At 38.2% G+C, this 144,179-nt stretch overlaps 9 protein-coding genes and 1 pseudogene across 14 annotated transcripts; 5 read left to right on the top strand and 5 right to left on the bottom strand.

Annotated features, from left to right (window-relative positions):
• The first annotated feature begins 12,854 nt into the window (after positions 1-12,854).
• On the top strand, positions 12,855-15,500 carry LOC125257202. Its single transcript, XM_048173669.1, has 2 exons — positions 12,855-13,012; positions 13,472-15,500. Exons 1-2 carry the CDS (start codon positions 12,964-12,966, stop codon positions 14,062-14,064), a joined length of 642 nt encoding a protein of 213 aa, XP_048029626.1. The 5' UTR covers positions 12,855-12,963; the 3' UTR covers positions 14,065-15,500.
• Positions 15,501-26,797: 11,297 nt separating this feature from the next.
• Positions 26,798-31,599, bottom strand: LOC125257189. Of its 4 annotated transcripts, XM_048173662.1 has the most exons (4): positions 30,625-31,578; positions 27,528-28,011; positions 27,328-27,435; positions 26,811-27,227 (listed from the first exon to the last, which is right to left on the bottom strand). In XM_048173662.1, the coding sequence occupies exons 2-4, from the start codon at positions 27,979-27,981 to the stop codon at positions 27,049-27,051; spliced, it is 741 nt and encodes a 246-aa protein (XP_048029619.1). In that variant the 5' UTR covers positions 27,982-28,011; positions 30,625-31,578; the 3' UTR covers positions 26,811-27,048. The 4 variants fall into 4 exon arrangements, with proteins under 4 accessions (XP_048029620.1, XP_048029616.1, XP_048029619.1 ...); XM_048173663.1 differs by lacking the exon at positions 27,528-28,011 and having other exon boundaries at positions 26,798-27,245; positions 30,625-31,599; XM_048173659.1 differs by lacking the exon at positions 27,528-28,011 and having other exon boundaries at positions 26,807-27,227; positions 30,625-31,582.
• A 2,267-nt stretch (positions 31,600-33,866) lies between these two features.
• Positions 33,867-35,438, bottom strand: LOC125257157 (GTPase IMAP family member 5-like). Its single transcript, XM_048173630.1, has 2 exons — positions 35,345-35,438; positions 33,867-34,980 (listed from the first exon to the last, which is right to left on the bottom strand). The coding sequence occupies exons 1-2, from the start codon at positions 35,355-35,357 to the stop codon at positions 34,307-34,309; spliced, it is 687 nt and encodes a 228-aa protein (XP_048029587.1). The 5' UTR covers positions 35,358-35,438; the 3' UTR covers positions 33,867-34,306.
• An 11,920-nt stretch (positions 35,439-47,358) lies between these two features.
• Positions 47,359-49,060, top strand: LOC125257020. The gene is made up of 2 exons (XM_048173425.1): positions 47,359-47,483; positions 48,008-49,060. The coding sequence occupies exons 1-2, from the start codon at positions 47,435-47,437 to the stop codon at positions 48,565-48,567; spliced, it is 609 nt and encodes a 202-aa protein (XP_048029382.1). The 5' UTR covers positions 47,359-47,434; the 3' UTR covers positions 48,568-49,060.
• A 4,584-nt stretch (positions 49,061-53,644) lies between these two features.
• LOC125257155 lies at positions 53,645-59,123 on the bottom strand. Of its 2 annotated transcripts, none has more exons than XM_048173627.1 (5): positions 58,911-59,123; positions 58,051-58,716; positions 54,396-55,205; positions 54,191-54,298; positions 53,645-54,082 (listed from the first exon to the last, which is right to left on the bottom strand). In XM_048173627.1, the coding sequence occupies exons 3-5, from the start codon at positions 54,931-54,933 to the stop codon at positions 53,904-53,906; spliced, it is 825 nt and encodes a 274-aa protein (XP_048029584.1). In that variant the 5' UTR covers positions 54,934-55,205; positions 58,051-58,716; positions 58,911-59,123; the 3' UTR covers positions 53,645-53,903. The 2 variants fall into 2 exon arrangements, with proteins under 2 accessions (XP_048029584.1, XP_048029585.1); XM_048173628.1 differs by having other exon boundaries at positions 54,396-55,202; positions 58,911-59,122.
• A 1,841-nt stretch (positions 59,124-60,964) lies between these two features.
• LOC125256624 lies at positions 60,965-62,964 on the top strand. Its single transcript, XM_048172773.1, has 2 exons — positions 60,965-61,087; positions 61,594-62,964. The coding sequence occupies exons 1-2, from the start codon at positions 61,039-61,041 to the stop codon at positions 62,193-62,195; spliced, it is 651 nt and encodes a 216-aa protein (XP_048028730.1). The 5' UTR covers positions 60,965-61,038; the 3' UTR covers positions 62,196-62,964.
• A 1,802-nt stretch (positions 62,965-64,766) lies between these two features.
• LOC125257237 (GTPase IMAP family member 5-like) lies at positions 64,767-71,420 on the bottom strand. Of its 2 annotated transcripts, none has more exons than XM_048173699.1 (5): positions 71,077-71,420; positions 70,053-70,721; positions 65,801-66,615; positions 65,596-65,703; positions 64,767-65,495 (listed from the first exon to the last, which is right to left on the bottom strand). In XM_048173699.1, exons 1-3 carry the CDS (start codon positions 71,096-71,098, stop codon positions 66,233-66,235), a joined length of 1,074 nt encoding a protein of 357 aa, XP_048029656.1. In that variant the 5' UTR covers positions 71,099-71,420; the 3' UTR covers positions 64,767-65,495; positions 65,596-65,703; positions 65,801-66,232. The 2 variants fall into 2 exon arrangements, with proteins under 2 accessions (XP_048029656.1, XP_048029657.1); XM_048173700.1 differs by having other exon boundaries at positions 65,801-66,612.
• A 34,285-nt stretch (positions 71,421-105,705) lies between these two features.
• LOC125256920 lies at positions 105,706-107,293 on the top strand (annotated as a pseudogene).
• Positions 107,294-108,372: 1,079 nt separating this feature from the next.
• On the bottom strand, positions 108,373-116,121 carry LOC125256737 (monoacylglycerol lipase abhd6-B-like). The gene is made up of 4 exons (XM_048172952.1): positions 116,064-116,121; positions 115,415-115,571; positions 115,024-115,137; positions 108,373-108,558 (listed from the first exon to the last, which is right to left on the bottom strand). Exons 2-4 carry the CDS (start codon positions 115,547-115,549, stop codon positions 108,388-108,390), a joined length of 420 nt encoding a protein of 139 aa, XP_048028909.1. The 5' UTR covers positions 115,550-115,571; positions 116,064-116,121; the 3' UTR covers positions 108,373-108,387.
• A 9,331-nt stretch (positions 116,122-125,452) lies between these two features.
• On the top strand, positions 125,453-127,447 carry LOC125256717. Its single transcript, XM_048172918.1, has 2 exons — positions 125,453-125,606; positions 126,424-127,447. Exons 1-2 carry the CDS (start codon positions 125,555-125,557, stop codon positions 126,996-126,998), a joined length of 627 nt encoding a protein of 208 aa, XP_048028875.1. The 5' UTR covers positions 125,453-125,554; the 3' UTR covers positions 126,999-127,447.
• Positions 127,448-144,179: the final 16,732 nt, after the last annotated feature.

Below are 144,179 nucleotides of genomic sequence, written 5' to 3'. Positions count from 1 at the left end.
TCTGCTGCAGATCTTGATTCTTTATGTGCTGCTCAATGTTTCTGTCCTTCAGTGAATCGGCTCGTGTAAAGAGCACTATAGTGTGTCTCCAGATCCTCTCACCAAAGAGACTAAAGTGCTTCTCAATGCTGAGTCTGTTTTCTTCAGTGAAAGGCAAACTGAGGTTAATGACCAGCAGAAACACATGAGGTCCCGGTGGACACTTGAAGACACTGCAAACCAGCTCCTGTTTGACAACCTCTGGTGAATCCTGCAAACCATAATTCTGCCACCAGCATGGAGTGTTAATCAGGGTTATCTTCCTTCCATTCGCTTCACCGTCTTTCCTCACAGACCTCGCAAAATGTCTGTCAGACTCAACTTCACCACCTAAAAGCCTGTTTATCACTAAGGCTTTATCAGATTTCTGCCACCCCAGAACAACAGCTCTTAGTCCTGTCAGAAAAAAACATGAGGACGTTGAAAATAGTATTAATCCTCTGGAGGCATGTGGTTAATTCTATACATCACACATTTAGGTAAGTTCACAGATATACCAACAAGATAAAGAACTAAACAATAGAGAATGAATTTATATGGGTTCAAAATCGAACACAAATGACAATTTGACATCTTGAACTGCCTGTAAACATTACCTTCTTCCATCTGCTCAGCCATTTTTTTTTATCTGAACAAAAATCTGAAAGAAAACTAGCATAAACTAGTGGGAATCATCATACAAGTAAAACCTAGAACAAAAAATCTAACTTAACTAGATAAAACACACAAGCACATTTACGCTTGACATTCTGCTGCTCAGAAATGAGGCAAATGAGAAAGTACGTCTTAAACCCGTATCTTTCAACATGAAACCAAGATATCAGGTATGATTGGTCATGTGATGATTGGTCATGTGATGATAAAAGAGGGCTGGTCATTCGAGGGGAAGACAAAAGGAACTAAATCCCTGAAGTGTCAGTACCCACATGGAAAGAACCTATATGTGGATATATGCGCATATATGAAACCTATATGCAGTGTATATGTACATATATGCTGCATATATGCACATATATGATAATATATATGCTGCATATATGCGCATATATACTGCATATATGCTATATATATGCTGCATATATGCGCATATATACTGCATATATGCGCATATATACTGCATATATGCTATATATATGCTGCATATATGCGTATATATACTGCATATATGTGTATATATATAGCATATAGGCAAAATTGAGGTGCATATATGTGCATATACAGGAAATATAGGTCTCCTGTATTGCTTCTTCATATCCATATATATGCCCTATACATACAAGATATGTCTTCTATATAGCTAATGGCAGGATCTGGTCATTTTGTAGCTCATATCTCATTTTTGACTGTCATACATGATGCCTAGCTCATATTTTCTATTATCAAGGCAAAAACTAAGAATTAACGAAAAAAATTATGCAAGAACTTATGTATGTGCGAATGTAGCAGTTATGTATTTAGACAATTATTTTGTGATTCCACTTGCCATGACCATATTTGGGGTTTCCTGCCGCCATGCTGACTTGGGGTCAGTGTTGCCAGACGTACGATAATTATCGTATTTGTACGATAATTTTGACCTCTGTACGATGTACGATCAATAATGAAAAAAATCCCATAATGTACGATAATTTCAGTATTTTGTGACACTTCAAATGATGGTCCTTATAATCGGTTCATTGATCTAGCTGTGTGGATCCTCTACATCATGGTTGTAAGGAGAACGTGAACTTTGTTATGCATGTCTTCCATCTCATCTCATGTTACATCTTCTCGGCCAATAATCGTGGAGAATGACTCTCTCTCACGAGCACAAGTTAACGTTCCTGCCGCGGCGCTTAGGTCAGTTGTTTCTCACTAAGGTATGCCAAATTATTTATGTATTGTGGTAATTTGCAGGTCATGTCAAAAAGTTGTTGGTCTATAGATAAAGCTGTATTCTGTACATTTGACTCGTCATGTCACCTTTATTTATTTATACATTGCTTTTTACAATGCAGATTGTGTCAAAGTATAGCTTTACAGAGATAAAGGGAACATCATTTTGGTTGTACAGCAGCTAAAATAGTGTGATTGTCCAGCTTAAGTTAGTTCAGTATTGATTCTTTCCGTTATAAAAATCATTAGTTATTAATTTAGTTCATTTACCTATACTAAAAAGTCATGTACGATAATTTTCTTCCAAATACGATAATTTTGAGCTTCTGGTACGATAATTGGACATTTCCAATCTGGCAACACTGCTTGGGGTGTTGACGCACTTTGCTGCTTCCCAGTCTGCATGAGACATCACAGCGGTAGGTCGCACAAAGTTTTTGCGGTGATTCAATTAAGGCCATGTTTCATGTAACAGCTGAATTCACATGATATATTTGTATGATTGTAATCCAAAACCCCTCTGTGATGTACATTCAGATGTTTCGTTGATTATTTTTCTTTACTTAAGTTACTTTTAATATCTCTCTTTCTCAGCGTTGTGCGTTGCTGCCGCATGCTGTTTGTATGTTGCATAAGTCCTCATATATTGCCATTTGTGTTATACAGAATAAAGTGAGGACCTGATGGCAAGATTTTTCGCTCTGTCTTTGATTACGACACAACGCAGAAAACACGCCGCTACACGAACACGTGAAATTGGTCCCACATGGAAAAAACCTATATAAACATACATGTTTATATAGGTTTTTTCCATGTGGGTATATTCCCCAAATAAATCTCAGAAATGAACATCAAACCAGCAGATGCTGTCTCTATATGACAGGTGGAATAAAAATACATTCACCCTAATAGCAATAAATACAGAACATGTGTAATATAGTTAAAGTCCTTATTTTCCTCATCAACAAGTTCTGACATTTTCTTTGATTTAACTGACAGCTGAATGATTTTTAGTTCAATCTGTTAACATGGATTAGGCTAAAGCTTTCCTTTTGTTTAAACCCATGAGATCAAATATCACATGAGACCACATGACACTTTGAATCATTTACAGTCATTCTGCATTTTACAACACAGAAACACATTCCAGCTCGACTCTTTCTCATGTGACAGGTTACGAATGCTGATAAAATACATTTCGGTGCACGACTTACGAGAAAACATACATTCTGTTCTGACATGCTTTTCTAATACATCCATAATTGTATTATCTTCAGCACATGTTTGGTCTTTCTCCACAACCAAATTGTTGTATTAAAGTGTTGTATAAAAGTTAGTCACTTGGTAATAACTTTTTAAGTACCGGCATCGACGGTTCCACAAGAACCTTTAACATCCATGGAATCTCTAGATTATTAAAATGTTCTTCACACAAAGAAAAATAAAGGTTCTTTTACACAGAAAGAGAACAATGAAAACCAGCAGTGCTTCCTGTAAACAGAATCATCACATCATCTCTAACAGAACTTTATGATTGGCTAAAAGATTCATTATTCTTATCTGCACATCCAGACTACATACATGATCATGTTGTGATGGATGGATGGATGTTATTCTCACCCAGCATCAAACTGGAAATGTAAACTTCTAACTGCTGATTTCACATACCAGAAAAATACCAGGACTGATTAAAACTGTAGTAAAGTGTGAAAGACCCTAAAAACAGAGACTTTCAATATGAGCATGAGGCCTTTTTACTTTACATTCTGTCTAGGAAATCCTGGTAGGTGGAGGAAAAGGAAAACCTTGAGGAAGAACTGATAAAGTCTATACCCTGATAAAATCATGTGCATGTAAAATGTAAGTTCTTCCAAGTGAAGCAGAGCATGTGAGATTCCTAAGCACACTTCTGCAAACACACACAACACTGCACTAAAAATAAAGTTTCCAGAAATGTTTTTCACAGCGATGCCATAGAACATCTATTTTTTAGGGTGTGTGTGTGTGTTATCTTTGCATGAACCGTTGTTAAGGGAAGCTCAAACTAGACTTGCATTTTGGGACACTGCAAAAACAGGATATGATGTCATGCTTTAAGAAATCTTTAAAAGGAGCAGCGGTCCTGATCGAGACACAGCTCCACCTGCGACGCTCCACCAAAGCCCTGCTGAGAACTTCTGACTCTCAAAAATGTCTGAAAACCGAGAATTAAGCTACCGCGGACATGAAGAAGAATCTGGTAAATGCATTTTAATAGTTGGTCTTTATTTACCAAAACTGAATAAAAAACATTTTAGTGTTATTTGATAATTTATGCGTTTTATTTTATATATTTACTTCATTTTCTAACTGTGGTATATGTGTAAATAAATACTATGTGACTAAATATTCCCAAACACTCCGACAATGTGATCTCTATATGGAATAGGTCATTGTGGTCATATTTATTAAAAAATAAATAAATAAAAAAACTTATAAAATATATTATTACTAATATATGAAGATGCAGAAAATTACTTCATGTTCTTTTGAACAATTAGATGTTGTGTAGAAGGTTGTGTGTGCAAACTAATGTAAATCTTAGACTAATTCAGACAAAATACAGAATTTACAGCTTGTAAAGTTGAGTAAAACCAACTTGTCACATTTACAATGTTCTTATGTTCAGTGTAAAATAGCATAAATTCATATAAAGCTTGTTGTTTTTCCTAAATGTCTGTATCTATTTGCACTGCACTAAAGCTCATTTGTTTTATTTGCAGATGAAGAATGACACACCTTATACCATAATGATTAATAAGAAAAAAAATATCAAATTGACTGTTTCAAGTGACATAAGAAATTATTAAAAAGGGAAACATGGAAATGCAAAACGGTTATTACAGAAAAGCCAAAGGTAAAACTTGCATCAGTTGATGCTAATGTAGGCAACATCATAGGCATGATTGACACATTTGACAGACCAGGAAAAGCCAAAGCAGAAGGAACCTATGCTGGAGCTGGAACATCTGCGGCAGCTTTTGAAGACGAACCAGGAAAGAGGATTCCCAAGTTTGGAGTTTATGCAGCAGCAGGAGTTGGACAAGCTCGTGCTGAATTCAGTGTACTCGAGGCTGAAGCTAAAGGTCCCAACGCCTCAGCTGGTGCTCATATCAGTTGGGTTGGATCCGGAGCAATGGCTCGAGCTGAAATTGGCAGTTTATCAGCTAAAGCCGGTCCAGTTGGTGCGAAACTGGGACTTGGAGTTGATACGCGTGCATCTATTGGTGTGGATGGGTTGGAGGCCAAATTCCTGGGAACTGGAATCTCAATTGGTCCAAAAACCAGTGTATCTGTTCTGGGTTCAGAAGTGTCTTGTGTAGTCATGTAGTCACACATGCATTATTTAAGGTTCTTATAACTGTATGTTCTGCACTTTTGCTGTTTGTTGTTTTCCTTCTCTCTCAGCTGTACAGCTGAACCCTCATACGGAAACATACCACCAAACCAAATGTTGTATATTAATAACAATAAATATGTTTCATTGCCAAAGTGGTCCTGACTGAACTGTAATGTGTTCACTGAACTTTCTTTTGTGTAAACATTCTAGCATCTGTATGTGTCTTTCCATGAATTTCAATGATGATTAGCTGTTTATTATTAATTAATTATGTCATCATTATGGCAAAAGATATAAAAAGGTAAAATAAGTTATTATTCTGTGATAAAAGCCATGAACTAGTAGCCTACTAATGAGTGCAGAATTATTAGACAAGTTGATTTTCTGATCATATTTTTTCCAGGCACATCTTACCAATTCTAAACCACATTAATCCGAATAATACTATTAATTTTGTATTTAATCATTTATAAGTGATGTGTGTCATTCTCTGTGGATATCTTATGTGTTCACAGAACTTTCTAGAGATTTTAGACTTGCCATTTTTTTCCCATTTATGCAATAAACTGAAAACAAAAATGAACTTTCTATAAGAAACAGCTGTTTTTTTTTCTTTCCATGAATTTCCATTTTATGCAGCTGTTTATTTAATTTTGTTTCATTCATTAATTATTTCATCATTATGGCAAAAAAAAAAAAAGCACAATCAATAATATAAGTGTCAGACAACAGACGGAAACAAGAGGGTCACAGTTAACATGTAGTTTATTTATAGACAGAGGCATGGACAGAGGCATGAACACAGGAACAACACAGGTAAGCAGTTTGTAGATATGAGCACGTTGATGACTGTCACTTAGCTGAACTGATACAGAGTGTTGGAAGACTGAAGAGGAGACGCTGGAGTGGAAACACAAAAACACAAAAAAAACAGAGGGGTAAGGAGTCCAGGTAAGTGTAAACAAGACGAGACACCGATGAGAGGGAAGTGCGAGTCTTTATAGTGCTGGTGGAATGAGGTTCAGGTGATGTCAATTAGAATTCGGGTGATTGGGAACGAGTGGGCGGAGTGTGGAGATCCGGTGACGATGCGCGCTGTGTGTTGGTGGTGGGAACGGACTCCGTGACAATAAGAATAGGTCTTCCTTAAGGAAATGTTTGGGGGTTTTGCTTGATAAGCATTATTCCACAAGTTATTTAGGCCTACATAGCTTAGGGAGTCTTTTATTCTGCTTTTAACACCTGTGGGTTTCATCAAACCCTAACTTTCAGTGAAGATTCAAAAAGTTTTAAGGTGCCCTCGAATTAAAAATTGAATTTATCTTGGCGTAGTTAAATAACAAGAGTTCAGTACATGGAAATGACATACAGTGAGTCTCAAACTCCATTGTTTCCTCCTTATATAAATCTCATTTGTTTAAAAGACCTCCGAAGAACAGGCGAATCTCAACATAACACTGACTGTTACGTAACAGTTGGGATCATTAATATGTACGCCCCCAATATTTGCATATGCCAGCCCATGTTCAAGGCATTAGACAAAGCAGCCAGTATTAACATCTGGATCTGTGCACAGCTTAATCAACAGACTAGGTAAACAAGCAAGAACAATAGTGAAAAATGGCAGATGGAGCAATAATAACTGACATGATCCATGATAACATGATATTTTTAGTGATATTTGTAAACTGTCTTTCTAAATGTTTCATTAGCATGTTGCTAATGTACTGTTAGATGAGGTTAAAGTTACCATCATTTCTTACTGTATTCACAGAGACAAGAGCCGTCGCTATTTTCATTTTTAAACACTTGCAGTCTGTATAATTCATAAACACAACTTCATTCTTTATAAATCTCTCCAACAGTGTAGCATTAGCCGTTAGCCATGGAGCACTATCAAACTCATTCAGAATCAAATGTAAACATCCAAATAAATACTATACTTACATGATCCGACGCATGCATACAGCATGCATGACGAACACTTTGTAAAGATCCATTTGAGGGTTATATTAGCTGTGTGAACTTTGTTTATGCACTGTTTAAGGCAAGTGCGAGCTCCGTGGGTGGAGAGCACGAGAATTAAAGGGGCAGCAGCATAAATCGGCTCATATTTAATGATGCCCCAAAATGGGCAGTTAAAAAAAATTATTTAAAAAAAATCTATGGGGTATTTTGAGCTGAAACTTCACAGACACATTCAGGGGACACCTTAGACTTATATTACATCTTGTAAAAAAACGTTCGATGGCACCTTTAAAGTTGTGAAAATTACTTGATATAGGACCTTTATACAGTGCGTGTTCAGGGTTGCCAACTTTGGGACTTTGGCTGGAGTGAGACTCTAAAAATTTCAGTTTGCGTGTGTGCGCGGAGAAAATGTTTGGTAACCCTAATTTTAAAAATCAATGTCAGTCCATGTTTACTTAGTATAAACCCTGATTTAAAAAAACCCTGAATATAATGGAAACGCTTTTTCAAAATGTACAATTAATTTATTGATTGCACTATAAAAAAATAAAGATAAAGGTGAACAAAATAAAGGTGATTAAATAACATGTAAAACAACAACATCAGAACAAGAAATATCAAAACAATATTTCTTTTTGGTTCACCTGCCACGGGGACTGGTAGATGAAAAAAAATCCACCAGCCAAGCATTTTTTACCGGTCAAAATAATAAACAGCCTTTTTTTTGTCACATATACATTCATTTCAGTACATTTAATTGAGATAATAAGGTAGGCCTATTATGTTGAATAAAAACATGAAAATTTGTCCAGAGCAAAATTTGAAATGTATAATAAAAAAAAAATAAAAAAAATCTATATATTGATCAAAATGAGAGAAATTTATGAAATATTACTATAATTGGGGTGAAATAATTTATTTTATTTTTTGTCAGTTTTGTTACCTGACTCGTGTGGAAGTGAAGGCAGAACGTACTCGGTTACTTACGTAACCTCGGTTCCCTGAGAGATAAGGGAACGAGTATTGCGTTGCAAACGCTACGAGAAAACTCCTTTTTTCGAGAAAATAACGGCCATGGTGTGTAAAGCAAAAGCAGCCTGGCCAGCGGCGGAGTATGCACGATCCGGGAGTGCTGAAGACGTTTTGCGCGGCTTTGATGGGTGCGCGGCCACAAATGGGCGGCGACCGCTTCTTCCAGTGGCAGGAGCTTCACATATCCTTTTTCCTCAGCGCCCTCAACAAATAGAGCGTTAACTGTACGTACACACCGCCGCCGACTTGAGCTGTAAAGAAGCTCTGGCCGCTTTGTCAAAGACGCTTGTCAAAAAGTACGGGGAAGCTTGACGCTTTGGCCGCTCTGAATATTGAGTGCGCGCGCGCGGCCGGGGCTCTCTGTCTCCCTCTCTCTCTGCTCGTGCGCGCTGAAAATTTCATATTTTGGTATGAACATTAACCCGCCAGTGTGGCGGATAGCCTTTTGAGATTTACTCGCCAAACGGAAAATCTACCCGCATTTGGCGCTTGGCGGGTGTTCATTTCGGACCCTACATGAGACTATTTTTATTGAGCAATTTAGCTAGCCCACATCATAACGCACGTCAGACAACATTTGCAAAGTTAGTTTAAGTCTGTAACTTAGTCTCGGCACACAGACTGATTAGGCAAGGCTGTCTGTAATGACAAGGCTCACCATTTTATTATTTGCTTACCTTGATTGTCTTCCAAACTTTCACACGTGCCGACTCCGACTCTGACTCCGAACCTAATGCTCCGAACTCTCTCTGAACTTCTCACACGCAACTGGATACGCAACGTATCAGGTGCAAGGTTTTCAGCCAATCAACGATCAGAGAATACTGCAGTGAGAACGTTGTAGGGAGATGTAACAGCTGTGGGCCTTAAACTTCTCTCCTGTCATTAATACCCTGTGGTCTAGTCATCAACAGAAAATTAACGGATCGAGAGGGGAGAAAAATGGATTTTGGCGTGACATTTCTTGCGTGTACGTGAGAGCGTGAGATTGATGCTGAAAGCGTGAGTGTCACGCCAGATGCGTGAGAGTTGGCAACCCTGGCGTGTTATTGTAAAAAATGTAAGTCTATCCTTCACACACTCGTTTTCATCCCCGTTAAATTCAATATCAGGTTCAGGCTTCATTAAGATCCCTTATGGGCAATTTGGATGCAGCGTAAGAGACATACAAATAACAAACACAACAATTAAATAAATAAATAAATGCACAAATACATAGAATATACTCTAAAAAATGTCCTTTAAGAGTGTTTAACCTGCGCAAGGAACAAATAAATATTAGTATCGGTTATTCTTCATTTTTGGTAGTCTATAGCGAGAGCCTGAAGGCAAAATAAAGAAGTCCGGGTCCGAGAAGTGGTCATATCTAAAAGCACAGATTGAGCTCGATTTAAGCCATTTCTGTTAAAGGTATCCTAGAATTGAAAATTGAATTTACCTTGGAATAGTTGAAAAATAAGATATAACACCGACTGTCCGACATAACACAGACATAACACAGACTCTTCATTTACACTACATCACTTGGTCCCATCATTCAGGCACATGGTTTCTCCTACCATTGCTATGCTGATGACACACAACTCTTCCTTTCATTCCAACCAGATGATCCCACAGTAGCTGCTCGAATCTCAAGCTGTCTGGCGGACATCTAAAAACATCATCTACAGCTCAACCTGGCTAAAACTGAGCTTCTCGTCTTCCCTGCCAATCCGACTCTAAAACATGATTTCAGCATCCAGGTAGGTACATCCTCAACTATCCCAGCAAATTCGGCCAGAAATCTTGGAGTAATCCTTGATGACCAACTGTCCTTCAAAGACCACATTGCAAAGACAGCTCAGTCATGCAGATTTGCGCTATACAATATCAGGAAAATCAGGACCTTTCTAACAGAACATGCAACACAACTTCTGGTCCAGGCTCTGGTCATTTCTAGGCTTGATTACTGAAATGCTCTTCTGGCTGGACTGCCATCATGCACAATCAAGCCTCTACAAATGATTCAGAACGCTGCAGCACGTCTCGTCTTCAACGAGCCCAAAAGAGCCCACGTCACGCCTCTCTTCATCTCTCTGCACTGGCTACCACTTGCTGCTCGCATCAAATTCACAGCGTTGACGCTTGCTTATAGATCTACCACAGGCTCAGCACCCTCCTACTTCCATACGGTCTTCAAAGGAGCAAAGGCTTGTGGTACCGTCACAGAGAGGCACGAAATCACTCTCCAGGACATTCTCATTCACTGTTCCTTGCTGGTGGAACGATCTTCCTGCCTTCATTCGGAATGCAGAATCCCTGGCAATATTCAAAAGACAGCTCAAAACTCATCTCTTTCGTGAGCACTTAACCTCATCCTTAAAAAAAAAAAAAAAAAAAAAAAAAAAAATTTTTATTCCTATCCTTTCACTTCCTCTAATCCCTCTCTGTCGTAGTTTATGATACTCTGAGCACTGTCTAAAACTTTTATTGTGACACTTCTTGTGTCTATTTGCCTCGTCATGATGACTCGCTTTGGATAAAAGTGTCTGCCAAATGAATAAATGTAAATGTAAATGTAAAACAGACAAACACACTCACACACTTATACACACATAAACATACACACACACAAATGAACGTGTGTCACTGTAAAAACTAATTTTGGAAAATGTGTGAAATAAAATCAATTATTTAACCACAAAGTAAGAAAAAAAGCACACAGCAATGAAAGCATGAGAGCATGAGACTCTAAGCCATCAAGATTGCAAAATAGACACACACACACACACACACACACACACATACACAGAGAGAGAGAGAGAGAGAGAGAGAGAGAGAGAGAAATATGAAACTGTAACAGGGAAAATTGAGAATATGTGGAATAAAATCAATGAATCAAAAAAATGGGGAGACATTGAATTCCAAAATGCAAAAGTCTCACACTATGTTTCTCTCTTGAACACATGGGCACGTGCTCGCGCGCGCACACACACGCACACACACACACACACACACACACACACACACACACACACACACACACACACACACACAAACATGTATTATAAAGTAAAACTGGCACTTCAAATTACCATTTAAACCAAACAAACTTGACAAAAGTAGTCTTTGAGAATCTCTAAATATATATTCAAATCAACAACCTAAAAAAAAGGAGAAAATATGTGCAAAAACAACTATGAAATTCACAAGCCTTTCTACAGAGAGCTGTACATAGTGGTTAACTATGGTATTGCATGAAATTATTGCTCACTACTCTCACCAGGTGGCACCAATCTGACTTAAAAAATGGATTTTAAAGGCCTAGTCTCTATTTTAACCTGAGATACAGCATTAATTGAAAACCAACCACTAATTCTGTTTCTCTATTTTGTTCTCTATCTTTAATTAATATCTAAAACTGCCTGACAGCCTGAATCAGTTCGGGGTACCCATATCTGAATGGAAGAGTATGAGAGCAACTCCTGGCTTTCCTAGTGTCTCTTCAGCCCTAATGGAGAGAGAGTAATATTATACTGTCTGCCTCTGATGGCTTCCCGTATCTCTTCACCCCTAATGGAGTGCATAAACAAACCACACACCCCATCTGGTGCCTTTTTACTCTTAATGGAGTGCAAACTCTTATCGGAATCAGAATCATAAAGAGCTTTATTGCCAAGTGTTCTTGCAAACACAAGGAATGTTTCTTGGTACTGAAGCTTCCAGTGCACATATACAAATACAACAACAAGAAACATAGTAATAAAAAATTAAGAATAAAATATACAAGTAAAAAGATGCAGTTAGGTTTAGTCATAATAAACATTTACAGATTATGAACATATTTACAGTATTATGAATAATATGAATAAATATCAACAGAGTTTAAAAAGGTATTGCACTGAACAGTTGGAGTATAGTTCTAGTGCCCAGTGATCTGAATCGTCCTGACGGCAACAGTTTAAACAGGTGGTGGCCATGGTGAGTGGAGTCTGTGATGATTTTTACCTGCCCTCCTCCTCAATCTGGAAGAGTACAGGACCTGTAGGATGGGCAGGGGAGGCACCAATAATCCTCTCAGCAGTCTGGACTGTCCGCTGTAGTTCCCTGATGTCTGATTTGGTAGCTGAACCAAACCATCTCTACCAACCATAAGACAGTTATAGAAGTGTATAGAACAGCTTCAATGACTGCTGAGTAGTACTGAATCAATTGAGTCGATAAAATTGTTGTCTGTGCACAAAAAAACACAAAGGAAAAACTTTTCCAGGATTGTCATTTAAACACCCGTAGAGAGAAGAACTTTTTAAATATCTAAAAGAAATTCTGCTATAAAGAATGGAATGGAAAGGTTCTGTGCATGTTAAAGGTTCTTCATTGAACCATAGAGGAAAATAAAGAACCTTTATTTTTAAGAGTGTAAAAAGTGTGTGCTCAATAAAATCATGAATGTTAGCTTTGCATGAACAGGGTTTTAAGGGAAGCTCAAGACTTCAAGACACAAATATTGCATATCATTTATGTAAACTTACTGTAACTGGTAGTGAATTCAAAGAGATCAAGGGCAAAACCCAACTGCACTTTCACTTTCAGTTGGTGTCGTACTCTGTGTATATAAGGACGGAGCAGCGGTCCTGATTGAGACACAGCTCCACCAAAGCCCTGTTGAGAACTTCTGACTCTCAAAAATGTCTGAAAACCGACATTTACGCTACCATGGACCTGAAGAAGAACCTGGTAAGTGCATTTTAATAGTCTTTATTTACTAAAATTAAAAAAAAAAAACAACAACTAGATTTTAGTGTTGCTAATTTTTGTACTTTCTGTATATATATTTACTTATAAAATGTTATTTTCAAACTGTGGTATATGTGTAAATATTATGTCTGAATATTCATAGGTCATTTATGTCATTAAAAAACCTGAAGTGTCTTCATTACAAAAAAGATATTTAGTTAAAATTAAAATATATTATGTAAATTATATTATTACTAACAAATTATGAAGATGCAGAAGATCACTTTACTTTCTTTTAAGAGTTATTTTGAACAATTAGAGCCATATTGACAATGTGTCATATTGACAATGCTCTAATGTTCAGTGTAAAATGGCATCAATTCAAGTAGAAAGCTTGTTGTTTTTCTAAATGTCTGTATCTGTTTGCACTGCACTAAAGCTCATTTGTTTTATTTGCAGATGAAGAATGTGGTAGACTTTATACCAAAAAGAATTTTACTATTTCAAGTGACATAAATAAGAAATTATTAAAAAAGGAAACATGGAAATGCAAACAGGATATTGCAAAAAAACCAAAAGTACAACTTGCATCAGTTGATGCTAATGTAGGCAACATCATAGACATGATTGACACATTTGACAGACCAGGAAACACCAAAGCAGAAGGAACCTATGCTGGAGCTGGAACATATGCGTCAGGTTTAGAAGACAAACCAGGAAAGAGGATTCCCAAGGCTGGAGCTTATGCAGCAGCAGGAGTTGGACGAGCTCGTGCTGAACTCAGTGTACTCGAGGCTGAAGCCAAAGGTCCCAACGCCTCAGCTGGAGCTGAAATGAGTTGGGTTGGATCCGGAGCAATGGCTCGAGCTGAAATTGCCAGTGCATCGGCTAAAGCCGGTCCAGTTGGTGTGAAACTGGGACTTGGATTTGATACGGGTGTATCTGCTGGAGTGGATGGGTTGGAGGCCAAATTCCTGGGAACTGGATTCTCAATTGGTCCAAAAACCAGTGTATCTGTTCTGGGTTCAGAAGTGTCTTGTGTAGTCATGTAGTCACACATGCATTAATTAACTTTGAATATTTGCATGTACATTTTACTACAGAACCACAAAAACAGAAACCTTAAAAAATCTTTTAAAAAAACTTTACACAGTTTTAACGCAGGATTAGTATTGTTGATGAGCTATAAATACAAGTATTAAACTTTAACAATATGGAAACATAACATTTTTATTTTACACTTTATAATCCTACAACTGTTGAGACTTTTGTTTTCATTTAAGTATAAATGTTTTTATTTAGTTATGCAGGTATGTGTATTGCTTTTCTCTATACTGTAATTCCCTATGTATAAATCTAGTGCAAGCATTAGTTCAGACAGGCCACGTAGGCATAGCTCAGTGTCAGCTGACCATCAGATGTTCATCTCTCCAATCACAATGATTCTCCTCTTATGCGTATATATATGTGGCACTGTTACACACTTCCAGCTTAGCCCACATCAGTAGGCTTTCCTATTTCCTCTAACTGTATGTTCTGCACTTTTGCTGTTTGTTGTTTTCCTTCCTTCCTTTCCTTCCTTCATTCACCATCTCCATTCATATCTTTCACTGCATTATTTGTACATGTAATTGTTCAATGTTATGCTGATGGTTCTGGGGGGTTATTACAGGCCCAGCTAATCTTTATCATTGTACAGCTGAACCCTCATATGGAAACATACCACCAAACCAAATGTTGTATATTAATAACAATAAATATGTTTCATTGCCAAAGTGGTCCTGACTGAACTGTAATGTGTTCACTGAACTTTCTTTTGTGTAAACATTCTAGCATCTGTATGTGTCTTTCCATGAATTTCAATGATGATTAGCTGTTTATTATTAATTAATTATTTCATCATTATGGCAAAAGATATAAAAAGGTAAAATAAGTTATTATTCTGTGATAAAAGCCATGAACTAGTAGCCTACTAATGAGTGCAGAATTATTAGACAAGTTGATTTTCTGATCATATTTTTTCCAGGCACATCTTACCAATTCTAAACCACATTAATCCGAATAATACTATTAATTTTGTATTTAATCATTTATAAGTGATGTGATGGCACTTTTGTTTTGGGAGCGTGGTGATTAGATTCCCCTCCTATGATATAACTTGACGGGCAGTTCATTGGCTGCACCTGCTTCTGTGACGCTCCTTTAAAAGAGATTGTTAGATGTGTTTGTATGGGAACTTGGGTTTTGGAGGTTTTGTTTGAGTTCACTTATGCTTTTGGTTTTTCACATTTTGCTCTGTCTTTGGTCTTGCTTTGATTCTCCATGTTGTTTTTGCTTTAAGTTTTGCTTTTGCATTTTTCAAACAGCACATTACAGATTCATTCAGACACCTTGCCTTACACACTGACGAAACTGATGCATAAACATTGTTTTCATTTTATTTTTGGCATAAATTTTTGGTTAATAAAGATTTTTCCATTTGAGCTCAGCTATGGTTGTGTGTGTCCCTTTGAGCCAGGGGTTGTGATATATAATGTTCATGAAGGCTGGAAATAAAAAAAAAATCTTATATTCAGGTTTATTCAGGCATGTTTTCTTTTACAGATAAAATGAGCCAAAAATGAGATTTAACTCACACTGAAAAGTCAAAAATTATTAAATGCTCATAAGAATTTGGTCATTTTGTCCCTCTCTATATAGTGTTAAAATAACACTAAAGCAGAGTTAAAGTTAATGAGACCATTAAGCAATTAATTAAGTGATGATTGTGCATTAGTGATGAACACCTGTTGTTAACAAGCAGAATCACTGAAGAAAAGAGAAACACAAGAACTACAACTGACTTCAGTCACAGCATTATTAATAATATCTCATTAACTTTAACTCTGCTTCAATGTTACACTATTTAGAGAGGGACCATATGTACTCTGAGCAGAGATGATTTACAGTTTTTTTTAATTGCTTTGGTGCAATTTTCACAAGCAACTGGTAAATTTTCAAAACTCTTAGTACTAATATCACAACAGATCATCAAAAGTGCATTTTTTTCAAACATTTCAGCATATTTTCAATTGTGTGTTAGTACAATACACAAAATCAGAAAGTATTCTTTTCACAACACAAAATAAGTGTTTCATCTATACAAATGTTTCATTCACAGTAACTGCCTTTCATAATGCTATTACTATCAAACTTTTGATTTGCATCTTTTCTCGTTCAGTTTAATACATTTGTCTATTATTAAATCCAACTGAACTTAATGGTTAATCAATGAATCATTTGGTTCACCTATAGATTTCTATAGATATTGATTCTGTAAGCATAGTTTCTATAGACATTTTTTTTGCAATTTTGGATATGGATAATAAAATGTAATTATTTATAAGCAATTTATCTTAGATGATGACCACAATTTTCCACAAGTGAGTGTGTGGTCCTGCAACACTGCATTGTGAACCAAATATCCCAACAAGGATGGTAATACCAGTAATTTTAGACCTGGTTTGAACTTTTTTTTTTGTCCCCATGAGGAAAACAGCTTATAAATCAAATGAAATTATATTTTTATAAAATGTAAAAATGCTGAAAGTTTTCTGTGATAGGTACTTTTAGGGGTAGGGTTAGTGTAGGGGATAGAATATACAGTTTGTACAGTATAAAAACCATTACGCCTATGGAGAGTCCCCATAAACCACATATACCAATGTAACATCTACAAGATCAGTTATAGATTCAGTCATATGGTACAGTGAGAACATTTACAGTTTTTTTTTATTCGCTTTGGTACTATTTTCACATGTAAGGTGTACATTTTCAAAACTCCTAGTACAAAAATCCAAACTGATCACACTTGTAACGCAGCTAGTCATTCTTTCAAAACTTGATGGAATGCTTTCAGTCAGTTGCACATGTTTTCAGTCCACATAATCATTGTTTCAAACACAAGATTATTGTAATATGTAATGGGAACATTTGGTTTAATCACCGAAACACAACAGTATGATCTTCTTTCAGTTTAGTACTTTAAACAATCAGTTCATCCAACAGCAAACAATGCAAGATACATGTTTCAAATCACCCTTGATGCTGAAATAATTATCATTATCATAGTTATCACAGGCTACAGATGCCACATTAGAAAAAACACTTACATTACCTAAATTGTATATTAGTTGTCTGCACATCCAGACCTTGTAAGTGGGAAAGCCCCTAAAATAGAGAGACTAATCAATAGCTTTCAGTATGAGCATGAGGGCATTTTACTTTCACATTCTGTTTAAGGAAAATAAATGTTGAAATTAAGTGTTATTTTGTGTGTTTTTGCAGAAGATTTATATAGGGAGACATAAGTTGTTTAATGTTATGTTATGTTGGGATTTACAGGGGGTTCAGTTAGTTTTGTAAGGTGATTGTGTGAAGAGTAGATCCTGTGGTTAGGTTGAGGATGGGCTGCAAAACGTTTAAGACCACATACTGTATGTTGTTTGATTACATACATGCAAGTATATAATGAAAGTTTCTTTGATAGTTATAATATCATGTGTTATTTGCAATCTGACATTTAACCAAGATCTGAATGTGATGTTAATGTAAATGAACTGTATGTAGTTAACATTATGATGAGTGGGGGGAGGTTGAGAACTGTGGGAGTGAAGGGATGCCGGTGACGGATTGTTAATGAGAGACACCTGTGCACAGCACTAACCTTGCTCTGCTTCATCGTCTCTCGGCCCCGCCCCACTAACTTAAAAAAAAATGAGTTAATTACTTAAATATTTTGAGAGGTAATACGTTTCCTCAAATGTTTTGAGTGTTCTGAACTTAGTTTTACAGTGCAGTGGTATCTTTGCATTAATCTTACGGGAAGCTCAAACTAGACTTGCATTTTGGGACACTGCATTAAATGTGATGTCATGCACTAGGAACAGGACAAAACAAACATTGCTAACATGGCTAGTCCAAAAGTCTAAAAGAGTGCGCCGTCTTGGGCACTCTAAAAAGGCAGTGGGATCGTTCTCCCGGTCTCTGGGGAAACTCCACAGAGAATTTAAAGAGATCAAGGTCTAATAAAAGAAATTTAGGGAAAAACACAATTGCACATTTACTTTCAGTAAGGTGTACTTTCAGTCCTACTCTGTGTATATAAATTCAGAGCAGCAGTCCTGATTGACACAGCTCCACCTGCGACTGTTAAGAACTTCTGACACTCAAAAATGTCTGAAAACCGACAATTAAGCTACCATGGAAATTAAAAAGTATCTAGTAAGTGCATTTTAATAGCTGGTCTTTAGTTTCAAAATTGAAAAACAACAACAACAAAAAACATTTTACACAAAATACAGAATTTACAGTTTGCAGGGTTGAGTAAAACCAACTTGTCATATTTGCAATGTTCTTATGTTCAGTGTAAAATAGCATAAATTCATATAAAACTTGTTGTTTTTCCTAAATGTCTGTATCCATTTGCACTGCACTAAAGCTCATTTGTTTTATTTGCAGATAGACTTTATACCAAAAAGAATTTGCCTATTTCAAGTGACATAAATAAGAAAATATTAAAAAAGGAAACATGGGAATTCCAAAAGGATACTACAAAAAGGCCAAAGGTACAACTTGCATCAGTTCATGCTAATGTAGGCAACATCATAGACATGATTGACACATTTGACAGACCAGGAGATGCCTGGGCAGAAGGAACCTATGCTGGAGCTGGAACATATGCGGCAGCTTTTGAAAATGAAACAGGAAAGAGGATTCCCAAGGCTGGAGCCTATGCAGAAGCAGGAGTTGGACGAGCTCGTGCTGAATTCAGTGTATTCGAGGCTGAAGCTAAAGGTCCCAACGCCTCAGCTGGAGCTGAAGCCAATGTGGTTGGAGGCGGAGCAATGGCTCGAGCTGAAATTGCCAGTGCATCAGCTAGAGCTGGTCCACTTGGTGTGAAAGTGGGACTTGGAGTTGATACGGGTGTATCTATTGGAGTGGATGGAGTGGAGGCCAAAATACTGGGAATTGGATTTTCAATTGGTCCAAAAACCAGTGTGTCTGTTCTGGGTTCAGAAGTGTCTTGTCCAATCATGTAGTCATACAGATATTAATTAACTGAATATTTGCATGTGCATATTTCTATAGAACCACAAAATCAGAAACCTGAAAAAAAAATGTTGTACTGTTGTTAACCTATAAATACACAGTATTAAAACAGAATTCTTAGAGAGACAGAAGAGCTGTCAGTCAATCTTTACTTATTTGAGAAAGTAATATTTTGTTTTAAAAAGCACCTGTTAAAATTTTTATTTTATTTAGATATTTTGTTATAAATTGAAAAAGTAATGTTACTTTAGTTACTTAAATAAGTCATCTGATTACATAACTCAAGTTACTTGTAATGTGTTACCCCCAACACTGTTCATATAATATGTTTATTATGACTAGACCTAACTGTGTCTTTATACTTTTATATTTTTATATTTTATTCTTACATTTTTGTTGATGTATTTGTATGTGTGCACTGGACGCTTCATTACCTAGAAAAATTCCTTGTGTGTGCAACACACTTGGCAATAAAGCTCTTTCTGATTCTGAATCTGATAAGAGTTTGCAGTGTGGCTTATTTGCACTCCATTAGGGGTGAAGAGAGACTAGGAAAGCGAGGGGTTGCTGTTAGTGTATACCACAAAACCTAACTAAGAGAGAGAGAGATAGAGCCAATTCAATGGATGGGGATTATTAGGAGGCCGTGATTGGTAAGGGCCAAAGGAGGGAATTTGGCCAGGGTTACACCCCTACTCTTCACGAGAAGTGCCATGGGATTTTTAATGTCCACAGACCTCGGTTTAATGTCTCATCCAAAGGATGGTGCTTGTTTCAGTACAGTGTCCCCGTCACTATACTAGGGTATTAGGATCCACACAGACCACAGGGTGAGCACCCCCTGCTGGCCTCACTAACACCTCTTTCAGCAGCTACCTAGTTTTCTGAGAAGGTCTTCCATCCAGGTACTAACCAGGCTCAGCCCTGCTTAGCTTCAGTCTTGGGCATTCACATAATTCACCTGAAGTCCTCGCAGGAGTTGGCGCCGTCTCTTCACAGGTTTTGGTCATCTGACGTCTTAATAAGAGGCTGGATCCAAACTGAAACTGATGTACTCTCTAGTCACCTCGGGAATTAGCGTAGCTGCTGTTCATAACATTAAGCAAAGATGGTCATGTGCAATTGATCTGATATGAGATGCATTATGTGAATGCTTACTTTATTGCTTAGCAATACTTTATAATCGATACGGAACTTAATAGGTAACCAGTGTAGAGATGATAAAATTGGTGTTATGTGAACATAACATTTTTCTTTACCTGGTAAGAACTCTAGCAGCTGCATTTTTGACTACTTGTAGCTTGTTTATTGAGGATGCAGGACAACCAGCTAATAATGCATTACAGTGAATGCATGAACTAACTTTTCTGCATCAGAAACAGGTAACATGTTTTCGTAGCTTAGCAATGTTTCTGAGGTGGAAAATGGCTGTTTTTGTAACAAATGAAATATGATGACCAAAAATTGATGCACCTCCTGATGGAAATAACATCACAACATTTATTTCCATCAAGAGGTTAGCAATTTTTGGTCAAGAACTTGTATAGACAATGCAAGAGTTGAGACGTCTGTAAAGTCTCCTCCAGCACATCCCAAAAACTTGCACTGAGGTTAAAGTCAGGACTCTGAAGTGCCTATTCATGTGTGAAAATGATTCTTTGTGCTCTCTGAACCGTTTTTTCACAGTTTTAACCCTGATGAATATTGGCATTGTCATCCTGGAATATGGCCGTGATACATATTCCAACATGGTTGTTTAAGAAATGAAAACCTACACACTCCATCTGTAAGGGTTAAAAGAACTGATGCCAAACATATAACATGCTAGAAACATAATAATCACTGTAATAATGATCCATTTATAGGTTCTTAAGTATTTACTTAAGAATAAAAATGTCTTTCTATAATGGGACGAGCTGTGTTTCCACGTGATTCTGAAGACCTCTAAACGAGTTTGTCTCCATTTGTGTTCTAGATTACGAGTTTCTCGCTTGATAGCGTGAGTTATACTGTTGTACCATGGTGCAGTACCTTTCTCTCTAACCTTTTTAATCTCATCTTATTTAATCAACAGTATCTAATGTACTAGAGAAAATGGTGCCCATACTGCTAGTCATTTTATCAAGATCATTTGAGTGTTTGGTGAACAGCTGAGACAGATCAGGCAGTGTATTTGTGAATTTATCTATAGATGTGGGGAGAATTGTTCTATACCATAGAGAAACGATCGGTCATTTTCGAAAAAAATGTAAATGTATATGCTTTATATAAAAAATGATTGCCTTCCAAGTACTTCTGCCAAAACCGCAGTTTTGTATTCTTCAAAAAGCTTACGGTTTATGTCCTTCACCTTCCCTATTTTTATATAAAAAAAAAATTAAAAATAAATAAATAAATAAGACTTTAAGCAGTTACTTATACTTTAACATTATAGTATAACATCAATGTCCTATTCTCAAATTAGATAACATGATCCGACTGCATATATTGCTTAGACTAGTCCTAAAAGTTAGTCATCTGATTTAATAAGACTCAGAATAACTTTTTAAAGCCAGTACAGAAAGTCAGTCTAATTTGAATCTGAAAAGTAAGAGTTGGTCAGGCTAGTTCTTTAATAAAAGATCTTTATCGACGGTTCCACAAAGAACCTTTAACATTCATGGAATCTTTAGATTATTAAAATGTTCTTCACTCAAAGAAAATAAAGGTTCTTTTACACAGAAAAGGAACAACTCATTTTTCTTCTATGGCATCAGTGAGAAAATCACCACCTGGAACCTTTATTTTCAAGAGTGTATGTTTGTGCAACTGCCTTCTGATATTATGCTCAATCTTCCTTCGAATCCTGTAAAAATGTCAGCCTCTCTTACATGTATCCCTATACATCATGCTGACTAGTGCATGTTTACATTGAAAAAACAATAAAAACCAGCAGTGCTTCCTGTAAACAGAATCATCACATCATCTCTAACAGAACTTTATGATATCCAAAAGATTCGTTATTCTTATGTCTGCACATCCAGACCTTGTAAGTGGAAAGCCCCTAAAACAAAGAGACTAATCAATAGCTTTCAGTATGAGCATGAGGGCATTTTACTTTCACATTCTGTTTAAGGAAAATAAATGTTGAAATTAAGTGTTATTTTGTGTGTTTTTGCATAAGATTTATATAGGGAGACATAAGTTGTTTAATGTTGTGTTATGTTGGGATTTACAGGGGGTTCAGTTAGTTTTGTAAGGTGATTGTGTGAAGAGTAGATCCTGAACTTAGTTTTACAGTGCAGTGGTATCTTTGCATTAATCTTACGGGAAGCTCAAACTAGACTTGCATTTTGGGACACTGCATTAAATGTGATGTCATGCACTAGGAACAGGACAAAACAAACATTGCTAACATGGCTAGTCCAAAAGTCTAAAAGAGTGCGCCGTCTTGGGCACTCTAAAAAGGCAGTGGGATCGTTCTCCCGGTCTCAAACTCCACAGAGATCAAGGTCTAATAAAAGAAATTTAGGGAAAATCCCATTTGCTCTTTCACTTTCAGTTGGTGTCATACTCTGTGTATATAAGGATGGAGCAGCAGTCCTGATTGAGACACAGCTCCACCTGGATCGCTCCACCAAAGCCCTGTTGAGAACTGTCTGAAAGATATAGTAAGTGCATTTTAATAGTTGGTCTTTATTTACTGATATTGATAAAACTACATTTTAGTGTTATTTGTTAATTTATATATTTATTTTTTTGTATATATTTACTCATAAAATGTTTCATTTTCTAACTGGTATATATGTGTAAATATTATGTGTGTCTGAATAATCCCAAACACTCTGACAATGCGATCTCTGTATGAAATAGGTCATTGTTGTCATATATAAAATAAAAAAACAACAACTGGTGTCTTTATTAAACAAAAAAATAAAATTATAAATAAAATATATATATAAAATTAAATATATAAAAATATATTATTTAAAATATATTATTAGTAACATATTATGAAGATTCAGAAAATCACTTCCCTTCTTCTAAGGGTTCTTTTGAACAAGTCAAGCCATGTTGTGTAAAGGATTATGTATGCAAACCAAATCTCACAGAACTCACAGGGTTGAGTAAAACCAACTTGTCACATTTACAGTGTTTAATGTTCAGGGTGAAATGGCATAAATTCGTTTAAAGCTCTCCGCACTGCATTAAAGTTCTTTTGTTTTATTTGCAGATATGAATGTTACAAAAAAGCCAACAATGAAGCTTGCATCAGCTAAAGTTGATGCAATCGACATAATAAATGTAATTGACACATTTGACAGACCAGGAGGTGCCTGTGCAGAACGCACCTATGCTCGAAGTGGAACATATGCAGCAGCTTTTGAAGACGAACCAGGAAAGAGGATTCCCAAGGCTGGAGCTTGTGCAGAAGCAGGAGTTGGACGAGCTCGTGCTGAATTCAGTGTATTTGAGGCTGAAGCTAAAGGTCCCAACGCCTCAGCTGGAGCTGAAGCCAATGTGGCTGGAGCCAGTGCAATGGCTCGAGCTGAAATTGCCAGCGCATCGGCTAAAGCCGGTCCAGTTGGTGTGAAACTGGGACTTGGAGTTGATACGGGTGTATCTGTTGGTGCGAATGGGTTGGAGGCCAAAGTACTGGGAACTGGATTTACATTTGGTCCAAACCCCAGTGTATCTTTCCTGGGTTCAGAAGTGTCTTGTGTAGTCATGTAGTCACACAGATATTAATTACTTTGAATATTTGCATGTACGTTTTACTGCAGAACCACAAAAACAAAAACCTGATTGTATTTTAACAATATTGAAACATGAAATTGTTTATTTTACATTTTATAATCCTACAACTGATGAGACTTGTTTTCATTTAAGAAAAGAAAATGTTTTTATTTGGTTATGTAGATATGTATATGCTTTTCTCTATACTATACATGTAGTATAGTTATGATGTCTTCACAGAACTGTCTAGAGACTTCAGACGTCTTTTTACATTTATGCAATAAACTGAAAAATAAACTGAACAATAATAATATTATTTGTCTTTCCATGAATTTCAAAAAGATGGTGAGCTGTTTATATATATATATATATATATATATATATACAGTACAGTCCAAAAGTTTGGAACCACTAAGATTTTTAATGTTTTTAAAAGAAGTTTCATCTGCTCACCAAGGCTACATTTATTTAATTAAAAATACAGTAAAAACAGTAATATTGTGACATATTATTACAATTTAAAATAACTGTTTTCTATTTGAATATATTTGACAAAGTAATTTATTCCTGTGATGCAAAGCTGAATTTTCAGCATCATTACTCCAGTCTTCAGTGTCACATGATCCTTCAGAAATCATTCTAATATGCTGATCTGCTGCTCAAGAAACATTTAATGTGTACAATTGTACAAAATATTTGTGTACAATATTTTTTTTCAGGATTATTTGATGAATAGAAAGTTCAAAAGAACAGTGTTTATCTGAAATCTAATCTTTTGTAACATTATAAATGTCTTTACTGCCACTTTTGATTGATTTAATGCATCCTTGCTGAATAAAAGTATTCATTTCTTTAATTTCTTTTCAAAAAAATAAAAATAAAAATTCTTACTGACCCCAAACTTTTGAACGGTAGTGTATAATGCTACAGAAGCTTTGTATTTCAGATAAATGCTGTTCTTTTGAACTTTCTATTCATCAAGGAATCCTGAAAAAAAAAGTACACAACTGTTTTCAACATTGAAAATAATCATAAATGTTTATTGAGCAGCAAATCAGCATATTAGAATGATTTCTGAAGGATCATGTGACACTGAAGACTGGAGTAACGATGCTGAAAATTCAGCTTTGCATCACAGGAATAAATTACTTTGTCAAATATATTTAAATAGTACACAGTTATATTAAATTGTAATAATATTTCACAATATTACTGTTTTTTACTGTATTTTTAATTAAATAAATGTAGCCTTGGTGAGCAGACGAAACTTCTTTTTAAAACATTAAAAATCTTAGTGGTTCCAAACTTTTGGACTGTACTGTATATATATGTATATATATATATACTTTCATTACTTCATCCTTATGCAAAAGATATAAAGAGGTAAGTTCTACAGCTCTTGATAAGTTAGGAAAAAATTATGTACATACATAACTTGATTGTTGTTTTTTGAATGTCAGTTGCCAATTTTGACACTCAAACATCATTTCATCAAACCCATAACTTTCAGTGAAGATTCAAAAAGTTGTGAAAATTATGTGATCTAGGACCTTTATAGTGCGTGCCATTGTAAAAAATAAGTTTTTCCTCACACCCTCGTTTTCATCCATGTTAAATTCAGTATGACATCTAACCTGACTAAGGTCTGGCGCTTTCACTCAGATGACTATATTTTATTATACAGTTAATTAACTTTGACTAAATCTCTTACAGCTGCGGCCGAGGTACGGACAGGAAAGGTGGATCTTGATGCAGAAATTTCCTTTATTAAGCAAACAAAACAAAAGGCGGACTTCTATAGCTGAGAATACTGTTAACAGCTTTGCTACAAACAAAAGATAATACCATAAAATGGGAAGAAAAAACTGATAGCATTTATACAGAACACGGGATAAACGAGGGATTAAACAAGACATGGTGATGAGTAACTGAAACAAACTGGTAACAAGAACAAAGAAAACATGGAACTAAGACTGAAACTTAACTTGACTGTTCAATCTAAATTTAATTTACAGTTTTATTTTACTTCTTTTTATTTCTCTGGGCTCTGGATCTTCTAGACTATTGAGGATGGAGCTTGTTCCACATCCAAATGAGCTGTGTTCATCACATCTTTGAAACCACCTCAACACAATATCACTAGAACATGGACTCATATTTCCATCTGTGAATATGAATATGACAATGTGATTGGTAGAAAATGTGATCTCAGGTTAGTTCAAGACATACAATTATTATTTTACACTATATAAAAATGAAGAACAAATGTGTCCTTTGAGTAATGAAAATCCAGCTCAAATTTCCCAAGAAAACATGTATTCTTATAAAGCTAAATATCTCACCAGAATATGCTTCAGCATTCTGAATGTTCAAGATCCCTTCCATTAAAATGACTTCCCATCTGCTTCCTTCTCTCCTTATCATCTCCATGAGTCTTTCATCAGCTGAGACTGAAAGAGCAGCACATTGAGAGTGAAGGTGACGCCCTCCAGTGGCTGATTGAGAAATGCAGGAACAGATATCACGTCTTTGACAACACAGACAAGAAGAACAGAACTCAAGTCACAGAGCTGTTCCAGAAGATCGATGAGATGGTGGCAGAAAACAGTCTGTTCTGTCTCAAAACTGCTGTAGAAGTGAATGTCCATGAGACAGATACACAACAAGAAATAAGTTTGGACACTAACCATGTACTGCAATTACTATATCAGGGGATGAACAACAGATTTAAGATGATCAAAGGTAAACTAAAACACTTAGGAATGGATTTCACTGGATGTATAGAGGCCAAAAGTGATCATAGCATGCCAGATCGTCCAAACTGTAAGTTGTCACTTAAAATGACTGTCCCATAATATAGCTGTAAGGAGCAATTAGAGCCAAGCACAATATACCCTCATTACTCCACTTATGTGACACACATTAAACATAGACAACAGTTATTGTGAAAGCTCAACAATTTCTTTATTTTTTTAACTTGATAAAATACAATTATGTAAAAAGTTAATAAATTGTACAGACATTAAAACCGTACTTTGCTGATACATTATATAAGCAATAATTGCTTTATATTATTATAAACATTTATAATGTGTAGTAAACAATAAATATATATATTGATATTATACAACAATATCAGATTTTAATTCGAAATACACAAACATATTAATAAATAAAAACACAACCTATTTAACAAATAAATTGGTTTAAAAACCAATGCAAACTGGTTTTTAGGCATGCATCATTTGAAGTTTGGATGTATTGTCTGACGTCTCTGGATTCTGTGGATCTTCTACTAGATCACTGTGTTCTGAGCTGGTTTCATATGCTGATGTTTTAGATGTGCTGTATTCCTCACATTTCTGAAGCCATTTCAACACCATCGCATTTGTACTCTGAATCATTTCACCTGTAGGTGTTCAATTCACTAACAATTTTAGCAAGAAAAAACATTGTTAAACTATGTAAAAGTGAAGAAAATGTTTTCATGTAACTCTATAATAACTCACCATATGATGCTTCAGGATTCTGAATGTTCAGCATCCCATCCATTATAATTGCTTCCCATCTTCTTACTTCTCTCCTTATCTTCTCTGTGAGTTTGTCATCACCCGACACTAGAAAAATGACACAGAAAAGTGCTCAAAGTTTATAGAAGACCTTTGCTGCTTGCAGCTTTAATATGTCTATGGAAATTATGCCAGTTTACCATCTGGAGGTTGTTCTATGCTAATATCATCTGCTATACATCCACTGAAGTCCATCCCTAATTCTTCTAGCTTCCTTATTATCTCTTTACGCCTGTTTTTCATCTCCTGGTACATAAGTTTCAGTAACTGGTCAGTGTTCAGATTTCTTTCCTCGTCTTGTTGTGTATCCGTCTCGTGGACATTCACTTCTGCAGCACATTGAGTTTTAAGACAGAACAGACTGTTTTCTGTCACCATCTCATCGATCTTCTGGAGCAGCTCTGTGACTTGAGCTCTGTTCTTCTTGTCTGAGTTGTCAAAGATGTGATATCTGTTCCTGCATTTCTCAATCAGCCACTGGAGGGCGTCACCTTCACTCTCAATGTGCTGCTCGATTGAAACATCTGGAATCCTGTCTTTCCATGTGAACAGAACTATGGTGTGTCTCCAGACGTCTTCTCCAAGAATGGCCATATACTCTTCAATGATTCTTTTCTGTTCAGTCTTGAATGAAGTATCAACAGGAACAGTTCACTTTATTAGCCATTTGCAGTATAAAACCACATTGGAAAAGATGTGCAAGAAGCTCTGAGTACAATGTACAATGTCAAACACTCAAAAAAAAAACAAAAAAAAAAACATAACATAAAACAGATAAGCAGATGAGCAGATGCCACATAAAAACTCAAAAGTAAAATGCTATACAATAGAATCCACACATAAATATAAAGTGCCAAATTTAAAGTGCTTTGTTTAAAATGATTACAGCTTGGGGAAAGAAACTGTTTAAATGGCGATCAGTAGAACATTTTACCGAGCGATACCTTCTCCCTGAGGGAAGCATCTCAAAGAAGGCCCCTGCAGGATGGCCTGAGGCATCATTAACGAGTTTTAAAGCTCGATTCAAAAGTCTAGCTTTATATATAACCTCCAAGAATGGCAAAGTACAGCCAATGGTCCTGCTGGCTGAGCGAACCACTTTGTTCAAAGCCTTCTTCTCTTTCAGGGTGGGATTACCATACCACAAAGTAATACAACTAGTTAAAACACTCTCAATTACACAATAATAAAAATTCAAAAGAATCTTAGTATTTTGAGTAAACTCTCGAAGCCTGCGTAAAAAGAAGAGGCGCTGTCTCGCTTTCTTAGCAATGCTAGTCGTATTAGAGCTCCAGTTCAAATCATGAGAAAGAGTCACACCCAAAAATTTACATTTCTCAACAATCTGCACATCAGAATCATAGATAGTAATAGGCAACTGATTCCTGTTGTGACAAAAATCAATAACAAGTTCACATGTTTTTGAAGTGTTCAGAAGCAAGTTATTTTTTTTACTCCATTGAGCAACATTCTCCACCTCCTCACGATACTGAGATTCATCGTTTGAACTAATCAGCCCAATGATAGTTGTATCATCGGCATATTTGATTATCACATTATTATCATAGGATGCTACAAGGTCATGAGTATACAATGTGAACAATAGGGGGCTCAAAATACACCCCTGTGGTGAACCAGTACTAACATACAACTCATCTGAAATACAGCCATTAATTTTGACCCTTTGTGGTCGACAAGTGAGGAAGTTTAAAATCCATTTACAAATGGCATCATCGAGTCCAAGACATTTCAATTTGTGAAAGAGCTTTGTTGGGACCATTGAGTTAAAAGCTGAACTATAGTCTATAAATAGCATTCTAGCATATGATTTTTGTGCATCAAGATGCTTATAGACAGAGTTCAGAGCAAAGGAAATGGCGTCCTCCACACTTCTGTTTTTCCTATATGCAAATTGTAGTGTGTCCACAGACATAGGGATTTGATCTCTAACAAAGTTCAACACCAACCGCTCAAAGGTTTTCATCAAGACAGATGTAAGGGCCACTGGCCGATAGTCATTCAAACACGTCACAGGTGTCTTCTTGGGCACTGGAATTATGATTGATCTTTTAAAACTAGCTGGAACAGTACACTTCCCAAGTGACATGTTAAAAAGATCAGTCAAAACAGGAGCAAGTTGCTCGGAGCACAGTTTAAGGACACGAGGAGGAATACCATCCGGACCAGGTGCCTTCCTAACCTTCGTCCTGGACAAGATCCTCTGGACATCCTCCTGAATGATTGTTAAACTCTGCTCATTACAAGCCGAAAAAACAACAGGTTCAACATATCCAGTTTCAAAACGACAATAAAACTCATTTAATTCGTTTGGCAAGGATGGATCAACATTAATGATAGATCCTCCTTTAGGTTTCCAATCAATGATAGAATTTAGCCCTTGCCACATACGTCGAGGGTCCGCCACCGTGAAATGTCCCTCTATCTTAGCTCCATAGCCTCGTTTAGCAGCTTTAATAGAGCGCTCCAAAGAGTATCTGGACACCTTATAAGCAACAGCATTACCAGATTTAAAAGCCACGGCCCGCTGTTGTATTTTCCTATTTACATCCGCATTGTACCACGGGTTCTGACTGGCATGCCGTTTTATTACCTTTTTTGGAACACAGCAATCAATGCAAAAGTCAATGTACCCAGTCACTGCATCACAATACTCATCCAAATTTTCTGAATGGAACACAGACCAATCAGTAGCATCAAAGCATCCCTGTAATTTCACTTCACTCTCCTTCGTCCAGCACTGAACAATACATGACGAAGGTTTTGATTGTTTACTCCTCTGTATATATGTAGGAAGAAGTAACACAGAGGAGTGATCTGATTTTCCAAAAGCTGGTCTAAGACTAGATTGATAAGCAGATTTTACATTACTGTAACAGTGATCCAGGATATGTGCTCCCCTAGTTGGATGTTTAATATGCTGATAGTAGTTGGGAAAGACAGTTTTAAAATTACACTTATTAAAATCACCAGCTACTATAACCACGGCATTAACATGGGAGTTCTCAAATTTGTGTACAATGTCACTTAATTCACTCAAGGCCACAGAAATGTCCGCCCGCGGATGTATATAAACACCACACAGGAACATTACCGAAAACTCCCGTGGGAGATAAAAGGGGCGGCATTTCAAAATAAGACATTCCAAGTTAGCGTTGCAAGTTTTGTTCACGATGACACAGTCCGTGCACCAAAGTTCATTGATTAAAAAACACACACCTCCACCCTTCGATTTCCCGGTGCGCTCCTTCACCCTGTCCAAGCGGTGTACAGAGAAGCCCGGCGGCTGGAGAGAAGAATCCGGCACGCCGCTGTGTAACCAAGTCTCTGTCAGGCAAAACACGGAGCAGTCCCGGGCCTCACGCTGGGCCTTAATACGACTCAGCAGGTCGTCCACCTTATTTGGCAGTGACTGAACATTCGCCAGGTAGATGGCCGGCAGCGGGATCCTCGACCGGCCGCTGCGCAGTCTCACAAGCAACCCTCCTCGCTTCCCTCGGTGTCTGCGCTTCTTCCGCTGGTAACATGTAATGTCCTCGCTCAGGGGTTCAAATGTTCGGCATGTGTAGCGATACCTCCGCCCAGTCCTTTCTCTCTGCTCCCGACCTCCACGGCCCGACTCCTGGCCTCGCTTGCCTCGAGTGGGGCACACATCGAAATCAGCACACCTTAAACCAGTATTGACGAATGACAATCCACAACCTTCCTCACGAATCTTCAATAATGTCTCGCGGCCATAGCTTAAAGTGGCAAGTGCATTAAAGACAAAAACAAATAAAAAACAAACAGCGCACAAAAGAGCTCTTGCTACGGCGCCATACCTCGGCGCCATCTTAGATTTTAGACCAAGATCATGGCGTGAGGGAATTGCATATGTTGTGATTGGTCGATGCTCTCCAGGATTGCGGCCTGAGCAAACTTTGGGTTGAATTTAGATGAGAAATATTTCCACCAGCTTGGGGTGTTCAGCACAGTTATTTTTCTGCCATTTACATCACCTGTGTGGTTTGTGCCATTTTGTGCTTTTCCTATTGGAAATATTTCATGATTGAAGATGGTGTTTCCGGTTGAACTCTTCCCAGACAGACTCCAACCCAGCAGGACAATTCTCACTTTTGAGAGTGGAGCCACAGCTTCTTCTCCTTCTCCAAAAAAGAAAAAGAAAAAAAAAAATGTTATAATTTTATTATGTTTAAGATTAACTTTATTAGACATTTAAAGTCCCCCATAGTCAATAATTTTATCCCTTAAAACTCATCTTTGATCACCAAAATGACATATTTAAACGTTTTTTCCTGTGAAAAATTTCTTCATGCCTTAAAATAGTATAATGCCTTAAAATAGCAAAATATGAATATGCTAATTAGCCCACCTCCACTCGCTCACACCAGCTCAGAGATCCACTCGGTCAACTTACTGTACAATATAATCATTTTTTTACAGCGTCGGACACATAACTGTAATTATAATAATACAGGGGGTGAGACCTCCTTTACGGTTGCAGAGGTTGAGGAGGACTCCTCTCCTAAATATTTTTTTGCGGGGAGGCACCGCACACCAAGTTCCCATGGCCACGGAGCTTGGCCCATCTTGGTCACCAGTACGTCCTGTTTTAATGATTGCCAGTCCTGTGTTTTCGGTACCTTCCTGTCCTGTGGTTTCCCCACCAGAGCCTGTATACAACACGCCTGAGCCCGCTCCAGCCAGTGAGTCTGCTCCAGCCCGTGAGTCCGTTCCAGAGCCCGCTCCAGTCTGTGAGTCCGCTCCAGCCAATGAGTCCATTCCTGAGCCCTCAGCCGAGATGGCTGCCATGCCTGAGCTTTTAGAAATGGCAGCGCTGACCATTATGGCCACAGTCCATGAGTCCATGAGTCGGTTCCAGAGGCTGCCCCAGTCCATGAATCCGCTCCAGTTTATGAATCCACTCCAGAGTCCACTTCAGCCCATGAGTCTGCTCCTGCTCCAGAGCTCAGTCCTGTGTCGGTTCCAGCCCATGAACTTCCATGAACGTCTGCCTGGATGCAACCATGGAGATCGCCCCTGAGTTTCTTGTATGTCCTGACGCAATCACTGAGGTCGTCCCCAAGTTCCCTGTCTGCTCAGACATGACCACAGAAGTTTTCCCTGAACTGTTTGTCTGGCTCGACATGACCGCGAAGGTCACCCCTGAACTTCCTGTTTGTCTGGACATGATCACGGAGGTTGTTGTTAAACTCTCTGCCAGCCCTATTATGGCCAAAGAGGCAGATTTTGAACCCCCTGCCTGTCTCTGTTTGGTCTTAGGGACCATTGCTTTCTATTGTAGTTCTGTAAGCCACACCAGATCCGCAGTGGTGGTTTCCAGCCCTGTCTGCGCAGCTGTGGTGGTCTTCTGCTCCGCCATGGGGATCTTCAGGCCTGACTACTCAGCTGTGGTAGTCATCTGCTCCACCGTGGAGATTTTCAAGCCCATCAGAAATGCTGCTGTGTTCATCTGCTCCGCCGTGTGGGGTCTTCAAGCCTGTCTGAGCTGCTGCGGTGGTCGTCTGCACCGCTGTGGGGGTCTTCAAGCCCGTCTGTGCGGCTGCAGTGGTCATCTACTCCGCCGTGGGGGTCTACAAGCCCCTCTGTGCTGCTGCGGTGGTCATCTGCTCCGCCGTGGGGGTCTACAAGCCCCTCTGTGCTGCTGCGGTGGTCATCTGCTCCGCCGTGGGGGTCTTCAAGCCCCTCTGTGCTGCTGCGGTGGTCGTCTGCTCCGCCGTGGGGGTCTTCAAGCCTGTCTGAGCTGCTGTGGTGGTCATCTGCTCCGCCGTGGGGGTCTTCAAGCCCGTCTGAGCTGCTGCAGTGGTCATCTGCTCCGCCGTGGGGGTCTTCAAGCCCCTCTGTGCTGCTGCGGTGGTCGTCTGCTCCGCCGTGGGGGTCTTCAAGCCTGTCTGAGCTGCTGTGGTGGTCATCTGCTCCGCAGTGGGGGGTCTTCAAGCCTGTCTGCAAGGCCGCCGGCCCAGCCTGTTTTTTTTCTTCTCTGCCTGGTTTCCTGGATTTCTTTGTTTCTTTGGTCTTCAAGCCCCTCTGTGCTGCTGCGGTGGTCATCTGCTCCGCCGTGGGGGTCTTCAAGCCCATCTGAGCTGCTGCAGTGGTCTTCTGCTCCACCGTGGGGGTCTTCAAGCCCGTCTGAACTGTTGAGGTGGTCATCTGCTCCGCAGTGGGGGGTCTTCAAGCCTGTCTGCAAGGCCGCTGGCCAAGCCTGTTTTTCACACTCATACCTAAACCCTGGGTTAACGTCCTTTTTGCATATTTGCGGTGTAAATGTCATTGCTTGTAAATGTCATATCATATATTGCCAAATGTACAATCAAGTTTATACTGAATAGATTTATGACTCGTAGTCGTCACACTGCAGTACTGTGCATCTTCTGACACTGCCAGAATTTCGTCGGAGGTAAAATATGATCGCAACGGTCATTAATCAGCTGTCGGTGAACATGTCAAACTAGCAATCAAAGACTAGAGGTTTTAGGCTAGGATTATAGGAATCTTTTAGGATTTGCAAAATTGTGATTATGGCCAAAGAGGCAGAATTTGAACCCCCTGCCTGTCTCAGAAGACCTAATCGTGGCCAAAATCGCACAGTGTGCACCAGCCTTAACATGGAAAACATAGCTTTTGTCGCTAGTATGAATGGGAGAAAAGGTGCATTCACAGCATTCACACTGCACATGTTTGGCACCACAACAGTGCAAAAGCAACCCAGGGTTTCCTAACCCTGGTGAAAAATGGTGTTAACCCCACTTTTAAATTAGAAGTGTGTTTACCAGGGGTTAAAATGGGGGTTTACAACGACGATAATCCGGAGCTAAACGCAGTGTGAAAAGCTCAAAAGTTAGCCAAACTTTTGACTTGTATACATATACATATATGTGGTTTACTTATCTATTTCTTTCAGATCTCTTTTGTCCTGCAACCTTTTTTGTCTAGCTTTTGCTTCATCTTCATTTTCATCTCTCTTTCTCTTTATCTCCAGCAGCATGTCATCATGTGTTTCAAAATGCTTGTCACTGTTTGTTGCTACAACATCATCAATCTTACCAAGCAGGTCTTTGACTCCAACACTTTTGTTTTTGAAATCAAAGATGTGATATCTTTGTCCACATCTCTGTATGATCTGCTGCAGATCTTGATTCTTTATGTGCTGCTCAATGTTTTTGTCCTTCAGTAAATCGGCTAGTGTAAAGAGCACTATAGTGTGTCTCCAGATCCTCTCACCAAAGAGACTAAAGTGATTCTCAATGCTGAGTCTGTTTTCTTCAGTGAAAGGCAAACTGAGGTTAATGACCAACAGAAAGACATGAGGCCCCGGTGGACACAGGAAGACACTGCAAACCAGCTCCTGTTTGACAACCTCTGGTGAATCCTGCAAACCATAATTCTGCCACCAGCATGGAGTGTTAATCAGAGTTATCTTCCTTCCATTCACGTCACCATCTTTCCTCACAGACGTCACAAAATGTCTGTCAGACTCAACTTCATCACCTAAAATGCTGTTTATCACTGAAGCTTTGTCAGATTTCTGCCACCCCAGAACAACAGCTCTTAGTCCTGTCAGAAAAAAACATGAGGACGTTGAAAATAGTATGAAAAAATAGAATCAAAACCTCAATGGTGATTCACACTCAACATTCAAAAAGTAATTTTAGTAGTAAAATAAACAAAATAACTTTTTGATTTTTAAACATGAATTGCTATATTGAATTTTGATTCAAGTTTGAGTTTTGATTCATGTATTAAATGAATAGAACACAAAATTATTTTACAAACTATATCCAAATTAAATCTGATTTTGGAAATGCATCTAAACAGTCAGAAAGAACTAAATATAAATGCATTAATATGGGTTCAAAATCAAAAGGAAATCACCATTTGACATTTTAATTTGACATCTTGAACTGCCTGTAAATATTACCTTCTTCCATCATGCTCTGCCATCTTTTTTATCTGAACAAAAATCTGAAAGAAAACCGAACTTTTCTTTGATTTAACTGACAGCTCAATCATGTTTTGTTCAATCTGTTAATATGAATTAAAGCTTTCCTTTTATTTAAACCCATGAGTTCAAATATCCTTGGGTATTTAACCTGTTAACATGAGACCACATGACACTTTGGATCATTTACAGTCATTTCACAACACAGAATCACATTCCAGCTCGACTCTTTCTCATGTGACAGGTTACGAATGCTGATAAAATACATTTCGGCGCACAACTTATGATGAAACATGCATTCTCTTCTGACAAGCTTTTGTAATATAATTGTATTATCTTAAATCTTCTTAAAAGATCTTCAGCACGTTCTGTCTTTCTGCACAAACGAATGGTTGTATTTGTGTCTGTGTTAGATGGGGATGTTTTTTGGTTTTTCTATTGTTAAGCTCTCTCTCAATTTCAGTTCATTTTGAAAATTTACTGATATGACTGTGTTTACATACAGTTTTGTACAAAACTAATAATGACAAGAAAAAGAAATATAGACTAGAATTAAAATAAAGTGCCATGTAATTAATAAAATAAGATGATAATAATAATAAATATAGCTGCAAGCAGCAATTACGGGGCCAAGCACAAAAACGGCACAAGAAGCAAGCCAACACGACTGGGAGCATCAGGCTAACTGCAGCAGTGAGCAATTAAAGACCTATTAAGATCATTTTAGGTAAAAGAGCTGAAAAATGATAAAAAATTAGGATTTACTGGTTCATCACTTTCGACCAATAGGTGGCGCTATGTCCAAATTGTTGTGGTATGGTCAGAGTGAGGTGACAATGACACTTGCAAAGTTTGGTGTCAATATGTCAAAGCACTGAAGAGATACAGCTTCAAGAGTCGTTTTGCATCATGCCTCAAATTCTTTGCTCTGGTATACGAAAACGGTTTGACATATCGACTTGAAATCCATAACTTTTTGTCGGCATGGTCTGAAGATGACACGGTTCAATTTTGGTGAAAATCGGAGCAACGGTCTAGGAGGAGTTCGAAAAAGTAGGTTTTTAAAGAAAAACAATATGGCGTACAGGAAGTTCAGCTGACTATGGCAAATTTGATATCTATGTTCTCAGCATGGCCCAAGGAATCAACTGAGACCAGTTGCATTACAATTGGTGAATACAGTCAAAAGTTATTAACATTTTTGTACATTTTGTTATAACTTTTGGCCACAAGTTGGCGCTGGTCCGAATCTTCTCAGGCTCCTTCAGGGCATTGTGCTGATGACCCATACCGAGTTTTGTAAAGATACGCTAATGCGTTCGTAAAATACAGCATTTTAGCACAAAATTCAAAATGTCCGACGGCCAAAATTTCTGATATGGTAATAATGGTTATCATTCGACTCGGCATGATGCCCCGAATCCAACGAGACCAAATTTATGATTTTTGGACAAACCCATCAGAAGTTATAAGCAAAAATATTCATTTTTCATATTTCCGCACCAGTAGGTGGCGCTGCGCCGAAACACTGCATGATGCCTCAGGTCATACTTTTGATGATAGGTACCAAGTTTGGTCTGAATATGATAAAGCAGTGCAGAGATACAACTACAAGAGTGTGTTTTACAACATGCCTCAAATTCATTGCTCCGGTATACGAAAACGGTTTTACATATGAACTTGAAATCCATAACTTTTTGTCGGCATGGTCTGAAGATGATACATTTCAATTTTGGTGAAAATCAGAGCAATGGTGTAGGAGGAGTTCGAAAAAGTAGGTTTTTAAAGAAAAACAATATGGCGGACAGGAAGTTCAGCCGACTATAGCAAATTTGATATCTATGTTCTCAACATGACCCAAGGAATCTACTGAGCCCAGTTTCATTACAATCGGTTAATATAGTCAAAAGTTATTAGCATTTTTGTAAATTTTGTTATAACTTTTGACCACAAGGTGGCGCTGTGCCGAAACTTCTCAGGCTCCTTCAGGGCATTGTCCTGATGACCCATACCGAGTTTCATAACGATACGCTAATGCGTTCGTAAAATACAGCATTTTAGCACAAAATTCAAAATGGCCGACGGCCTAAATGGCCGATATGGGAAAATTGGATATCAATCGACTCGACATGATTCCCTGAATCTAACGAGACCAAATATATGATTTTTGGACAAACCCATCAGAAGTTATAAGCAAAAATGTCCATTTTTCATATCTCCGCACCAGTAGGTGGCGCTGCGTCGAAACACTGCATGGTACCTCAGGTCATGTACCAAGTTTGGTCTTAATACGATAAAGCATTGCGGAGATACAGCCTTACTTCTGTTTTCGCAAGCACTATGTACAATTCGTTTGCGAGTTTTTCGAAAACGGTTTGAGGAATCGACTTGAATTCCATAACTTTTTGTCAGCATGGTCTGAAGATGATCTGATTCAATTTTCATGAAAATCGGAGTAACGGCCTAGGAGGAGTTCGAAAAAGTACGTTTTTCACAAAATTCAAAATGGCGGAAAAATTTTCATGACGGAAAATGACGTCATAGGGTGCAATCGATTCGTCTTGACCCAAGGAATCAGAGGGAAAAAGAATTTTGTTTCTAACCCTTACGGATCAAAAGTTATTTGCATAAACATAAGTGCAAATTTGGACAGCTGGTGGCGCTAGAGGGATTGAGTTAGAGACTCCAAATCTGCTATGGACAAAGGTCAGACTGTCCTCTAACTGTGTGCCAAATTTCACAACTTTCCCGCAAGCGCTTCTATGGGCTGCCATAGACTTCAAGAGCGGAAGAAGAAAAAGAAGAAGAAGAATAAGCGTACGGAACGCCAACAATAACAATAGGTGCCTAAGCACCTTCGGTGCTTGGCCCCTAATAAAAACATACAATAAATAACCTTTATCAAGACATGAACAAAACACTCTCTCTCTGTCTCCCCCTTCTGGTGCTGTTGCCGAATATATTTTTTTCTCTCATAAATAACAGCATTTCTTTTTTGATTTTCATTTTTCAACATCATCCAACTTCATCTGCTGAAACGTTTGTTTTCATTTAAGAATAAATATTTGTATTTGGTTATGTAAGTATGTGTATTGCTTTTCTCTGTACTGTCATTGCCAGTGTATAACTGATATAATGTGTTCACAGAACTTTCTAGAGACTTTGAACATCATTTTTTTTTTCATTTATGCAAAACTGAAAATAAAAACTTGTGCAGTGTTCTTTTGTGTAAACATTCTAGCAGCTGTATTTGTATTTGAACTTCCATAAGATGCTGAGATGTTTTTTTTCTCAATAATTCATTATTATAAGTTATTATATTATTTGAAACCACCTTAACACATTATCACTTGAACATGGACTCATATTTCTACCTATGAATATAAATATGAAAATGTGAGGGGCAGAAAATTTAATTTCAGGTTAGTTCAAGACAATTATTTTACGTTATGTAAAAATGAAGAAAAAAATGTGTCCTTCAAGTAATGAAAATCCAGATCAAACTTCTCAAGAAAACAGGTTAAAAAGCTAAATAACTCCCCATGCGTCAGGATTCTGAATGTTCAAGAGCCCTTCCATTAAAATGGCTTCCCATCTTCTTCCTTATCATCTCCATGAGTGTTTTATCAGCTGACACTAAAAGAGGAAAGTGGCAGAGGGAGTGCTCAGAAAAAAAATGGTAAAATCGTAATAAAAATGTAAGGTTAAGGAGCTGTAATGGGGTGTTTTGTGTCTGGCTCTATAATTTCTGCTTACAGCTATATTACCGGTATTAGACAGTCATTTTAACAGTGGCTCTGGCATACTATCACTTTTGGCCTCTATACATCCAGCAAAATGTGTTTTAGTTTATTTATGATCCTCTTAAACCTGTTGTTCATCTCCTGGTATAGTAATTTCAGCACAACCAAACTTATTTCTCATGGACATTCACTTCTGCAAGACACTGCGTTTAGCAGCTCTTGACTTGATCTCTGTTCTTCTTGTCTGTGTTGTCAAAGACATGATATCTGTACCTGCAATTCTCAATCAGCCCTGGAGGGCGTCACCTTTACTCTCAATGTGCTGCTCGATTGATATGTCTTTAAAGGATTAGTTCACTTTCAAATGAAAATTACCTCAAGCTTTACTCACCCTCAAGCCATCTATGACTTTCTTCTTTCTGATGAACACAATCTGAGATATATTAATACATATCATGACACATCTGAGCTTTATAATGGCAGTGATCGGGACAATTCTCTTCTGACCAGATACTGACTGGTTTTCGGACCCCCCAATACAGTAAATCTGCACATTTTATTGTGGCCAGCCTAAGGCACACCTGTGCAATAATCATGCTGTCTAATCAGCATCTTGATATGCCACACCTGTGAGGTGGATGGATTATCTTGGCAAAGGAGAAGTACTCACTAACACAGATTTAGACAGATTTGTGAACAATATTTGAGAGAAATCAGCCTTTTGTGTACATAGAAAAAGTCTTAGTATTTTAAATGATTAAACTTAAGGCTGTTGCAGAAAAGGGTTTAGTGCTACCTAAAGTTTTTAAAGGTGAAATGGCATAGAATTTCCCATAAGTTCAGCACATGACAGATAATCAGAACAGATTAAAGCAAAAATGTTTAATTCCTCTTTTTTTTAAACAGTTTTTGCTATTTTTAAACTCTGTTTTTGTGTTCTGTCCCTACCAACACATGACCAACAGTAAATTACTTCAGTAACTGTAAATCGCCCTAAAATTGCCAGATTGGCATTAAAACATGTTCCTGTCTCAACTTCCTGTCATTCATTACATAAACATGTTTTATGCTTCCCATAACAATTTAGTTATTAATGTCCCATTCTCAAATGAGATAAAATGATCCGACTGCATAAATTACTTAGACTAGTCCTAAAAGTTAGTCATCTAATTTAATAAGACTGGTAAGAACTTTTTAAAGTCAGTACATAAAAAGGTAGATTGGTCTAATTTGAATCTGAAAAGTAAGAGTTGGTCAGACTAGTTATTTAATGTGTCTTAATATACACTCTCAAAAATAAAGGATCTTTAATGGCATCGACGGTTCCACAAATAACCTTTAACATCCATGGAATCTTTCCATAACAAAAAGTATAAAGGTCACTCTTTGTTATATTGCAGCCATTTGCTAAAATCATTTAAAGGGGTACTTCCCCCTGGAAAGATGAATGTGTATTTAAAATTGGTCATTTATGTAGTAGAAATGTGAAATTATTTTTGAATTTGGAGCTTTCTAGACTGAGAAAAGGCAGAAAATGTATTTTTGACTAATGTGGATGAAAGACAACAACTCCCAGAATGCACTTGTTTTGCTGCCCTTGCGAGGCCACGCCCAAACCACGCCTATCGGTTACAGGCGGCATTACCAGGAAAATTCAAACAACTAGGCTTGCTTTGTTACATATTAATTCTATAAATTGTGAGTTAGTTCATACATTTACAGCGAAATGGTGCTAAATTGCTTTGTACCTGGATGTACACCCAAAACCAGGAAAGGACAAGTAAGTTTCCATCATTTTCCGATTAAGTTAAAGATTTGGAGCGATGTAAACAGTGGCTGCGGGCCATCAAACACCCGAAGTTTGGAGATGACACCGTTATAGAAAACCTAAAAAAACACAGAATATGTAGTCTCCATTTCAAGCACGAAGACTACGAACCAAATATCCTTGCAATGAAGAGAACCATTCTGAAGGACACCGCGATACCATCGATATTCACTTTCCCAGAGGACGAACAGCCTGGGCATCTGGTACTAAGCGTATTTGCCTAGAGGTAAGACTCGCTGATACTAGACTGATAACACAGTAGCCTATATGTAGTGTTGTAGGTAGCAGTAAAACTGCAAACTTAGCAAAGTAACGTTAGATAGACAATTACATTTAAGTTAGTAATTAGTCTATTTATCTATTTATGCTAACGTTACCACAAAAGCCTGTTGCTGTATTGGTTGAGATGACTGCAGAGACCGATAAATTTGCGTGATGAACCACTGATGTAGTGCAGACAAAATAAAGTTAATTACTGTAAGCTTAAAAATATAATTGACACCCACTTTTGATAAAATCTTTGATCTATGTCCGTGAGTAACCTCAAACGCGCATATGTATGGGTGGGTGTGGTGAAAAAATGCGGAACTACCTGCTATTACTGGCTGTAGTTTTAAGCCTCTGGCCAAAAAAGCCTCCGATGACGCAAAATGACGATTTTTGCGTCATCGGAGGCTTTTTTCAGAATAAATATGCATAAATCTCTCATCTCGGGCTGATATGAAGGGGGAAAGCACGGTAATTCGAAAATACTAGTGGTATTCTACTAATACAAAGCTTAATGCTAAATCCTGAAGTAACCCTTTAAGTTCATTTTTTTCCTCATTAATGTACACACAGCACCCCATATTGACAGAAAAACACAGAATTGTTGACATTTTTGCAGATTTATTAAAAAAGAAAAACTGAAATATCACATGGTCCTAAGTATTCAGACCCTTTGCTCAGTATTTAGTAGAAGCACCCTTTTGATCTAATACAGCCATGAGTCTTTTTGGGAAAGATGCAACAAGTTTTTCACACCTGGATTTGGGGATCCTCTGCCATTCCTCCTTGCAGATCCTCTCCAGTTCTGTCAGGTTGGATGGTAAACGTTGGTGGACAGCCATTTCTAGGTCTCTCCAGAGATGCTCAATTGGGTTTAAGTCAGGGCTCTGGCTGGACCATTCAAGAACAGTCACGGAGTTGTTGTGAAGCCACTCCTTCGTTATTTTAGCTGTGTGCTTAGGGTCATTGTCTTGTTGGAAGGTAAACCTTCGGCCCAGTCTGAGGTCCTGAGCACTCTGGAGAAGGTTTTCGTCCAGGATATCACTGTACTTGGCCGCATTCATCTTTCCCTCGATTGCAACCAGTCGTCCTGTCCCTGCAGCTGAAAAACACCCCCACAGCAAGATGCTGCCACCACCATGCTTCACTGTTGGGACTGTATTGGACAGGTGATGAGCAGTGCCTGGTTTTCTCCACACATACCGCTTAGAATTAAGGCCAAAAAGTTCTATCTTGGTCTCATCAGACCAGAGAATCTTATTTCTTACCATCTTGGCAAACTCCATGCGGGCTTTCATGTGTCTTGCACTGAGGCGAGGCTTCCGTCGGGCCACTCTGCCATAAAGCCCCGACTGGTGGAGGGCTGCAGTGATGGTTGACTTTCTACAACTTTCTCCCACAACTTGACTTGACTCTGGAGCTCAGCCACAGTGATCTTTGGGTTCTTCTTTACCTCTCTCACCAAGGCTCTTCTCCCCTGATAGCTCAGTTTGGCCGGACGGCCAGCTCTAGGAAGGGTTCTGGTCGTCCCAAACGTCTTCCATTTAAGGATTATGGAGGCCACTGTGCTCTTAGGAACCTTAAGTGCAGCAGAAATGTTTTTGTAACCTTGGCCAGATCTGTGCCTTGCCACAATTCTGTCTCTGAGCTCTTCAGGCAGTTCCTTTGACCTCATGTTTCTCATTTGCTCTGACATGCACTGTGAGCTGTAAGGTCTTATATAGACAGGTGTGTGGCTTTCCTAATCAAGTCCAATCAGTATAATCAAACACAGCTGGACTCAAATGAAGGTGTAGAACCATCTCAAGGATGATCAGAAGAAATGGACAGCACCTGAGTTAAATATATGAGTGTCACAGCAAAGGGTCTGAATACTTATGACCATGTGATATTTCAGTTTTTCTTTTTTAATAAATCTGCAAAAATGTCAACAATTCTGTGTTTTTCTGTCAATATGGGGTGCTGTGTGTACATTAATGAGGAAAAAAAATGAACTTAAATGATTTTAGCAAATGGCTGCAATATAACAAAGAGTGAAAAATTTAAGGGGGTCTGAATATTTTCCGTACCCACTGTATGTTTATGCAACTGGCCTCCTGATATTATGTTTGATGTTCCTTTTTATCCTGTAAAATGCTTTTCATGTTTACATTGAAAAACATTAAAAAAACAGCAGTGCTTACTGTAAACAGCACAGAGTCATCACATCATCTCTAACAGAACTTGGCCAAAAAGTTCATTATTCTCACATCAGCACATTCAGACCTCTAAGTGTGAGAGACCCTGAAAACACAGAGACTGAACACACACAAACACACACACACATTGCAAATGCTGAGCTTTCAATATAAGCATGAGGCTGTTTCACTTCCACATTCTGTGCAGGGAATCCTCAAGTTAAAGATGAAGTGATAAAGTCTGTTCCCTGATAAAAGCATCTGCAAAATGCATAAATGTCAATGTAAGATGTAAGTTCTTCCAAGTGATGAAGATTCCCAAGCACACTTCTGTAAACACACACATGTGCACTAAAAGTAAAGATTCCAAATGAGGATTTTCAGTTGCGTCGCTTCACTGCCTTTCACAAATCCTCTCCCGTGACCTCGTGGGATAGTAAAGTATCCATAATATCTTGTCTGACACTACAGACTACTTACCTTTTATGTCTGTTATATCTGTTCTGGGTTCAGAAGTAAAAGTGAAATATAAATATTAACTTTTGAATATTTGTTATTTGTGAAACAATGAAGACAAAAACCTGTTTTTTTATACTTTAACAATACAGTAACATGTTTTATTTTACAATTCTACAATTGTTGAGACTTAAACATATTTGGTTATGCAGGTATGTGTATTGCTTTTTCTAATCAGTAATGTCATTCCCAGTGGATATGGTTGTTGGGTGAAAAATGAAAAGAAAAGAAAAAAACTTTACCCATTTTTAATACAGTATCAGTATCGATGTTAAGTTATAAACATGCATTATTATACTTCAACAATATGGAAACACATAATGTTTTATTTTATATGTTATAATCCTACAACTGTTGAGACTTTTATTTTCATTTAAGAATAAATGTTTGTATTTGGTTATGTAGGTATGTACATGTTTTTTTTTCTTTCCATATCCAGCTGTTTATTTAATTTTGTTTTATTAATTAATTATTTCATCATTATGGCAAAAAATGCGCAAATAAACTAAGACAACAATTATATAAGAATAGGTCTACCTTAAAGGATTAGTTCACTTTCAAATTAAAATTTCCTGATAATTTACTCACCCCCATGTCATGCAAGATGTTCATGTCCTTCTTTCTTCAGTCAAAAGAAATGATGGTTTTTGATGAAAACATTCCAGGATTTTTCTCCATATAATGGACTTCAATGAAGCCCAAATGGTTGAAGGTCCAAATGTCAGATTCATTGCAGCTTCAAAGCATTCTACAAGATCCCAGACGAGAAATAAGGGTCTTATCTAGAGAAACCACCACTCTAACTAATTTTAGCTATTTCAGTGTGTTCCTCTATTGCGTGATTAGTCTGCAGATGCAAAACAATTTTTTATTGTTTTATCAGCATTGTTTCAGTCCCACTTATGTCTAGTGTTTTGCAGACACTAAAGTATTAATATCACTCAGGTCTCACAGACAGCCTTTTAGCTGCATGCTTTCTCCTTCAACACAAATTAAATTGTGGTTTTTCAAAGTAACACTGTCCAACAGCGACACCAGTTGGCGTGCCAAACGCACTATCCCGACCGCTCACTCTGTGTGTTCTACATCTCCAGCCTCAGCAAGTGGTCCAGGGCATGCCTCCCAGGGAGGGGTCCTCAGGAGGACTTTGCCGCATTCGTGGAGTGGGTGCTGGTGAAAAATTATTTGCCGTTCACCATCTGCCCTGTAGAGGACGACATCAGCCCCACTCCAGACCCAGAGCCCAGTCAGCCTGCACTCCGGCAGACAGGGCCCAACAATGCATCTGACCAGGTGCACAAGCTGGCAACAACGAGGGAGGGAGTTCCCCGAGGGAGTTCTTGTGAAATTCGAGGGCATGGAATGGAGCCCCGCCCACACTCCCGCCACTGATGGGGAGCTGCCTCTGACGTTTAATTGGATTTGGTATAGAGTATTCCCCTGTATCTCCCTTTACCTCTGGTTCCGCCTAGCCCTGAGTCTCCTGTTTCTCCACTGGTCTCACCCAGTCCCATGTTGCCTGCTCTCCCTCCCAGCCTCCCTCTCCCACCTCCTCTACCAAAGCCAGCCAGTTCCACAACCTTGCCACCGGTGGTTTCTGTCAGACCCTCAGCTCATTCTCAGTTGATTACATCTGGTGGTGTGGATCCGCCTCGGGCCTTCCAGTCCACAGCTCCATCTTGGTGTGAGGATACATTGTCTCCGATTCCAGACACCAAGCCCTGGATTCCACCTTGGCCCTCAAACCATCAGTTCCGCCTTGGCTCCATGCTCCCTCATCTCCATCCACCATCCCACTGGCTCCACCAGTCTCCCTCGTCCCTCCATCTCACTCCCTCGGCCCCATCACCCTGTTTCCACCATGAGATTCCTGGACTCCAGCTGCACCTCTGCCCTCCATCCATTCGGCTCCACTGGGCTCCACCTTCCCTCCGGCTCTGCTGTTGTCCTCAGTTACTCTGGCTCCACTACGGTCTTCCGGGTCCCTGCCTCTGCCCCAGGAACCGTCTGCTCCACCTTGGTCCTCCAGACCTGCAGTGTCACCCTGGTTCTGTGTCTCCTCGGCTCCATATAGGTCTCCACCATGGCCGGCTCCAACGCAGGAGTTTGCATTCCTGGTCCCTCCTCCCAGGCTTCACCATGGCTCCTCCCTCCTACGACCCCACCTTGGATCATCTTGCCAGCTGTAGCCTGGGTCCCTGTCTGGCTACTCCTGCTCCTGGCTCCTTCCAGGGAGAACCTGTGAGGTGGGAAAATTCCAAATTCCGAGCTATCTGGTATGCAGCATAAGTTCCTTAAGTCCTTCATTCAATTCTTTGTTCTGTGTTGTCTAAGTTATTGTGGTTTTCAAATCTTTTTCCTGAGTGTTCCTGTGGATTTTTGGATTAAAGACTAGTTCGGGGTACCCTTATCTGAATGGAAGAGTATGAGAGTTAGGTTTTGTGGTATACACTAGCAGCAACCCCTGGCTTTCCTAGTGTCTCTTTACCCCTAATGGAGAGTGTAAACAAACCACACACCCCTTCTGGTGCCTTTTTACTCTTAATGGAGTGCAAACTCTTATCAGAATCAGAATCATAAAGAGCTTTATTGCCAAGTGTGTTGCACACACAAGGAATTTTTCTTGGTACTGAAGCTTCCAGTGTTGTCATCTGCAACCTTCAGCAGCTTAACCGAGGTGTCTTTAGAAGTGCAGTCATTTGTGTACAGTAATAAGAGCAGTGGGGAGCGAATGCAACCCTGATACTGAGATACTGAGAGTCCTGGATGTGAGTTTTCCCAACCTCACTAGCTGCAGCCAATCTGTCAGAAAGCTGACTAATTGGGGTTTGCACATAGAGCTGGGTCAGTTCAGTTGGTCAGGCTGAGCTGAAGTCCACAAATAAGATGACTTCATGACCACAGACGTGAGAGTGACAGGTCTGCAGTCATTAAGTCCAGTGATTTGGCATTTTTTGGGGACCGGAATGATAGTGGAACATTTGAAGCAGCGGAAACTTCACATTGCTCCAGTGATCTGTTGAAGATTTGCGTGAAGATTGAAGTGCTGTTGTGCAGATGTTCTGTGCATTTGTTTCATAATTAATTCATTTTTAATCAAATCCATAATTTCATGTATTGATCTATAAATGTATTGTAATGTGATGTAAATTAATTTGTGGCTCTTTAAAACATAAGGTGTGAGAATGTGTCACTTTAGCGGAAATTTTCCCCAGTAAAATCAGTGTCAGCTTTTCATGATAAGGGTAAGGCAATCTCAAGACTTGTATTTTCTGACATTTCAACAAAAGGGGAATGATGTCATGCTCTAAGAATAACAGGACATAACAAATATTGTTTATGTTTATTGTACCATTACCACTTCCATGGTGACAGTGACTCCATAGTGAATTCAACAAAATCAAGGGGAAAAAACAGCTGCACTTTCACTTTGTGTCATACTCTGTGTATATAAGGATGGAGCAGTGGTCCTGATCGAAACGCAGCTCCACCAGCGAAGCTCCACCAAAGCCCTGTTGAGAACTTCTGACTCTCAAAAATGTCTGAAAACCGAGAATTAAGCTACCGTGCAGATGAAGAAGAATCTGGTATGTGCGTTTTAATAGTCTTTATTTACTAAAATTGACAAAAACTACATTAGTGTTATTTGTTAATTTATGCGTTTTATTTGTATATATATTTACTGTAAATATTATGTGTAAATATTATGTGTCTGAATATTTCCAAACATGCCTGTATCAAATAGGTCATTGTTGTCATATTTAAAAAAAAGTGTCTTTATTAAACAAAAAAATTTATTGAGTTAAAATAAAAATATATCATGCAAAATATATTACTAACATATTATGAAGATGCAGAAAATTTCTTTTAAGTTTTTTTTTTTTGAACAATTAGAGCTATGTTGTGTAGGAGATTGTGTAGGCAAAACAAATCTCAGTCTAAATCACACCAAATAAACTCACAGTTTACAGGGTTGAGTAAAACCAACTTGTCACATTCAAAATGTTTTAATGTTCAGGGTGAAATGGCATAAATTCATATAAAGCTTGTTGTTTTTCTAAATGTCTCTATCTGTTTGCACTGCATTATATCTAATATGTTTTATTTGCAGATGAAGAACATTATGTATCTCAGCCAGGGAAGACAACAGGGAAAAACAAAAATGGTGGTACAAAAAAGCCTAAGGTGAAACGTGCCTTAGTTGATGTTGATGTTGATGTTGGTGTGAGCGAAGTGATTGGTATGATTGACACATATGACAGACCAGGAAATGCCTATACAGAAAGCACCTATGCTCGAAGTGGAACATATGTGTCAGGTTTTGAAGACAAACCAGGAGAGAGGATTCCCAAGGCTGGAGCTTATGCAGAAGCAGGAGTTGGACGAGCTCGTGCTGAACTCAGTGTACTCGAGGCTGAAGCTAAAGGTCCCAATGCCTCAGCTGGAGCTGAAGCCAATGTGATTGGAGTCGGAGCAATGGCTCGAGCTGAAATTGCCAGCGCATCTGCTAGAGCCGGTCCATTTGGTGTGAAACTGGGACTTGGAGTTGATACGGGTGCATCTGTTGGTGCGAATGGGTTGGAGGCCAAAATACTGGGAACTGGATTTAAATTTGGTTCAAACCCCAGTGTATCTGTTCTGGGTTCAGAAGTGTCTTGTGTAGTCATGTAGTCATACAGATATTAATTACTTTGAATATTTGCGTGTGCATTTTTACTAAAGAACCACAAAAACAGAAACCTGAAAATTACTTTAACAATATGGAATCATAAAATGTTTTATTTTACATTTAATAATCCTACAACTGTCGAGACCTTTGTTTTCTTTTAAGAATAAATTTTGTATTTGGTTATGCAGGTATGTGTATTGCTTTTCTCTATACTGTCATTCCTGGTGTATAACTGTAATAATGTGATCACTGAATTTATTAGAGACTTCGGACATAATTTTTCCCCATTTATATTTATGCAATAAACAGAAAAATAAACTGAAGAATAAAAAAGCAGCTGTATTTGCCTTTCCACGAATTTCCATTTCCATTTTTATTTTTTATTACTGTAATTCATTATTTCATCATTATGGCAAGAGATATAAAAAGCTAAAAAGTTCTATATTTATTAAGTTATTATTCTGTGATAAAAGCCATTCCCACAATTTTCTTAATACTAATGAGAAGCAATATGCAATGTCTTAATATCTGCAGAATCGAACCAGCACTAAATTGGGCAGACAGTATATAGTAAAAAATGCACAAATAAACTAAGACAACAATTATATACGAATAGATCTACCTCAACGACATTTTTGGGATACTTATACATATATATATATATATATATATATATATATATATATATATATATATATATATATATATATATATATATAAAGCTTTATACACAATATTACAAGATTTAAAATATATATAATATTACAAGATTTTTATTTAGGAAAAAATTATGTACATACTGTACATACATAACTTAGAGGGAGTGATTGTTGTTTTTTGAAAGTCGGTTGCCACTTTTGACACTCAAACCTCTTTCGTCAAACCCATAACTTTCAGTGAAGATTCAAAAATTTGGGAAAATTACGTGATCTAGGACCTTTATAGCGCGTGCCATTGTAAAAAGTAAGTCTATCCCTCACAGCCTCGTTTTCATCTGTGCTAAATTCAATATGGCGTCTAACCTGACTAAGGTTTGGTGCTTGGACCCAGATGACTATATTTTATTTTACTGTTCATTAACTTTGACTAAATCTCTTACAGCGGCGTCGAGGTAAGGACAGGAAAGGTGGATCTTGATACCGAAGTTACCTTTATTAAGCAAAAACAAAACAAAAGGCGCCCTTCTAAGGGGGAGAAAACTGTTAACAGCTTTGCTACAAACCAATACCAGATAATACCAGAAAACGGGAATAAAAAACTGATGGCATTTATACAGAAGGATAAACGAGGGATTAAACAAGACATAAATGGTGATGCACTGAAACAAACTGGTAACAAGAACAAAGAAAACATGGAACTAAAACTGAAACTAAATGTGACTGTTCAATCTAAACTTACATTTTCATGACAAAAATAATGTGAAGTAATATAGTTTTTACACATCATAAAAAAATACCACTTATTATCAATTATTAGAAATAGGCTGTTTCTCATATGATTATTAAATGCATTGTAAACAAATAGTTTGTATTTTCTATAATGTGCGTTTGTGTAAAACAAGTTTTATTCTGCAAACTGTGTTTTACAACTTTTTATTTCTCTGGGCTCTGGATCTTCTAGAAAGCCTGGAGAAAGTTTGGAGCTGGATCTTCTACTTGATCCACATCCAAATGAGCTGTGTTCATCGCATCTTTCAAGCCACCTCAACACATTAACACTTGAACATGGACTCATATTTCCATCTGTGAATATGAATATGAAAATGTGAGGGGTAGAAAATGTTCTCAGGCAGGAAATAAATTTGTTCAAGACATACAATTAAGTTATACTATATAAAAAAACAAATGTGTCTTTCAAGTAATGAAAATCCAGATCGAACTTCCAAAGAAAACATGTATTCTTTAAAATCTAAATAACTCACCAGGTGATGCTTCAGCATTCTGAATCTCCAAGATGCTGTACTCTAAAATGACTTCCCATCTGCTTCCTTCTCTCCTTATCATCTCCATGAGTTTTTCATTATCTGACACTGAAAGAGGAAAGTGGCAGAAGGAGTGCTCAGAAGAAAAATTGTAAAATCTTTCAAAAATGTGAGATTAAAGAGCTGTAATGAGGGTGTATTGTGCCTGGCCCTAATTGCTGCTTACAGCTATATAACGGGTATTAGACAGGAAATTGTAAGTAATTTTAACAGTGACAACTTACAGTTTGGATGCTCTGGCATGCTACAATCACTTTTGGCATCTATGCATCCAGTGAGATCAATCTTTAAGTGTTTTAGTTGACTTTTGACCCTCTTAAACCTGTTGTTAATCTCCTGGTACAGTGATTTCAGCACATGGTCAGTGTCCAGACTTATTTCTTCCTCTGTATCTGTGTCATGAACATTCACTTCTGCAGGACACTTGGTTTTAAGACTGAACAAACTGTTTTCTGCCACCATCTCATCGATCTTCTGGAGCAGCTCTGTGACTTGAGCTCTGTTCTTCTTGTCTGAGTTGTCAAAGATGTGATATCTGTTCCTGCATTTCTCAATCAGCCACTGGAGGGCGTCACCTTCACTCTCAATGTGCTGCTCGATTGAAACATCTTTAAATCTGTCGCCCCATGTGAACAGAACTATGGTGTGTCTCCAGACATCTTCTCCAAGAATGGCCATATACTCTTCAATGATTTTTTTCTGTTCATTCTTGAATGAAGTATCAACAGGAATCACCAAGATCATGGCATGAGGGTATTTCATACATTGTGATTGGCCGATGCTCTCCAGGATTGCAGCCTGAGCAAACTTTGGGTTGAATTTAGATGAGAAATATTTTCACCAGCTTGGGGTGTTCAACACAATTATTTTTCTGCCATTTACATCACCTGTGTGGTTTGCACACTTTTGTGCATTTGCTTTCTGAAATATTTCATGATTGAAGATGGTGTTTCCGGCTAAACTCTTCCCAGACAGACTCCAACCCAGAAGGACAATTCTGAGTTCTGAGAGCGGAGCCACAGCTTCTTCAAGAAACAAACAAACTACATAAAAACTACAAATAAATTGTAGGCATTTGCTTGTTTGCAATGTGCACTAGAAGTTTGGATATTTACTCATTCTTTATTATCACTGTCTTCCAGATTTTATAACAACAGTAAAGTCACTAAAATAACACAGATGGTCACATGGGAATGTAGTGATTAAAACATGACACAAATGAAAACTCTTATATTTCAGCTTTGTCTAGATTTCAGCTTATGAGTTAGATCATAGGAAACTTTTAAAGACTAGATAAAGAGGAACATGTACAATGAGCACTTCATTAAGCTTGTCCTTACTTGCTCAAACCATAGACTTCCTTCCTTATGAGGGAATGCTGCATTCGCAGATCGCTTTCTTTAAAGATATCAATCCTGCCCCTTGTGCTCCCCCGTTCTCTTCCTCCCAGAAGACTTGGAGAAAGAAAAATTGGAGTCGCAGGGCTGAGCAGGTGGTTTTGAGTGATTTCACGGTGGCCCAGATCCCAGTTGACTCACTCTCCCCACAGCGAGAGGATTCCCCGGTGTTCTTCTACCGCGATGACCTGCTCCCCTTGTCAGGTGTGAGAGATCTGGTCTCTTTCGGGGGTTTCAAAGACGATTTCACAGACGACACAATGTCATTGGCAGCTTCTGATCTGGAGGAGTGTTTACGCCTCATGGAGGACTCCACCCGCCAGCCGCCTAAGGAGCCAGGTGACATCAGGCCTAGTTTGGACGCTGATCTCATCCGCATCTCCTAAACCAGCCAAAGCTTGATTTAGGGTGGTCGGCCACAGAAGAGCCCAACCACAGCCGCCTCAACAAGTGGTTCCTGCAGCTGGGACGTTGTCAGGGAGTTGCCAGATCTGAAAGGGCTCCATGTCTTCTTCACCAGTGTCTTCAGGGGAATGGAGACTACACCCCCAGGCGGTTCAGATAATCTGGAGAGTCTTTGGGCGAGCGGAGGTCAACCTCTACATCTCAGAAGAGAAGTCTCACTGCCCAGTATTCTTTTCAATGGAGAAAGACACGGTAGCCCATGAGTGGCTCAGCTTGAGTAGCCCCGCTCAGTAGAACCAGTCTTGGATGCCCGAGATGGTGCAGCTGCTGTTAGCAGATCCTTGGACGATTCTGCTCAGGCAGGCCCTTCTTTCCCAGGTGAATGGGACAATTTGGCACCCCCAACCCGAGTCGTGGAGCCTCCATTTATGGCATCTCAACAATAGGCCAGAGTTCCTTCTACTAGGTATCTCTATGCCCTTAAGTGGTCTAACTTTTTCTGACTAGTGCAGAGTCAATCTTGCCCTTCCTACAAGAGCTGCTGGGTGTGGGGAGCACCCCATTCATGCTTAAAATCAATGTCCGTGGGTAGGAACGACTTAATAGTGAGGTTCCTAAAGGGGGCCAGAAGGCTGAATCCGCCTTGTCCGAATACAGTTATGACCTGGGACTTGTCCACAGTTCTCAGGGCTTATTTTTATGAATCTTTTGTGTCGAATCATGATTTGGATCGCGTGTCAAACTGCCAAACTGCTGAAATCACGTGACTTTGGCGCTCCGAACCGCTGATTCGACACAAAAGATTCAGAACGCTCCGAAGCTTCCTGAAGCAGTGTTTTGAAATCGGCCATCATTATATAAGTCGTTATTTTATTTTATTTGGCGCACCAAAAATATTCTTGTGGCTTTATAATATTAATATTGAACCACTGTACTCACATGAACTGATTTAAATATGTTTTTAGTACATTAATGGATCTTGAAAGAGGAAATGTCATTGCTCCCTATGCATGCCTCACGGAGCTATCGGATTTCAAGCACTTACTTTTTATTTATCTTTCTTTTCTTTGATTTCTACTCTTTTTCCAACTATTTGTGTATTTAAAAAAAAAAAAAATTATAAGACTTACTTTTATAAGATTATAATCCTGTGTGTCTTTGGCCATTTAAACTGGAACAAACAAACAAACAACAACAACAAAACTAACAATGTTTTAGGATGAAACTGACAACTAATCTTATGTGACACACATTAAACATATTCAACAGTTATTTTGAAAGCTCAACAATTTCTTTATTTTTTAACCTGATAAAATACAATTATGTAAAAAGTTAATAAATTATACAGACATCAAAACCGTACTTTGCTGATACATTATATAAGCAATAATTGCTTTATATTATTATAAACATGTATAATGTGTGTGTATAGATAGATAGATATAGATATATAAATATATATATTGATATTAAACAACAATATCAGATATTAATTTGAAATACACAAACATATTAATAAATAAAAACACAGCCTATTTAACAAATAAACTGGTTTTTAGGCATGCATCATTTGAAGTTTGGATGTATTGTCTGACGTCTCTGGATTCTGTGGATCTTCTACTAGATCACTGTGTTCTGAGCTGGTTTCATATGCTGATGTTTTAGATGTGCTGTATTCCTCACATTTCTGAAGCCATCTCAACACCATCGCATTTGTACTTTGAATCATTTCACCTGTAGGTGTTCAATTCATGAACAATTTTGGCATTGTTATACTATGTAAAAGTGAAGAAAATGTTTTCTTTTAAGCAATGTGTTTCATGTAACTCTATAATAACTCACCATATGATGCTTCAGGATTCTGAATGTTCAACATCCCATCCATTATAATTGCTTCCCATCTTCTTACTTCTCTCCTTATCTTCTCTGTGAGTTTGTCATCACCCGACACTAGAAAAATGACACAGAAAAGTGCTCAAAGTGACATTTATAGAAGACCTTTGCTGCTTGCAGCTTTAATATGTCTATGGAAATTATGCCAGTTTACCATCTGGAGGTTGTTCTATGCTAATATCGTCTGCTATACATCCACTGAAGTCCATCCCTAATTCTTCTAGCTTCCTTTTTATCTCTTTACGCCTGTTTTTCAACTGCTGGTACATCAGTTTCAGTAACTTGTCAGTGTTTAGACTTCTTTCCTCGTCTTGTTGTGTATCCGTCTCGTGGACATTAACTTCTGCAGCACATTGAGTTTTGAGACAGAACAGACTGTTTTCTGTCACCATCTCATCGATCTTCTGGAGCAGCTCTGTGACTTGAGCTCTGTTCTTCTTGTCTGTGTTGTCAAAGATGTGATATCTGTTCCTGCATTTCTCAATCAGCCACTGGAGGGCGCCACCTTCACTCTCAATGTGCTGCTCGATTGAAACATCTGGAATCCTGTCTTTCCATGTGAACAGAACTATGGTGTGTCTCCAGACGTCTTCTCCAAGAATGGCCATATACTCTTCAATGATTTTTTTCTGTTCATTCTTGAATGAAGTATCAACAGGAATCACCAAGATCATGGCGTGAGGGAATTGCATATGTTGTGATTGGCTGATGCTCTCCAGGATTGCAGCCTGTGCAAACTTTGGGTTGAATTTAGACGAGAAATATTTCCACCAGCTTGGGGTGTTCAGCACAGTTATTTTTCTGCCATTTACATCACCTGTGTGGTTTGTGCCCTTTTGTGCATTTCCTTTCTAAAATATTTCTTGATTGAAGATGGTATTACCGGTTGAACTCTTCCCAGACAGACTCCAACCCAGCAGGACAATTCTCACTTTTGAGAGCGGAGCCACAGCTTCTTCTCCTTCTCCAAAAAAGAAAAAGAAAAAAAAAATGTTATAATTCTATTACATGTTTAAGATTTTTTTAGAACTTTATTGGACATTTAAAGTCCCCCATAGTCAATAATTTTATCCCTTAAAACTCATCTTTGATCACCAAAATGACATATTTAAACATTTTTTCCCTGTGAAAAATGTATTCATGCCTTAAAATTGCAAAATATGAATATGCTAATTAGCCCCACCTCCACTCGCTCACACCAGCTCAGAGATCCACTCGGTCAACTTACTGTACAATATAATCATTTTTTACAGCGTCGGACACATAACTGTAATTATAATAATACAGGAGTTGAGACCTCCTTCACGGTTGGAGAGGTTGAGGAGGACTCCTCTCCTACACATTTTTTGCGGGGAGGCACTGCACACCAAGTTCCCATGGCCACGGAGCTTGGCCCATCTTGGTCACCAGTACGTCCTGTTTTAATGATTGCCAGTCCTGTGTTTTCGGTACCTTCCTGTCCTGTGGTTTCCCCACCAGAGCCTGTATGCAACACACCTGAACCTGATTCCAGCCCGTGAGTCCGTTCCAGAGCCCGCTCCAGCCCGTGAGTCCGCTCTAGCCATAAGTCCGTTCCTGAGCCCTCAGCCGAGATGGCTGCCATGCCTGAGCTTTCGGAAATGGCAGCGCTGACCACTATGGCCACAGCAATTTGGTGTTTGTGGGCTGAGCACACATTGGCTCCAGTCCATGAGTCGGCTCCAGTTTATGAATACACTCCAGAGTCCACTTCAGCCCATGAGTCCACTCATGCTCCAGAGCTCAGTCCTGTGTCGGTTCCAGCCCATGAACTTCCATGAACGTCTGCCTGGATGCAACCACGGAGATCGCCCCTGAGTTTCTTGTATGTCCTGACGCAATCACTTAGGTCGTCCTCAAGTTCCCTGTCTGCTCAGACATGACCACAGAAGTTTTCCCTGAACTGTTTGTCTGGCTCAACATGACCGCGATGGTCACCCCTGAACTTCTTGTTTGTCTGGACATGATCATGGAAGTCGTTGTTAAACTCTCTGCCAGCCTTATTATGGCCAAAGAGGCAGATTTTGAACCCCCTGCCTGTCTCTGTTTGGTCTCAGGGACCATTGCTAACCTGTCTGTGCTTTCTATTGTAGTTCTGTAAGCCACACCAGATCCACAGTGGTGGTTTCCAGCCCTGTCTGCGCAGCTGTGGTGGTCTTCTGCTCCGCCATGGGGATCTTCAGGCCTGACTACTCAGCTGTGGTGGTCATCTGCTCCGCCGTGGGGGTCTTCAAGCCCGTCTGTGCTGCTGCGGTGGTCATCTGCTCCGCAGTGGGGGTCTTCAAGCCCGTCTGTGCTGCTGCGGTGGTCATCTGCTCCGCCGTGGGGGTCTTCAAGCCTGTCTGTGCTGCTGCGGTGGTCATCTGCTCCGCCGTGGGGGTCTTCAAGCCCGTCTGTGCTGCTGCGGTGGTCGTCTGCTCCGCCGTGGGGGTCTTCAAGCCCGTCTGTGCTGCTGCAGTGGTCGTCTGCTCCGCCGTGGTGGTCTTCAAGCCCGTCTGTGCTGCTGTGGTGGTCGTCTGGTCCATCGTAGGGGTCTTCAAGCCCGTCTGTGCTGCTGCAGTGGTCATCTGCTCTGCCGTGGGGGTCTTCAAGCCTGTCTGCAAGGCCGCCGGCCCAGCCTGTTTTTCTTCTCGGCCTGGTTTCCTGGATTTCTTTGTTTCTTTGTCTCTGGATTCTGTTAATGTTTGGACTGCCCTCCTGTGTTTGACTACAGCTTGCTATATGGATAATGATTTATGGATTACCCTTTGAATAAAGAACACTGCAAGTGGATCCTCATCCTTCGTGTCCTGTGCAGTTTGTGACACCAATAAACAGAATCCTTGCTTATCTTTCTTCACATTTACTCATAATTTATCCGGGATTAATAATTAATCCCAGGTATTCAATTTCACACTCATACCTAAACCCTTTGTTAATGTCCTTTTTGCATATTTGTGGTGTAAATGTCATTGCTTGTAATATATTGCCAAATGTACCATCAAGTTTATACTGAATAGATTCAATAGATAATTGAATTGATAATTGAATTTGGAACCACATATTAGTACACTACTTGTACTGCTTTTACCATATCCTTCTATGGCAGAAAAAGTAAGAGTATGCGGTTCCGAATTCAGCTTTCTGTGACCATTTGACATTTTCCCCCTTAAATGCTGAAGCAACTGTTTATATGGCATAGCATACTACTCTTACTATAATAATGTGCTGTAGTCGTCACACTGCAGGACTGTGCATCTTCTGACACTGCCAGAATTTCGTCGGAGGTAAAATTTGATCGCAACGGTCATTAATCGGCTGTCAGTGAACATGTCAAACTAGCAATCAAAGACTACAGATTTTAGGCTAGGATTATAGGAAACTTTTAGGATTTGTAAAAGTGATTATGGCCAAAGAGGCAGATTTTGAACCCCCTGCCTGTCTCAGAAGACCTAATCATGGCCAAAATCGCATAGTGTGCACCAGCCTTAACATGGAAAACATAGCTTTTGTCGCTTGTTGCAGCATCGCGTCTGGTTAGGACACGGTGTATGAATGGGAGAAAAGGTGCATTCACGGCATTCACACTGCACACGTTTGGCACCACAACAGCGCAAAAGCAACCCAGGGTTTCCTAACCCTGGTAAAAATGGTGTTAACCCCACTTTTAAATTAGAAGTGTGTGGGTACCAGGGGTTAAAATGGGGGTTTACAACAACGATAATCCGGAGTTAAGCGCAGTGTGAAAAGCCCTAGTGAAAGTTAGCCAAACCTTTGACTTGTATACATATACATATATGTGGTTTACTTACCTATTTCTTTCAGATCTCTTTTGTCCTGCAACCTTTTTTGTCTAGCTTTTGCTCTTTCTTCTTTTTCATCTCTCTTTCTCTTTATCTCCAGCAGCATGTCATCATGTGTTTCAAAATGCTTGTCACTGTTTGTTGCCACAACATCATCAATCTTGTCAAGCAGTTCTTTGACTCCAACATTTTTGTTTTTGAAATCAAAGATGTGATATCTTTGTCCACATCTCTGTATGATCTGCTGCAGATCTTGATTCTTTATGTTCTGCTCAATGTTTCTGTCCTTCAGTGAATCGGCTCGTGTAAAGAGCACTATAGTGTGTCTCCAGATCCTCTCACCAAACAGACTAAAGTGCTTCTCAATGCTGAGTCTGTTTTCTTCAGTGAAAGGCAAACTGAGGTTAATGACCAGGAGAAAGACATGAGGCCCCGGTGGACACTTGAAGACACTGCAAACCAGCTCCTGTTTGACAACCTCTGGTGAATCCTGCAAACTAAAATTCTGCCACCAGCATGGAGTGTTAATCAGGGTTATCTTCCTTCCATTCACGTCACCATCTTTCCTCACAGACGTCACAAAATGTCTGTCAGACTCAACTTCATCACCTAAAATGCTGTTTATCACTGAAGCTTTGTCAGATTTCTGCCACCCCAGAACAACAGCTCTTAGTCCTGTCAGGAATAGTATTATAGATAGTATTAATCCTCTGGAGGCATGTGGTTAATTCTATACATCACACATTTAGGTAAGTTCACAGATATACTAACAAGATAAAGAACTTGTTTACAGTAGAGAATGAATTTATATGGGTTCAGCATCAAACACAAATGACAATTTGACATCTTGAACTGCCTGTAAACATTACCTTCTTCCATCTGCTCTGCCATCTTTTTTATCCGAACAAAAATCCGAAAGAAATCCGAACTAACATAAACTGGTGGGAAACATCATACAAGTAAAAACTAGAACAAAAAATCTAACTGTAAGTACAAACTAGATAAAACACACAAGTACATTTGCGCTTGACATTCTGCTGCTCAGAAATGAGGCAAATGAGAAAGTACGTCTTAAACCCGTATCTTTCAACATGAAACCAGAATATCAGGTATGATTGGTCATGTGATGATTGGTCATGTGATGATAAAAGAGGGCTGGTCATTCGAGGGGAAGACAAAAGGAACTAAATCCCAGAAGTGTCAATATATTCCCCAAATAAATCTCAGAAATGAACATCAAACCAGCAGATTCTGTCTCTATATGACAGGTGGAATAAAAATACATTCACCCTTATAGCAATAAATACAGAACATGTGTAATATAGTTAAAGGCCTTATTTTCCTCATCAACAAGTTCTGACATTTTATTTGATTTAACTGACAGCTGAATGATTTTTAGTTCAATCTGTTAATATGAATTAAAGCTTTCCTTTTATTTAAACCCATGAGTTCAAATATCGCATGAAACCACATGACACTTTGAATCATTTACAGTCATTCTGCATTGTACAACACAGAATCACATTCCAGCTCGACTCTTTCTCATGCGACAGGTTATGAATGCTGATAAAATACATTTCGGTGCACGACTTACGAGAAAACATACATTCTGTTCTGACATGCTTTTCTAATACATCCATAATTGTATTATCTTCAGCACATGTTTGGTCTTTCTCCACAACCAATTGTTGTATTAAAGTGTTGTATAAAAGTTAGTCACTTTTGGATGGATGGATGTTATTCTCACCCAGCATCAAACTGGTACTTTACTGCTAATGTAAACTTCTAACTGCTGATTTCACATACCAGAAAAATACCAGGACTGATTAAAACTGTAGTAAAGTGTGAAAGACCCTAAAAACAGAGACTTTCAATATGAGCATGAGGCCTTTTTACTTTACATTCTGTCTAGGAAATCCTGGGAGGTGGAGGAAAAGGAAAACCTTGAGGAAGAACTGATAAAGTCTATACATGTCACGGAGACGAACTCCGTGATTCCCTCCTCTGGCCATCGGAGGGAACCCTCACCAGAATACTGACACACACACTCACCCACACTACATTTCCCATAAGCCCGTACCTTGGACTGATTGCACCTGCAGCTGAACCGCATTACCAGGACTATTTAAGACTGCCATCCTCAGCCATCAGACGCGAAGTCTTGTTTTGCTGAGGTGAACAATTCCGAGCGTTTATTCCTGTCTGATTGCTTGTTGCTGTTCTGCCTGTTTATCTGTTTACGACCCGTTGCTGCCTGCCTTTGACCTGTGCCTGTGTTCCTGATTCTGTGAGTGATATCTGCCAGCCCTGACTTTCTGCCTGTCTGACCACGATTCTGCCTGTCCCTTATATACCAGTTTGCTCCTGTCTGACCCTGCCTGTATCACCACGATTATTGAAAATAAAGCATGCAAATGGATCCCTGTCAGAGTGATGATTCGTTACAATACCCTAATAAAATTATTTGAAAAATGCATGTAAAATGCAAGTTATTTCAAGTGAGGAAGAGCATGTGAGATTCCTAAGCACACTTCTGCAAACACACACAGCACTGCACTAAAAATAAAGTTTCCAGAAATGTTTTTCACAGCGATGCCATAGAATTAACATGTTTGGTTCCCCAAACAACCTTTCAATGAACAGTTTTTAAAAGAACCATTAGAAGAACAATCTAAATATCTAAAAACAACACCAAAAAAACTTGTTCTGCTACGAAGAATGGATTGGAAAGATTCACTGGATGTTAAAGTTTCTTCATGGATAAAGGCAAATAAAAAAAAAACATCTATTTTTTAGGGTGTGTGTGTGTGTGTGTGTTATCTTTGCATGAACCGTTGTTAAGGGAAGCTCAAACTAGACTTGCATTTTGGGACACTGCAAAGACAGGATATGATGTCATGCTTTAGAAATCTTAAAAGGAGCAGCGGTCCTGATCGAGACACAGCTCCACCCGCGACGCTCCACCAAAGCCCTGCTGAGAACTTCTGACTCTCAAAAATGTCTGGAAACCGAGAATTAAGCTACCGTGGACATGAAGAAGAATCTGGTAAATGCATTTTAATAGTTGGTCTTTATTTACAAAAACTGAAAAAAAAAAAACATTTTAGTGTTATTTGATAATTTATGTATTTTATTTTATATATTTACTTCTAAAATGTTTCATTTTCTAACTGTGGTAAATACAATGTGTCTAAATATTCCCAAACACTCCGACAATGTGATATCTATATGGAATAGGTCATTGTGGTCATATAAAAAAAAATATATATATATATATTAAATATATTATTACTAATATATGAAGACGAAAATCACTTCCTGTTCTTTTGAACAATTAGAGGTGTTAGAAGATTGTGTGTGCAAACTAAATCTCAGACTAATTCACACAAAATACAGAATTTACAGCTTGTAAAGTTGAGTAAAACCAACTTGTCACATTTACAATGTTCTTATGTTCAGTGTAAAATGGCATAAATTCATATAAAGCTTGTTGTTTTTCTAAATGTCTGTATCTGTTTGCACTGCACTAAAGCTCATTTGTTTTATTTGCAGATGAAGAATATGACAGACTTTATACCAAAAACATTAATACCAAATTGACTATTTCAAGTGACATAAATAAAGAATTATTAAAAAGGGAAACATGGGAATTCAAAAAGGATATTACACAAAAACCAAAAGTAAAACTTGCATCAGTTGATGCTAAAGTAAGCAACATCATAGACATGATTGACACATATGACAGACCAGGAAACACCAAAGCAGAAGGAACCTATGCTGGAGCTGGAACATATGCGGAAGCTTTTGAAGACGAACCAGGAAAGAGGATTCCCAAGGCTGGAGCTTATGCAGAAGCAGGAGTTGGACGAGCTCGTGCTGAACTCAGTGTACTCGAGGCTGAAGCCAAAGGTCCCAACGCCTCAGCTGGAGCTGAAGCCAGTCTGACTGGAGTCGCAGCAATGGCTCGAGCTGAAATTGCCAGTGCATCTGCTAGAGCCGGTCCAGTTGGTGCGAAACTGGGACTTGGATTTGATACGGGTGTCTCTGCTGGAGTGGATGGGTTGGAGGCCAAAATACTGGGAACTGGATTCTCATTTGGTCCAAAAACCAGTGTATCTTTTCTGGGTTCAGAAGTGTCTTGTGTAGTCATGTAGTCACACATGCATTAATTAACTTTGAATATTTGCATGTACATTTTTACTACAGAACCACAAAAATAGAAACCTGAAAAAATCTTTTAAAAAAACTTTACACAGTTTTAATGCAGAATTAGTATTGTTGATGAGCTATAAACACAAGTATTAAACTTTAACAATATGGAAACATAACATTTTTATTTTACATTTTATAATCCTATATATAATCCATTTTATTATACTATAATAATCTATAACTGTTGAGACTTTTGTTTTCATTTAAGTATAAATGTTTTTATTTAGTTATGCACGTATGTGTATTGCTTTTCTCTATACTGTAATTCCCAGTGTATAAATCTAGTGCAAGCGTTGGCTCAGTGTCAGCTGACCATCAGATGTTCATCTCTCCAATCACTATGATTCTCCTCCTGTGCATATATATATACGTGGCACTGTTATGCACCTCCAGCCTAGTAGGCTTTCCTATTTCTTATAACTGTATGTTCTGCACTTTTGCTGTTCGTTGTTTTCCTTCTCTCTCTGTTTCACTGCATCAAGATACGCCTTTCAAGCAGCCCTCGAACATCTTCTCATTCACCATCTCCATTCATATCTTTCACTGCATTATTTGTACATGTAATTGTTCAATGTTATGCTGATGGTTCTGGGGGGTTATTACAGGCCCAGCTAATCTTTATCATTGTACAGCTGAACCCTCATACGGAAACATACCACCAAACCAAATGTTGTATATTAATAACAATAAATATGTTTCATTGCCAAAGTGGTACTTTCTTTTGTGTAAACATTCTAGCATCTGTATCCATGAATTTCAATGATGATTAGCTATAAAAAGGTAAAATGTTCTATAGCTCTTGATAAGTTATTATTCTGTGATAAAAGCCATAAACTAGTGGCCTACAATGAGTGCAGAATTATTAGACAAGTTGATTTTCTGATCATATTTTTTCCAGGCACATCTTACCAATTCCAAACCACATTAATCCTAATAATACTATTTATTGTGTATGTAATCATTTATAAGTGATGTGAGGACCGTGGTGATTAGTTTCCCCTCCTATGAATTAACTTGACGGACGGTTCATTGGCTGCACCTGCTGCTGTGACGCTCCTTTAAAAGAGATTGTTAGATGTGTTTGTATGGGAACTTGAGTTTTGGAGGTTTTGTTTGAATTCTCTTATGCTTTGGTTTGTTTTGCTTTGTCTTTGGTCTCGATTTGATTCTCCATGTTGTTTTTGCTTTAGCATTTTTCAAACAGCACTTTAGAGATTCATTCAGACACCTTGCCCTACGCACAGACGAAACTGATGCATACAGAAACATTTTGTCAGTTCTGAAGCCTCTCGTTCCCATTCCTGTTCTTTCTCTATGTCGAATTCATCCCATATTCAACCAAACTGCATTGTCTTGTGACCTCAGTGGCCTGCTGGGATGAATCATTCATTGAAGTGATGAATGAATACAGATCTTTGACAAAAAGCACCTCAACAACATTCTGCACTAAAAGAAAGTTACAATGAACAAGTTTAAATTCAGCAGTTATGAACCTGCTGGTAGATGTTGTAACTACATCATTTTGCAGTCAATCCTTCTTCATTGATGGAAATTCTAGCTGTTTGTGATAAAATACATTTGAAAGCAACACATGAAAGCAAACATATATTTTGATTATATAGTAGATGTTTCACCACAATCATCAAAGTTTAAAAATCATAAAATTGACTATATAATAGCATTGTCAATATTCATCTAATATTTAATCACAATTAATTACAGAAAATGTGCGATTAATTAGTTATTTTTTTAAATTGATTTGACAGCACCGGTCCAGTTGGTGTGAAAGTGGGACTTGATCATAAAAAAATGTAAATATGTTCATAATCTGTAATTGTTTATTATGACTAAATGTCTTTTTATATTTTATTCTTACATTTTTATTTACTGTTTCTTGTTGTATTTAATTCTTGTTTTTTAAATGATGTCAGAACAGAACAGAATGAAACAAAAATGTCTTCCTCTTTTTTTTTAAACAGTTTTTGCTATTTTTAAACTCTGTTTTTGTGTTCTGCCCCTACCAACACATGACCAACAGTAAATTACCTCAGTAACTGTAAATCACCCTAAAATTTGCCAGATTGGCATTAAAACATGTTCCTGTCTCAACTTCCTGACATTCATTACATAAACGTTTCATGCTTCCCATAACATACAATTTAGTTATTAATGTCCCATTCTCAAATGAGATAAAATGATCCGACTGCATAAACTGCTTAGACTAGTCCTAAAAGTTAGTCATCTAATTTAATAAGACTGGTAATAACTTTTTAAAGTCAGTACAGATTTATCTAATTTAAATCTGAAAAATAAGAGTTTACTGATTAAACTGTGACTTGACACAACACTTACTGTTATACTCATGTTGATTTGATTGCTTCAACTATTCTCATTTGTAAGTCGCTTTGGAGAAAAACGTCTGCTAAATGACTAAATGTAATGTAAATGTAAATATAATGTAATAAAAATATCTTTAATTTTCATTCTGAAGATGAACGAAGGTCTTACGGGTGTGGAACGGCATGAGGGTGAGTAATTAATGACACTGTTTTCATTTTTGGGTGAACTAACCCTTTAACATTCAGTATCAGTCCTTTTAAAAGGAATAGTTCCTCCAAAAAATGAAAATTAGAATCTTGTGTCTTCGGCCATTCAAACTGAAACAAACAAACAAACAAACAACAACAACAAAACTAACAATGTTTTAGGATGCAACTGACAACTAATCTTATGTGACACACATTAAACATAGTCAACAGTTATTGTGAAAGCTCAACAATTTCATTATTTTTTTTAACTTGACAAAATACAATTATGTAAAAAGTTAATAAATTATACAGACATAAAAACCGTACTTTGCTGATACATTATATAAGCAATAATTGCTTTATATTATTATAAACATATATAATGTGAGTGTGTGTGTGTGTGTGTGTGTATATAGATAGATAGATATTAAACAACAATATCAGATATTAATTTGAAATACACAAACATATTAATAAATAAAAACACAGCCTATTTAACAAATAAATTGGTTTTAAAACCAATGCAAACTAGTTTTTAGGCATGCATAGTTTGAAGTTTGGATGTATTGTCTGACGTCTCTGGATTCTGTGGATCTTCTACTAGATCACTGTGTTCTGAGCTGGTTTCATATGCTGATGTTTTAGATGTGCTGTATTCCTCACATTTCTGAAGCCATCTCAACACCATCGCATTTGTACTCTGAATCATTTCACCTGTAGGTGTTCAATTCACTAACAATTTTAGCAAGAAAAAACATTGTTAAACTATGTAAAAGTGAAGAAAATGTTTTCATGTAACTCTATAATAACTCACCATATGATGCTTCAGGATTCTGAATGTTCAACATCCCACCCATTATAATTGCTTCCCATCTTCTTACTTCTCTCCTTATCTTCTCTGTGAGTTTGTCATCACCCGACACTAGAAAAATGACATAGAAAAGTGCTCAAAGTGACATTTATAGAAGACCTTTGCTGCTTGCAGCTATAATATGTCTATGGAAATTATGCCAGTTTACCATCTGGAGGATGTTCTACAGTATGCTAACAATATCGTCTGCTATGCATCCACTCAAGTCCATCCCTAATTCTTCTAGCTTCCTTATTATCTCTTAACGCCTGTTTTTCATCTCCTGGTACATAAGTTTCAGTAACTGGTCAGTGTTCAGACTTCTTTCCTTGTCTTGTTGTGTATCCGTCTCGTGGACTTTCACTTCTGCAGCACATTGAGTTTTAAGACAGAACAGACTGTTTTCTGTCACCATCTCATCGATCTTCTGGAGCAGCTCTGTGACTTGAGTTCTGTTCTTGTTTGTGTTGTCAAAGACATGATATCTGTTCCTGCATTTCTCAATCAGCCACTGGAGGGCGTCACCTTCACTCTCAATGTGCTGCTCGATTGAAACATCTGGAATCCTGTCTTTCCATGTGAACAGAACTATGGTGTGTCTTCAGACGTCTTCTCCAAGAATGGCCATATACTCTTCAATGATTTTTTTCTGTTCATTCTTGAATGAAGTATCAACAGGAATCACCAAGATCATGGCATGAGGGAATTGCATATGTTGTGATTGGCTGATGCTCTCCAGGATTGCGGCCTGAGCAAACTTTGGGTTGAATTTAGACGAGAAATATTTCCACCAGCTTGGGGTGTTCAACACAGTTATTCTTCTGCCATTTACATCACCTGTGTGGTTTGTGCCCTTTTGTGCTTTTCCTATCGGAAATATTTCATGATTGAAGATGGTGTTTCCGGTTGAACTCTTCCCAGACAGACTCCAACCCAGAAGGACAATTCTCACTTTTGAGAGCGGAGCCACAGCTTCTTCTCCTTCTCCAAAAAAAAAAAAAAAAAAAAAGTTCACATTTTATTACACATTTAAAGGATTAGTCAACTTTTAAATAAACTTTTCCTGATAATTTAGTCACCCCCATGTCATCCAAGATGTCCATGTCTTTCTTACTTCAGTCGAAAAAAAATTAAAGTTTTTGATGAAAACATTCCAGGATTATTCTCCTTATAGTGGACTTCAATGGGCACCAAACAGCTGAAGGTCAAAATTAGTTTCACTGCAGCTTCAAATTGTTCTACACTGTCCCAGATGAGAAATAAGGGTTGACCTGTGACCTGTGGAGGGCAGTAATACGCTTAGCAGAGTCTACACCACCGGATTTCTAATAGAGAAGAAGAAGAAGAGAGCTAGTTCAAGATGAGCATTTATGGTTAAAACTTATGTAATTTTCAATTTTTTTCAGAAAATGAGCGATGGTTTCACTAGATAAGACCCTTATTTCTCATCTGGGACAGTGTAGAACAATTTGAAGCTGCAGTGAAACTAATTTTGACCTTCAACTGTTTGGTGCCCATTGAAGTCCACTATAAGGAGAATAATCCTGGAATGTTTTCATCAAAAACTTAAATTTTTTTTCGACTGAAGAAAGAAAGACATGGACATCTTGGATGACATGGGGGTGAGTAAATTATCAGGAAAAGTTTATTTAAAAGTGGACTAATCCTTTAAGATTTTTTTAGAACTTTAAAGACCCCATAGTCAATCATTTTATCCTTTAAAACTCATCTTTGATCACCAAAATTACATATTTAAACGTTTTTTTCCTGTGAAAAAATTTCTTCATGCCTTAAAATAGCTTGAATGTAACTCTACACCTTTCCTTCATTTAGTATACATGGATCTATGAATATGCTAATTAGCCCCGCCTCCACTCTCTCACACCAGCTCAGAGATCCACTCGGTCAACTTACTGAGGTAAACTCTGTACAATATAATCATTTTTTTACATTGTCGGACACATAACTGTAATTATAATTATACAGGGGGTGAGCTGTAATTCACCCCATGTGGTGAAAATCAAGTTTTTAACGTTGTTATAGGGTTGTCACGATACCATAAAAATGTCTTACGATACTATACCAGCTGAAGTATCATGATACCAAGTAGTATTGCGATACCATGCAGTCTACAAAATGAACCAAACTTTCATAAAAACATGAAAACAGACCAGATTTTTCTCTGAATATTTCATTAATGAGAATGAATAACAGGCTTTTATTACCAATCAAATGAATCATTGTAAACAAAATTCATCTTAGCACTGCACAGAAGCTGTATGAACTGACATTACGATGTAGCATTTATGCATTTACACTTCAATTACAATTGCATAAATAATGTTATGATATTAATGTTTCAAATATAAAAATTTGAATATAGAAATAAAAATGTTGGCGGAAAAAAATGATAGAATAGACCTACTTTTAGATGGTAAAAAATGATAGAATAGGCATACTTTTAGATGGGAGACTAAAGTCGCCAGTAGGTGGCAGCAAGTGTTAATGATTAAGTCAATGAATCATTCAACCGATTCGTTCAAAACGGCTGATTCATTTAGGAACGAAGCAAATGACTGTCTTAATGAATGGATTAGTGAGTCAGTGACTCGTCCAATTGGTTCAAAAAAAGAGAAATTTAGAAACGAAACAAAAACAGCGCTCTTGCTCGTGTCACGAACTATCAGGAGCATTTTTGCCAGCCTATCTTGAAATATCTAACCCTGACTGGAGAGCAGTATGTATATTAAAACATATAATACATTTATAATTATAAAATCACGATTGATATGATTGATAAGAACCGAGTGCAAACCCGCTATAGCTTATTGATGAATGGAATTGCATGTGTCTGAATCGTGTTCGCAAAGATGTTTCTAGAAACAAGCTATTTAATCTTTTCCAGAAGTGGTCAAATGAGCAACGGAAAAACTGTGAGAATTCATTCTTGTATAAAGATTTTATGATGTTAATTGAGTGAATTTCAGACCCTTTCTCCAGTTAAAATGCACTGTGAACAACAACGTGCAAGCGCAACTTTATCTCAATTAATATCAATTAACTGAAGCATCAGGAAACAATAAGGAGCTAAATCTACAGAGCATTTACTACACAGGGCACAGCAGACAGTGTTCAACTGAAGTGTACCTGCCGCACATACAACATTCCTTACAGTACTGACGATACTACCGTTTAAAAAATACAATGGCATCGCCAGTATTTTGAAGCTTTAGTATCGCGATACTACCGTAGTACTGGTACACCGTGCAACCCTAGTGGGTATACGGAAATCCTGTGTATCACATAGACTACACCACTGACTATTCGTACTTCTTTTACCATATCCAGAAATAATAAGAGTAGTAGTATGCGGTTCTGAATTCGGCAAATGTCTTTTCTTCACTTCTGTCATGTTTTCTATGACCATTTGACATTTTTCCCCTCAAACGCTGAAACAACTGTTTATATGGCATAGCATATTACACAGCAAAATCCCCAGAGTTAAATCAACTCTGCTAAGATTACATATGATCCCTCTCTATATAGTGTTAAAGTAACCCTGAAGTAGAGTTAAAGTTAATGAGATAATTAAGTCATTAATTAAGTTATGATTGAGCATTAGTGATGAACACCTGCTGTTAACAAGCTGAATCACTGAAGAGAAACACAATAACTACAAATGACTTCCAGCCACAGCCTTAGATGAAATCAACTGAAGATAAAAGACATTAAATCTCTCAAGATCTGATTAAACAACTCTACAAACATCCACTTTAACTCTGCTTCAGTGTTATTTTAACTCTATGTAGCGATGGGCCATATGTTCTCTGAGCAGAGTTGATTTAACTCTGGGGATTTTGCTGTGTACTCTTACTATAATAATAGACTATGTTTCTGTGACTATAAGAATCACATAAATATATAAGGCACTCGATTGGCTGTCTTTTGCTACCCACCTACTCATCTAGCCACCATAGACTTGAGATATACAAAGACAAAGCATATTATTATTATGGCTGCATCCAAAATTGCACATTTCCCAATTTTATGCATATTTAGGCAATTCATTACATTACTCATAAAAAAAGTCCCTGGATGACCTACGACTTCCGCCGAGATTCTGAAGTGTGCATTCGATGGACACTTTACTATCCCATGAGGCTATGGGAGAGGATTTATGAATGCTAGTGAAGCAACGCAACTGATGCTATAGGTCACATGATAACGACAACATGGCGGATGCACACGTTTGGGACCACAACAGTGCAAAAGCAACTCAGGGTTTCCTAACCCAGGTAAAAAGTGGTGTTAACCCCACTTTTAAATTAGAAGTGTGTTTACCATGAACGATGATAACCCGGGGTTAAGCACAGTGTGAAAAGCCCTAAAGTTAGCCAGACTTTTGACTTGTATTTACTTACCTATTTCTTTCAGCAGATCTCTTTTGTCCTGCAACGTTTTTTGTCTAGCTTTTGCTCTTACTTCGTTTTCATCTCTCTTTCTCTTTATCTCCAGCAGCATGTCATCATGTGTTTCAAAATGCTTGCCATTATTTGCTGCCACAACATCGTCAATCTTGTCAAGCAGTTCTTTGACTCCAACACTTTTGTTTTTGAAATCAAAGATGTGATATCTTTCTCCACATCTCTGTATGATCTGCTGCAGATCTTGATTCTTTATGTGCTGCTCAATGTTTTTGTCCTTCAGTGAATCGGCTCGTGTAAAGACCACTATAGTGTGTCTCCAGATCCTCTCACCAAACAGACTAAAGTGCTTCTCAATGCTGAATCTGTTTTCTTCAGTGAAAGGCAAACTGAGGTTAATAACCAGGAGAAAGACATGAGGCCCTGGTGGACACAGGAAGACACTGCAAACCAGCTCCTGTTTGACGACCTCTGGAGAATCCTGCAAACCATAATTCTGCCACCAGCATGGAGTGTTAATCAGGGTTATCTTCCTTCCATTCGCTTCACCATCTTTCCTCACAGACCTCGCAAAATGTCTGTCAGACTCAACTTCATCACCTAAAAGCCTGTTTATCACTGAAGCTTTATCAGATTTCTGCCACCCCAGAACAACAGCTCTTAGTCCTGTTAGAAAAAAACATGAGGACGTTGAAAATAGTATGAAAAAATAGAATCAAAACCTTAATGTTGATTCACACTCAACATTCAAAAAGTTAATTTTAGTAGTAAAATAAACAAAATAACTTTTTGATTTTTAAGCACGAATTGCTATTGAGTTTTGATTCAAGTTTGAGTTTTGATTCATGTATTAAATGAATAGAACACACAATTATTTTACAAACTATATCCAAATTAAATCTGATTTTGAAAATGCATCTAAACAGTCAGAAAGAACTAAACAGTTTATAAATGCATTAATATGGGTTCAAAAACAAAAGGAAATGACCATTTGACTTCTTGAACTGCCTGTAAATATTACCTTCTTCCATCTGCTCTGCCATCTTTTTTATCAGAACAAAAATCTGAAAGAAAACCGAACTAGCATAAATATAAGTACAAACTAGAAAAATCTAATAAAACGTACATTTGCGCTTGACATTCTGCTGCTCAGAAATGAGGCAAATGAGAAAGTACGTCTTAAACCCGTATCTTTCAACATGAAACCAGAATATCAGGTATGATTGGTCATGCGATGATAAAAGAGGGCTGGTTATTCGAGGGGAAGACAACAGGAACTAAACCCCTGACAGAAGTGTCAGTATATTCCCTTAATAAATCTCAGAAATGAACATCAAACCAGCAGATGCTGTCTCTATATGACAGATGGAATAAAAATACATTCACCCTAATAGCAATAAATACAGAACACATATAATATAGTTAAAGTCCTTATTTTCCTCATCAACAAGTTCTGACATTTTCTTTGATTTAACCAACAGCTGAATGATTTTTAGTTCAATCTGTTAATATGAATTAAAGCTTTCCTTTTATTTAAACCCATGAGTTCAAATATCCTTAACCTGTTAACATGAGACCACATGACACTTTGGATCATTTACAAGCATACTGCATTTCACAGAATCACATTCCAGCTCGACTCTTTCTCATGTGACAGGATATGAATGCTGATAAAATACATTTCGGCGCACGACTTATAATGAAACATGCATTCTGTTCTGACATGCTTTTGTAATGTATTCATAATTGAGTTATCTTCTTCTTTTTAAATCTTCTCAAAAGATCTTCAGCACATGTTCGGACTTTCTTCACAACCAAATTGTTGAATTTGTGTCTGTGTGATTATATGGGGATCTTTTTTGGTTTTTCTATTGTCAAGCTCTCTCTCAATTTCAATTCATTTTGAATATTTACTGATATGACTGTGTTTACATACAGTTTTATACAAAACTAATAATGACAAGAAAAAGAAATATAGAATGGCCTTTACGTCCACATGAACTTTAATGACATCCCACTCTTAATCCGTAGGGTTTAATAAGGAGTTGGCCCAACTTTTGCAGCTATAGCAGCTTCAACTCTTCTGGGAAGGCTTTGCACAAGGTTTAGGAGTGTGTTTATGGGAATGTTATTCTTCTAGAAGGCAGTGATGTTGGCGAGAAGGCCTGGCTCACAGTCTCCGCTCTAATTCATCCCAAAGGTGTTCTGTGGGGTTGAGGTCAGGACTCTGTGCAGGACAGTCAAGTTCCTCCACACTAAACTCGCTCATCCATGTCTTTATGGACCTTGTTTTGTGCACTGGTGCGCAGTGATGTTGGAAAAGGAAGGGGCCATTCCCAAACTGTTCCCACAAAGTTGGGAGCATGAAATTGTCCAAAATGTCTTGGTATGCTGAAGCATTAAGAGTTCCTTTCACTGGAACTAAGGGTTCAAGCCCAACCCCTGAAAAACAACCCCACACCATAATCCCCCTCCACCAAACTTTACACTTGGCACAATGCAGTCAGGCAACCACCAAACCCAGACTCGTCCATCGGATTGCCAGACAGAGAAGCGTGATTGGTCACTCCAGAGAACACATCTCCACTGCTCTAGAGTCCAGTGGCGGCGTGCTTTACACCACTGCATCTGACGCTTTGCATTGCACTTGGTGATGTGAGGCTTGGATGCAGCTGCTCAGCCATGTAAACCCGTTCCATGAAGCTTTCTACGCACTGTTCTTGAGCTAATCTGAAGGCCACACGAAGTTTGGAGGTCTGTAGCTATTGACTGTGATTTTTATGTGGTCTATCACTTCGTGGCTGAGTTGCTTGTTGTTCCCAATTGCTTCCACTTTGTTATGAGACCACTAACAGTTGACCATGGAATATTTAGTAGTGAGGAAATTTCATGAATGGACTTATTGCACAGGTGGCAACCTATCACGGTACCATGCTTGAATTCACTGAGCTCCTGAGAGTGACCCATTCTTTCACAAATGTTTGTAGAAGCAGTCTGCATGCCTAGTGCTTGATTTTATACACCATGGAAGTGATTGGAACATCTGAATTCAATGATTTGGAGGGGTGTCCCAATACTTTTGGCAATATAGTGTATAACCTTTATCAAGACATGAACAAAACACACTCTCTGTCTCCCCCTTCTGGTGCTGTTGCTGATTTATTTATCCTCACTCATAAATAACAGCATTTCTTTTTTGATTTTCATTTTTCAACATCATTCAACTTCAACTGTTGAAACTTTTGTTTTCATGTTTGTATTTGGTTATGTAGGTATGTGTATTGCTTTTCTCTATACTGTCATTCCCTGTGTATAACTGATATAATGTGTTCACAAAACTTCCTAGAGACTTTGAACATCATTTTTTTTTTTCCATTTATGCAAAACTGAAATAAAAAATAATAAAAATAAAACTTGTGCAGTGTTCTTTTGTGCAAACATTCTAGCAGCTGTGTGGTGAGCTGTTTTTTTCCCCTCAATAATGCATTATTATATTATAAGTTATTATTCTGTGATAATAAAAGCCATGAACCAGCCTATAAATGGGCTAGACATTGTTTTAATCGCATCTTTAAAAACCACCTTAACACATTATCACTTGAACTTGGACTCATATTTCTATGAATGCGAAAATGTGAGGGGTAGAAAATGTGATCTCAGGTTAGTTCAAGACAATTATTTTACGCTATGTAAAATGAAGAATGTGTCCTTCAAATAATGAAAATCCAGATCAAACTTCCCAAGAAAACAGGTTAAAAAGCTAAATAACTCCCCATGCGTCAGGATTGGGAATGTTCAAGAGCTCTTCCATTAAAATGAATTCCCATCTTCTTCCTTCTCTCCTTATCATCTCCAGGAGCTTTTCATCAGCTGACACTGTAAGAGGAAAGTGGCAGAGGGAGTGCTCAGTAAAACTGTAAAATCATGATAAAAATGTGAGATTAAAGACCTAATTACGGATATTAGACAGGAAATTTCAAGTCATTTTAACAGTGACAACTTTGGAGGCTCTGGCATGCTACAATCACTCTTGGGCTCTGTACATCCAGTGAAATGTGTTTTAGTTTACTCATGATCCCTTTTAAACCTGTCGTTCATCTCCTGGTATAGTAATTTCAGCACATGGTTAGTGTCCAAACTTATTTCTCATGGACATTCACTTCTGCAGCACATTGAGTTTTTCTTCTGGAGCAGCTCTTGACTTGATCTCTGTTCTTCTTGTCTGTGTTGTCAAAGACGTGATATCTGTTCCTGCAATTCTCAGTCAGCCACTGGAGGGCGCCACCTTCACTCTCAATGTGCTGCTCGATTGATATGTCTTTAAAGGATTAGTTCACTTTTACAGTTTTTCTCAGTCGCTTTGGTGCATTTCTCACATCACTATTTACATTTGCACAACAGTTAATGCAGTTCTCAAAACAATTAGTACAAACTGCAAAACCTAGTTGATAACCTGCAAAAGCGTGTCACTTGCTCAAAATGGATAGGTCATTCCTCAAAAGCAAGTATTTGTTTCAATGAAAGTGTCAGTGTCATCAAGATGAAAAGTCCTGACACCATTGTTTATGAACAAGATAGTCAAATGGCTTTGTCATGTTTTCATTATGACAGTTTACTCTGTCAATGTTTTCCAATGCAAAAAAGTCAGATCTTGGTGACACTACCTGAAAATGCTCAAGACAGCACTATATACTATTTGCACAGCCATTTGAAAAATATTATTCAATACATATTGAATATGTATGTTTCACATTTTTACTGCATATGCTCTTTGCAATTCTAATTTGTTCACAGCATTGTGCAAAAGAAAAATTACACCCTTATTTTCAACAAACATAAACTCCCTTTGGGTAGAGCTGTGCACAACTGTAAACAATATTGCAGTACATATGGCAAATCTTTACTGTAACACTACTGTACACTACAATACACTAAATGTGTGATGCAGTAAAGCTGTACGTCTAAATGTAAAATGTACAGTGACAAGTTCTTGTCCCACTGCAAGCTTCATGTATGACACGATGACAGTAGTGCAGTGCAGATTGTTTACAGTTTTTCTCAGTCACTTTGGTGCATTTCTCACATCACTATTTACATTTGCACAACAGTTAGTTCAACCTTCACAACATTTAGTCATTTGTGCACATCATAGTAGCAGTTTCTCATTCCTTCGAACAAATTGCAAATGCTTTTGGACATGCATCAATTGCTTTCATACAACTCTCTGCTGTTTTATAACATTATCATTTCCTTATGTCATGTCAGCCAAAATTAACTATACTTGTGAATGCTGAATAGTCATTCCATATAAAACTAATAGTCCTCATTTCATTGCTTGAGTCATTACATACAAAAATGTTGAACTAGTTGTCAAAATCTGTCAAGCAAATTTTACACATTTTTTTTTTAAATCTTTTTTTTCCTGAAAATGTCTCCTAAATTGAACAATTTCTCTCAAGTAAATCTCAACTTTCACTGATGAGAAGGGGTGTGTGAAGCATTAGTTGCAACCAATGATAAGCCACTTCTCTACAATCACTGTCAGAGCTGAATCCCATAAACCCCCACTTTACAAGCATATACGAACCAAGCAGGACATAGTGTGTACCATTTCTACAATACTGTGACACAGAAATAGAAGGTCAGCCTCGTGGAAGAGGAGTAAGGGTGCGGGGAAGAAGGGGAAGGGGACAAAACAGGGGAAGAGGAAGAAGAGGCCAATAGGCAGATCCCTGATGAAATCAGGGCTACAATTGTGGATCATGTTGTCAATCACGGCCTCACAATGGCTGAGGCTGGTCGAAGGGTGCAGCCAAATGTTGGGAGAACCACTGTAAATTCAATTATTCAAACATTTTGTCGGGAGAACAGGTGTGTATAAATGGACAGTAATTCAGCACTAAACAATCTGCACTGCACTACTGTCATCGTGTCATACATGAAGCTTGCAGTGGGACAAGAACTTGTCACTGTACATTTTACATTTAGACGTACAGCTTTACTGCATCACACATTTAGTTTACAGTTTTTCTCGGTCGCTTTGGTGCATTTCTCACATCACTATTTACATTTGCACAACAGTTAATGCAGTTCTCAAAACAATTAGTACAAACTGCAAAACCTAGTTGATAACCTGCAAAAGCGTGTCACTTGCTCAAAATGGATAGGTCATTCCTCAAAAGCAAGTATTCGTGTCAATGAAAGTGTCAGTGTCATCAAGATGAAAAGTCCTGACACCATTGTTTATGAACAAGATAGTCAAATGGCTTTATCATGTTTTCATTATGACAGTTTACTCTGTCAGTGTTTTCCTATGCAAAAAAGTCAGATCTTGGTGACACTACCTGAAAATGCTCAAGACAGCACTATATACTATTTGCACAGCCATTTGAAAAATACAGTAAAGTTACACATTACTGTATTGAATATGTATGTTTCACATTTTTACTGCATATGCTCTTTGCAATTCTGTTCACAGCATTGTGCAAAAGAAAAATTACACCCTTATTTGCAACAAACATAAACTCCCTTTGGGTAGAGCTGTGCACAACTGTAAACAATATTGAAGTACATATGGCAAATCTTTACTGTAACACTACTGTACACTACAATACACTAAATGTGTGATGCAGTAAAGCTGTACGTCTAAATGTAAAATGTACAGTGACAAGTTCTTGTCCCACTGCAAGCTTCATGTATGACACAATGACAGTAGTGCAGTGCAGATTGTTTAGTGCTGAATTACTGTCCATTTATACACACCTGTTCTCCCGACAAAATGTTTGAATAATTGAATTTACAGTGGTTCTCCCAACATTTGGCTGCACCCTTCGACCAGCCTCAGCCATTGTGAGGCCGTGATTGACAACATGATCCACAATTGTAGCCCTGATTTCATCAGGGATCTGCCTATTGGCCTCTTCTTCCTCTTCCCCTGTTTTGTCCCCTTCCCCTTCTTCCCCGCACCCTTACTCCTCTTCCACGAGGCTGACCTTCCATTTCTGTGTCACAGTATTGTAGAAATGGTACACCTGCTTGGTTCGTATATGCTTGTAAAGTGGGGGTTTATGGGATTCATTGTAGATTGTAGAGAAGTGGCTTATCATTGGTTGCAACTAATGCTTCACACACCCCTTCTCATCAGTGAAAGTTGAGATTCACTTGAGAGAAATTGTTCAATTTAGGAGACATTTTCAGGAAAAAAAGATTTAAAAAAATGTGTAAAATTTGCTTGACAGATTTTGACAACTAGTTCAACATTTTTGTATGTAATGACTCAAGCAATGAAATGATGATTATTAGTTTTATATGGAATGACTATTCAGCATTCACAAGTATAGTTAATTTTGACTGACATGACATAAGCAAATGATAATGTTATAAAACAGCAGAGAGTTGTATGAAAGCAATTGATGCATGTCCAAAAGCATTTGCAATTTGTTCGAAGGAATGAGAAACTGCTACTATGATGTGCACACATGACTAAATGTTGTGGAGATTGAACTAACTGTTGTGCAAATGTAAATAGTGATGTGAGAAATGCACCAAAGTGACTGAGAAAAACTGTATTGTAGTGTACAGTAGTGTTACAGTAAAGATTTGCCATATGTACTGCAATATTGTTTACAGTTGTGCACAGCTCTACCCAAAGGGAGTTTATGTTTGTTGCAAATAAGGGTGTATTTTTTCTTTTGCACAATGCTGTGAACAAATTAGAATTGCAAAGAGCATATGCAGTAAAAATGTGAAACATACATATTCAGTGTCTTGTACTCAGTTACCTCACTAAATACAGTAATGTGTAACTTTACTGTATTTTTCAAATGGCTGTGCAAATAGTATATAGTGCTGTCTGAAGCATTTTCAGGTAGTGTCACCAAGATCTGACTTTTTTGCATTGGAAAACATTGACAGAGTAAACTGTCATAATGAAAACATGGCAAAGCCATTTGACTATCTTGTTCATTAACGAGTTCGTTTGCCCATATAATCTTTAGGGTATTAGGTTAGCTAATTTGGCTTGCTGTCCACTGAGGAGGGGCTCGATGAAGCATCTTCAACTCGAGCTCTGATACACCCCCCCAGTGAATAAATATAGGATATGATTATATAGGGCAAGGTACCTGAAATGAAGGTGGAGTTTGGGGAGGTGGAGGGATGCTGAAACAGCTGAGACTGAAGAGAGGTAAGCAGCTGCTTATATACTCTGGCTGTTGATTGGAAGATTAGATGGGCTCGCTCCTCCCTAAATTACGTTTAGGAACTTCACTAAACAATGGTGTCAGGACTTTTCATCTTGATGACACTGACACTTTCATTGACACGAATACTTGCTTTTGAGGAATGACCTATCCATTTTGAGCAAGTGACACGCTTTTGCAGGTTATCAACTAGGTTTTGCAGTTTGTACTAATTGTTTTGAGAACTGCATTAACTGTTGTGCAAATGTAAATAGTGATGTGAGAAATGCACCAAAGCGACTGAGAAAAACTGTAGTCCTGAATTACTGTCCATTTATACACACCTGTTCTCCCGACGAAATGTTTGAATAATTGAATTTACAGTGGTTCTCCCAACATTTGGCTGCACCCTTCGACCAGCCTCAGCCATTGTGAGGCCGTGATTGACAACATGATCCACAATTGTAGCCCTGATTTCATCAGGGATCTGCCTATTGGCCTCTTCTTCCTCTTCCCCTGTTTTGTCCCCTTCCCCTTCCCCTTCCCCTTCTTCCCCGCACCCTTACCCCTCTTCCACGAGGCTGACCTTCCATTTCTGTGTCACAGTATTGTAGAAATGGTACACACTATGTCCTGCTTGGTTCGTATATGCTTGTAAAGTGGGGGTTTATGGGATTCAGCTCTGACAGTGATTGTAGAGAAACGGCTTATCATTGGTTGCAACTAATGCTTCACACACCCCTTCTCATCAGTGAAAGTTGAGATTTACTTGAGAGAAATTGTTCAATTTAGGAGACATTTTCAGGAAAAAAAAGATTTTAAAAAAAAATGTGTAAAATTTGCTTGACAGATTTTGACAACTAGTTCAACATTTTTGTATGTAATGACTCAAGCAATGAAATGAGGACTATTAGTTTTATATGGAATGACCATTCAGCATTCACAAGTATAGTTAATTTTGACTGACATGACATAAGCAAATGATAATGTTATAAAACAGCAGAGAGTTGTATGAAAGCAATTGATGCATGTCCAAAAGCATTTGCAATTTGTTCGAAGGAATGAGAAACTGCTACTATGATGTGCACAAATGACTAAATGTTGTGGAGGTTGAACTAACTGTTGTGCAAATGTAAAGAGTGATGTGAGAAATGCACCAAAGTGACTGAGAAAAACTGTAAATGAAAAATACCTCAAGCTTTACTCAAGCCATCCTTGATGTACATGACTTTCTTTGTTCTTTCTGATGAACACAATCGCATCACTTCACTTCAGAAGGCCTTTATTAACCCTCCGGAGCCGTGTGGAGCACACGTTTATGATGGATGGATGTGGATTGAAGCACTTTCATCATCTCATACTTGTTGATCCCATTCACTGCCATTATAAATCTTGGATGTGCATATTTCTCTGATTGTGTTCATCAGAAAGAAGAAAGTCATATACACCTAGGATGGCGTGAGTGTGAGTAAAGCTTGGGCTAATTTTCATTTGAAAGTGAATTAATCCATTAAGTCTGTCACGCATGTGAACAGAACTATGGTGTGTCTCCAGACGTCTTCTCTAAATACAGACCTATTTTCCTCAATGATTCTCATTTGTTCTTCCTGATATGGTGTATCTGCTGGAATCACAAACAGCATGGCACTTACACTCTGAAACATTTTTAAGATGGCAGATCTAATAAAACTGAGTTCTGATGTAAAATACTTCCACCATCCGGGAGTAAAAACGATCATCTTCCTTCCATCTACAGTTCTGAAACCTCTCGTTCCCATTCCGGTTCTTTCTCCTGTGTCAAATTCATCCCATATTCAATCAAACTGCAACGTCTTATGACCTCAGTGGCCTGCTGGGATGAATCATTCATTCAAGTGATGAATGAATACAGATCTTTTACAAAAACAGAACACCTCAGTCATAAATAACATAAAATAGTTACAATGAACAAGCTTAAATTAAATTCAATAGCATACTACTCTATCATTTTGCAGACAATCTTTCTTCATTGAAGGAAATTCTAGCTGTTTCTGATAAAGTAAATATGAAATATATTTTGATTATATAGATGTTTCACCACAATCACTAAAGTTCTAAAAATCACAAAATCGACTATAGGCTATTGAGCTTCATCATTAATATTCATCTAATATTCCCCCTAAATTTTCAGTATTCACCCCCCTTTTAGATTTTCCATAAGCTGATGTAAATACTAATATATGAAAGGTGCACACAGTGTCATGCACACAAATACAAAACATCATCATGATTACAAACATGAACTAAAATAATGCTGTAAACATTATGTAACATAAGATGCAACATAAAACTGATAACAAATGAACTCTGGGAATCAATTCTAGGAATTATTTTTCACTGTAAATTATAAGATGACTTGTTTTTTTGTTTTTTTTGGTACATGGTATTTTGGTAAATAATATGATACATTTAACAGTGTTTTACCGTACAATTACATGATAAGGCTTGAACTTTTACAGCATTCACCTGTAAACAGTGAGGGAATTTACTGTTAGTCAGTTTTCACTGTAGAATTCTTAAAATCTGATAAATTTTTACAGTAAATTTTACAGTGTAGGGCTCCTGTTTTAATAAATAACAGGTCATGTTCATTGTACTGTAACCATTTTTAAAGTAAAAATTGGCTTCACAGCAGATTTAAGTAATCCATAAAAGGACTTCTTGCTTTCACTTTCAGCTGTTGTCAACTATTTAAGGAGCAGCGGTCCTGATCAAGACACACTCCACCAAAGCCCTGCTGAGACTTTGTGAGACCTTGTGACGCCCAAAAAATGTCTGACCGGGAAGTGATCAACCATGGTGAGTGCAATTTAAAAGTAAATAAAATAAAAAAAAACACTACTTCAGATTTTTTCTAAAGAAGACTGACTTACTACTATATATATATAATTAGCATTCCCTTATGATACATTTTTAAAAAATCTAAATCCAGTCTTAAAGGGGTGGTTCAGTGTTTTTTTTCTAGGCTTGATTGTGTTTTTGGGGCACAGTTTAACATGTCTTAACCCAGATAGCATGGTCACATTGAAACAATGTTGAGTCAGTGTTGATGCGTCAACGCCAATTACACTGAATTAACGTTACAAAGTGATGTTGCTTTAGCATCACTCTTGCACCCTCAGATAATGTTGAAGCAATACTGATATTTTAACCACAAATCAATGGTAATAATATTGATTAAACATTACAAAGTGATATTTTTTCAACACGTCTTCGGCACTGTTGAAATAATGTTGAGATTTCAACCTCAAATCAATGGTAATATTATTGATTCAACATTATGAAGTGATATTTTTTCAACATCACTTTTGCACCCTCAGTTAATGCTGAAACAATGTTCAGATTTCAAAAATAAATCAATGATAATATCATTGAATCAACATTATGAGGTGATGTTGGTTCAATTTCACGTTTGCACCCACATTTAATGTTGAAACAATGGTGAACAAAAAATCAATGGTATTGCTATTGAATCAGCATTACACGATGATTGATTCTACATCACTGATGTTGAGGCAACATTGAAATTTACAAAAATAATCAATGGTAATATTGTTGAATCAATGTTATGTTGATTCTACATCACTGCTGTTGAATCTATATTGAAATTAACAATAATAATTTGTAATATTGTTTGATCAATGTTAATGTGATGTTGATTGAACTGAAATGCCAACATAAAACAATGTTCTGAACAACATTAATATTTCAGCTACACTTCAATGGTACATCAACAAATTTCTGACCATTTCAAAGTTTTGGGAAAACCTTTTAAAACATAAATGACACCTTTCCAGCAATTGAGTCAGTTTTTTTTTTTTTTTTTTTTTTTTTTGACAGTTTAACACACTAAATGACAAAGAGATAGAAAATTCAATTCTTTAAGAGTGGGGCAAAAAGGACAAAAGTATTTTAACCTTTAAAAATAACACTACTTTCAGAAGTCTTATGTCATCAACTACAAGTGGTCCAAAGTTTTCAAAATCTGGCTTGCATCAGACAACTGCATCTTCTCCTTTGGGTTCTCTGAAATCTAAAAAAGAAAGCATGATGTTAATTAAGAACAAGTCAATTCAGTTGCCATACATAGTCACAGTCAACAATGTTAATATGCTAAACACAAAATAATTAACTTTTTATAAATTGCTAAACACAGAATATTCTAACGATATTTATAATACTGTTAAATTATATACATTTAATTTATCAACACTTCAATAACACAATAGGAAAGTGTCCGATCTTTCCACCCAAGATTAGGCTTGTTTGAGATGAGCAAAATCTGCGCAGAAACGATCACCGCGAGATGCACGCCGATTAGAAATGTGTCCGATTGTGGGCCGCCTTGCTCTGATGTCATGTGATGTAACCGTGATGTATTGATCTGATTTAAAATGTTTGATTTTAAAACATCATGTTTTATATGTAAAAATAATGTGTGAATATTCCCAAACTCTCTGACACTGCGATCTCTCTGTGGGTTATGTGATTGCTGTCATTTATTAAAAAAAATATAAAAACATGTCTAAAATTAAAGTTAAGATGATTGATACACATCTTTCGAATGTAAATAAATAACAAGTAGTTTGGGTTTATTGTTCATTATGTTTATTTTCATATAAAAGCAACAGAACTTAAATTACATCCAGTTTATCAGTAACACAGAGCACGAGTGTGAATCCCGCGGAGCCCGATCACACGAAAATGCGTATCAATAGTACGAGTTTGTAATCTCACGCAGCTTTTTCGCGTGCATATGATACGCACTTTATGGCGTATTATACGTACGAAACCCCCACCCCCATCCTACCCAAGAGCGTATCATATAAACGGCATAAAGTGCGTATCATATGCACGCGAAAAAACTGCGTACCATAAGAACGCCAAAATTCATTTGGCGTATATATTCTACGAGATTACAAACTCGTACTATTGATACGCATTTTCGTGTGATCGTGTTGTTTTTCACTCCTCCCCTCACTCTCAAACAAGCCTTTTATCCCCAGCTCTAATTAAACACACCTAAAGCAGCTAATCAAGGTCATTAGGATCAATTGAAACTTCCAGGCAGGAGTGTTGGAAAGGAATAAACACCTCTGAACTATGGCCAAATCTCAGTTCATTTTCTGTGAAACTACATAGCATTCAAGTAACAAGTTTATCTTGTATAATGAAAGAACTGTTTGGTTTTTTTTAAAGCTGCAGATTCACCTTATGTAGACCTTAATATGTTTAAATATCACAAAATAGCAATGTCATTCACTTTCTCAAACACAAGATGTTGTTTTTCTTTTATTTCTTAAAAAAAAAAAAAAAAAATTGTGTTTCAGTGGAAACAGGCTAAACAGAAAGGAGATTAGTTGCATTCCTCAAATTTAATATGAATATGAATGATTACCTGATTAAGCAGTAATCAGGGAGCAGGAGATAAGGTACAGGACAGCATCAAGTCCCAGGTCAGGTGATGATCCTATCGACTACAACTCAATGTATTATCAGTGATACATTTATCAAGAGGGTGCTTCTCTCTTTTTTTTTTTTTAAATTGTCCATTCTCCTCTGCCTTTATTCCTATTAAAGGAAAGAAGTCAAGGTAATCTGCAAGCATTGAGTAATACATGCAATACATGGGCTATGTGTAAAGTATGATATTCTCGCTGCTGCATGTCACTTGCACTAATAAATAAATATATCCTAATAAATATTACTAAATCAAGATGCATGCACTATTTAAGAATTTAGAAAAATGGATGGTTTATTCAAATACTTTAATAACTTTTTAAAAATAAATATATCTTATTAGATTCAGTAACAATAAATGAAATGCAAATAGCAAGCACAAACAAACAAAAGAACATAGAAATAATAATTAAAACCTTAATAATAATAATAATAATAATAATGCAACTTTGTTTGAAACCCAGAGAAGTCAGGTGGTTCAACAAACAACACTACTGTGTAGGATGCACCTGTGTTTGATTAGACTACTGAGAAGTGCACATGCAAAACTAAAATGGGTGTTTACCAATCACTGGCCAATTTCAAACTACAATAGATTTTCAACCATTACTAAAACCATGAAGGCCCACCCTAAACCATGCGCCCAGTGGATTAGAGCAAATCGGGTTAAGTGGTTGAAAATGCCGAATATGAACTGACATGCCCCACTGATGGGGAAACACCCACTAGTGTTCTGCACAGATACACACCTGCATGATCTTCTGATCATCAACTACAAATCACTGTCTGTCTCCACCTATGTGTGCTGTCGACTTTCATCACAATTTCAATGCTGATCCTACACACTTTAAAAATGTCAATCTCAACCAAAATGATGGTTTGGATCAAAACTCAACATTGTATCAATGTTACCATGCTGTCTGGGTAATGCTTTGTTTTTTTTAAAAAAAGCCATTTTTTTCTTTTATATTTTATCTTTATTCGACACCTCTGTTTCCATAGAGTACATCAGGGATGACAATGACACCATCGCGGATCATCGTCGTCACCAACAAGCTTCTCACACTGTATTTAGAAAACAACTTCATTTAAAGGATTAGTTCACTTCTAAATAAACTTTTCCTGATAATTTACTCACCCCAATGTCATCCAAGATGTCCATGTCTTTCTTTCTTCAGTCGAAAAGAAATTAAAGTTTTTGATGAAAACATTCCAGGATTTTTCTCCTTATAGTGGACTTCAATGGGCACCAAACGATTGAAGGTCAAAAGTAGTTTCACTGCAGCTTCAAATTGTTCAACACGATCCCAGATGAGAAATAAGGGTCTTATCTAGAGAAACCATTGCTCATTTTCTGAAAAAAATTAAAAATTATTTAAGTTTTAACCTTAAATGCTCATCTTGAACTAGCTCTCTTCTTCTTCTCTATTAGAATTCCAGCAGTGTAGACGCTGCTAAGTGTAATACTGCCCTCCACAGGCCAAAATTTGAACTTATTTTTATATGCAATATGCTAGTTCAATAGTATATAACAGTTAGTTCAAACTTTGACCTGTGGAGGGCAGTAATACGCTTAGCAGCATCTACACTGCTGGAATTCTAATAGAGAAGAAGAAGAGAGCTAGTTCAATATGAGAATTTAAGGTTAAAACTTATATAATTTTCAATTTTTTTCAGAAAATGAGCAATGGTTTCATAAGACCCTTATTTCTCGTCTGGGATCGTGTAGAACAATTTGAAGCTGCACTGAAACTAATTTTGACCTTCAATCGTTTGGTGCCCATTCAAGTCCACTATAAGGAGAAAAATCCTGGAATGTTTTCATCAAAAACTTTAATTTCTTTTCAACTGAAGAAAGAAAGACATCTTGGATGACATGGGGGTGAGTAAATTATCAGGAAAAGTTTATTTAAAAGTGAACTAATCCTTTAAAAACATGCTCACTGGTTATGATCTGTGCTGTTATAAATCCAGTTTTTCATGAGAAATGCAGTCCAAATGTCCCGTTTTTAATGATGACGTCTAAAGTCCCCGCCAAAGGGAGTAGTCCATTTTAGCACTTTGTTAGCAACCGCCGTTTTAAACACACAATAGAGGTTTAAAAAAGTCACAAGCGGGTTATAACTGGTGTGTTTTATGTCATAGATCAAAACATGAAAATATTTAGAGGCTTTGTTAACCACAGACCTTATTTCAGGCGATTTAGCAAAAACCCATTCAAAAAACCCATAGACATTAGTCCGTTTTTGTTGTCATTAAACTTTAAAAGACAATATCTCAGTTTGCATTGAACTTTCAGCGCTGTAACTTTGCAGATACTGTTTGTGCTCAAGCAACAACATTACACACTAACTAAAGTTAAAAAAGTGAAATCGCATTGAACCACCCCTTTAAACTACCTGCGAAATTCAACACACACACACACACACACACACACACACACACACACACACACACACACACACACCATTGCTATATTGATACTGTTTTTGTTTTGTTTTGTTTTTTTACAACATTTTTACACAGTGTTGGTATTTAACACTGTTTGTCATTTAACAGTACGTATAGTGTACAAGAAGTAAAAGTATAAGTAGTAGTAGTAGTAGTTATAATAATAATTATTATTAGTAATCTGGTGGATTTTGTAGGCAGGTTAAGACTGGATGTAGATTTTTAATGTTTAATAAAAATATGAGAATCCAAAAAACTGTATAACTTGCATCACTTAATGCTGATGTGATCAAAACAGGCCAACATATGATTGACACATTTGACAGACCAGGAGATGCCTTTGCAGAAAGCACCTATGCTGGAGCTGGAACATATGCGTCAGGTTTTGAAAACAAACCAGGAAAGAGGATTCCCAAGATTGGAGTTTATGCTGCAGCAGGAGTTGGACGAGCTCGTGCTGAACTCAGTGTACTCGAGGCTGAAGCCAAAGGTCCCAACGCCTCAGCTAGTGCTGAAGCCAGTCTGACTGGAGTCGCAGTAATGACTCGAGCTGAAGTTGCCAGTGTATCTGCTAAAGCCGGTCCAGTTGGTGCGAAAATGGGACTTGGATTTGATACGGGTGTAGCTGCTGGTCTGGGAGGGGTGGAGGCCAAAATACTGGGAACTGGATTCTCAGTTGGTTCAAAAACCAGTGTATCTGTTCTGGGTAACGAAGTAGAAGTAAATTTTCCATTTTAGTCCGACAGATATTAATTACTTTTAAATATTTGTTATGTGAAACCATCAGCAGACAAAAACCTGAATTTTTATAACTTTAACCAGCCTATAACAATTACAGTAACATGTTTTATTTTATAATTATACAACTGTTGTAACTTTTGTTTTCATTTAAAAATAAACATATCTGGTTATGCTTATGCAGGTGTGTGTATTGCTTTTCCTCATCAGTACTGTCATTCCCAGTGGATATGATTGTAGGGTGAATCCTGAAAAAAAATAATTTTCCCCTTTTTTAATTTAAAAAGTATTGTTGTTGAGCTATAAATATACAGAATAATACTTCAACAATATGGAAACATATAATGTTTTATTTTATATGTTATAATCTATTTTATTTTATAGCCATAAACTGTTGTGACTTAAGAATAAATGTTTGTGTTTGGTTATGCAGGTATATGTACTGCTTTTTTTATACCGTCATTTCCTGTAAATATTTTATGTGTTCACAGAACTTTCTAGCGATTTTGGACTTTTGCCATACTGAGTAGGGTGACCATATTTTGATTACCAAAAACCAGGACACTCGGCCCAGCAATACACAAATGATACTCGAACTTTACTCAAAGATGCCTTATCATTTCAATACATTTAAAATATGCCTCCTCTGTATGGATATAAAATTGTTATATTACAAAACACTATCTATAACCAAATATACAAATTCAGATAGGCTTCTCAGAGGTTACTCAACATGTTTTATTATGACAAGATAATGTCTCTTCTGTATTAGAAAAATCAATAAATAATAAATAAGTAAAATATACCTCTGCTATATTAGCAATCCAAATTTAACAAAAATAGCTCTCACAAACTTACAAAAACTAACTAACAAAAAGTGTCTATATCTTTGGTTTTCTTCCTCTTCATCCTGTTTTTCTTCCTCATCCTTCTTGCTTGCCCTTCTATATTTTGCTGTAGAGCTGAACTTTCCCAACATTTTTTTTTTGTTTCTTATCAAATAGGCATGAAAGTTATAAAGAAATGTATATAGGCCTATCAGCTGTTATATCACAAGGTACAAAGGAAGAGCACAGCGAGCTGAACTCATTGTAGACGATAGCTGTGCTCTGCTGTTACACGAAGTATCTGTTATTCAGTTACAGATGACTGCACAAATCGTGCAAACTAATGAAAACATTATAAACTGTTAACTAGAAGTAAACAACTTAGCCATAAGTCAGCCGTGACACTGAGAATATAGTTACCTTTATGGAATAATCCTGTTTTGAGATTAAAATGTGAACTAATATTCTCTGTTGCACGTGCAATCGTGCGTGTCTGCGAAACTCATTTATATTAATATATGCTCCGCCTTCGGAAAGCGAAAATCTACGGTGACCGGGAGGGGACATGTTCGGTTCACTTTGTTTTGTCGTGGCCACGACATATAAACTCGTGGGAACGTGATAATATGTCCTGGCTACAAGATATTATTTCGTGGGAACGTGATAATAAGTCGTGGCCACGAGATCGTTTTGTCGAGGTAACGACATCCTTATGTCGTGGCCACGCGATGTAAAGTCGTGGCCTCGAGATCATATGGTGAGGCAACGAGATATTTTTCTCGTGGCCACGACTTCATTATGTTGAGGGAACTACATCTCTTTTTTCGTGGCCACGAGTTACATGTGTAAACAACGCGCGCTACCATAGCAACCTGAACTATCGGAAATGGATAAGATTATAATACTATTTATTTTTAATTAAGAAAAACCTTGGAATTAATAAGTTATTATTAACATGCCTATTGTGTTGTGTGCGATGCCTACAGCAGAATTCTAATGAAGTTTATCAATTAAATATTAGAATATGCCGTGTATATTTTTTATCACATCCAACAGTCTTTTAAATCCATTCACTTATTGTTAATTTTTTTATTTCATATTTTTACATCATTTATTATTATTATTAGGCTATCATTATCAGTTAAATGTTTTTTATTCATTGTTATAGCCCTGTTTATTTTCCCCTTTTCGTGTATCCTTTCTGTAGGCCTATATTATGTTGTTAGCTATATTTTGTAAATACTTTAAATGCCAGATCATGCCATAAAATGTGACTTTATGACTGTATTGTAGCCGTGAATATAGGATAAATGAGCGTCTGTTATCATTTGTAGACCCTCGTGCCCATGACAGCATTTGAATGAAGTTCGAATAATTTATTATTATTAATTGGTTGTTAAAAGAATATTTAAGCTAAAAAAAAAAAAAAAAAAATCCATTCACTGATATAGCCTAGACAAAAACTTAATTTTGTTCATCATTTTATTTAGGTTTAATAGGCATATTAATAATAATAATACTAATTATTATTATTATTATTATTATTATTATTATTATTATTATTATAAAGACACGATCAGAAGGCTGTGAGATGGGATGGATAAATGTTCATTATCATTAAATAAAGTTTGTTATCAAATTGATAATAACAAACTTCATTTGAATGCTATAGTGGCAACATCTCGCGCAATATTATAGCTTACATTGCGCGCGATGTTGACTATAAAGACAGCATTCAAATAATAATAATTTCTTAATTCCGCACTTATTTTATCATTCTTAATTCCAGGTTGCTATGGTAGCGCGCGTTGTTTACACATAATGAAGTTGTGGCCACGAGAAAAATCTCGTTGCCTCACCATATGATCTCGAGGCCACGACTTTACATCGCGTGGCCACGACATAAGGATGTCGTTACCTCGACAAAACGATCTCGTGGCCACGACTTATTATCACGTTCCCACGAATTAATATCTTGTGGCCACGACATATTATCACGTTCCCACGAGTTTATATGTCGTGGCCACGACAAAACTAAGTGAACCGAACATGTCCCCTCCCGGTCACCGTAAAAATCTCGTAACACCGGTCAATTTAATGGCCCAATGAAAAATAATGAAAACCAGGACATTTTCATCACTTTATAAAAAAACAACCAGGATGGCCAGGACAGGACGTGAAAACAGGACATGTCCTGGGAAAATATATTATATATATATATATATATATATATATATATATATATATATATATATATATATATATATAAAAGTGACCATTATTTTAGAGCATTATTTTAAATACCCCCGCAGTGTGTTATTAACGAACCAAACATAAACAACATACTACGGACAAAAAACCAGATGAGCCCAGAATATGAACGCAACACATTTAATTGTTTTCCTCCCATAAAAAAGACAGTGTCATTAAAAGACCAAACTTAGTAAACACTATATTAAAGCATAATATACAGAAAAATTGGTTTGTGCCGAATTTGATCTTTTAATATCACTTGTTAAATGTTTTCTTTCTAACAGTTTTCTATATGAGGAAAACGGTCATGAATTTAAACACGTTGCGTTACAATTCTGGGCTCAACTGCTTTTCTCTAGGCAAGGCTACTTTATTAGTATGACGTTTAGTGAGTTTGGTCTGTTAATATCACTGCTACAAGCCACGTTAAGCTTTTTTTCACGTTAAGCATTTTAGAATGTCCCGTTGCCGACGCGTCATGCAGCCACAATGACGGGCGTTTATTTCGTTTTTCCTTTTTATTTAAAATATTCACAAACTTGAATTATTGATATATTCCGATTGTCAAATATGTGGAAGTGAATGTGTTTTGTTGTTTATAATGGTCATGTTGATAAAACAGAGGATCAGTCGGATTTACCTACATAAATTCATCCATTTTTCCCGAAATACATAAACGTAAGAGAACTGAGAGAAAAGAGTCAATGTTATTGTTTCATACGCAATGTAGGTTATCTGATATGAATAGAAAAAAATAACAAATTATAATCGAAAGGATTATTTCAGCTTCCATATCAGTGTTTGCATTTAACAAACTATAAATATGTCTTTTTTTTATATATAGTCTATATCCTAGGCTAGTACTTAATTTAAATGTCTATTTAAATGTCTGAAACTTCAAATAAACATTATGTGGTTGAAAACACTGAATAGTTGCGACATATGAAAAGCACAGAGCGCGTCTATCTCTGGCTCAGCGCCAGCAGCGCAAAAGCAGGTTTGAATTTAGCAGTGACGCACTGAATGTTTAATCACACCGGTGTGATCGCACACGTTAAAGGATAAAACTGGGAGTGAATGGGGGGAAAATTTAAACTGAGGTGGCACAAATAAGATCTCGTGGCGCCGGGCCTGCCTGTTGCTGAGTCTCAACGGCTGAAATCGCGCTCCGAGGCAGGGTGGTGTGCTGACTAGAGGTGAGGGGGCACAGTAACCTAGGTGGCCGGGCCAGGCCCCCTGGGGCCCCCCCGTGGCGCCGACCCTGTTGGTCACCCTAATACTGAGCCCATGTTCAGATGTAAACACAGAAGCTCTAATGTGACGTGACAGATCACTGTAGCGCCTCAAATACACTTTTCCTCAAAAACCTTCATTTCTTTTCGACTGATGAAAGAAAGACATGAACTTCTTGGATGGCATGGGGGTGAGTAAATTTATCAGGAAAAGTATATTTAAAAGTGGACTAATCCTTTAAGTAATTACTAGTGGGTTACCATGATCTTCACTTTAGAATACTGATCCAAATAATTAGTACTTACTTTAGTGTTATATAGTAACTCTTGAGTTATTACTATCCAATACTTGTTCCAATACTGGCTTATATGCGCGCAACTACGGTACTTTAGATCGCAACCCCTTTCCTTACCTCGACTCCTGCTCTAAATCTCATACGGAAGAGTTTGAGGTATTCGGTTGTTAAGTCTGACGTTTAGTGTGTCGACTCCATTGTGTGTGTCAAATATTGAGGTTTGTCGGTGTTTAGGATGCTGATGACACTAGAACTGTGACTCTGTTCTCCAGAGTTTCCCACACTGACACACAAACACAACAATAGAAGTGTGTCTATTCACATGATAATGAGATCGACAAATAGTATTAAAACCCCAGGGATTTAAACTCTTAGTTTTGATGTGCAAGTGTTTCCCACATCAGTCCCATTCACTTCAAAATGACTTCTGTGCAAAATGTTTAACATTTTTTAATCCATGTCAATTTAAAGAAAAATGTAGTTAGTTATACAAACTTTTGCACCTTGGACTTCAGTAAAAAAAAAAATCAGTCTCTCTTACAAATTTGAGGAATTTATTCATTTTAACTTTTATATATTCCTATATTATTATTGTATTTTCCCCCCAATTGCAGAAGTTTAGCTATAAAAACAGCACAGATGATTCAGTCTTTGGGAAGCGAGTTCCTCCTGTGAGAACGACACACTTCTTGTTACCGGTGCTGGTGCTGCAGTGATGAGTCGTAAACGGATCTCCACAATAATAGGCATTTTAATCAACAAAGAAGGAATCACACCAAACACATCAAACATAACATTAAGATCAGACAAGGAGTGAAGGGAGTGAGTCCATATAAATAGGGAGTGCAGATGATAAGGTCCAGGTGTAGCTGATAAGTGATGAGTGAAGATGAGGAGCTGACAAGGGAAGTGAGTGCAGGTGAGGAGACAAGAGGATCATGGGAATTGGAGTCCGGAGAACAAGGGATCTGTGACACTTCTATTGTGTGAGTGATTTAAAGGTGCCCAAGAATGCTTTTTCACAAGATGTAATATAAGTCTAAGGTGTCTCCTGAATGTGTCTGTGAAGTTTCAGCTCAAAATACCCCATAGATTTTTTTAAATTAATTTTTTTAACTGCCTATTTTGGGGCATCATTAACAATGCACTGATTTACACTCGGCGCCGCCCCCTTAATTCGCATGCTCCCTGCCACACGAGCTGTCGACTATATTACAGCACATTTACAAAGTTCACACAGCTAATATAACCCTCAAATGGATCTTTACAAGATGTTCGTCATTAGGGCTGGGCGATATATCGCATGCGATTCTCACGCGCATTTCGTCAGTAAAGCCGGTTCCCTGATTACCGCTAAATCGCCATCACCTGCTTTCAAATGGAGCGCCATTTAATAGCCAGAGCCGTAGTTCACTGATAAGCCACGTTCATATCGCAGATGAATGGCCTTCGATAATGAACGCGATATTTGCGTGGCTTATCAGTGAACTACGGCTCTGTCTGTTAAATGGCGCACCATTTGAAAGCAGGAGATGGCGATTTAGCGGTAATCAGGGAACTGGCTTTACTGACGAAATGCGCGTGAGAATCGCATGCGATATATCGCCCAGCCCTATTCGTCATGCATGCTGCATGCATGCTTCGAATTATGTGAGTAAAGTATTTATTTTGGATGTTAACGTTTTATTTTGAGTGAGTGTGAGGGTGGGCGCCCTGGAGACCTCATGCCGGTGCAGGGAGCGGAGTGGACTGGAGTGGAGGTCTCCAGGGCGGATCCATGAGCCATGGCGGGTCCGGGGCCTTGGCAGGCCACGGCGGGTCAGGAGCCTTGGCAGGCCACGGCGGGTCAGGGGCCTTGGCAGGCCATGGCGGGTCAGGAGCCTTGGCAGGCCACGGCGGGTCAGGGGCCTTGGCAGGCCACGGCGGGTCAGGTGCAATGGGCAGCCATGGCGGGTCAGGTGCAGTGGGCAGCCATGGCGGGTCAGGAGATGAGGGCTGCCATGGCGGGTCAGGGGCCGAGGGCTGCCATGGCGGGTCAGGAGATGAGGGCTGCCACTGTGGGTCAATGTCCTTGGTCGACCATTGTGGGTCTGGAGCCCTGGTGGGCTCTGGCAACCCCGAAACCCCGCCCAGGAGTTCCCCACCCACAGGCACTGGGCCCCCCCCCAAAAAATACATGGGGAGGTTTAGGGAAGGCTTCAAAAGTCTGTGGTATGGAGTGGATGCATGGTCGGGAGTGGGCTCGTGGGCAGTGGCAGCGGTAGCAGTTGGAGCGGCTGGCTCGGCGGCGGCTGCTGGAGCGGCGGGCTCGGCGGCGGCTGGAGCGGCGAGCTCGGCGGCGGCTGGAGCTGAGGGCTCGGCGACGGCTGGAGCTGAGGGCTCGGCGGCGGAGACTGGAGAAGCAGGCTCGCCGGCGGAGACTGGAGAGACTGGCTCGGCGGCTGAGACTGGAGATACGGGCTCGGCGGCTGAGACTGGAGAGACGGGCTCGGCGGCTGAGACTGGAGAGACGGGCTCGGCGGCTGAGACTGGAGATGCGGGCTCGGCGGCTGAGACTGGAGATGCGGGCTCGTTGGCAGCTACTGGAGCGGACTCGTTGGCAGCTACTGGAGCGGACTCTTTGGCAGCTACTGGAGCGGACTCGTTGGCAGCTACTGGAGCGGACTCGGAGAGGGCTAGAAAAGGGGTCCAGTCCATCCCCTCAAACACGATCAAAATCCCCACAGGCACTGGGGCTGGCTCTGTGGAGACTGGAGAGGTTTGCTCGGCGGCGGCGGCTGGAGCGGATTGCTCGGCGGCGGCGGCTTTCTTCCTCTTCCTCCGCTTTCTGGACCCAGTGGAGGAGTGAGGGTCCAGTGTGACACAGGAAGGAAGTTCACTGGAGGGGTATGAGTAGGAAGACGGAGCTTGGCAGACTGGCCAGGCTGCCCGTGTTTTCGGAAGGACTGGATGAGAGGAACACTTAACATCCTGAACCTCTTGGACAAAGAATTTGGAGCAATTTAAACACAAAACTAAATTTATAGCATCAGCTAAGGAAACATAATTGTCAGGTTCATAAAAGCGGATGGTGTCCTCGTCCAGTCCATCCAAAAAACAGGGCGATCAAATGAGCATCTGACCAATCTGTCAAATAAGCGAGCTCTACGAACTCCTCCACATACCTCTCCAGTGAACGACCAACCTGTAAAAGTCCAATGAGCCGTTCCGCCGCAGAGAGAGGTGGTGAAGGAGTGGTAGCCCCGATATGAGCCGTTGTGGGTACAGGGACCAGGAAGATACCCATTTTATGTTGTGGAGGTCCAACGGTTTTGGTCTGATCTTCTATTACCGGTGCTGGTGCTGCAGTGATGAGTCGTAAACGGATCTCCACAACAATAGGTATTTTAATCAACAAAGAAGGAATCACACCAAACACATCAAACATAACATTAAGATCAGACAAGGAGTGAAGGGAGTGAGTCCATATAAATAGGGAGTGCAGATGATAAGGTCCAGGTGTAGCTGATAAGTGATGAGTGAAGATGAGGAGCTGACAAGGGAAGTGAGTGCAGGTGAGGAGACAAGAGGATCATGGGAATTGGAGTCCGGAGAACAAGGGATCTGTGACACTTCTATTGTGTGAGTGATTTAAAGGTGCCCAAGAATGCTTTTTCACAAGATGTAATATAAGTCTAAGGTGTCTCCTGAATGTGTCTGTGAAGTTTCAGCTCAAAATACCCCATAGATTTTTTTAAATTAATTTTTTTAACTGCCTATTTTGGGGCATCATTAACAATGCACTGATTTACACTCGGCGCCGCCCCCTTAATTCGCATGCTCCCTGCCACACGAGCTGTCGACTATATTACAGTACATTTACAAAGTTCACACAGCTAATACAACCCTCAAATGGATCTTTACAAGATGTTCGTCATGCATGCTGCATGCATGCTTCGAATTATGTGAGTAAAGTATTTATTTTGGATGTTAACGTTTTATTTTGAGTGAGTTTGAGGCTGTGCTCCATGGCTAACGGCTAATGCTACACTGTTGGAGAGATTTATAAAGAATGAAGTTGTGTTTATGCATTATACAGACTGCAAGTGTTTAAAAATGAAAATAACGACGGCTCTTGTCTCCGTGAATACAGTAAGAAACGATGGTAACTTTAACCACATTTAACAGTACATTAGCAGCATTTAGAAAGACAATTTACAAATATCAGTAAAAATATCATGCTATCATGGATTATGTCAGTTATTATTGCTCCATCTGCCATTTTTCGCTGTTGTTCTTGCTTACCTAGTCTGATGATTCAGCTGTGTGCAGCTCCAGACGTTAACTGGCTGCCCTTGTGTAGTCCCTTTCATAATGTTGGGAACATGGGCTGGCATTATGCAAATATTGGGGCATACACCCCGACTGTTACGTAACAGTCGGTGTTATGTTGATATTCACCTGTTCTTCGGAGGTCTATACAGGTCCTTCTCAAAAAATTAGCATATTGTGATAAAAGTTCATTATTTTCCATAATGTAATGATAAAAATTAAACTTTCATATTTTTAGATTCATTGCACACCAACTGAAATATTTCAGGTCTTTTATTCTTTTAATACTGATGATTTTGGCATACAGCTCATGAAAACCCAAAATTCCTATCTCAAAAAATTAGCATATAATGAAAAGGTTCTCTAAACGAGCTATTAACCTAATCATCTGAATCAACTAATTAACTCTAAACACCTGCAAAAGATTCCTGAGAATTTTAAAAACTCCCAGCCTGGTTCATTACTCAAAACCGCAATCATGGGAAGACTGCCGACCTGACTGCTGTCCAGAAGGCCATCATTGACACCCTCAAGCGAGGGTGTTAGTGGACTGATAGTTCCATTGTTGTGACACTACGGCTGGCAACAGTAGCTTTGATTAAGCTATTACCTTAGGGTGGTTGGAAGTGCAGTACTGATCACACTGTACTTCGGATCACGGCGGCTTATACTAGTTCATAAAAAAATAAAAAATAAAAAAAAACTTTTAATATTTCATATTGATGAAATAATTTCAATTGCTATTGCATGTTGATATATTGTGACATAAGAAGAAGGTGTTTTTTAGGGGCGACCCGAATTCAGTTTGGTGAGAGCTGGACTAATTTGGCGAGAGCCCAAAATTAGATTAAAACACCCAAACAAAAGAAGGTGAATAGAGGCAATCAGGATGAAAAGTCTTGTGCGAGCCTAACCTAGGACCATCACCCACGTCACAAATACGATACATGTAAAGCAATTGAGGTTCAGAAATTGAGCATGAAAATAATTTCAGTCGCTATTGCATGTTGATATATCGTGACATAAGAAGAAGGTGTTTTTTAGGGGCGACCCGAATTCAGTTTGGCGAGAGCCCAAAATTAGATTAAAACACCCAAACAAAAGAAGGTGAATAGAGGCAATCAGGACGAAAAGGCTTGTGCGAGCCTAACATAGGACCATCACCCATGTCACAGATACGATACATTTAAAGCGGTTGAAGGTTGGGCAATTGGGTACAGAAATTTGCGCACGCTTACTAACGCTGAAATCAATTATTAACACATTGAAGTGGAAGATGGGGGGTTCAGTTTCTAGACCACTACTTAATGAAACGCCAGTTGAATTCATGTTTAGAAACAATCAGGGATTTTACACTGAACCATATGTCAGTAATATGGCAGGGTGGTCAGAACAAATGAAACCACAAATTGAAGTATCATACCCCCGAGAGGGTTCGTTTACAGAAGAAAATATGCAATTGGCTAAACGTTTAGTGAAGGAGGGATGGGGGGACCCGCAATGGGATTATGATTATATGACAAAAAGTTTTAATGTCTGGAAAGAAATAAAGAAAATTTGGGATGAGGGGCCAGAAAAGAAACAGATAGCTGCTTATGTAGCCCAGAAAAAAGCACTTGTAGCAGAAAATCCCCCACCCTATTGTATGGGTATTGAACCATCTGCACCCTCTGTGATAAAACCAAAAAAGTTGCAGAATGATTCGAAAGTTGTAAAAAGGGGAAGCGAAACTGAGGCGCCCAGTCAGAATGCAATGGTGTGGCTTAGAGCTGGAAATGCAATATCTATGAAACCATTAAAAATGTCTGATATGGAGTCAATATGCAAAAGCCTGCCTTCTCCTCAGAATCCTAGTAAATTTGTGACTGTTCTGCAAACGCATACAAAATATGCTCACCTTACAGGGGCAGATTACAGAGCAGTTTTGTTGAGAACATTGCAAGAAGATGTCACTGAGGCATTGTTAATGGATGAATGTCCAACTCTAAAACGTGACAATGATAAACCAACCGGCTCGGGCACAGCTGCCTCACCCCATGTTTATTTCTGGGAAGAGCCTGAAAATCACGATATCTTTTTCAAAGAGCTAAGAGCTTTCTTAGACAAGCGCATAGGTGCAAGGCAAGATTTATCCTTTGCTGCTAATACTAAGCAGAAGCCGAAAGAGTCTTCTTCAGACTTTTACATGCGGTTTAAGAAGGCATGGGTGGAAGAATCTAAACTTCCAATAAATTATGAAATGAAGGCTTTGTTCACAAATACTTTCTTGAACAATATGCAAAGCAAACAAGCCCAACTGATCAGAATTACAACAACTAATCTGTTCAATATGGAAATAGATGCATTGGGACAGCGAATTAGGGAACTAGACTCGTCTGGAGGTTTCACAGTTAAAACTGAGACCGCAATGTTTGCAGAGCAGAGGCCTCAAGTGAAAGTTCATGACCAAAAGGCAGAAGTAAGACAACCCTCAGCCCAACAAAGAAATTCAGTAATAGTTTGTTATTATTGTGGGCGAGAGGGCCATGTACGCCGTGATTGTAGGGCATGGAAAGGTCAACAAAAGAGGAAGCCATGGGTTAAGCCACAGCAGCAGAGAAATAAACCAGAAGCCACGTATCCTACCATGTGGCGCAATAACCAATGAGGTTGCCCACAGAGTTCTGTCAGTTCCGATCTATCAATGATGACTTTAACGTTTTCAAATCATAGTGAAGATTTACCTTATATTACATTGATGGTGCATGGTCAGCCACAAACGTTCCTTTTGGATTCTGGAGCAGATGTGACATCAATGACCTCCACACACTATGAGGGTCCAATTTCTAATAAAGTAGTTAACTCTGTGGGAATATCAGGAACTGACATTGCATGCCCCGTAACGCCTCCTTTGGAAGTAAGAGCTCCTGGAATTAAACAATTTTTCCATAAATTTACCATAATCCCAAACACCCCAATCAATCTGCTGGGACGCGATATCATGCATAGACTCAATATGGATATTAAATTTACTGACAAACAAGTTGTGTTTTCCTTCCAGTCTAGTTTGCAGGTCTCAGTGAATCCTTTACCTACATGGGAAGAGCCCAGTGAACCACAGTCTGTCTCACCACAGCCTGACACACCTCAGATGGTACATCACATGATTAACCCATCATTGTGGTCACAATACAAAGACGACACAGGTTTCATAGACATGGAACCTTATAAAGCTAAATTGAAGACTAACAAACCAGTCTATATTAAACAGTATCCTTTGTCTAAAGATAAGGAACTTGGTATCAAACCATTAATTGATAATTTCGTCCAGCAGGGTGTCCTCGTACCAATACATTCGCCGTACAATACACCTGTGAATCCAGTGGTCAAGGCCGATGGAAAAACCTGGCGCTTGACCCAAGATTTAAGAGCTATAAATCAATTGATAACACCGTTGGCACCGATCGTCCCTGACGTTCCAACTGTTGTTAACTCTATTCCGTGTACCCACAAATATTTCACGGTTATTGATCTTTGCGCAGCATTCTTCTCTGTACCTGTACATCCAGATACTCAGCCTATTTTAGCTTTTACATTTCAAGGTAAACAGCTAACATGGACATGCCTTGCTCAGGGCTTCATTGATTCGCCTGCCGTTTTCTCGGCAGCAGTGCAAAGAACTTTAGCTAAAATGACTGATTTGCCTTCTACAGTTTGTGTGCTTCAATACGCAGATGACATCCTGGTTTCCGGGGAGACAAAAGAGGACTGTGAAAAGGCCTCCATCATCGTCTGCAACGTGCTCACCCAAGCTGGATTCAAGGCCTCAAGAGACAAGCTTCAGTGGGTTAAGTCTAAGGTGACATACTTGGGACACATCATAATGCCAGGTTTGAGAGCTATCTCGACTGATAGGGTCCAGATGATCAGAAAAATGAAGTCCCCTCGAACTGTAAAGCAGCTTCAAAGTTTTCTGGGGTTAGTGAACTATTGTAGATCCTGGATACCTGATTGTGCCATACATGATAGGCATTTGCGAAACCTGATTGACCACAAAGCTCCCCCAAGTACTTTTTTAAACTGGACTGATGAGGCAGAGCTACATTTTACTGCCTTGAAACAAGCCATCACTACGGCACCCGCGTTGGGCCTTCCAGACTATTCTCGAGATTTTCACTTGCATGTCCGCGAGGCGGAAGGGGTGGCTCTTGGCGTCCTGTTGCAACAGCATGGCTCCACGTTTAGACCATTAGCATACCTATCTAAGAAACTAGATAATATAGCATCAGGTATGCCAGCATGTCTTCGTGCTGTAGCTGCGGCTGCTCTGGTTGTACAGATGGCAGAAAGAATGGTTTTATCGCATCCGCTGATCCTTTATACCTCTCATCAGGTAGGAGCTATTTTACATAATATGCAAACACAGCATATGACAGCGCAACGACGCTCAGGCTATGAGGCAATCCTGCTGGCTACCAAAAACCTCACTATTAAGCCAACAGCATCCATCAACCCTGCGCTATTAGGCGTTCTAGGTATGGCTGACATGGTAGATAATGTGACAGATCATGATTGTATCATTGAAATGACTTCCTCATGTTCTTCCATGGCCGATCTTTTGGATACGCCCCTGGATGGGGGGGAGAATATTTATATTGATGGGTCATGTTCAAAACCCTCTGATGGCGTCTACCTTTGTGGCTATGCTGTGGTGTCAGACACTGGAGAGGTAATAGAGGCTTTCGCCTTGGATTATAATTCGGCCCAAGCTGCTGAATTAGTAGCATTAATTCGAGCATGTGAACTGATGGCAGGAAAACGTGTAACTATTTACACTGATTCAAAGTATGCATGGGGGGTGGTGCATCATTTTGCTAAAACATGGGAAGCTAGAGACTTTAAAACAGCAGATGGCAAACCCATAGCTCACTCTAACCTAATAGGACAATTGACTAAGGCAGTACAGTTACCCTCCGAAGTGGCCATAGTAAAGGTAAAAGGTCATACGGTAGGGAATGACGAACAAGCGGTCGGAAACCGAAACGCAGACGAAGCCGCCAAGGAAGCGGCAAAGGCCCAAATCAAATCAACATTTGTTGTGGGTAATCAGAGTCAGGTAACTATGGCTACGCATATAACTAATATACCTGACATTGACATTAAGATCCTGCAGAGTCAACCAACACAGGCTGACTTGGAGCATTGGGGAAAACACGGATGTGCCCCAGATAAAGATGGGATCTTGAGAGACGAAAAGGGAAGAATAGCGCTTCCAAAGTTAGGATTAATAATCCTCATCAGGCACTACCATGGCCTGTCACATACAAGCTGTGCAAAAGTAGTACAAGTAATCAATCAATTGTATTGTATTGCAGATGTACACAAAACTGCGAAGCTCGTGTTAGATGCATGTCTTACATGCGCAAAAGTAAATCAGCACAGACCAATTAAACATGATGCACTGCCGCATCCGCAAGCACCATTTCAGAATGTGCAGATTGACTTTACGCACATGCCGCCAATAGGTAATCTAAAATATCTTTTGGTAATTGTGGACCGATTTTCAAAGTGGCCAGAAGCATTTCCATGCGCAAAAGAAGATGCTAAAACTGTGGTAAAGATTCTAACCAAAGAAATAATTCCTCGATTTGGTATACCTACCACTATCGAAAGTGATAATGGGACGCCATTTACATCAAAGGTAACGCAGCTCTTGGCCAAGGCATTATCAATTGCCTGGCATTTTCACTTCCCTTTTCACCCACAATCTTCCTCAAATGTCGAACGTCTTAATCAAACGATAAAAAGGCGGCTCACGAAAGCCTGCATAGATACCGGAAAGAAATGGCTAGATTTGCTACCCATGGTATTGACAGAGATAAGAATGACTCCATCTTCCACTACTAAATTATCGCCGTTTGAAATACTAATGGGTAGGCCTTTCCCGACCCCATGGGTCAAAGGCTGCGCAGGCATTACTTCCCTAGGTGATCTGGAGGTGATACAGGAGGACTACGTAACTTCCCTCATCGAGAAGCTGAATTCTATATGTGCTGATGTTTCTCTGTGTCTTCCTCTTCCCTCAGAAAAGCCTACTCACCCTTTTGTTCCAGGAGAGAGTGTGCTGATCAAAAGCTTGAAACCGACGAAGGTGGGAGAGCCGAGGTATCTTGGACCTGCTACGGTGATCGCTGTAACGAGGACAGGAGTTCTGACAGACTACCAACCACAGTGGATACACGCATCGAGAATAAAGCACTGTCCTCCAGGAGAGCAGGCAAGCTCCAATTTAGAATAGAATCTCAAAAGGGGATTCACCTTACTGCCTAACAGGGAGGAGCAAAACACTGGTTAAGCTGAGGAAGGAACTACCTCTAATAGTGAGGTGGGGGTTAGCCAAAGCTGGAAGATTGAGCCAAACAGTGTTAACTCCTTACACACCCCTGTATGCACTAAGGGCCAAATTTTATTAATGGATATACTACCTCTAGAGGGGTTTACACAGTGTTCAGTTGCAGAAGCTGTTGCAGCGTTCAACGAAAATATTGTTCACTTAGCTAAGCGCTCCCTAGAGGAAGAACCAAGATTGGAAGAGATAATTCTTGAGAGACCATTTCCAAACAGAACTGTGCTATATCTGTTCACATTAAAATACGGAACATTCGAAGTGTATAAACAAGAAGTAAATTAATGTCTTTATTGGACCTGTTGCATGAGTGGACAATAGTACAAGGAGAAACGTGGGTTGAAATAGCATCTGAAACATTATCTAACTTTGAGTTACCCATTGAAAACGTCATCCTTGGTAGAATTACAATATTTGCATGTCCACCGATTAATGCAAAAGATACGTGGCACTTATTGCAGGACAGATTACTAGCAAGGCCTCCAAATACTGCTCTAGTACATATTATCAAACCAAAAGAAGCACATCCGGAGGGAAAATTGATTGTGTATAAGATAGATAAAATTTGGAAATCATTAATTGAAGCCCATTTTAAATTCTTATGTCTAGAAGAGTAGAATCAGTACAGAGACCTTGGCATCCATTTAGATGGCAAGGTATGTGTGGGCTAAGAGGAACAACATGTATCCTCATGACTATAACAGCAATAATTGTGTCAGTGATCTTTTTGAAGGGAGTAGAGAAAATCAAACACAATGACACAATTCCTCATAAAAGAGAATTAGGGTCAAGAAATCTACCATATACCAACCCACTTGTAGTAACTTTAAGACAAGGAAGGGATGAAAGCTTTGTGTGTGACCCTATATCTGCTCATCTGGGGGCGATGGGCCTTAATTCAAAATCGATACGAAATCTGTATGGTAGCGGTCTATACCTTTGTACTGGGTCATGTAGTTGGTCAGAGATAAAAGCGTATGTTGGACCAGATGAGTGGGGAATTAAAGGACGATTCAAAGCAAACGCAAAGTTAGTGGACCAGATAGGAGTAGTATGGAGAGATGGAAAAAAAGGCGTTCATTGGTACTGAATATTACAATACCTAACGTACAGCCTTCTGATGCAGGAACATATTACTGTGGATGGGCTAGAACAGGTAAAGATGGTTACCAGGAAGTCCGGATTAAAGTAATTCAACAGGAAGCAGACATGACAATTAAGGACGTGATGACAGGGTTATCCCCAACTTCTAATGATTTATTACCGGATATGTCAGCAAAAGACATAGAGTTCATCATGAATTCAGATTTGAGTGATGCTATTAAGGAAGTTAGGGCAGCTAAAGCCAGATGTGAAGGAAATTACGCATGTGCATTAGCGCTTTTACAACGAGGAGCTTTAAAGAATGAGATAGACGGAGAATGTTGGATTTGTATGCAACTACATTCAGCGTGGAAAACGTACCCAATAACCTCAGAAATATTACATCTTGAGAAAAATAAATGTGACATGCCACGACAAATGTCTATTATAGTACAGATGACGGATAATCTACGAGCTAATAAAACTGTAACATCCTCTCTCAAAGACTATAACTGCTCATATACAGGTCTTCCATTTGAGGGACCAGCTTTTCATGTGCAGTCACATCACGCAGATTTGTGTATTTGTTTGAATAAAGGCAAGCATTATGTAGGAACGTCAGATTGTAAGAATACCATAACAGTAAATCAAACAGCTATGAATAAAAATAACTGTAGCATTAAGTATCATAATCAAACTATGGAAAATTTCGAATGCCCATTCTCATCCCTCGATAGTGCCCCAGGAATGATTTGGACCTGTGGAGGAATGGCGTACTATCATTTAGATGAGGGAAATTGGCATGGATGCTGTTATCCAGCATTGCTTTCTACGGGAACTACAGTGTTGACCAGAGAGAATATTGATATCGATAGCAAAATGACACCACATCGAAAGAAACGAAATGTAAATAATATGCCTAATCGATACAAGGGATACAAGATCTCTAGTCCATGGACAACTCCATGGGAAAATGTAGGATGGTCTTTAGCAGGTTTCTTTACTGGAGTAGGAACCACAATTGCTTTAAACAAGATTAATGGCTTAGCATGGCAGGTTTTATCATTGGAGAATGATACCGCCCACGCATTAGGGATAATTTCAGATGAATTGAAGAAAATGAGAGAAACAGTCATTCAGAACAGACTAGTTTTGGATATTCTCACCTCAGAAAGGGGAGGAGTTTGCCGAATGTTGGATGTATCTTGTTGTTTTTACATTCCAGATAATTCAGACAACATCACGAACATCATCAATCACATGAGGGAATCCATCCCAGAGCCAAAGAGAGATGAATCTTGGTTTGGCTGGCTCGATAGCCTTTGGGGTGGATGGGGAACCTGGATTTTCAACACAGTGATACCTATTGTTGTCCTCATGTTGATTTTACTGCTGATAGCACCATGCTTGCTTCGATGTATCAGTTTATTATGCGTTCCATTACAGCTATCACATCAAGAGATACATACCAAGTAATGCTAAATGTTCAACATACCCAGACATTTTCTCGTCCAACTGTTGTTCAACCAAATGAACACGAGTTTAATGATGATACTGATGCCAGTGACTGTGATTATGCCCGTGTTTATGAGTTATAATTTTTGATCAGAAGTGATTGTTTATGAGTTATAATTTTTGATCAGAAGTGATTGTTTATGAGTTATAATTTTTGATCAGAAGTGATTGTTTACGAATTATAATCTTTAATCTGAAGATACAATTTAATCCTTAAAGATTATCTAATTAACTTTTAAGTAATCAATCAGATTTTTAATTAGTTTGATATATACTCGAACTAACACCAAAAAAAAAAAAGGATATGTGTGTGTATGTCTACAATAATCAAGTTTTGTGCACAATGATGTTTTAATGGTAAGACATTCTGTCTTAAAGTGGCCATTGTGAGATTCCAAAAACATCCTGTGCCCTTTTCATCATGTGATCTTTCTCTGTACACCTTAAAGAGATGCAGGCCTCACGTCATAGTAATGAGTGACCTTATATTCCTTTTATGTACTTCAGTCACTGAACTGCTAGTTTCACTTCTTATATTCTAATTATATAATGCAACTCTGGACAAAGTGTGTGCCAAATGATTGAACTGCACTTTGAGTCTGTCTCATTTTTTGGCATCCAGGTACCTGCTTTGCTGTGCCGAATTGCTCAACCTAAAACATTTTCTCTAACTATTTGATCTTCAAATTATTTTATGTGACAGTATTAAAAGAATAAAAGACCTGAAATATTTCAGTTGGTGTGCAATGAATCTAAAAATATGAAAGTTTAATTTTTATCATTACATTATAGAAAATAATGAACTTTTATCACAATATGCTAATTTTTTGAGAAGGACCTGTATATATATATATATATATATATATATACTTCGGAGATTTATATAGGAAGGAGGAAACGATGGCGTTTGAGACTCACTGTATGTCTTTTCCATGTACTGAACTCTTGTTATTCAACTATGCCAAGGTAAATTCAATTTTTGAATCTAGGGCACCTTTAATGTGATGAATACAGAAGTGTGTGAATCCGTGTGTCTCTGTGACTCCAGCAGCCAGAATAAAGATCTGTTGGAAAGCAGCTGCGTGTTCATTGAGCGTCGAGCATGTGGCTGTTTGAGCTCTTCCATTGGCTCCAAACTGTGAGAAACTCCAACAAGCTCAAGCCTCACACATTCATATGGAGATTTGGGAGTATAAATGGAGGAGCTGCAGCCAGTGCAAATCAGACTCGCTCTGCACAGAGAGATCTACAGCTCAGAGATCCAGACATGACACCTCCAATCATCTCAAAGGAGCATCTCCCTCTCAACAACAAGGTACATTCACATGATCCTACTCACAGCAACATGACTGCAGCAGCTTTCACGCCTCTTCTCAATTTGAAGGCCGCTTTCCTCATGCTTTTCTGTCTTGATTTGCAGCTGAGAAAGCCAATAGTGGAGAAGATGAAGGTCTCAACAGCAGCAGCTCAAGTGTCTTCTGGCTCCAGAGTTCCTCAAGCAGCAGCAGCCTGATTCCAAGCTGGAGAAAGCAGATATCCTGGAGATGATGACGCTCAACTTCCAGTTCACATGCTGTCAATCAAGGCTTCTCCAGGTGTGTGCGTGAGATGGTGCACTTCCTGTCCAAAGATGAGATTCCAGAAGCTGCAGAAATCATGTGATCAGAACAGTCTCGGCTGAGCCGCCCAGACCAGAACACCTTCAGCAAAGAGATGAAGGTCAACAAGAGCGCCATCTGGAGGCCTTGAGCCTTACAGCAACCAGCAGCACATACTGAACGTCTACACTAGACTCAGTGGACTCGTTTAAGCTTCTCTTTTTGAGAAAAAGTGTTTCGTTTGTTCCAGTTTGGAAGAGATATTTGTACTGCAAAGTGCTCTGATGATTCAATCTTCTATGAAGACTTCATGTCAAGAGTTCCTGATGGGATCATATAATGACGTCTATATTAGACAACATTGACTTTTACATTAAATGCATCTTGATGAGATGTGAAGGAAACACAAAAAGGACATTTATAATCTGATATCATACTCAAGCTTCGTTCTACAAGCTGATCAAGAGTCAAATATGAAATGTTATAATTTCTTGATATTAATGTGATGACAAGAATCTTGCTCCATTATTAATTATGTGCTGTTTATATGAAGTGTCTCAAACTGGGATGATCTTCATAGAGAGACTTTATGATTTATATTTTATCTCTTTCTCTGATGGAATATATACTGACGTCTATATTAGACAACATTGACTTACATTATATACATCTTCATCTTTGTCTCCCATGAAGCTACAAGTTGTAATATGATATAAATGTACTTAAAAGTCTTTTATAAAGAAATGCAGTCATACCTGAACCATGTTCTGTTCTATGTGTGATTTGGAGAATTCTTCAAACCAAATGTTGTGATAAATTATCACTGAATGAATGCAGATGTCAGTCATTACAAATAAAACTAAAACGTCACTATGTTTCCTGTGTTTTAAGACCATGTAATCTGAACCTACACTGACAAAAACACCAATAATACAGTAAAGTATACATTTGCAAAATATGAATTTTGTTCAAGACAGTTTTATTAACCAGATTTTAACACTACCATACCAAAGTCTTGAAATAGTTGTTTGCATATTTCCCAAACTACATTTTCAAAAGATTCAGTCTCATGTACAAGGATAAAACAGCAAGATCTGACTTGTAAGAACTCTATATAGTAGAAAGAAAGTGATTTAAATATCACACAAGTTTCAACGTCAACATTAAATCATGTTAAAATGGCAAAAAACATGGTAAACGACTAAAGGGTAAACATACAGACATAAAGGCTGCGTCTCAATAAAATATACAGACAGCATTTCTGGGCATTCGATTAGTTCAGGAAAGTGCCTACGATGCACAGAAAAGCTGTCTAGGTAGATCTCTTCAAACATGGAATGGTGTCAGAGGAAAATTATAATTATATAAATATATATGTATAATAGTAAACAACAAATGTGTTATACTGTGAGCTTCTGTCATGAATGTGAGATTTGCTTTGTGTTTCTTCACATTCTGTTTTGTTCAACACTTTGGTCAGAACTTTGGTCAGCCATGTTTGCTGTTTTAAATGTGATAAACTTTTTGAAACTCAGTTTAATTTTAAATGTCATATAGTTTTGTAATATCATGTAAACCATGTCATCCGTATTTTTCTAAAATGTTTAATATATTTTCAGAGACTTTGTTTTACATTCAGTTCACACTGACTTATGTTTTTCTTAAAACATTTTTTAAAAATAACAGTTTGATCTATCGGCCATCATATTTGAGGGGGACACATGGTAAAAAAATGTGAAACTGAAGTAAACTCTTTCTTACAGTGTTTCTCAGTGTTTTATTGTTTACACTTGCTGTATATTGGCCTCTTCAATGATTTGTTTTGGCACAAAGTGCATGTCATAGGATATTAATATGGTATTTTGGGCCAGAAGAAACCTTATGAAATTAAAAAATTAAAACAAACAAAATGTTCCTGACATTTCATTAGAACAAATCTTGTTGAAATGTCCCTTGATAAACTATTAAACAACACACACACACAAACACACGTAGGACAGACCTGCTGGACAGATGAGAGTGACGCCGCAGAGATCAGACGGGTGTCGGGAAGCATAAACTCCTGCTACGTTTCCACCCATAGACGTGCCGATCAAATGGAAAGGCTTTTTGTTCAAGCCGATGCTCTTCACAAACTACAGAAATAGGAAAACATGAGAAAATATAACCAGCTGTTAATAATGGAACATCCAGTGTTCTTTCTGAATGTTCCATTAATAATGTTCTTTCTTGGCTATTCGAAACATTCCATTTTATTATCTTGCAAACATTATTGGAATGTTACTTTTGAATATTCTCTGAACATTCTGAAACATGCAACATTTAAAAATTTGTTAGATGAACGTCCAACTGAAACGTTTCAGAATAAAACCTTCCATGAACGAAGTATCACTAACGTTTTTGTGCTAACATTTTAAGAACATTATTAAAGACCAGATAATTTTGAACGAACATTCTATTAATGTTACTGGAAGAACGTTAGCTAAAGTTCTGAGAACGTTCCCAGTTAGCTGGGATTTTTCCTAGCTGTGTAAGGGGGATAAAGCTGTATTCAGAGACCTCATCAAATGTGCTCCGGAGAGTTACTTTTAATCTGCATCCATCAAAACAAGCAGTTTCACCCTTCATCTGGAAACAGAGCACTCTCTCAGCACCCAGAAAATGCCTCTTTCAGCGTAATCAGCTCAAGTCTGCTCATCCGTGCACATCAGTAATTACCAGAAGATGCTTTTAATGATAGACAACCTTTAAATGAGCCAAAATCAATCACATACGGGCTGTATATTTCAGGCTGGGGAACACAGTGAAGTGCCCCAGGTTTGAAGAAGGGCATCTATTTTAGGCACAAGCCCGTGTTGTTGATGGAAAGCTGATTAGCTCTGGGACAAGAATAGAGAAAATTAAAACACAAGGGCTTTTCACTGATCTCAAGATACTCCAGAGAAATCTCAACGTGTAAGCCTAATAAATCCACTGTGTCATCAAGAGAAACGTATTAGTCTACATACTGTGTGATGTTCAGCCAAACAGAAGAACTGGGTCAGTGGCTGGGAAATAATCAAGTTACATTACATCAACTAAAGTGACAGATTTTAAGAAAAAGAACGTTATCATCTTTGTATGAGTTAAGAAAGAAATAAGTTAAAATAAAATTATTATTAATATTATAACTGTTGATACTTTAAAATACTTCTTGGATATAATAATAATAATAATAATATATATATATATATATATATATATATATATATATATATATATATATATATGTGTGTGTGTGTGTGTGTGTGTGTGTGTGTATGTGTGTGTGAAGTTATATATATATATGTGTGTGTGTGCATGTGTTTGTGACATATCAGGACACAAATGTGTATAATGACATGGGTATGACATAGGTATTACAAAAAGAGGTGACTTATGAGGACATTACCCATGTCTCCACTTTTCAAAAGGCATCTAAATCACACAGAATGAGTTTTTGTGAGAAAGTAAAAGTGTGCACAGTTTCCTGTGATTGGTAGGTTTAGGGGTAGGGGTAGTGTAGGGGGAGAGAAAATACGGTTTGAACAGTATAAAAACCATTACGCCTATGGAATGTCCCCACAATTCACAAAAACAAACATTCCTCATTAATGTACACACAGCACCCCATTCTGACAGAAAAACACAGAATTGTTGACATTTTTGCAGATTTATACAAAAAAGAAAAACTGAAATATCACATGGTCCTAAGTATTCAGACCCTTTGCTGTGACACTCATATATTTAACTCAGGTGCTGTCCATTTCTTCTGATCATCCTTGAGATGGTTCTACACCTTCATTTGAGTCCAGCTGTGTTTGATTATACTGATTGGACTTGATTAGGAAAGCCACACACCTGTCTATATAAGACCTTACAGCTCACAGTGCATGTCAGAGCAAATGAGAATCATGAGGTCAAAGGAACTGCCTGAAGAGCTCAGAGACAGAATTGTGGCAAGGCACAGATCTGGCCAAGGTTACAAAAACATTTCTGCTGCACTTAAGGTTCCTAAGAGCACAGTGGCCTCCATAATCCTTAAATGGAGGATGTTTGGGACGACCAGAACCCTTCCTAGAGCTGGCCATCCGGCCAAACTGAACTATCGGGGGAGAAGAGCCTTGGTGAGAGAGGTAAAGAAGAACCCAAAGATCACTGTGGCTGAGCTCCAGAGATGCAGTCGGGAGATGGGAGAAAGTTGTAGAAAGTCAACCATCACTGCAGCCCTCCACCAGTCGGGGCTTTATGGCAGAGTGGCCCGACGGAAGCCTCGCCTCAGTGCAAGACACATGAAAGCCCGCATGGAGTTTGCCAAGATGGTAAGAAATAAGATTCTCTGGTCTGATGAGACCAAGATAGAACTTTTTTGCCAACTACAGGGATATCCTGGACGAAAACCTTCTCCAGAGTGCTCAGGACCTCAGACTGGGCCGAAGGTTTACCTTCCAACAAGACAATGACCCTAAGCACACAGCTAAAATAACGAAGGAGTGGCTTCACAACAACTCCGTGACTGTTCTTGAATGGCCCAGCCAGAGCCCTGACTTAAACCCAATTGAGCATCTCTGGAGAGACCTAAAAATGGCTGTCCACCAACGTTTACCATCCAACCTGACAGAACTGGAGAGGATCTGCATGGAGGAATGGCAGAGGATCCCCAAATCCAGGTGTGAAAAACTTGTTGCATCTTTCCCAAAAAGACTCATGGCTGTATTAGATCAAAAGGTGCTTCTACTAAATACTGAGCAAAGGGTCTGAATACTTAGGACCATGTGATATTTCAGTTTTTCTTTTTTAATAAATCTGCAAAAATGTCAACAATTCTGTGTTTTTCTGTCAATATGGGGTGCTGTGTGTACATTAATGAGGGAAAAAAATGAACTTAAAAGATTTAGCAAATGGCTGCAATAAAACAAAGAGTGAAAAATTTAAGGGGGTCTGAATACTTTCTGTACCCACTGTGTATATATATATATATATATATGTGTGTGTGTGTGTGTGTGTGTGTGTGTGTGTGAAGATATATATATATATGTGGGTGTGGGTGTGTGTGTGTGAAGTTATATATATATATATATATATATATATATATATATGTGTGGGTGTGTGTGTGTGAAGTTATATATATATATATATATATATATATATGTGGGTGTTTGTGTGTGAAGTTATATATATATATATATTTGTGTGTGTGTGTGTGTGAAGTTATATATGTGTGTGTGTGTGTGTGTGTGAAGTTATATATATATATCAAGTTATCATAACTTAACATTACTTAAAATCCCAAGTTTTGGACCCAAACCTTATACAGGTGTGTTTAATGTACTCATTTGCCAGCAGAAATCTTTCGAATTAATATTTTAAGTGTTGTGAACTCAAAATTTCAATTTATTTAAATTATTTGCTTTGTCTCTGTTTAATATGATTAGTCATGCTTGAAATTCTGCCTTGGCAACGCAGCTGATGTTGATATAACACAAGGCAAAGCGGTATTTTTTGGTCGTCTGAATTTGGTGAAAAAATATTTCAGTCTAAACTTAAGTTTTATGTAATTGAATTACATTCAAATTTTCCATCCGTTTGGATTACATAGTTTTTACATAAACAAACTAATAAACTTGAAATAGGAAAGATTTATCTAATAGTATGTGGAGAAAAGTCCAGGTTATATAACACTGCTTAGTGTTCATGTGTTTAACTGAATTAAAGTACCATTGAAGCAGTGTCAGAGTTAATGAGATAATTAAGTGATTAACTGAGTGATGATTGACCATTATTGAAGACACCTGATGATAACAAGCAGAATCACCAATGGAGAAAATCACAATTTTTAAGTTAACATCATCGAGGTCAGGGTTTGTTTTAGTTGAGCTCTTGACCCTTGACTTTTTAATATTCGATTTTGTTTGGGCAGTTTGAACTGCATTAAAACCAACCAGTCAAGCAAAGTTAAAAGATGATCAGATGGTGTATTTGATCTGAATATCTGAACTCATTTAGAGCCCAATCAATGAGTAAGATTTACATTACTGATTACAGCAGCACTGTGATTCTACAGCACAAGATCAACTTTTTCCATTTAATCCAAAGGATTTCACAAAAGTTGTTCTGAATAAATAAAAAAAAGTCTTTCTTTTAGGCACACACAGACATCAAGTATCAGCCTGTGAATCTCAATGACGGTGACAAGCAACATATTCTGATAGATCAACATTAGAAAACAAGCTACTAAAAAGTCACATAAAAACAGAAAAAAAAATAGTGACAATAAAGGAAATTACTAAAACAATTCAGCTCATAATTTATTCATGCAGCAATGCATGATGGGATTATTTATCAATTATTTAATAGTAATATAAATATAATTTATTTAAAAGTAAACAAAATATAAACTTGAAAGTTTGAGTTTAGTCTATTTGCCTTTTATGTTATCTGTACTTAAAGGTGCCGAAGAACATGTTTTTAAAAGATGTAATATAAGTCTAAGGTGTCCCCTGAATGTGTCTGTGAAGTTTCAGCTCAAAATACCCCATAGATTTTTTCTTATTAATTTTTTTAACTGCCTATTTTGGGGCATCATTATAAATGCGCCGATTCAGGGTACGCGGCCCCTTTAATTCTCGTGCTCCATGCCCCCCCCAGAGCTCTCTCTTGCCTTAAACAACATAAAAAAAAGTTCACTCAGCTAATATAACCCTCAAAATGGATCTTTACAAAGTGTTCGTCATGCAGCATGTCTAATCACGTAAGTAGAGTATTTATTTGGATGTTTACATTTGATTCTGAATGAGTTTGATTGTGCTCCGTGGCTAAAGCTAACATTACACACTGTTGGAGAGATTTATAAAGAATGAAGTTGTGTTTATGAATTATACAGACTGCAAGTGTGTAAAAATGAAAATAACGACAGTCTTGTCTCCGTGAATACAGTAATAAACGATGGTAACTTTAACCACATTTAACAGTACATTAGCTAAACAGATCAAGAGTTTTTTCCCGTGAAATGTTATAAATACATAATATATATTATAACAAATGGCTGCAGAGGGCACCAAAAGCCTGCTGATTTTTGTTGTTACACAGCACAGGACGATCAAATCCACGATTAAAGCCAACCACCATAATTTAAAAAAATATTATTAGTTAAATAATAATATTCAGCCACTTTTTTTTGACAGAAATACTACAGCCACAGTAATTTCGTCAACAAGAATGTGAACCAACATGCAAAGACAGAGCGAGGGTTTAAACTTTTATTTATGTATTTTCCTGTGTAAGCATAAATTTAAGAATAGCATTATGTAATGCTGTATTATGATTTTTATATAGTTTTAATAAATCGTGCATCCTTAGAAAACTGTCCAATAATGCGGTTCATGGATGCTCCTCTTCTGGTATTGACAGCCCTACAGGTAGGCTTCAACATGGTTCAAAACGCAATACATAGCACATTAAAATAACTGAAATTAAAATATGACATACATTACTTTAGTATCAAATCAGGCAGATACGTTGCTGGTGGTCAAACTGTTAACGCGGTGCTAAACGTATAAATAATCTCACCCTTAAATAGTTTCACAAATTTCACATGTTTGTGAACATAGGCTATCTGAAAGAAATGCACTGGATGGATCCATATCCAAATGAGATTTATATAAGAAGGAGGAAACAATGGAGTTTGAGACTCACTGTATGTCATTTCCATGTACTGAACTCTTGTTATTCAACTATTCCGAAATAAATTCAATTTTTGGATCTAGGGCACCATTTAATTCAATGAAAAGACCACATTAGGCCAACTCAATTAAACTTTGTTGTCATTTCCCCACTACTCAATTGAATTTAGGGAATCACTTTCCTCAATTCATTTGAGTAGTCTCAACTTATTAGGGTTTACAGTGTATACACTCTAAAAAAAAAAAAAAAAAAAAAAAAAAAATTACACAATAAAATACGTTTTCCATTACAGTAATATTTCCAAACAGTAATATACCATAAAAACAGTAACCTATAGGATGCTTTCTCAAAAACAACAAATATTACCCAGAATGCATTCTTTGTTACAGTATATTATTTCTGTATATTAAAATGCATGTTTGGTAATATTATTTGTTGTTTTCGAGAAAGTAGCCTATTATAAAAAATTGCAAAATTAATATCTAACAAATTTCATTACTATTTTAATATTAAATTTAATTAAGTGATTATATATTATTATTGTTATTATTATTACTACCATAAATTATTATATAATATGATTGTGTGAAATTAAATATATATATAATTTAATTGTTAAATTAAAATCTAATAAATTTACTATTATAATATTAAATTTAATTAAGAGATTATATATATATATATATATATATATATATATATATATATATATATATATATGCATGTGTGTGTGCATGCATGAAATATTAATTCATATTAATTAAAATCTACTAAAATTAATTTTATTTAAATTAATTTATTTTAAATATACATTTAATTAAGTCATTGTATATTATTACTACCATATATATATATATATATATATATATACACACTTTTCTTGTCCTAAAAATTCCCACCTGATGTATCCGTTTGACTTGTCCCTCTATGGAATAATCCACAGCACTGGTGCGTGTCGTTCCTTCATGTCCCGGCATGTCAACGCACACCAAGTGCATATTTTTAGGGAGAAACTGCAAAAGAAAAGAAATCAGTAAAACATTTCTCTTTATACTTCATGATCTGATCCATATATTAAGAACAAAGTAATGAGTGTGTTGATGTCAATCATAATCAGAATTTACGTAATACCTTTTGACAGATTTCAAAATCATATCACAACAGTTCTTTAGATCATGTGATTTGTTGATTATTATATGGAAGGGTTCATTATTTTCAAGTATTTTATATGAATTTTTGCCTTTTAAAACAAAAAAATAACATGTTTGAGTTTTCGCTGCAGTTTCTTGCCTTGACCACGCCGAGCCACATGTCCTTGTGTCCAGAGAATCTGTGTAGCATGAGGACGGACGGACGCGCTCCTGGATTCCCTCTGTGAGAGTAACAGAAGCGATATCTTTGATATTCTGCATAATTCACCTGCATCCCCAGCCTTCTGCGCCAATACCTGTTGAACAAATCACCAAAAACACTGGAATTCAAATAAAGAAATGCATGATAATAAAAGTCCTGTAAAATAATGCTGACGCTATTATGCAAATCCCATGTTCTGCATGTAAAATAGATGGTATTTTCATGGTAATTTGATATTGGTACTAAAGGTTTATTATGCTTACATACCATCCATGTTATTTTTACATCTTCTGAAGCAAATGTGAGTCAAGTTTGCCAGTGCAAAACTCACTACCATGAGGAAAAAGGTTTTTATCAAAATTTTGGTTTTACCGAATGACGATGTTTTCAAACAATGCTAACAGGCTGATATCTAGCTAGCTAGCAAAAGGACAATCAAACATTTTATATTTAGTACAAGTTTTTAAAATATTACAACATTTTCCATGTTTTATAGCGGTTGTACCGAATGACCTGATGTTTCGGGACATGCGTATGATCAAGTGAAAACATGAATTTTTTAAATACTTAAAAGAGATTTAGTTACTTTGCTTCATGATCATGTGGTCCTTTGCAGGTGTCTGAATGATGTCACATCCTGTCACATGATACTGACTGCATGACTTGATCAAAATGGTCCCTTTATATCGGTTACTCCGAATGACATCAATGAAATTCATTTTTCTGCACATTCTTTCTCATAACAAAGCAACGACTTCTACACATAATTTTAATATCATTTTGCACTATGTTGATATATGATGTTATAAAATCATATCAGAATAAAAAATATATACATTTATTACATTTTGAGATATTTTAATCACAAATGAAATGGCTGTATTGGCCTTTGGACGGTTAAACCGAATGACCTTTTGACACTTCAAAATACTTTTATATGTAGCAAAATATAATTAAAACCTGTTGGATTCAATAAAAGAGATCTAGTTGTACTACCTTACATACTTTGGATGTCATATCTTTGTTTTTTATAATTATTAGTAAGGCCTTTGGACAAAAAAAAAAAAAAGACCCGACAAGTCATTGATATTAATGACTTAAAGTCATTTTCCTTCTCAAGTAAATGATTTAATAATGTTTAGAATTATTAATGTTTATTTGTACTAAAAAAGACAAAAACAAAATAAGACAAAAATATAAAGTAAGTGCAACGCCCTGGAAATGCACTGGCAAGCATCATTTTCTTCTGAGTTTTATCATCTGTTTTTGTGTTTGGTGATGCTAAAGAAACAGAAATGACACGTTTTAACTTTATCTTGTGAACTGGACACTGTGGTTTGCCTATCTGGAACTGATTGTGCTGATAAGGCTTTTAAAATAAACATTGTACATTTTTCTCGTTTAACGGCAGTACTGTAAGAAATAAGTGTTTGAAAGTCTATACCGAGAAATCCAGGTCATTTGCACATGTTCCTCTTCAGAAGCTCAGTACAAATGAGCTTTAATAGACTTGTGAAATTAAATTTAAGTGCAATTCTCTCCAGCACTTACTTTAATGAGAGCTGCAGGCCAGAGCAGGAAGGAGGCAACAAAAGCCAGTATGGGGATCGCCAGCGTCCCTCCGGCAATGATGAACATGTTCAGCACGTCCAAATCCATCCTGTTAAATAAAACAACACTGACGAGTCACAAAAGACAGCCTTTGATCTGACCTCATGTCAGATAGCTTCTAATAAATATAATGCATTATATTATCTAACCATAACTGCAAGATATTTTTAAGCAAGGACAGAGAAAAAAAAAATGGGTTCTTGCCCAGATGTGCTGATAAATCAACAGTGTGAAGTGTGGAAATGTACAGCTGAGACCAGCAGAATCCATCAGTGATGTAAAGTGAATAATTGTGCTGATTTATTAAGAGAAGCTAAATTATAATACACACACACACATTATATATATATATATATATATATATATATATATATATATATATATATATATATATATATACATATACAGGGCTTGAAATGGCTGAGATTCACTGGGGGGACTCTATATGGTTTTTTTCTTTCTTTTTTTTTTTCTTTTTTTACTTTCAATGACTTTTCATATGTATTTAAATATAAAATATTATACAACTATATAATCTGCTAACATTAAACAGGCCTATTTCATGTTTCCTCCAAACAATATTTTCTTAATTATCAAGCAAGCACATTGAAAAGTCAATGAACAACATTTATGAATTGTGTGTGGCACAAACATGTTCATTCAATAGAATCTTTGCTTGGAGAAAATAACCTGTTTGATTTTGGCCAAATTAAAGATACATTGTCTAGGAATTGAACAGGTCACAAACATTTGTCCTCAGGTTAAAGAAAACTGAATGTTTTGGATGGCTACCACTCAATTTAGTATACTTTGAAAATCAACAATTACACATTTAAAGGGGAATCCAGTTTTAATGCAAAAGGAAGATGATGTGCATTCTAAAAAGCAAAATAATTAGGATAATAATGTAAATATAATAATATTCACTCATCCCTTTTCTTAAACAATGGTTAAAAGGGTTGAAATGTGATGTTTATCATTTTATAAAACTTTTTGTTTTAAGGATGTTACCATAGACATGGAGTTTTCTTTAAAAAAAAACCAAAAAAAAAAACCACTGCTACCTGAACATGCAGTTTTATTCTAATATTTGCTGAAATAATTTCAACTGCTGATTTTTACTCAATAAGCTGAAAGATTCTGGAAATTGAGAATCACATTTTTTGAAATAGTGTTCACAATTCTCCCATGATTCTGAATCGACAACTAAAAAAAAAAAAAGTAATTTATGTTAGTTGTTAGTTGCTGCAGTCTATTTACAAAAAAATTAACATTAATTATTTTGAATGAATTATTATTTTATAAAAATCTGTTTGAATAAATGATTCAATGACTCAATTATAAAGATGTCACTTGTTTCATAGATGAATCAACGTTTTTGAACAATTCTTTGTAATTACAGTTTTTTACAATCATTAGGACACATTTCTCAATACTTAGGCCACTTTTTCAAAACTCTTCACACAGTTCTCCTAACCAACTTTCATCTTGGCACAGCAGTTCATTTCACGTTCAAAATGCACTAAATCTACCAAAACACTTCATTCATGTCTCAAATCAACTCATTCTTCCAGAACACTAGCAAAGGTTTTCACCCAGCAAACACACTTTGTCAGTCATAAAACATGACCTAAAAACACTAACATCAGGTATCATTATACAATGTTTTCTTTTGTAAAATTTCTTAACAAAACAAGAATAACACTGTATTGTTTATAATTCACTGCAGTTTGTTTCATGAACCTTGTTTACATAACAGTACAAAATTATTCAGAAGTTTTCCTCTTTGAATGGATGATAATGAAATTGAAAAACGAATGCTTGTGTAGGTGTTCAGTTTCATCTAATTGCTTTGATAGTATTTGATTTTTTAGATTCAGCATATATTTCATTACAATATTACTGTAGAAATGTAGCAAATTGCTGTCTTATTCAGTTTTGTATGATGTTATTGTTTTGAACATAAGTTTAACAGTTTTGAAAACAGTATGTAAGCATGTGCAAATTGGCCTGTACATACAAAGAGATTTGGCGGTTGTTGTGTCTGAGTGAGAAAAGAATTCATGAAATTTGAGAGATGTAGTCATTGAATGCATTTTGTGCCAAAGCAATGATAATTGATCCTCAGTTTAGCCCACATAGACTTCTGTTGTGCTCACTGTGTGAAGAGTTTTGCAAAAGTGACCTAAGTATTGAGAAATGTGTCCTAGCGTCTGTAAAAAACTGTAATGAATCAATGACAAATACATTTTTAACAATCATTTGTCACCACCTACTGGTGTAACGATGTAATTGATGCAATCTTTATTTGAAGTATAAAGTTACTTTCAAAGGGTAATTTACTCTATTTTGTTCACTTCCGTTCGGGATGGGGGACTGGTTGTCTTCCTTGGTTGCGAGGAGTTTGGGTTTGCTCCCTCGTGAGGTTTATTTATTTGTTTGTTGCTTTATTTTTGCAAAATGGTCCACACATGCAAAGTTGGTTGATTACACAACTGCAGTAAAGTAACAGCCTAGTTAACAATTAATTGTTTACAGATTACCAAGTCAAACTATCTACTTAAAATGTTCTTATACCGAACTTGTTGATTCTTGGAGTACAGCCAGGTTTTTCCTAATGGGCATATCTGTCATATTAGCACATATTAACACATTTTACACATGAGGAAAACTAAAGTTTAGTCAATTATTCAAGAAGATCCATGATTTTAACTTGTACTTGGCCTTATGAAAAAGTAGTTCTTGTAATTGTTTAACCATATAGCATTTGTTACAATAAGGATATAATTAAATGGCTCTTCATTGCATGCTTAGGGCAATGTTAACTTTTTTCTCTCTTTAAATCTGTTGCCTTAATAGATTATATATTATAAATTCTTCAACAAGTTAGTTAAAATGTACCACAATAAATACAATAGAACGTGATAAATTCTAGGAAAGGTGGTCATGAGAAGTTTAAAAAGCTTGCAGGATCATCATGTTTTCCCCTCTTTTCATCAGTCTTTTTACTAGCTGTTTTACTACATTCTGAATAGAATTAAAATGAAACCCATTTGAATTCTATTGAGAACGTTCTATTTTATCACAGGAACGGCTCGCGCAAATCTTATCACACTTTTGGAGCGCGTTGGTGAACTCGCCTGCGGTGATTCGCGCGGTGTACCACTCATGCTTATAAAAGCTCCGAACACGCGATTTATAAAATTAATTAACAGCCTGATTCTATGTTTCGGTGTGGTGGTTAGATCGAGTACGGGCTGTAACTCTCGTATCTGTCTGCACTATAGACCTTATTTTGCAGAGAAACATGCGCACCGCCATCTTTAGAATATTGTCTTTGAACTTCCGTTTTCGCGGTAGCCCTGTACATTTCTATGGCATCGCTGTTGAAAAATAATTAGCTGGTGAAGTGGATTTACGTGTTATAGAGTTAACAAAAGTTATCATGAGCATTGTAATGTTTAAAGCGGGTGTCTTAACAAATGTCAGTAGAACGGGAAGATTTTAAAATGAGCAGTTCATTCATAAATACATAAGATCGCTGTGGAAATACAAGCCGGAAGTCAAAAGACAACGAGCGCAGTGCTGAAAAGGGGCGGGGCTACATAAGGTCTATAGAGTCAAAGGGTGCTTCTCAATTCTTATTTGTGCATCCTCGTTTCCTTTCCTCGCTTCCTTTCCTCGCGTCTTAGCTCCACCCCTTCAGGATGCGAGGGAAGGACGCAAGGAAAAGATGCGAGGATGGAGGAATTGAATCAAGTGAAATGATATATCCTCGCTCTCTTTAGCGTCACTTCAAAGCGTCATCAGTTGCACTCGAGGAATCTATCCACATGTTGTTAAAGTTTGGTTATTAAAAAAATTATAATAAATATTAATAAAGCAAGATGCCCCGTTGAAATATATGAGGTATAAAGTTTATTTAAACTGTAAAAGTAAAACATACATTTAAATTATTGTGACAGATATGAAGGGGGAGGAGAATTTATGCCTGCGTCAGGTTTCTCGACGAGAAAGACTTCCGCAAAGGATGCACCGGTGTATCCTCGCTCATGACTCCTCAGAAAGCCTCCTCACTCCTCGATCCTCGCCTCCTCGCGGTGCAATTAGAGAATTGATATGTCCTTCAAGATGGCTGAGCTCGATCGTTTTCCAGGTCATAGGATGGAGGACGGAGGAGCGAGGAGACGAGGAGGGATATTGAGAAGCACCCAAAGATTACCGCCTGAGATGCGCGGACTTGATTGGCTGAGTGGTATCACGTGGAATAGCTTAAAGGGATCGTTCACCCAAAAATGAAAATTTGATGTTTATCTGATTACCCCCAGCGCATCCAAGATGTAGGTGTCTTTGTTTCTTCAGTAGAACACAAATTATGATTTTTAACTGCAACCGCTGCCGTCTGTCAGTGGTATAATGCAAGTCAGCGCGAACTTGGACTATACGAGTAAATAAAACACGACAGACAAATCCAAATTAAACCCTGCGGCTCGTGACGACACATTTATGTCTTAAGACACGAAACGATCGGTTTGTGTGAGAAACCGAACAGTATTTATATCATTTTTTACCTCTAATACACCACTATGTCCAACGGCAGTGATGTCTCGCGCATATACTTCAATGAGAGCGAGACATCACTGCCGCTGTCAGAGCGCGATCAGACCAAACAAATCGAGTGATGAATGCCGTTGGACATAGTGGTGTATTAGAGGTAAAAAAATGATATAAATACTGTTCAGTTTCTCACACAAACCGATCGTTTCTTGACTTAGGACATCAATGTGTCGTCACGAGCCGCAGGGTTTAATTTGGACTTGTCTAAGCAAGTTTTATTTACTCTTATAGTCCAAGTTCGCGCTGACTTGCATTATACCACTGACAGACGGCAGCGGTTGCAGTTAAAAATCATCATTTGTGTTCTACTGAAGAAACAAAGACACCTACATCTTGGATGCGCTGGGGGGTAAGCAGATAAACATCAAATTTTCATTTTTGGGTGAACTATCCCTTTAACTCACATGCAATTGGCGTTTCTACCACTACTGTAAAGACTACAAAAGCTGCGTCGGACAAAATAGAAGCGTCCTGTCAGGTTTTAAATCATAACCTTCTGTTTTGGCTGTAGGTTCGGGTCCGTACAGGGCGGCTTTTGGGTCCGGACCCGGACTTCGGTCCGCCAGTTAGTGACCTCTGCTGTAGTGTATAACCTTTATCAAGACATGAACAAAACACTCTCTCTCTGTCTCCCCCTTCTGGTGCTGTTGCTGATTTATTTATCCTCACTCATAAGTAACAGCATTTCTTTTTTAATTTTCATTTTTCAACATCATTCAACTTCAACTGTTGAAACTTTAGTTTTCATGTTTGTATTTGGTTATGTAGGTATGTGTATTGCTTTTCTCTATACTGTCATTCCCAGTGTATAACTTATATAATGTCTTCACAGAACTTCCTAGAGACTTTGAACATCATTTTTTTTTTTCATTTATGCAAAACTGAAATAAAAAATAATAAAAATAAAACTTGTGCAGTGTTCTTTTGTGCAAACATTCTAGCAGCTGTGTGGTGAGCTGTTTTTTTCCCCTCAATAATGCATTATTATATTATAAGTTATTATTCTGTGATAATAAAAGCCATGAACCAGCCTATAAATGGGCTAGACATTGTTTTAATCGCATCTTTAAAAACCACCTTAACACATTATCACTTGAACTTGGACTCATATTTCTATGAATGCGAAAATGTGAGGGGTAGAAAATGTGATCTCAGGTTAGTTCAAGACAATTATTTTATGCTATGTAAAAATGAAGAAAAAATGTGTCCTTCAAATAATGAAAATCCAGATCAAACTTCCCAAGAAAACAGGTTAAATAGCTAAATAACTCCCCATGCTTCAGGAATCTGAATGTTCAAGAGCTCTTCCATTAAAATGGCTTCCCATCTTCTTCCTTCTCTCCTTATCATCTCCAGGAGCTTTTCATCATCTGACACTGTAAGAGGAAAGTGGCAGAGGGAGTGCTCAGTAAAACTGTAAAACCATGATAAAAATGTGAGATTAAAGACCTGTTGTTCATCTCCTGGTATAGTAATTTCAGCACATGGTTAGTGTCCAAACTTATTTCTCATGGACATTCACTTCTGCAGCACATTGAGTTTTTCTTCTGGAGCAGCTCTGTGACTTGATCTCTGTTCTTCTTGTCTGTGTTGTCAAAGACGTGATATCTGTTCCTGCATTTCTCAATCAGCCACTGGAGGGCGTCACCTTCACTCTCAATGTGCTGCTCGATTGATATGTCTTTAAAGGATTAGTTCAAAATTAGCCCAAGCTTTACTCACCCTCAAGCCTTCCTAGGTATATATGACTTTCTTCTTTCTGATTAACACAATCTGAGATATATTAATAAATATCCTGACACATCCGAGCTTTATAATGGCAGTGAACAGGACCAACGAGTATGAGCTGAAGAACGTGTCTCCATCCACATCCATCCATCATGAATGTGTACTCCGAATGGGAATAACATCTGAGTTTGAGGGCAGTCCTAATTCTCATTTTATTATTTCTTGCAAAGGCAAAAGCTAAATACACCACTTTATGCCAGCTAAGCTGGAAGTTCCATGGGCCAGATAAATAGTTACATTTTAAAGCTTACCCTCTTCTCTATTCAGTATATGTTCTCTCTAAGAAATCAGGTGTCTTCTTTGATCTTCTGAGGGCTGTGGTCTGGCGTCGGTTTCCGCTTGCTGCTTGCTTGTATGCTCTTTCTTTCTTCAGCAAAACTACACAACTACTACTCCTACTACCATTACTCAGAGAGCTATAAAGGCCCCAATATTTATATTCTCTTTAGACGCACTTTATCTTTTCATTTATGCACATGTGGTTTCTACTTGCGTTAACATATTACCTGCCTGCGTCAATTGCTAGGTTACTTGTCTATCACCTTTTTTACTTGCGTCAGTACATTTCCTATTCGGCTTTAAGCAATACACACATTTTTTATTACATATTTTTTTTTATCAGATTTCTACCTTGATAGACATTTATTTCCTAACTGTCTTAATTCTTATCAGTTACACACAACAATGCTTCTATCCCCCAGAACACTCCATTTCTCTTGACAGCAGTTCAGAACATGACAAATAATCAGAACAGAATGAAACAAAAATGTCTTTCTCTTTTCTTTAAACACAGTTTTTCTTGCTCTTTTTAAACTCAGTTTTTGTGGTCTGCCATTACCAAAAGTAAATGACCTCAGTTACTTTGTAAATCACCCTAAAATTGCCAGATTAGCATTAAAACAATGATCTGACTGCATAAACTGCTTAGACTAAGTTAGTCATTTAATTTAATAAGACTGGTAATAACTTTTTATAGTCAGTACAGATTGATCTAATTTAAATCTGAAAAGTTGGTCAAACTTTCTTTAAGACAGTCTTAATATACACTCTTAAAAATAAAGGATCTTTATTGGGATCAACAGTTCCACAAAGAACCTTTAACATCCATGGAATCTTTCCATTACATAAAAGGTTCTTTTTAGTGAAAAAAAAGGATTTTTAGGTTGCTAAAATGTTCCACCATCTGGAGCCTTTATTTTTAGGAGTGTATGTTTATGCAGCTGGCCTCCTGATATTGTTTGATGTTTTTTTATCCTGTAAAAAATGTTTTTCATGTTTACATTGAAAAACAATAAGAAACAGCAGTGCTTACTGTAAACAGCACAGAGTCATCGCATCATCTCCAGCAGAACTTGGCCCAAAAGATTCATTATTCTACGTCAGCACATCCAGACCTCGTTTACTGGTAAGTGTGAAAGACCCTGAAAACAGAGACTGAACGCCCACACATTGCAAATACTGAGCTTTCAATATGAGCATGAGGCTTTTTCACTTCCACATTCTGTGCAGGAAATCCTCAAGTTGAGGACGAAGAGATAAAGTCTGTACCCTGATGAACTAAAATAATGCTGTAAACATAACATAAGATCATGATGTAACATAAACCCTATAAATGATAACAAAGGATCAATTAAATTATAAGATGACTTGTTTTTTTTTTTTTTGGTACATGCCATGGTATTTTGGTAAATATGGTACATTTAACAGTATTTTACTGTACAATTACATGATATGTAAGGTTTGAAATTTAACAGCATTCCCCCGTAAACAGTAAGGGAATTTACTGTTTGCTAGTTAGAATTCTTAAAATCAGAATATTTTTTACAGTAGGGCTTCTGTTATAACAGGGCATAGAGCAAATAATTCAAATTACGTGTTCACAGTACTGTTACAACTTATTTTAGGTGAAAACTGCCTTCACAGGAAAAAACATTACATTCATGCTTTCACTTTCAGTTGTCAACTATATAAGGAGCAGCAGTCCTGATCAAGACACACTCCACCTGCGACGCTCCACCAAAGCCCTGCTGAGATTTTGTGAGACCTCGTGACACCCAAAAAATGTCTGACCGGCAATTGAGCTACCATGGACATGAAGATGAAGAAGAATATGGTGAGTGCAATATAAAAGTTGGTCTATATTTTGTATCATTGAAAAAAAAAATGTGGTATCTCTGTATGTAGTAGGTCAGTCATATTTAGAACAAATCTGATGTTTTTATCAAACACACATTTTATATATATAGTTTATATTAATATAAAAATTACATTAAAACATAGGGCTGACAAAAATAACGTGCTACATTCTGCTATTAATATTTTCTGTTTAACGCATTAAAAATATTTTGAATATTGAAGGTTTTTTTTCCCTGGCATCCAGAGCAAAAAGGACATGAACAAAGCACTGACAGACAAGACTTATTATTACTTTTGATATAAATCAGCTTTTTAAAATTCTGTAAGTTTCATTATGAAATTCAAATGATAAATATGTTTATAAAATTTATTTAGATACTACTTATAGTACATTTGAACCCATAGTGTACTACAAGTGGTAACTAAATATATATTTTTAAATAGAGATAGTATATTAAAGAGATAGTATATTAAAAGCACATTTTAGTTAATATTTCATGCTGTCTCAAAATAGCACAGTTGAGTACACTTAGATGTTCTTAAGATGATCTTAAGAAGTACTAAAGAATTTTTAGTATGTTAAGTACAAAATTAGTACACGAAAATAGAGCACTTTAAGTACATTATAGAAATATACTTTTTTTTAGCAGAAGTGCATGTGAACTGCTCATCACTTCCTTTTTACTACTAGTTATAGCATGAAATAAATCCTCAAAATTCATAAAAAGCTTGATGTTTTTCTAATTGTCTGTATGTATTAGCACTGAATTATAGCTAATCTGTTTTGTTTGTAGATGAAGAATGTGACGTACCTCGTGAGGAAAAGCAAAAGACAGGAAGACACAAGATAACATGGAAAAACAAAAAGGGTGGTACAAAAAAGCCCAGGGTGCAACTTGCCTCAGTTAATGTTGATGTGATCGACACGCTTAATATGATTGACACATTTGACAGACCAGGAGGTGCCTGTGCAGAAAGCAACTATGCTCGAAGTGGAACATATTCGTCAGCTTTTGAAAATGAACCAGGAAAGAGGATTCCCAAGATTGGAGCTTATGCAGAAGCAGGAGTTGGACGAGCTCGTGCTGAATACAGTGTATTCGAGGCTGAAGCCAAAGGTCCCAACGCCTCAGCTGGAGCTGAAGCCAGTGTGATTGGAGTCGGAGCAATGGCTCGAGCTGAAATTGCCAGTGCATCGGCTAAAGCCGGTCCAGTTGGTGCGAAACTGGGACTTGGATTTGATACGGGTGCATCTGTTGGTCTGGGAGGGGTGGAGGCCAAATTCCTGGGAACTGGATTCTCAATTGGTCCAAAAACTGGTATATCTGTTCTGGGTTCAGAAGTAAAAGTGTCTTGTGTAGTCATGTAGTCACACAGGTATTAATTACTTTTGAATATTATATGTGAAACCACCTGAGTTTTTTTTTATACTAATGTTTTTCATTTTATATTTATATAACTGTTGAGACTTGTTTTCATTTGAAAATAAGCATATCTGGTTATGCTTATGCAGGTATGTGTATTGCTTTTCCAGTACTGTCATTCCCAGTGGATATGATTGTAGGGTGAAACCTGAAAAAAATAAACTTTACCCATTTTTAATACAGTATCAGTATTGTTGTTGAGTTATAAATATGCATTATTATACTTCAACAATATGGAAACATATAATGTTTTATTTTATATGTCATAATCTTACAACTGTTGAAACTTTTGTTTAAGAATAAATGTTTGTATTTGGTTATGCAGGTATGTGTATTGCTTTTCTTTATACTGTCATTCCCGGTGTATATCTTGTGTTCACAAAACTTTCTAGAGATTTTGGCATCATATTTTTTTCATTTATGCAATAAACTGAAAAAAAAAAAAAAAAAAACTTTCTATGAGAAACAGCTGTATTTGTCTTTGTATGTTAGATGCAGCTGTTTATTTATTTATTTATTTATTTATTTATTATTTATTTATTTTTTTCATTATTTCATCATTATGGCAAAAGATATAAAGAGGTAAAAAGTTCTATAGCTCTTGATAAGTTATTATTATGTGATAAAAGCCATTCCCACAGGTCTCATAATGCTAATGAGAAGCAATATGCAATCTCTTAATATCTGCAGAATTGAACCAGCACTAAATGTTGTGGACATTAGTAGTAAATGCAAAAATAAACCCTGTTTCAGGGTTTGAACATCAGGGGAGCTGAAAGACTACCATTTCCTCTCACTCTCTGAGTTCTTTCAGCTAATAGCCTCTACTGTATATAGGCCTGCCTTTAAGAATGTTGATGATTTTGGATTGAAACGTACTATATAATCAAATTATATTTGCTTCTTATGTGTTGCGTGCAAATTTATTTTATCAGAATACATCTTATTAGAATATTTTATTTCATAACTTATTTTAGCTGCTATATTTCACTGTATTCCTCTATCACGTGATTATTCTGCAAATGCAGCATTGTTTCAGTCCCTTTTATGTCTGGTGTTTTGCAGACAGTAAAGTATTAATATCAGTCGGGTCTCACAGACAGCATTTTAGCTGCTTTCTCCTTCAACCCAAATTAAATTGTAGTTCTCTAGAGATCTGATTTAATGCATACAGTTAATGGATGAAATATGAAACAGGGAGGCAGTGCCTGATCAAAAAATTGGATGAGAAAATAATATCAACGATTTGCCGTTCACCATCTGCCCTGTAGAGGATGACATCAGCCTCACTCCAGACCCAGAGCCCAGTCAGCCTGCACCCTGACAGACAGGGCATATGCCTGAGCCCACCACAGACATGGAGCCAGAGCCTGCCGCGGACAACGAGCCAGAAGACCAATCTGAGCCGTAACCCGCCCTGGAGCCTGAGCCCAACTAACCATCTGACCAGATGCGCAAGCTGGCAACAACGCCAGTCCCCGAGGGAGTTCTTGTGGAATTCGAGGGCATGGAATGGAGCCCCGCCCACACTCCCAGCACTGATGACATTGAATTTGGTAGGATTTGGTAGAAATTATTCTCCTATATCTCCCTTCCACCTAGCCCTAGCCCTGTGTCCACTGGTCCCACCCAGTTTCATGTTGCCTGCACTCCCTTTGATCCGTCCCCAGCCTCTCTCTCCCACCTCCTCTCCCAAAGCCAGCCAGTTCCTCAGCCCTGCCACTGCTGGTTTCTGTCAGACCCTCAGCTTACCCTCAGTTAGTTCCATCTGGTGGTATGGATCCACCTCGGGCCTTCTATTCTCCAGCTCCATATTGGTGTGAGGTTCCCGTCTCCGATTCCATACACAGAGCCCTGGACTCCACCTCGGCCCACAACCCATCAGTTCCGCCTTGGCTCCATGCTCCTTCATCTCCACCGTGGTCCCTCATCCTACTGGCTCCACCTGGCTCCCTTCGTCCCTCCATCTCAGCCTTGGTCAGGCATCACCCTGTTTCCATCATGAGATTCCTGGCCTCCGGCTTCAACTCTGCCCTCCATCCATTCGGCTCCAATGGGCTCCGCCTTCCCTCCTGCTCTGCCGTTGTCCTCAGTCACTCTGGCTCCACCATGGTCTTTCGGGTCCCTGCCTCTACCCTGGTCCTAAGAACCAGAACCAGTGGTCAGCTCCTCCTTGGCCCTCCAAACCTGCAGTGTCACCCTGGTTCCGTGTCTCCTCAGCTCCATATGGGTCTCCACCATGGCCGGCTCCATTACATAAGTTCACATTCCTTGTACTTCCTCCCAGGCTTCACCATGGCTCCTCCCTCCTGTGACCCTGCCCCGGATCATCTTGCTAGCTGTGGCCTGGGTCCCTGTCTGGCTACTCGCGCTCCTGTAATGCAGCATAAATCCTGTCTTCTTTCAGTTTGTTGTTCTGTGTCATCTAAGTTATTGTGGTTGTCAAAACTTTTTCCTGAGTGTTCCTGTGGATTTTTGGATTTAGACTAGTTCGGTGTACCCCTATCTGAATGGAAGAGTATGAGAGTTAGGTTTTGTGGTATACACTAGCAGCAACCCCTGACTTTCCTAGTACAACCCGAATTCCAGAAATGTTGGGACATTTTTTACATTTTAATAAAATGAAATCTAAAAGAATTTCAAATCACATGGGCCAGTATTTTATTTACATTAGAACATAGATAACATAACAAATGTTTAAATTTTTTATCATTTTATCCACTAAATGAGCTCATTTCAAATTTGATGCCTGCTACAAGTCTCAAAAAAGTTGGCACGGGGCAACAAATGGCTGAAAAAGCAAGAAATATTTAAAAGATTCAGCTGGGAGAACATCTAGCAACTAATTAAGTTAATTGATATCAGGTATGTAACATGATTAACTATAAAAGGGATGTCTTAGAGAGTCTTCGGGCCCTCAGAAGACACTGCATCACTCATCGGCATGAATGTGTCAATGACATTACTAAATGGGCCCAGGAATACTTCCAGAAACCACTGTCAGTAAACACAATCCACCGTGCCATCTGCAGATGCCAACTAAAGCTCTATCATGCAAAAAATATGTGAACATGGTCCAAAAGCTCTGTCTGTCCTGTGGGCCAAGGCTCATTTAAAATGGACTGTTTCCAAGTGGAAAAGTGTTCTATGGTCAGACGAGTCCAAATTTGACATTCTTGTTGGAAATCACGGATGCCATGTCCTCATGGCTAAAGAGGAGGGAGACCTTCCAGCGTGTTATCAGCGTTCAGTTCAAAAGCCAGCATCTCTGATGGTATGGGGGTGCATAAGTGCATACGGTATGGGCAGCTTGCATGTTTTGAAAGGCACTATGAATGCTGAAAGGTAAATAAAAGGTTTTAGAGCAACATCTGCTCCCCTCCAGATGAGGTCTAAACCTCTGGAAACCTCTATCAGGCAAGAATGGGGCCAAATTTCAACACCAAAACTTCCAGAAACTCATAACCTCGATGCCCAGACGTCTTCAAACTGTTTTGAAAAGAAGAGGAGATGCTACACTATGGTAAACAAGCCCCTGTCCCAACTATTTTGAGACCTGTAAGCAGGCATCAAATTTGAAATGAGCTCATTTTGTGCATAAAATTTTAAATTTCTCAGTTGAAACATTTGTTTCAACTACCTATGTTCTATTGTGAATAAAATATTGCATCATGTGATTTGAAAGACTTTCAGTTTTCATTTTAAATAAGTCCCAAGATTTCCAGAATTCAGGATGTATCTCTTCACCCCTAATGGAGAGAGTAAACTTACACTGTCTGCCTTTGATGGCTTCCTGTGTCTCTCCACCCCTATTGGAGTGCATAAACAAACCACACACCCCATCTGGTGCCTTTTTTAACTACTAATGGAGTGCAAACTCTTATCAGAATCAGAAAGAGCTTTATTGCCAAGTGTGCTTGCAAACACAAGGAGTATTTCTTGGTACTGAAGCTTCCAGTGCACAAATACAAATACAACAACAACAAAAAACATAGCAATAAAAATTTTAAGAATAAAATATAAGAATATAAAAGTATAAAGACAGGTTTAGTCATAATAAACATTTACAGTATTATGAATAATATGAACAACTGAGTTTAGAAAGATATTGCACTAAACAGTGGGAGTATTGCAATTACAGGCTTTGATGAAAAAAAAATATTTACATGTTTTAAAACATTTTTTAATGCAGAGATCGTATGTTAAAAGCACATTTTAGTTCATGGTGTCTCCAAATAGCACAGCTGAGTACAACTTATCACCTTAAGAAGTACTAAAGAAGAAATTTTAGTATATGTACAAAATTAGTGTGCAAAAATACAGCACTTTAAGTACATTATGGAAGTGTACTTTTTTCACCTGGGAAGTTCTCCACACTTCCATAGAGTCTAAAAATGCACACGTTATCTACACATGGCTCTAAAAATAACAACACCTGCAAGCACAATAAGATAAGACATAGGCAACATCTTTTCCATTCAAGTTTTTTCAGGACTTCACTGGAACAGAACATGTAAACTGCATCCACATAAAACAAAGATATGAACTTGTACTCATGATTCACTGTCATAGTTTAACACATAGGAACAAATCATGCTATAAATCGTAAAAAAAGAATTACACATACTAAGTATACATATGCATTAATGGATACATGTATAATGCGTTGTTGAGGCACAGTTGTCGTGTATCCTATAAAAATGTCATCGTAACTTACATGTATCACAATACATAATACTGGCTAGTACATGTTTACATTGAAAAACTATATTAAAAAAAACAGCGGTGCTTACTGTAAACAATGCAGAATCATCACATCATCTCCAACTGAACTTTAGGATTGGTCTAAAGATTCATTATTCTTACGTCAGCACATCCAGACCTCATACATGATCATGTTGAGATGGATTGGATTGAACTGGTTCTTTGCTGCTAATGTTACAGCTTTATATACCAGAAAAATGCCAGGACTGATTTAATATGTAGCTTACTGGTAAATGTGAAAGCCCCTAAAAACACAGAGAGACTTTACTTTCAATATGAGGATGAGGCAGCAAATCTTCAAGCTGAGGACAAAGTGATAAAATCCATACCCTGATAAATGCATTTGCAAAATGCATAAATGTCAATGTAAAATGTAAATTCTTCCAAGCGAGGAAGAGCGTGTGAGATAGGCACACTGCAAACACACACGTACAGTAAAAATAAAGGATGTTCTGTGCATTTGCTTCATAATTCATTAGGGCCCGAGCACCGATGGTGTTAGGACCCTATTATAATTGCTCACGAATGTGTGAAAACAGTGACATCATGCACATGCGTGTTACGTGTTCAGTCAATAGTCCCCGTAGTGTTTTACAAAGTGACATCGCCAACTTCTGAATACAGCGTTTTTAGTTGTTTTTGAGGATCTGCATGAACGGGGATTATTTTGACAAGTTGTCGTCTGTACACAAAAAAACACAAAGGAAAATTTTTCTATTGTTGTCATTCAAATGTACCCTTAGTGAGAAGAACTTTTTAAATATCTAAAAAACATTCTGCTATAAAGAATGGAATGGAAAGGTTCTGTGCATGTTAAAGGTTCTTCATTGAACCATAGAGGCAAATAAAGAACCTTTATTTTTAGGAGTGTGTGCAAGGTTTTTTCAGGAAAATCTGTCTCAGGGTCTTAGGAGAAGCTCAAGAACTGTATTTTTGGACACTCTAACAAAAGGGATATGATGTCATGCTCAATGAATTTTGTTTTAATAATTGGTTTTACATAACAAATATTGTTTATGTTTATTGTACCGTCTGTGCAATTGCCTTAAAGGATTAGTTCACTTTTAAATAAACTTTTGCTGATAATTTACTCACCCCTATGTCCATGTCCTTCTTTCTTCAGTCGAAAAGAAATTAAGGTTTTTGATGAAAACATTCCAGGATTTTTCTCCTTATAATGGGCTTCAATGGGCACCAGACGGTTCAAGGTCCAAATGTCAGTTTCAGTGCAGCTTCAAAGGGCTTTAAACGATACCAGACGATGAATAAGGGTCTTATCTAGCGAAACGATCGGTCATTTAAAAATTTTTTTTAAAAAAGTTTACGTTTTATAAGCACAAATGCTCGCCTTGCTCTGTCCTGGAATGCGAGTTTGTGACGTCACGTAATACGCAATTACGTTAAAAAGGTCACGCTTGACATATAGGCGGAAGTACAGAGTCAGTGTTTACAACTTGAACGTGCAAATACTAACCCTGCGTCTCAATCAGCTCCCTAGTTCCCTAGGTCATGAATCAGTATATCATGAAAGTGAATGTGGCTGATTCCCTGATCAGTGCCGTGACTACTGAACTAGGGAGCTGATTGAGACACACTGTAAGTCAAACGCTGTTTACAAAAAAAGGTAAAACAACTAATGGTTCTTTCATCCTGTGTTGTCAGTGCCATCAGACTGTCATACCCTTCTCCACCAGAACAAAAACACCTTTAAAGGGGGTCGCACACCGGACGCGCACATTATATACGCGTGAGCTCAATTTTGACTCAACTCCTGATAGAAGAGCTGCACAATGGGAGTGTTTTACATCAACAGGGAAACGTTACATATGCTTTAATATTTCGCACTGAGGTTAGTGTACATGGAAAATGGCACAACAAAGCAAAATGAAAGAAAAGGCTATGTTTATTATACATTTATAGACTTTATTCAAGCTGTTAAACAAAGTGTAAAACTAATGTATCTTGCAGCACAGGGTGAAGTCAGTATGTACATTAACGACGATTTGAGAGAAATATAATATACATTTAATGTAAAACAATGTACATGGCGCTCTGTGGCGCTGGGCACCGCGGACAGGCGCCGAATGTTGCCGCCGGTGTGTACACTCATAGAAAACAATGCGTTTGAATTTTAAAGACGTGGCGCGGTGCTGAGCTTCGCGTCCGGTGTGCGAAGCTGTTGCTTAGTAACGGTGGAAATCCATTTTGTCCGGTAATGCAGCGAGATGGAAACAGGGACTCACCGATGGCGGGATTGAAATGGTCCAGTCGTGGCAGCATTGAGATTCTTCCTCTGTTGGCAATGGTTGGCATTTGCCACATGTGCACCACCACGTCTGCCCGATGCTGGAGAGGTGTGTGTCGCCGCAGCAGTCTCTTCCAACTGCCTAATTTCTTCCTCTGTGTATTCCGGTTCAAAAAGGTAGGGCAGGGTGAAAAACTCATCTTCTCCTCGTCTGACATTGTTGTTTTACCTTTTTTTGTAAACGGTGTTTAACTTAGTATTTGCACGTTCAAGTTGTAAACACTGACTTGGTACTTCCGCCTATGTCAAGCGTGACCTTTTCAACGTAATTGCGTATTACGTGACGTCACGAATGCGCATCCCAGAACAGAGCAAAGCGAGCATTTGTGCTTATAAAACTTAAATTTTATTTATTTTTTTAAAAATGACCGATCGTTTCGCTAGATAAGACCCTTGTTCATCGTCTGGTATCGTTTAAAGCTCTTTGAAGCTGCATTGAAACTGTCATTTGGACCTTGAACCGTCTGGTGCCCATTGAAGCCCATTATAAGGAGAAAAATCCTGGAATGTTTTCATCAAAAACCTTAATTTCTTTTCGACTGAAGAAAGAAGGACATGGACATCTTGGATGACATGGGGGTGAGTAAATTATCAGGAAAATTATATTTGAAAGTGAACTAATCCTTTAAGTTTTAAGTGACAATACTCCATAGTGAATTCAAAGAGATCAAGGGAAAAACCCAATTTCACTTTCACTTTCGTTTCTGTGTAGGCTATATAAGGGTGGAGCAGCGGTCCTGATCAAGACACAGCTCCATCAAAGCCCTGTTGAGAACATCTGACTCACAAAAATGTCTGGACATAAAGAAATATCTGGTAAGTGCATTTTAATAGTCTTTATTTACTCAAATTGCAATCTACATTTTTGTTATTTGTGACCCGTCACGGAAACCAGGGACACAAGTCGGCAGCACAACTATCGAGCAAAATGAGAAAGAAGCATTTTTTTTTCTTTCTCAAAATTGGTGATTTTCTCTCTTTTTTTGCAGAATCTGTTAGTTGAGAGCACGAAGAAGCCTCTCCGTGTTTGAGATAGCAGTTTTAGTATATTTAAAAGCGTGCATTTTGAGGTTGAAATCGGCTTGTGTTTCGGAGATTCTAGCACGCAGTAGGGGCGTGTCATTGTCTGTGTGTATTTCCATACTGGATAGCCGGCTTTTGTTTCTTGGCTACTTATTGTGCACATTGCAGCAAAACAGACTTAAAATACTCTGTCATTTTTTGTCAAAGAGACATAAGTAATATATCAATTGAAACTATAAAATGTCTTCTTTTATTTGTGTACGCTCAGAGTAAAAACACAATGTTGTGCTTTTTGTAACATAAAGAAAACTAACATGATGCGTGATCTCTCGTCTCCCTCTGAACGAAGTCCAATCTGATAGTTCTCAGAAAATGAACTGTAACTTAGTGAATACTAATCACAAAAATAAATACACTTAAGTCTAAAGACACGTTGAAATGTCAGGTTTTAAATCGTGTAAGTCAAATCGAAAACAAACATTCTGTGTTTATGTAATCTGTATGAAAAGAGACACATGTCAGAAGTCCGTGATTCAGCTCATTACCCGCTAATGCGGCCACGCCCACGGAGCCAGCGCTATTCAGAGGCAAATTCTGAGGCAATACATGCATACATCGTCTCAATCGTGTATTTATTGTCTTGAAAAGTGTTGATCTGTATGTTAAAGCCATGGTTAGCCATAGATATATACACTAGATATCGCCTTGGGGTTCTAAGCATGCGTCAAAACCGCCGCCATCTTGGAACAGGGGTCTTGTCATAGGAAGTAGCTAGGTAATGCTGCTAGGTAATCTCCGCCTGTATTTTGAATTCATGGACGATGGCGGACTTTTGTGCTGCGTATGGATGTTCAAACGAAATAAATCTAAAAACCAGACAGCAAGGGATTACATTTTACAAGTGAGAATGTGTTTTATGATACTGAATGTTACGAAATTATATTTCTGGTTACGTTGGTTTGTTTCAGTCCTTGGTTAACGACCGCAGCTAATCCATGCTAGTTACCCATTAGTTTTTGACAGTTAGGAAAACCGCAGTAGGGGTAAAATCTTTGCGTTGCAGGGGCAGCTGCCACTGAGACCCGTCATTCGACCCGTCACCACTAGTGGCAGCTGCCACTCGACCTGTCACCGCTGCCACTCGATCTGTCACAGATATACGCGCCAGTCACTCGACCTGCCACGGCTATACCCGTCTGCCCCGCGTTCTGCCACGAATAAACGCGCCTGCCCCGCGATCTGCCACTGCTGTCACTCGACCTGCCATGGATAAACGCGCCTGCCCCGCGACCTTCCACGGATAAACGCGCCTGCCCCGCGACCTTCCACGGATAAACGCGCCTGCTCCGCGACCTGTATGCGACGCCATCTATGCTTAAAATGTATTGCGCGTCTACATGAGGTTGTGTGGTAGGTGTTAAGTGTCGGTATAAATATTTTTAAGTTTCATAAAAAATAAATAAAATGAGTTTCATTTACTGCAAACTTCACCTGATTCTTGTTATACATGTTCCCAATTAAGTACCACTGTGGTGACTCATGTTGTTTTACTGTTTTATTCTTTAATAATTATATGTCAAAGTCATAGACTACCTCGCTATACAGACATCTTTTAAAAAATCATAAAAATATGAAATCAAATTGTTTTCTACAAACTCCACCATTCTTGTTCTACCACCGTGGTGATTTTCATGTTGTTTTTCTGTTTTATTCTTTAATAATTATATGTAAGTAGTTAGTTTACTCAAGTGGAAGAATGTGACTAATAAACTTAGGCCTACTAGCACTATGTATTATATTTTTAAAAAGTAGATTATATTAATATCAAAACCTTAAATTTTCTCTGGACTCAATGATAAATACATGTCTGACCGTTGGAACGAACCAAAAAAAAACCCCTAGAAAATCGCATTCATGACGATTTATGGTCATTTTATTTCCGTTAGACCTTTGCCTACATTGACTCTGATGCATTAAAGAGGAGTGGCTCCCCTGTTCCAAGATGGCGGCTCTATTGACGCATTCGTTCCAATGAACTGCCGTAGCCAAGGCGACATCTAGTGTATATATCTATGATGGTTAGCGACCTCTAGATTAGAAGACATGCCGTTAGTTCCTGGTTCCTATTCTTCTTTGGATGAATTTGTGGACTAAATGTGCACAGAGCGCCCTCCGGCTGTGAGTATGAATTGAAAACACAGAATCCAGAACTCATAGTGATGACAATAAATATTGAATATTACTCCTCTGTATAGAAAATTGACATAAACATATGAGGATCCATCAATAATTCTCGAAATGTGCATGCTTTTAAGCTAAAAGCCTATATGAAATGCCACAGAGGTAACATAATTGTTCAGACACTTTGCATCACAGAAATACATTAGGCTATATTTTAAAGTATATAATACCATTATTTGAAATTGTAATAATATTTCACAGTATTGCTGTTCCCTTTCGATATTTCACTCGTACTGCGTATGGGGGAAAAGTCTCCCTTTTTCCCCGCACTGAAGCCTTTTCAATAACGCAGTGTAACTGCACTGTCATTGGTTCACTCATAGACAAGTTGTTGAACCAATGGCGGCGCGGCTCAGCTGCGCGGCCTATGGGGAGAGAGCGTGCGAACATTCCCGCCAAAAGGGGCGGGGTAATGTGCTATATAAGCGGGCGTTTCGCCATAGGCCATCAGTCCTTTCTCCTTCAGCGACGACTGAAACTTCTCTTCGCTGATCCTCGCAGAAGCCTGCTCGCCGGGAAAGAAGCTCGCCGCCTTCTAAGAAGCTCTGTCACCGTCGAAGAGGCCCGGCAGCGGACCCAGCTGACTCGCCGGATCCTCGCAGCGCCCGCGCCGACTGTCGCCTTCGCGCCGTCGTCGAGCCGTCGCCTCCCGTGAACCGGCCGCTTCCCAGCGTGTCTCCTGCCGCCATCCGGCGCGCCCTGAGAGCTTCGTCCCGCGGTCACCTTATCGCGCCTCAGAGCAACTTTCCAGCAGTTTTCACCGCTACGAGCCCTGCCCTCACCGTTTAGAGCCTCCCAATCGCCGTTTTCACGGCGCTGCCGGCATTTTTCAATGCCTCACCACTGTGCTACATGCAGAGCCCCGCTGCACGAAGATGACGGACACGGGGAGTGCGTTGGATGTCTGGCCATTGCCCACGCGGATGACGCGCTTGCCGGCGGCTCATGCCCACACTGTGAATGCATGAGTTTAGCGTCTCTGCGCTCGCGGGCCGCTTCTTCTCCGAGAGCGACCCCCCTGTTCATTCCCTCCCGTCTCCTGCGCCTTCCAGGAAAAGACCGCGGGGCAGAACAGTTCAGTGCATGGAGATGGGCGAGCACACGTCGGCCCAGCGCCTGCATGCCTCGCCCTCTCCCCACAGAGAGCAAACCCCCGTCTCTTTCTCCCGCCCAGACCAGCGTCCCTCGGTAGATGCGAGCGACCTTGTCTCCTTCGGTGGATCAGATGAAGAGCCGCTTTTCGACTCTTTATCCATGGCAACCTCTGAGCATGAAGCATGGGCTGGCGAGCCGGACGACCCCGCCCCCCTGCCTTCATTGGAGCCCATTGAACACGGCACCGGCATGGACGCCGAGTTATTCCGTGTCCTGTCTAAGGCCGTAGAGGAATTGGACCTCGACTGGGCCCCGCCAGAGGAGCCATCGCGGAGGCGCTTGGACGAGTGGTTTCTTCCAGGCCGCCGCCAGGCCCCGCCAGCGCTCCGCCCCGTTCTTCCCTGAAGTCCACGAGGAGCTGACAAAGTCGTGGCGCGCTCCTTACTCTGCCCACCTTCACACGACCCACCGCTCGGCCCTCACCGTTTTTCAAGCCAAACTCCTCCGCTCTCTGGACGAGTCCGGTATTGATGCGCCTGCCTTTAAGGACCTCGGCAGCGCTACTGACTTAGCCCTGCGGGCCACGAAGGCCATGGCCCAGGACATTGGCAGGTCAATGGCCAGCCTTGTTGTGCTGGAGCGCCAACTATGGTTGAATCTGACGGAGATCAAGGAGCAAGACAAGACGGCCTTCTTGGATGCCCCCGTGTCCCCGTCAGGACTCTTTGGACCCGCGGTGGAGGGTTTCACAGAGCGTTTTACTGCGGCGCAGAAGTCCTCTCAGGCTATGAGACACTTCTTGCCGAAACGCTCTAGCTCCACGTCTGCCTCTAGCCGCCCCAGGCCTGCGCCGGCTCAGGAGACCAAGCCCGCCCCCTCTGCTTCCCAAGCAGCACCACCCAAGGAGCAACGCCAGCGCTCGCGCCCTTCTAAGCGCTCCTCCTTCCCCAGGCGCCAGGGACCCCGGCCCAGGATTGTGCTGGACCCTGTGACCCCTAAGTCATCCTAGTCTGAGAAGGAAGAGGATTGGGGCAAGTCCCGCCGCGGCCGGACCCCCCCAAAAACGCTCCCGTGCAAACTCCCCCCCACCTCGTTTATATTTCACTCTCTGCGCTTCCCCATTCATCGGACGAGCCAGAGCTGGAATCTTTATGCCCCGTTAGGGCTTTACGCGTCTACATCGAGCGATCACAGCCTTTCCGACAGTCTGATCAGCTATTCATTTGTTTTGGTGGCCACACCAAAGGGTCCCCAGTCTCAAAACAGCGTCTATCACGATGGATTGTTGACGCTATAGCTCTTTCATACTCCTCTGTGGGTGCAACTTGCCACATCGGAGTTAGGGCCCATTCCACTAGAGGCATGGCTTCATCGTGGGCCTGGTCCAGTGGAGTCTCAATCAAAGACATTTGTGAGGCGGCCGGCTGGTCTTCGCCCGTCAGATTCTACCAGTTGGACGTTCCGACCTTACATGCTCGGGTCCTTTCACTGTAAATTCGCGGCCCTCAAGGCGTGAAATCAATTCACCAAGTTTTATGTAGAAAACCAGCAAATAACATAAACTTTACATAAACATTAAAATAATAACATTAAAAATGATGGCCAGATTTTAAAGGAGTGTCTTGCAACATGTTATCTCTAAATCATTTTCAGTCTCTAAATCATTTTTATAAAAGTCAAAAAAGATAAATTACTGACATTTACAATGCACATTATCCTTTATTATTAATAGTATGCGGTCCATGCAGCTTTACAGGGGGTATGGCTTATCTAAATGAGATGTAAATGAGCCCTATTGTCACTCCCAGCAGGTGAGAACAGGTGAGAGCTGCAGAAACTTTAAAGGGGTTTTTCTCCCATTAGAGCTTTTTTGAGTGCCTACCTTCAAATGGCCACAATTTCTCCAAATATTATCAGATTTCCATGTGTTACACATCGTTGGAAAGCTTGGAGACTACACTTTCAGAATCTGTGAATAACTCAAAATGCCCCAGAACCGACTTGTGTCCCTACTTTTCGTGACTGGTCACATTTGTTTATTAATGTATTTTATTTCTGTATATATTTACTTATAAAATGTTTCATTTTCTAAATGTGGTATATTTATAAATATTATAAGTATTATGCATAAATATTATGAATATTCATAGGTCATTTATGTCATATTTAAAAAAAAAAAACTGAAGTGTCTATTACAAAAAATATATTTAGGTAAAATAAACATTATGTAAAATATACTAACATATTATGAAGATGCAGATCACTAAGAGTAATTAGAGCTGTTATGTCACATTGACACATTGAAATGGCATAAATTCATATTCAAAGCTTGTTGTTTTTCATAAATGTCTGTATTTATCTGCTTTAATTTAAAGCTCTTTTGTTTTATTTGGAGATGAAGAAACGGCAAGAGTTCAATTTCCATCAACTAATATACCGAATGATGTAACTGACACAATTGACAGACCTGGAAATGCCTATACAAAAAGCAAGTATGCTAGAGCTGAAAAATACGCAGGAAAATTTGAAAACCATGGAATGAGTATTCAAAAGGCTGGAGCTTATGCAGAAGCAGGAGTTGGAGAAGCTCGTGCTGAATACAGAGTATTCGAGGCTGAAGCCAAAGGTCCCAACGCCTCAGCTGGAGCTGAAATCGGTGAGACTGGGCTCGGAGCAATGGCTCGAGCTGAACTTGCCAGTGCATCTGCTAAAGCCGGTCGAGTTGGTGTGAAACTTGGACTTGGAGTTGATACAGGTTTATCTGCTGGTGTGGGAGGAGTGGAGGCCAAAGTACTGGGAACTGGATTCTCAATTGGTGAAAAAAACAGTGTATCTGTTCTGGGTTCAGAAGTGTCTTGTGTAGTCATGTAGCCATTTATCATATAGGCATTATTTAACTTAAAATATTTGCATGTAGGTTTTTCTGAGGAGCCACAAAAACAGAAACCTGAAAATATAGAAATACACAATATTATACTTTATCAATATGGAAACATATAATGTTTTATTTTATATGTTATAATCCAACAATTGATGAGACTTTTGTTTTCATTTAAAAACAAATGTTATTTGGTTATGTAGTATGTGTATTGCTTTTCTCTATACTGTCATTCCCAGTGTATAACTAATAATGTGTTCATTGAACTTTCTAGAGACTTCGGGCATCATTTTGTCTGCATTTATGCAATAAACTGAAAATTAAATTAAATAATAAAGAATAAAAAAAAGCAGCTGTATTTGTCTTTCCATGGTGAGCTGTTTCATTTATTTATTTTCTTTCATTATTTCATCATTATGGCAAAAGATATAAAGAGGTAAAAAGTTATATGGCTCTTGATAAGTTATTATTCTGTGAAAAAAGCCATTCCCGAAGGTTTCCTAATGCTAATGAGCAGCAATATGCAATCTCTTAATATCTGCAGAATTGAACCAGCACTAAATGGGATGGACATTAGTAGTAAATGCACCAAATAAACCAAGACAACAATTATATAAGAATAGGTCTACCTTAAGGAAATTTTGGGATACTTTGAAAGTCAGTTGCCACTTTTGCCTCGCCCCGGGTATTTTTCAATGTAGTGTCGGCCCTTGAAAGCCTGTTAAGGGCCGTTGACCTTGAGTACCCTAGGGCTGGGCTCGCAGGATGGGCTTCCATTCTGTGTTTGTAGCTCAGCGCTTTTGGATTGTGTTCCCAAAGCATCAGCAACGGACACAATGCGAGTGAACCGTATCAAAAAGAAACATTTTGGTTACTTGCATAATCTCAGTTCCCTGAGATAACAGGAATGAACATGCCCACTGAGTTTAGTTCCGATCGGCCTCCGTCAACCTTGTCTAATAGGTGCTCAAAATCCATTGGCCGATGGCGGCCATGTTTTTTTGAGATACGGCAATGTCCTCATAGACCATCATGCCCCCTTCGATCAAGACACTGCATGCCAAATTTCAATTTGATCGGACCAATGGTTGCATAGTTACAGCTGTTTTCATGTTTTTTCCAAGTTATAGTGCCACCTAATGTCCAATTGACGCGATTTTTTATCGTGACCAAAGAATGAGCCCATACACAAGTGTACCAAGTTTGGTGCAAATATCTCATTTCGTTCTCAAGTAATAGCCATTTTAGTAAAAGTGGCTCCACCCACATTGTACATTTTGGCGTCCCTTAATGACCGTGAATTAAATTTTTTACTTTTTTTATTATTATTATTGATATACAGACTCCAGAGAACATTTCTGCACTGGTTTGGTTCTGATTGGGCGAAAAACCTAGGACTAGTTCGCAAAAGTAGGTTTTGGACAAAATTCAAAATGGTGGAAAATTTTTCCAGGCGCAAATGAAATCGTAGATAAACGTTTTGTCCGTCTTGAGCCAAGGAGTTATTAGCGATGTTCAACTTTTGTTCGCTGTAGTGCCACCTATTGGCCGACTGGGGTCATACTCTGTCATCCTCTCCTTGATTTCTGTCCTATCATCTGACAAAGTTTCAAGTCTCTAGCACTTACGGTTTGGGCTGCACGATCAGTTTTACAGCAGAAGAAAAATAATACAAATCTAAGCAATTACAATATTTCAGCACTTCATGCTTGAACCCCTAAAATGTACAACTAAACTAATACATCAATTATACAAGAATTATATAAGATTATTTTATGTAGGAAAAAGTTATGTAGGCCTACATAGCATAACTTATAGGGAGAGTTTTGTTGCTTTTGACACCTATGTGTGTTGCTCAAACCTGTTTCATCAAACCCTACTTTCAGTCAAGATTCAAAAAGTTGTAAATTACGTGATCTAGGACCTTTATCAAAGCTTTATAGTGCTTCCCTTTCTACGCTTCCCACATACGACTTCCTGTCTACAGTCATGTTTCCACTGCAGGAACTTTTTCCAAGATTTAGGGACTTTAAGGTGGTACTCGGTGTGTTTCGACCACAGGAACCATGTCTAAATGAAGTTCTGGGTAAATATTTCCCCATCAGAAAGCCCCTGCTCACGAGGTAGTCCTTTATCAAAGTTCAGGAACTTTCAGGGGTGGGACTTGGGCGCTGAACATGCTGATCAGCTGAGTTCACGCAGCATTTTATTTCAACCACCTTTTTTTAAAAGTCTGTTTCGGTGCATGCTGTTCACTTGTTTGGTATTCGCATCAACAGTGGAGTTTACAAAATACGACCGATGGACTGACGTTTTTGATGAAAACATACCAGGATTATTCTGCTTATAGTGGACTTCAATGGCCTGAAGGTCAAAATGACAGTTTCAGTGCAGCTTCAAAGGGCTTTAAACAATACCAGATGAGGAATAAGGGTCTTATCTACAAAAATAATCGTACATTTTTGAAAAAAAAAAATTAAAATGTATATGCATTATAAACACAAATGATCACCTTCCAAGTGGTTCCGCCAAAACCGCACTTTCATATTCTTCAAAAAGCTTACGCTGTATGTCCTACACCTTCCCTATTCTACTTACGAAAAAATGGAACTGGTGCCGTGTTTTTCCCGTGAGTAATCCTAAGGTACTTCAGACCGCTACCCCTTTCCTTACCTCGACCCCTGCTCTAAATCTCATGCAGAAGGGTTCGAGGTATAGAAAGGAAAGGTGAATCTTGATTCAGAAGTTTACCTTAAAGGTGCCATTGAATTGCAGTTCAGTACATGGAAATGACATACAGTGAGTCTCAAACTCCATTGT

Source organism: Megalobrama amblycephala, linkage group LG21 (assembly GCF_018812025.1).
Source record: "Megalobrama amblycephala isolate DHTTF-2021 linkage group LG21, ASM1881202v1, whole genome shotgun sequence".
Taxonomy (NCBI): Eukaryota; Metazoa; Chordata; class Actinopteri; order Cypriniformes; family Xenocyprididae; genus Megalobrama; species Megalobrama amblycephala.
Note: the sequence above shows the minus strand (reverse complement) of the source record. Positions and strands in the feature narration are given on the sequence as shown.

Excerpts from the sequence above, each read along its gene's own strand:
- LOC125257202 (XM_048173669.1), top strand. The coding sequence starts at position 12,964 with ATGTCTGAAAACCGACATTTACGCTACCATGGACCTGAAGAAGAACCT. Across the intron at positions 13,013-13,471 it reads TGGACCTGAAGAAGAACCTG|ATGAAGAATGTGGTAGACTT; the intron begins GTAAGTGCATTT and ends TTTTATTTGCAG.
- LOC125257189 (XM_048173659.1), bottom strand. The coding sequence starts at position 31,237 with ATGGCGCCGAGGTATGGCGCCGTAGCAAGAGCTCTTTTGTGCGCTGTT. Across the intron at positions 27,436-30,624 it reads CGGGAAATCGAAGGGTGGAG|TGTCGGGTGATGACAAACTC; the intron begins GTGTGTGTTTTT and ends TCATTTTTCTAG. Across the intron at positions 27,228-27,327 it reads GAATCCTGAAGCATCATATG|GTGAAATGATTCAGAGTACA; the intron begins GTGAGTTATTAT and ends GAACACCTACAG.
- LOC125257020 (XM_048173425.1), top strand. The coding sequence starts at position 47,435 with ATGTCTGAAAACCGAGAATTAAGCTACCGTGCAGATGAAGAAGAATCT. Across the intron at positions 47,484-48,007 it reads TGCAGATGAAGAAGAATCTG|ATGAAGAACATTATGTATCT; the intron begins GTATGTGCGTTT and ends TTTTATTTGCAG.
- LOC125257155 (XM_048173627.1), bottom strand. The coding sequence starts at position 54,933 with ATGCAATTCCCTCACGCCATGATCTTGGTGATTCCTGTTGATACTTCA. Across the intron at positions 54,299-54,395 it reads CATAGAACAACCTCCAGATG|TGTCGGGTGATGACAAACTC; the intron begins GTAAACTGGCAT and ends TCATTTTTCTAG. Across the intron at positions 54,083-54,190 it reads GAATCCTGAAGCATCATATG|GTGAAATGATTCAAAGTACA; the intron begins GTGAGTTATTAT and ends GAACACCTACAG.
- LOC125256624 (XM_048172773.1), top strand. The coding sequence starts at position 61,039 with ATGTCTGGAAACCGAGAATTAAGCTACCGTGGACATGAAGAAGAATCT. Across the intron at positions 61,088-61,593 it reads TGGACATGAAGAAGAATCTG|ATGAAGAATATGACAGACTT; the intron begins GTAAATGCATTT and ends TTTTATTTGCAG.
- LOC125257237 (XM_048173699.1), bottom strand. The coding sequence starts at position 71,098 with ATGGCAGAGCAGATGGAAGAAG. Across the intron at positions 70,722-71,076 it reads GGCAGAGCAGATGGAAGAAG|GACTAAGAGCTGTTGTTCTG; the intron begins GTAATATTTACA and ends TTTTTCTAACAG. Across the intron at positions 66,616-70,052 it reads AGATCTGCTGAAAGAAATAG|AAGGAGAAGAAGCTGTGGCT; the intron begins GTAAGTAAATAC and ends TTTTTTTTGGAG.
- LOC125256737 (XM_048172952.1), bottom strand. The coding sequence starts at position 115,549 with ATGCAGGTGAATTATGCAGAATATCAAAGATATCGCTTCTGTTACTCT. Across the intron at positions 115,138-115,414 it reads TGTGGCTCGGCGTGGTCAAG|TTTCTCCCTAAAAATATGCA; the intron begins GCAAGAAACTGC and ends TTTCTTTTGCAG. Across the intron at positions 108,559-115,023 it reads AAGTCAAACGGATACATCAG|TTTGTGAAGAGCATCGGCTT; the intron begins GTGGGAATTTTT and ends CTATTTCTGTAG.
- LOC125256717 (XM_048172918.1), top strand. The coding sequence starts at position 125,555 with ATGTCTGACCGGCAATTGAGCTACCATGGACATGAAGATGAAGAAGAA. Across the intron at positions 125,607-126,423 it reads TGAAGATGAAGAAGAATATG|ATGAAGAATGTGACGTACCT; the intron begins GTGAGTGCAATA and ends TTTTGTTTGTAG.